The sequence below is a fragment of the Drosophila tropicalis genome, unplaced genomic scaffold (genome assembly GCF_018151085.1).
Source record: "Drosophila tropicalis isolate 14030-0801.00 unplaced genomic scaffold, ASM1815108v1 contig_593, whole genome shotgun sequence".
Taxonomy (NCBI): domain Eukaryota; kingdom Metazoa; phylum Arthropoda; class Insecta; order Diptera; family Drosophilidae; genus Drosophila; species Drosophila tropicalis.
The window spans coordinates 2,477,930-2,616,916 of NW_027173070.1; the positions used below are offsets into that span (position 1 = coordinate 2,477,930).

Here is a 138,987-nt window from a genome sequence, read left to right on the forward strand (position 1 = left end):
TTTTGGTTTGGTTTTTGTGGATGTGCCAAGGCACACGCGATGCCTCTTCGGTTAGAGAATGTTCGATTTCTGGTGATATCTCGACCTAGCCCACCAAAACTCAAGCCCAAACGCCAAAATTTGGGTGGCTGATATTTGCAATTTTCGTAACTGACAGTACCCGAGTGGGAACACTTTGAGTATTTAATTAAGGTGCCCTCCATTTTCCATGGTGTTGATTGACGCAAGTCAGTGGAAAGTATATGACATCAGGTGGAACTAGTCACGAAATTTTGTAATAAATTGGTTAAATCTAAAAAATGATGACACCTCATTAGGACAAATTCAAGTTGATGGCTTAGGGACTTTAGTTTGTTACATACTTTAAGGCATTGAAATGCACTCGAACCATGCATTTAAGCCATGGTTCAAACAGTATAGATCTTTTAGATTTAGGCACTTTATCTTTTAGAATAAAACTAGTCAAACACTCAAACCATAGTTAAACGATTTAAAGAACTTTAAAATATATATTATAAAGGACTTTGGAATTTTAAGTAGTTTCACTATATTTTAGTTTAGCCTATAACTATTAAGATTATGCCAATTTATTTATAAAATCCTATACCAAATACCGAAATAGAAAAAAATGGGAAATTTTAACTAAATAATTATAGAATTAAATTGTCATTATTCAGGTGACTTTCTATAGAAGTTGACTAATTGGGCATGAAGTTTTTGAATAATTTAAAGAAACTGTACGAAACGTTAATATAATATTAAATACTTTCGGTGAAACATTTTCATATAAAAAAGTTAATAAAGTTTTATAAAGTTCTAAAGAACTTTTTAAATAAAAAACCCTTCTAAGGAAAGTACCTTTGAAATGTCGTTTAAAATATAGCAAGAGTTTAGTTTTGGTTTTTATAAAATAAATATATTTGCCAGCCAGTCGAAATCCGACACCCTTTTGGGTGTATATTTTCCATTTGCTATGAATTTGAATAACAGATAAACATTGTTATCTGATCTTAATGAAAGTTCCATAACAAATGGAAAATTTCCAATCCTGTATGCAAAATAAATAGCTTATTTAAGCAGAAGTATCGTCTTAATCAATCAAATTTCAACGACTCATTGGGTAAGAATGGGGGATTAAATATGAAATAAACAAATCAGAAATTGAGACATTTGTATGTCAATCTGTTAGGAAAAGGCATTCGTCATGCTTTTTGGCTGTCTCCCAATATCAAGCTATCTGATGATATGGGCAATGTGGCATAATGGAAATATTTAGCGATAAGATGTGAACGATAGCCAGACCTTTGGGTTTGTTAACAAAATTGGCAATTTTTCCCTACCCTATCTCTCTCTCTCTCTCTCTGGACTGCATGTCAGGTAATTTAATTAGGGGCTCTCCTCTCCGGGTTCCCTACTCATAATGCGGAAACCGGCCATGTACAATGTACATAGGCAGATAGCTAGGTGGTGGGTGGTTAGGTGGTAGGTGATATTGGCCAATGTTGGCTTCCGTCAACAAATATTTGTTTTGGCATTTTGTTTTTCGCTGGTCAAACAAATTGCAGATTGGAGAGGAAAAAACAATTTGCCATAGATATTACAACAAAAACAAAAAGCCTAAAAAGGGGAAATTGCATTTGTTTCTTGGAATAAATTATTAAGCATTCAGAATTCCATTCAATATTTGTATAATCAAGTGGTGTGGGGCGTAAATGTATATGTAAGGTAGGCACTTGATAATATAAAGAGTTGTAAAGATCACATGATTAAATATAAATGATTAGATTTGGCTGATTTAAGAATAATTCTCAAGTGGTCTTTAGTATTGAATACCAGATAAGAGCTCAAATACCATCAAACAATACGATCATCTTTCAGAAATAGTCCCATATATTTGGATTACATTCAAATTGAAGTCTTTATGAGTGTTTAATCTGTGCCAAGTTTTGATATTATTAATTATTTTATAGTTTTTATTTAGACTTTGAGTATTTTACTGGCACAACTTCATTTACAACAGAACTCTTCAATAATTACTATCATTATCTGCTCAGAACACATCTTATCTACAATTTCCGATCATAATAGATTCTATTAACTGTTTGTATAAACATCTTTACTATTACAATATATAAATTAAAAACTGATTAAAAGTCTTAAGAAAATGGAATTAATGTAACTAAAACTTACTTAGTTCATATGATTCTTTAAAGGTTCAAATTCCAGTGTATTAAGATCAACACTTAAGATTTTGGTACTCTTTAAAAAGCTCTTCAGATATTGGTTTTTGATAATGAATTTCTATATTTCAATAGTCTCATAGAATGGACACTTAAGGAATGAATTTTTGTGGATTTGATAGAAGTCACGTCTGAATAAAACTATTTCATTTAGTAGGATAAACAAAGATAAAAATACTTTAGTGTAATTAGGTTAAATTAGAATAAAGTCTCAAAGCATTTTTCGGCATACTCTGCCAAATTCCATGTATAAATTTGGCCAAAAGCGGAATTTCGAGTTGCCGCGTGACACCTAAGGGACCTCAACCATTATTATCTTTACCACTCTTTACAGAGCTTAGGCATAACACACACTCTTTTTGTGTTCCATCAAATCCATCTTTATCAAATTCATATTTATCTTTGGCGCGTGTCTCGGGTTAATTTATCAGAAAATTTCCCAAAGGGGGAGGAGTGGGCGAATGGCAAATTGATTGCAAATCTAGTTTAGCCTGGTTCAAGTGACACACAAAAATAAAAACTCAAGGGGTTGGGCCATTTAAGTAAGAGTCCTGGCGCTTTTTCTACATAAACTCTCGCAAATTTTCCATTCAGGAACTAAAATTTTTTTGTCTTGAGCTATAGACAGAGATGGCTTAAGGTATAAAAATATATACATATGTATTTTTTATATATGTATGTAGCTTCTGGGCAAAATATCATATACCCTCTTTGTAACAGGAAAAATGACGGCAGCTGCGCAGTCAGAGCACTGTGGGATGTAAAGCAGGTTTTAATTAAATATTTAAACTTTATATAAAAATAGGATAATAATAGATATTTATAAGGTTTTATAAAACGAAATTGTTAATAATTAAGGCTTTTATTCGAGCTACAAAATGTGGCGATTTATCATTGTATTTTATCACTTAGTTATCATTAGATTCTTAGAGACAGACACAATAATGTTATGTCTCGAATTTTATCAAATATAAAAAATTATTTTTGTAATTCCTATAGCAATCTGTCGTGCTGTCGTGACATATGCACGGTTCTTTCCCACTGTACGACGGCGAGCCCAACAAATGTAGGCATAAAATAGCGGGAAACATGCTCAAATAGAGGTTCAATAATGGGAAATGAAGAAATCTTGTCGCTGTTTTTTTTTCAAACTTCGCTTCGAACGGACGTGCTCAGCGGACAACGCTCGTGTGTGTGTGATAAAGTGCAAAATAAGCAAAAAGGAAAAAGAAAAGAAAAAAAAAACGCGCGTGTAAGAAAAGCAAAAAAATTCAATTTTAATTGAGAAGTTTTATTTGTGTGTGTGTGGATATCGTGTAGATCTCTGTGTATAGTGTGTGCGTGTGTGTGACATACGTGTATGGAAAATGCCAAATTGAATGAAAACTAATTGGAAATTCATAAAAGAATATCACAAAGTTGATCTTTAGCAAAAGGTAAAAAGCCAAAAGAAGTTTAATTGTTTTTGTAATTTTTGGTGTGGTTTTTTTGTTGGATTTTTTTTTCTTCTCCGTTTCTGTGTATGTGTACTGTAAAAATAGCCAAAGAGCGAGAGAGAGAAAGAGAGAGGGATAGCGCGAGTGAGTTTTACCCACTTCGGGGTAGCTAGAGATGACAACGTGATTTCATCAACTGCGTAACGAAATATATTGTTTTTTTTTTTTGGTTAAAATTTGATTTTCTGTATGGGAATTTCTATTGTTTGTGTTTGTACATTGTTGTTTTTCATTTGTGACGTCATGGCGAGAGATTCTCTCACCGCAATGACAACGTCATTGTTCAGTAATTTATTACATTCTTTCATTATCTTTCTTTTGTGTTAATCTGTTTCTTTATTTTTCTGTTGTGAATACGTTTTATCTACGTTTCTTTTATGTGGCTGTGCTTCTGTATGGCTGACTAAAGTATAGTGTCTCTGTGTGAGTGTGTGGGTGAGATACAGCTGCTTTTTGTTTTGGTACCTGAAATCCATAATCAACCTGATCAAAAAAACATTCATATCTTCAAATTAAAAAAAACAGGTTTCTTTTTGTAGCAAAAAAATTCCCCTTTCAGAAAGTTTTTTGGCGAAAAGTTTTCCATTGTAATTTATTAAAGTATGACTAATTGCCATTACAAATGTTTAACAATATAACCATTAAAATAACTAGTTGAGTTTCCAAGTACTATAAATCACTCTATACTTAAGTTATTTTAACTTAAATCGGTTCAGATTAGCCCTCGACTAAGTGTTTACTTTGTTTATTTTTTATCGCTTTGACATTTTGCTTTCTTTTTTACTCCCATTCGCTGAACTCGATTTGGTTGCCTCTTTTCGAAAAGGGCAACATCATTTCTGTTGGAATATATATACATAGATACTTTGTGCCTATATAGCTGGAGTCGATTTATAAGGGTCAATTGGGATCAGATTCGTTCTATATAATACATCTTTTGTTCTGATATTCTGAAATCATTTTTTTTAATATTGTTTTTTTGTATAGAGTTTTGAAACCTCAAACCTTACGTGAAATATAATATTTGTATTTGGTCGAGTATTGTAACGACTTTTTACAATAACAAATTAATCCTGTCCTACTAAGCATAAATCTTAAAAAAAGAATACATATATTAGAATCAGGATAATTTAAACTTTTTGTATATCCAATAGACAAAAGTGACTAATCTTTAAAGGGAAAGAATAAGAGAGACAGCCTGACATTTTAATATTATCTAAGAAAAGGTTTCGATAATAAAAACTGGTTTAACTGTGATTCACACTAGAGATATATGTATATACATACATACATATGTACATACATATATACATAAGTATGTACTTGAGATTGTTGTCAGACTTCGATTGTTGTAGTTCCCTATATTGCCTTGATGACGAGAATTTTTGTATTTCTTGGCAAAATGAATACTTCCTGTCATTATCGATATTTAATCTTATTTTAAAGGCATCATAACTAGTCCTTAGCTAATATATGTAGTAGCCCCTATAGTAAGATTTCCTTATACCCTCTAAAATTGTCAGTTAAATATTTTTTTTACAACTTTGCTTTTCAACCCACTGGGTGACAAGTCATATTCCCCTTTTTGACATCATATTTGCCTGGTATAATCAGGATGAGCAGAAGTAGATTCCTGAAGAATGTAAAGGTGGGAATCTGTCATTCTTTATCAATACGGATGATTACAGGAAGAAATTGATCCTTAAGAAAACATTTGCATTTCTAGTTTTCTCATTCATTCTTGTTTATTTCACATTTTTGGTTACGAAATCTAAACTTGTCTAGACTTTTGATCTCTATTTACCACTTTTAAGTGGATAATACTTGAGAGATAAGAATATGATTATGGCGTTGGATCATAGCTCAATGAGAAACTTCTTACAAACACTTTTGTTATGCTAAACAACGCCACAACTCAAAAAATTTCCCCATCGCATTTGTTTACATTTATTTTTTATTGTAATTTTTTCTTATAAACAATAATTTGTTGTTTTCTCTGTAGTTGTTGTTCGCCCCTCGTTTCATTGGTTTATTAAACTTTGGAGTAATTGTTTTTGTTGTTGCCAAGCGAATTGCAAAATTTTTTATTTCGTTATTTTGTTTTTTGTTTTTGCTTATCAGCTTTATGGTGACAGAGAAGGAAGAGGAGGGCAGAGTTCATTTTAAAATGTTTTGGAACTCAAGACTCGGAATGTGAATATATATATGTACATATTTACATTTATACATATTTATATATTTATATAGAGAAAGATATATATTCATCTCATTTATTGGGTCTGTGGAACGACGACGAGCCTCTTTTTTGTTCTTTCCTTATTCCTTTGCATATTTTTTTTTATTTAATGGGAGCACTTCCTCCTTCTGTTCCTCCTGCTCTTCCTCCTCATTGAAAATCCAGTCGTGTGCTCTACATTCAGTTTTCTACTTTTATTTATTTCTTTTTGTTGTTGTTTTCATTTGTTACTTACAAATTCAGTTCGCATGCCAAAGGAAAAAAAAAAACAAAAACAATTTGTTTATATTTCTTCTTTTCGATTTTTTTTGGTTTTGTTTTTATTTTTTTTGCCACTTTCGAGACTGAGTATCGTGGCTTTGGCTATTGATTTAGGCAAATATTTATTTAATAATTCACACATATTATCTAAATTTTGTATGTGGTGACCGAGATACATATTATATACTGTGATTCTACTTATATATACATATATGTATATGTATCTCTTTAGATGCCCTTAAGAAATTTATTGCGTATAAAAAAGTTATTAAATAGTTTAAATTAGTGGTTTTCTAAACTAAAGACTTATACACTTCAGCAAGAGAACACAAATTTCCCTTCAATAATTCCATATATACATACATATGTAGATAATGAAGTATGTATATCGATCAATCAATCTGATTTGGAATCAAAAATATCGCATTATTAAAGACCTCTATCATTGCGAAACAATGCTATCGATCAACTCCTATCGTTTACCTATATATATTCAATACAATATCTTCTGAATAAGTTTGTTCCGTTGATTTCCTGATTTACTATTTTAGTGATTAGAAGGATTTCCCTGACGTTTTCCTTGATTTCTAATTAGCAAGGGCAGAAAAATAATATTGGAAGGCTATAATACAATTTTAGATGAGGCAAACCTTCAGTAAGTCACAGCAATACATGAAAGGTTCCAACTAGAAGTTTATATATGTATGTATTTTGGATCTTTGTGTCAAACACATTTCATAAGCTCCTCGAATGCAAGTTTAATGGAGGTGTTAAAGTATAAAAGAGCATTTGAAAGTCGTTTAGTCTCATTAAAAGTTAAACTATCGTGTGAAGCGGTTGGCTATTGTTTGTATATACAGATACGTAAGAGAGTTTATAAGTATGTAAGGCATATCTATAAATATGTATATATTTATATAGGCGATTGTGTGGCTTTGTTGTCATTGCTCGACAGATATTCCAGTTGTGATTATTTTCTTGTTGTTGTTGTTATATACATATTTTACTGACCAGACGTTTGATATTTGCGCTTTGGTGTAGGCGAGAAGATCAGCTGTCAGCTGATTTCTGTGATTGGGCAATAATAATAATAATAATATTAATAGAGTCGTTACACTTTACAACAAAGTTAAACAATTAAGTGTCGACTCTTTCTCTTTCTCTCTCCTTGGGTAAACTGCAGCTGTTTTCACTAGAGTGACCCAGTTTCTCCTTCATTGTGTTGGGTGAGTTCTGCTAGTTCTGTTTGTGTTTGATAGAACCCGACCGCCTTCCTTCCTTCTCCTCCCTCACCACCCACAAGTTGCCAAACATTGAAAAAGTGTTTTGCATACAGATTATTCAAGTAAATTTTGCTCCACTTACAATTTTTCCATCGATCTCTCTGATAAGACTACCATATATTTTGCTGATTCATTTGTGTCTGCAGCGCAATTGACATGAATCAAAGTATATAGTATTTTTTTCTATTGCTCTATGCTCATCGTTCAACGTCTGATTTAATTAATGATTTGATTAGTTTATATATGTACTAAGCAAATACAAATACAAATGTTTCCGTATGACTTTGAGAAATTGTCAAAAAAAAGACTGCAATTATTTTTAATTTTGCTTCTATTTTTCTAGAGTGAATCACTCAAAATGTTGCCAACCAAATGTAAATCCCAGAACACACACGTTCTCCATAATTACTTAAAGTTATCTAAGTTAGATTAGCGAAATAAACTAAAGTGCGACTGCAATTGTGAAATTACTTACTAAGAATCAACCAGACCATCTGCGTCTGTTTGCGGTGTATTGTGTATTGTTTTTTAAGTGAATTTAACAAAACAGAAGGTGATAAAAGTGGGCGGCAATTAGCATTCAATTCAATAGAAAATGAGCTTCCTCCAGGTGCTCGCTTCTACCCTTTCCATTTTGTACTATTTGTTAAATCATTTACACGTGTCGTACGCTTGGCTAAATCCCCTCAAAAAGTAATTAACAACACGCTTCATTAGAGATGGTTATATATTGAGCTTGAAATGGGATCAATTTACTAAATGCGAACAAACTTCTCTTCAGAATAATATTCATTGGGAAAGAATGGGATAGACATAGGAGAAAAGAGAAGCCAATGAACTAAACCATTGTCTATATATCCCAGAGGGTTAATGATCTTTGATCGTCCGTCTGTTGGGTATTCAGTGTTTATCTTTACTTGGACTTGTTGTTGTGTGTATTAAGAGAATACAAAAAAAAAAAAAAAAAAAAAACAAAAGCTGATCTATTAATGGCGGTCTTTAGGCATTTGCGTGTTTTGTAAAAATAAACCCTCTCTCTCTTCTTTTCGCTCTGATGTGACGAGAAAGATCACTTACCTTGCAAAGGGATTGCATTTGTTTAACTAAATGAATGAAAATTATATTTAAATATTTCAATACATTTACAATTGATCAGCTTGAAAAATGAAGCGTCTCATTGTAAGGACATCGACTTGGCTATACTCTACACGATAACTTCTTATTTCCATAATTTAATAGTTGTTAGAATAAAGATAGTAATATTGAAAATTGTTAGCCTTGGAGGAGCTTTCGAGAAACTTATTTTTAGAACATTTAAAAATTGATCGTAGTCGTTTTGATCTAAAATAAGAAGAAGCACATAGAATTATCAAAAGTTATGCCATTTGTTTAGGCTACTATTTGAATGACTCTTCTAATGGTTACTTCTCTTTACATATAGTGAAAACCCCTTATTGCATTCTCGTAATTGATATTCAATTGAGTATAACCGGAACTGCAAATTTATATTTTCATTTGACTGTTATTGTTTTGTTAATGATAACAGTTAAAGGGGGAAATGACAATGAACTTAGTCTCTCTCTCTCTCTCTAATGTTGTTTCCATGTAATGCAAAAACCAGTTTCGCTTCATCAAAAGCTATCATTAAAACTGGCGAGGGGATTTACCCTTATTTAGTTATTCTAACTATCCCAATTTGCTTAAAATGACTAATTGATATATTGTATTATCTATTTACAGATACAACAACAACGGCAATAAGGAGAACGCATCCTTAGAGGAGAAAGGAGGAATTTTTCCTGCACAAAAGTGACTTTTCTTAAATTAAATTACCAAATTTGTTAAACTGTTTCGTGTGGCAGGGAATGGTATATTTCTTGGGGGATTGGGGCATGGGAGATTCTGACTTGTCGTCATATCAGCAACATGTTCCAAATATACAACATCAACAACAACAACAACAACGCATCCATGGACGTGAATTACTCCAACAGCAGCAGCAGCAGCAGCACCAACAACAACAACAACAGCAGCAGCAGCAGCAGCAACAACAACAACAACAACATCAACTTGTTGCCCAAATCTCAACTAGCCTAAGCCAATTGCAATCCCAATTGCAATTTGCCAGCGGCTCAAGTTTTCTACAAACATCAGCCACATCCTCGTCGGCAGCAGCAGCAACAACAGCAACTACACCGCAACAACATGTTGCTGTCGTTGGTCCAAGAGCAACTAGCAGCAGCAGTTTGGTAACCGCCAATCTTCAGCAGCTATCAGTGAGCTCCAATTCAAGCTGCAACTCAAGCTCCAGCTCTAGCTCCGGCTCCAGCATCAACAACAATAGCAGCAGCACTTGCAATAACACACCAACTCGTGCTGCTCAGCATCTAACATCAACGGCGGTTGCTGCGGTTAAACCAACAACATCTCAACCACCATCTTGGCTAAGACAATGCTCGGAAACGGCACAAAGCTCCCAGACTTCTTCGAAGAGTGGCCAACTTGGCAAGGATCTTTTGGATAATGTGGAGGATGAGGTGGCTGTACACCCGCTATCCAATCAGGTTTGTTTTATTAGACAATATTTAAATTTTTTTAAATTGACAATCGGTTTAAGAATGGAGGACTACATTTATTTGAATTGGAAGTGGGAATTGGATTAAAATCGTGACTCATGACTTTGAAGATTTGTTAAATGCTTCATGTAATTCCTTTTGCATGGACTGAAAGAACTCCTCGAGTCCGGCATAAGTATTCCTTTCGATGAATGTCTTAATCACAGCCCACACTGACTTGATGAACTTCACCTGGGCAAAGATCACAACATCAGTATTATTATCCACAGCACACTTCAAGCAGAAATGCATTTCGACATTAAAGGCATCTGCATAGGGTATGCCCGCATTTATAGAATTCACATCGATTGAATACAATTGACCTGGTTCACTGCATTTGCGTATTGTCTGGTACTCCGTGACATTGGAGGTCTTTGGACCGACATTACCCTGCAGGGCCACAGTGACCTTAACAGTGCGTTCACGATCACCGTTCGGGACGGTTATCCATTCGCTCATATTGAGATCTTTGGACTGGCGTTTCTCGTGAAAGCTTCTGAGGAACGTTGACGAGTTGGAGAAGAGCATATTGAAGAGTATATCAATGGGTAGATTGAATTTCTCTCGTAGAATAACGCGTCCTTCGTGGGTCGCATCGCATGCCATTAAACAACCTTCTGCTCCATAGCTAATATGGTCAACAAATGGAATATTTTTAAAGGACACCGCCGAAGATGCTGCTTCCTGGATGTGACTACTCTGACTCTCAGCACTCGATACAATCAGACTTTGACTTTGGCTAATGACACGCGAGTTAACACGCGAGTTGACACGTGAATTCCTGCTAGAACTAGTCGAATAAGTTTGCCTTTTATTGACTACGGTTTTTTTGCGATGTTTCCCTGAAGCATGTTTGCTTTTACGTGGTGTCGCCGCCCCGGACGAACTTCCAGTAGCACTCGATACGGAACTCCCGTGATGCACCACGGAGTATCTAGTTGCACCTGCGGTTGACCCTGTGGATGTTGTTGTCCTCTGTTTCCCAATACCTCGTTTCCAGCGCTTCCAGTTTTTCATGGCACACAAAATATGACAGTAACTTGTTGGTGTTTTCAATTATTCGAGAATCCCAGCCATTGCCCAAAGTATCAAGAAACAAACGACAAGTAAATTCCACAAACCGATTGTCAATTATCAATAAACATATCAACAAACAAAAGGAAAGCAAAAAACAAAAAGTTTTTAAATAACTCAACACCTACTATTTAAAATTGAGGACACACTTCAAAGAGTTCCAAAATAAGTATTCCGTTTATAAATATGACTCACCAGAGAGAGAGATGGAGAGAGTGTTCACTCAATATAGTATAGAGTTATCTCTACCCATAAGCCCAGAGAAGCGATCGGTCAATAGCAACTTTTTAACTTTGATAAATTATAAACTATAGACATATGAGTTTCGCAACCTTTTTTTTTGCAGACATTCTTATCAATCAATTGAATGTTCACACCATATATCAAGAGCACGATAAAGTTATTAACTGATATTTCACTTATAATTTCAAAGCACTTTCGCTGGACTTAAAACGTAAATAGCCCCTAAATGTTTTTTGATGCCGTCAAATGACGTAGGCCAACCTGAATGATAAGATATAGATATCTGTATTATACAAATGTATAGAAGGTGAGGGTTATGGCCACGCGACATAAACTTTATTATTCGAATTCAATGACATTAAGTGGATTAAATTTCAAGCACACAGAACTACAAGAACGAAAAGTGCCTTTGAATAATCATAGCTAATCCTTCAGAGGATAATCGTTAGATTAATAAGCATGAATCGAAAAATTAACAATAACTTGAGATAATAGAGAAAGAAAGTACATATCTTAATTTTTGTCACCCAATATTAATTGCCTTTTCTATCGCCGATTTCCAGGTTGGAGGACACACTCGCCTTTTGCTGCTCAATCAGTCGACGGTGATCAAGCCTCTGAATTTGCGTGAATTGGACTTTTATCAGAACATTCCGCAGGACATACTGAAGTTTGTGCCCAAATACAAAGGTAAGATACCGACTGTTTTCTAAGAAAACGCATTTCAAAAAATAAAACACGAAAACGAATTTAAAAACCGAACCATTTTATCGATTCTATCGAAGCGCTTCATTTGATCTTTCGTTTCATACAATCGAATCAACAAGAACTAAAAAAAATTAAATAAATATATAATATGCTTAGCATTGTGTCCATTTGTCTTGAGTTTAAAAAAAACATTAAAAAACCTATTTATTTTGTACTAACTCGCAAAAAAAAAAAAAAAAATAAGATGAAAAATTATGCGCTCCTCTTGTATCGTCCTTAGCCAAAAACAAAAACCACAACAAAAAAAGCTAAAACCAAAAATCATTTTTTTATTTTTAGACTATATACATCTAATTTTTCTACCATAAATTTTATATATGTGTTATATATAGTTTTTAAGTGCTTTGAAAATGATCAAATAAAAAAAAAAAAAAAAAGAACAAAAAAAAAAATAATAAGAAAAAAAAAACAAAATTTTACAAAAAAAAAAAAAACCAAAAAGACTGAACTGAAACTTAATATATAGCTATAGCTATAGCTTTAACAGATTTGTAATAAAAAAAAAAAACAAAAACACGAACTTTTTGACTAACCAAAAATATCAGAAATATAATAAAAAAAGTAAAACAAAATCATGTTATAGCTGCCGACGTTACAATATCTATCTCTCTCTCTATATATTACTGACTCCTCCTCGAAAGGGGGAGTATACATATATACCTTTTCGATATCGAAATCATCATTTTTTTGTAGTTTAGTAACGAAAAAACATTAAAACTAAGCCGACCGCAATGGGTAAGTCGCACATGAAACTAAAAATTAAAAAAAAAAATCAGAAAAAAATTTGAAAAACATTAAAATCATTTTTTTAGCCAGTTGCAATAAATATATCAAACAAAAAAAAATTTTTAACGAATTGTACAATTTTAAAAAAGTAAAAAAAAAAAAATATTTAAAAAATGCAACAAAATTTTACAATTCTAATTACTTTGATATATCTACCACAAAAAAATAGTTAATGGGGGCACGCCTTCGATATGGTCATACTAAGCAATGATTTATATATAGTTTTGTCTATATCTGGAGGCGTGTCACTCTTTTTGTCCACTACATATGCGCTCTATGTTCGTATTATCCAAAGGTTCGACTGACAGACCCGCTTGCGATCTGCCCGCCCGCTGAACCCCCAAAAACCGAACACAAATCGTAACGAAAAAATCCCCGCCGGAGTGTTGTGTTGTAACCCAAATTCCGTACAAAAAACCAAGACCAAAGAAAAAAGCGTAAAATATCAGTTACTATACTATACTATAAACCACATTTATCTCTCTATATAAGTCGAGTTTTTTTTTTTTATTTTCTCTCTATCTCTATACCTAATATGTATATATTATATACACAAATATTTGTTCAGAAATCGGTGCTCTCGGTTATTGTTGTTGTGTCGTCGTCATCGTCATCGCCAAAAAGTCGATATGAAAACGATTTCTATGCACACACACAAACACACACACAAAAAAGAAAGAAACATCGATCGATCAATCTATCGATCCATCAGATCGATAATCACTCTGCACTGAAACCGAACTACTCTGATCGGGATCTCTCTGCTCTCTCTGGCTCTGCTCTGCTCTGTCTGTCTACCTTAATTATTGCGAGACTCTCACAGTACGAGAAAGCCCGTTTAGAAATGCATTAACCGAAACTGAAACCGAAACCAAAGACCGAAATGGCCGACAAGGGTTTGTATGAATAAATCGCCTTAAATACTACTACTAAACATATACATATATATATATTTATCTAATATATATTACAAAATTTGTTACACAATTAAGTTATTTCGGTTTTTATTAAGTGAGTTTTAAGATTTAGGGCCCCAATTCACTTGATGATGGATCGTTTTTTCTACATTTGCACACAACAAAAAAAAAAAAAATATATATATATAAAACTAGATTTATTTTTATTTTTGTTACTTAAGTCTGTAATTGCACAAATCTTGCATACATAGATCAGATCTAGAGTTTTTTTTTATAAATTTAATTAATTAACAAGCATTTGTTTTCCGTCTGATTCATCTAATCATTGCCAAAATTGTGTTTGGGCATACTAATCGAACTCAATTAATCTTTATATCGAATCGAGATCAATTGAGAGGATCTTTGTCCTTAACCAAGTCATCACATTTCGAGTAATCCTTTGTCTGCTTTTGTGTCATCTCTCTTTCTCTAATTATATCTGCATATATGTATGTACATTTATTCCCGTAAGTCAGTCGTAATAGTCTCGTTCATATTTCTCTAAATCATATTAATTGACTAACCCGAAGAAGAAAAAAAGAAATGAACCTAACCTCAATTTTACATGATATTTTTGACATCAAGTCTTGATGCATTAAGGTAGATTAACCATCCAATCAATATCCACTAATCTTGAATACGGGTTTCACATTATATTTTCAGGCGTTATGCAAGCAACCAGCATGGGTGGAGCCAAATTAGAGAAGCGCTATTCACCCAATTTCCGTGAGGAGGCGGCGCCGGCTCCATCGGTTTCCGGCCGTAAGATGAGTGCCTCCAAGCGTAAACGTGACGATGTACTAAGGTAGGTGAAACTTGAAATTGAAATCTAGTTCGAAATTCTGTTTATCTAAGTTGTGGTCCGGATAATCTGTGACCCATCAAAAAAAAAAAAATATATATATATAGTTATATATATAAAGTGGAATTCCTATTATTCAAAGTGATCAGACAAACTTTTTTCAAAGATCACTTTACGATGACATTTAAAAATACTGATACCTAAAATAAAAACTGGTTAATCAGATGTCCCTATACTTGGTATCCGTAATATACATTTTTTGGCAGTATAACTGATTTCATTATTTTTAACAATTGCAGAATGAAGGTGCACAAAAATGGCCAAGCAGCCGATGTTATTAAAAGTATTTCTCAACTTGATAACTCCAATAAACAATGTAAGTGACTCTTTGTATGATATCCAACTGAATGGTATAACTGATTATATGAATCCTTTGCAGATTTCCTTATGCTCGAGAACATTACGTCGCAGTTCCGTAATCCGTGTATCCTCGATCTAAAGATGGGCACTCGCCAGCATGGCGACGATGCTTCGGCCGAGAAGCGTTCCAAACAGATGGCCAAGTGTGCGGCCAGCACATCAGGATCTCTGGGTGTGCGCCTCTGTGGCATGCAGACCTATCAGGCCGATCTAGAGCAATATGCAAAGCGTGACAAGTACTGGGGCAGGGAACTGAACGAGGGAGGTTTTAAGCAGGCTCTCCATGATTTCTTTTACAATGGTTTTCGCTTGAGAATTCGAGTGATACGTAAGATTCTACAGCGTTTGCTTCAGCTGAGAAGAGTTATTGAGAAGCAATCCAGCTATAGATTCTATTCCTGGTAAGTAGGATGCGCTTTTACTCGATTCATTGCACATTGTCTCAAATCGTTTTTCTTCTTTGTAGCTCTCTGTTGATTGTCTATGAGGGTTTCGAGGAGAATCCCATGGCTCACCCACCGGCTATGGATTCGGATGACTGGCTGGAGGCACCGAAATCGGCAGCCAGCTTGGCTACAGGCTCTGCCTTTGATTATCATCCCGATAATAGCATAGATGAGGATGATATTGAGGACGAGGATGAGGCGGGCCATGAGGCAGGCGATGAATTGGAGCCGCATGATACCGATGATGATTTGCATTTGGTGGCTGCCGACAGTGGCAATGCATCGGCCACTAATAGCAGCACTGGTGGAGATGCCTGCAATTATGATGCGGATGCGTCCAACGATTCCAATTCGCGTCTAAATTTGGCCACTCGTCGCCATCTGCATAAGCGAGGCTTTGCTGAGGCCGCTGCTCGTGGGGTTAAGCAAAGCTCCACAACCACCGACGAAGAGGAGGAGGAAGAAGAAGAAAACCAACAGCATGGACATTCGTCGCATCCTGTTGCTATGCCACCGCCACGTACTTGTGGCGTAATGGCTGCCGCCACCAAATCTTCGCCAAGGTCTGCTGCTGCTCAGCAGGGCAAGGGCCAGAGCCAGGCCAATAGCCAACAGAGCACACCTGCATTCATTCCAATTTCCGAAGAGACAGTATTCCTGGATCCAGAGCCAGCACTACCCAGCGTAACGACCTCATCGCCACATTCCGGTGACTCGTGGATGAACTATAGCAGCAATAGTAGCGATGACTTCTCCGGCTTGTCGGAGCAAATTAAAGCTGTTGCCAGTGGCCGCCAGACATGCAACAATAGCTCCGATGATGCCAGCTCTGACTATGAGGGCAGCATTATGGGACCCACTGAGGCCATGTTCAAGCGCTATAAGTCCCAGCAATCGTTTGATGCATCCAACAATGGAGTCGATCTGCAGCCTGCCAACACCAGCACCAGTGTCAAATCTCTGGTATCACCCGCCTCTTCAAGCGCCTCATCCATTAAATCGGTGAAAGGAGCAGCCAAGCGTTTACGTTGCAAGGACGACGACGAACACTATGCGGCCAAGGATGGCGACTGCGAATCGCGTGAGGCCAAAAAATCCACCATCAATTCAACGCCAGTGTCGGCAGTCTCCTCACCCTCGAAGGCCTCCACCTCCTCCACAACTGGTGGAGGAACCGGATCCAGCGGCGGAGTGCAAAAAACCTATGAGAATCTAACTAATTCTCTATTAGCTGGCATGCTCCTTGACTCTTTAGAGGGCGATAATAATAATAGTAGTGGCGTCACAGCGTCACGAAATGCTGCTCTGCAAGCTGGTTCCAAATCTTTGGACATGTCGGCACCACCCACTGATGATTCGCGGTGCTTTGTGGATGTACGGCTTATTGATTTTGCCCATACTGCTTTTGTTCCACGAAATGGCAGCATGCTACCAACTCCCAGCGGTGCCCCAGTGCATCATGGACCCGATGGCGGATTCATTACTGGTCTGGACAGTCTCAACCGATTACTCAACGAAATTCTAGCCGAGGAGAGACTCTAAATGCAATAGCACGAACACTGCAGAACGGCCGGGGAATCGTTAGATGGCTGGTATGGGATAAAATGGGGACGGGATGATAAGTTTAAAGTACAATTTGATTTCAAAATACCTAAATTGTTGTTGCAACATATTTTAAAACAAAACAAAAAAAAAAAAATAATCTATAGAAATTCGAAATGTGATTGAACAAAACAACAAAAAAAAAGAAAAGAAAAAAAAAAACAGCAAAAAAATATATATTTAAAGAAAACCCTTTTAAAACCAACCAGGAAAAGAAATTTACGAAAAATTCCCCTGATTTTTAGAAGCATTTGCTAAAAAAAAAAAAAAAAAAAACAAAAAAGAATGAAAAATCTTCAAGAAAAAAAGTGAAAAATTGTATTTGAAAAAGTTGCTTCCATGGTAAAAAACAAATGTAGTTAAAAAAAGTTATTGTTCATGCTTTTTTCTGCATTTTTGAAAATCAGAAACTTTAGCCTACAAATGTTTTGATTTAATTCTTCTTGAATATAATGTCTAATATATATGTATATATATATTGGATGGACGTTTTTATACCTAGATCTTACAATTTACAATGCAAAATGACAAGAAACTAAACAACAAATGTGTAAGGAACAGTATTTTGTTATAATCTACATATATATATACTATATGCTTTAAAACCCGTTTCCTTTTCCTAATTGTAGTGACCAGATTAAAAGGAAAACCAGAAAGAAAAAACACAAGAAAACTTAAAAAAAAAAAAACATAAAAAAGAAAACATTAAAAAACAAACACTTTATAATTTAAGAGAAATGCTATTAATATATAAATCCTACAAAATATTACTATTACTTATTATACAATTAGTAAATTACAAGAAAATGCAAAAAAAAAAAAACGAAATAAAAAACAAGAATTTATGTATATTTTCATTTAAGCACGTTTAAACAATTACAAAATGTTCGAAAATTAATAAAAAATATTTCAAGAAATAAACATTTTTGAGTTTTCCGTTATTTTTTTTGCTAACGTAAATCGATAACGATAACAGCTACGATTGCTATCGAATTTAACATAGTTTAGTTGCTCTGGTCACATCATTTGTATTTGTAGGCTGTGGTCACACTGAGCTCGAAGTAAGTTTATTATTTTTATTGGAATTTAGTTAATTTTGCAATTTATGTCCAAGTTATACACTGAGTTAAGGTATTAAAGGGCAAAACATATACAAGTTGTACATAAGTGATTGACAGCTTTTTTCGGTGCTAAACATAGAGGATAACATTAAACATAAACAACCTTATGTAACCTTGCTGACCAAGTAAAATTTATAAAATATTTGTAATATTTTCAGTTGAAGAATGGGCGGACATCACGGAGAACCCTACAAGGTGCCACATCCTTCCATCTACAAGGTGGAAAATGTACCACAACTGCTTGAAGTTAAAGAAGCTTTGGGTCGTCAGGGCCTGAAGGATCCCTGGCTGAGGTAAGTATAAAGATTTACGAGATCTCATTATGGGACATATTTAAATTGATACGGATTTTCAATTTCAATAGAAACGAGGCCTGGCGCTATGAGCCCAAGGCTTTTGGCACTCATGCTTCCCGCCTGAACACTATGCTTTTCCGCGGCTTGGGCGTGGGATTCTGTGCTTTCCTTGTTACCATTGGTGTGGAATATGCCCTGGGTATCGGCAAGGGCCAAGGTGGTCACGGGCATGGCGAACATGGTCACGACGATGACAAGAAGCATCATTAGTTGAAATGTTTAATAAATACAAAAATTTAACTCTGTAATTCACTTTAATCGCAGTTCATGCTCATACTAAGGGTTAGATTAGAACTATCCATAGGTGTTATGGTTGGAAATCAGTTAATTCGCGCCTTCAGTTCCTCAAAGCAGGAGCGAAGGAAGATCTGTGGTTTCTTTGCCGGATTGAAATACTCATGTCCTTTGGACCAGTCATAGCCAACGGCATAGGCGAATATCTGTCCATTGGCATTAAAAGCGCATTTCGTAATTGCTTGATCCATAGCCTCGCTGGACTTCAGTTTGGTGCGGGCATCTTTGTCCCAAAAACTAAATGTGCCATCAGAGCCAACTGTCACCAGAGTTCCATGGATTGGATGGAAGGCTATATCATTGACAGCATAAATATCCTGATAGCCCGATGATCCAGCCGATCGATGGCACTTGAAAGTGAAATTATCCTTGGGATTCACTGGGCTAACATACTGTATAGCCACGCGACCTTCAATGCTGCCCAGGGCATAGCCAGTGGGCTCTTTTTTCTTGTCTTTGAAAATTGATATGGTGCGATGTTGATATTTCAGCGGGCTCTCCTGCCGCTTATATTCTGTGGGACTGTTCTGCAATGAGTAAATTATTAGGCCACGACCCGCCGTGCCCACCACAGCCATGGGATAGTCTACATCGGCGCAGTAGCAGCGTTCGGGCAGATTAATGGCCATCATGGGATTGGGTGAACGTGTATCCCAAAACTAGAAACGTGGAAAGTGAAAATTAAAGAATGCTATGTTAGGGCACCTTCTTCTACTTGCCTTTAGTGTCTTATCCCATGATCCGGTCATCAGACACGTATAATTCGGACCTTTAACCATATGGCATGTCTTTACTGGGCCATCGTGAGCCGCAACTTGCATCACCTGGTCGGATGCCAAATCCCAAAGTTTCACTTGTTTGTCGCAGCTGGCCACAAAGACTTTGCTGCCATCATCGCTCCAGCTAACATCTAACACTGGGCCACCCATTGTTTTCATAGACTTTGGCACTGTAGTTCCATTTTGTTCTACCTCCCAGCAGCGCACGCTGTTGTCCCAGCTGCCGGCAATGAGAAAATTCTTCTGCATTTGCATTGTGCTTGGACTGAACTCCAAGGCGGACACCGAATCGTCCGGCGGCGAGGCCACCTCGAAGTCATTCATCCGATTTGTGGATTGTGGGGCTCCAAACATGATATGGTAATAGAAAACTTCACAATTGCCGCTTAAAAATTATTTGTTGCTGTCGCGGTTATTGTTGTTGTTTGTCTGGACAGTGTTGACAAATACCAGCACGGTCTAGAAAAATATATATATATATATCGGAAATAATCGATTACAAGACGAAGAGCGTTACAATTCAAACCAGTTCGTTTGAAAACTGTACAAATAGTTTACTTTGAATTTCGATTAGTATAGAAAACTACAATACATTTCTGCCTAATTTTTTGACATTTAACGAAAATGTTCACTTTAAGTTGAAAAAACATCCGAATACTTTTATTTTTTTTGGCAAGCAATGCTCAAATTAAGGCAACTTTTTATAAAATTCATAAATGAGCTTAGATTATTTTTCTTCCATATGGTTTCTTATTTTGTGTTTAGGATGCTACCATTGCTTATTTTTAGTACTTAGTGGCTCCTAATTGTGATTAAATCGCTACAAAAACATTGATTTTCCAAAATATTACGTAATTTTTAACCTTGAGCTCATTTCACTGTAATATCCACGTCTTTGACTTTCCAAAACATACGCCACAAACATAAATTACCAATCCAGATTACCCCAACCCGTATCACTTTCTTATCGCTTCCTCGTTTTCAGAACCGGAGAAACGTGAACCATACAAATTATCAATTGTTTAATTAAATTCAACTTAAAAACCCCCCAAAAAAATTGTAAATGCGGCACTCGAACAGGCTTTGCGTATTTTTGGTCATTTCCAAGGGCATCAGTTATTCAAAGTAAAAGCGAAATTTTGCCTTTATTTTTTTGTTGATAAAGTTTCATTGGCGGAGTACTTTTTCTGCGGTTGACATTCGTCATTGTAAAGTAGGTCAGGTCAAACTATACTGATGACTAACTGAGCCAAGGAAACCACCATAAATTAAATTCTAAGAAAAATAACTTCATTGTTACTAAGCCGACCGACTGTCTCTCAAGTGTTTAAAACAATAAGAAACAACACATTTTTGGGTTATTTACACAAGTTGGTATTGGGTAAATTACCAAATGAAAATGTGGAGTACTTTGGAGTAGGGGATTTTTCTTTCTGACACAATGAAGGAGAAGACAATAATGATTGTTTAGTGTAAATTGAATTTAATTTTCTGTTATTTTTCTACATATACATATATAAGCTTAGATCATTCATTCACGGAATGAACAATTTAATCATTTGTTCATGATATGATTGGTGTTTTTTTTTTTTCTGTTGTTTTGTTTTATAATAAATATAATGATTATGGGGCATTATAATACTATAGGTTAGGTCAGTCAGAATTTTGGTTTGACTTAGACTATATATCTGATTGTTAGAGGAACCCATCAGAGAAATTCATATCATCTTTGGTCCTAGACACTTTCCTTCCTTCGGTTTCCTTAGCTTAGATGCTAACATTAATGGCATTTTTGACTAAAATATTTCCATTGAGACCATTGATCACTAGATTATTATCAATTTCCACATTCACACTTGGTGACGAGGGGGGAGACTTTGATTTTGCCTTTGACCTTGGCTTGCCATTCTCTTTTCCTCCTTGAAGATCCAAAGTCTTGACCACTTTAAGTAATCCATTGCAGCCTATATAGTTCACAGTCTGCTGGACGGACTCTTTGCCCAGATAGATTCTACCATCGTTTCCTGTATACTTGATGGAGCCGTTGTTGTTTTCTATTTTCAGTTTTGTGCCATTGCCAATGATATCCAGATTGCCGGAATTCTCCACAATCCGAATGCGATTGCCATTGCCAATGATACGCAGATCTTTGGTATTATGTTCAATGCGATATTCCTTGCAATTGCCCACCAGATCCTTGCTTATATATGTGCTACCCGTTTGGGGTAACTTTTGTGTATTCCTTTTGCTTTTAATTGCCTTCGGTGAGTCCTTTTCCTGTTGCTGTTGTTTTTTGTGACATTTTGAACATTCCTCATCGGATGAGGCTGATGCTGCATCTGCTTCAATCACTCGTACGCCCATCTTCTATGTAAATCACCCGTAATGATTACTAATATTGTATATCCAAATATGTTGTTGCTAAACGCCGCCGCCGCCGCCGTCGTCTGTCAATAAATGATTGAGGAACACTTCCTCCGTTGGGGGAATAACCGGGTCTTTTTTTCTTTGCTTTGTGTTGTGCCGCGTCGCGTTCCGTTCGGCTCTGCTGTGACCGATCGTTTTGCTTGGTTTAATGCTTTTGAACGCTTTCATTCGGCTGCCCGTGGCTTTTATACTGCGCCGCAAGAAACTCTCTAGCAAAATCGGGGGCTTTTTCGCTTGCCTTATGCGGTAGTTGGCAGAGGCGTAATCTCTCGAAAAGCAAACAAAGGAGGGGAGACCTGAATCAATAAACATAACTCAAATGAACTGTATAAAGCCAACAATTAGTTATTATAGATTGTTAGGCAATCAAAGAAAAAGAAAAAACTTGTAATAAATTCAATTTAAAAATTAATTCTTTATCGACCTAAAAGAATATTTCCAATGAAGAGATGTTTCGAGACAAGCTTATGGACTATGAGGTTTAAATGTCGCTGTAGGTTTTAATCATTATCGACTACTTTTTCGGCTAACTTACTATGCAACTAAAATTCCATAAGGACTCTAGCTTTCCATTGATATATTCAGCTCTTTTCTTAGGACAAAACAAGACTCGAAAACCGACAAATTGCTTCCTTACATTTAACTTTTAATGAGTCCATGCTATAATACCAAACAAATACCTGCTTATCTATGTATATAATGCTACTTCAAAAGAGAGAGGGGAGAGCATTTTAACAAAACCCCTTGATTTTTTATTGAAAACTTTACTGTTAGTATAAGATAAATATAATGCTAAGATATTCAACTCTGTACTTTTTCTTTTCTTGATTTTAATAGCTTTAAACTTATTATGTATGTAATTTTAGCAATTATTTCATTTATAGCAATTTTTGAATTATACTTACCTAAAAAAAAAGCCCCGAAAATTTAAAAACTTTATTTAACAATTCTTTTTAGAGTTGAATTTTTAAAGATTTGTCGTCTTTACGAATAGATGATCTCATCAAAATACTTTGTTACTAATTATAGAAACATAACGTCAAATAATCACATACTATGTATAATTGGATCCCCTTACAATGACTTTTAACCATGTCCATTTATAGCTTAAAAAGTAAGCATGATATTAGAAAAAAATTCTTATCTTTGGGGAGAGTCCTTTGATAAGGTTTTTAATTGTAATATTGCATGATTAATCAACACCTGCGCCCAAAAAAGTCACCTAAACAGTAAAAAGGGCAAAACCTTTGCCTCTTGATAGATAGAACTCATATGGTTCCTATACAAAATATATATACTATATACTATGTGTTTTCAAAACAAATATATGATAAAAATCTCATCGACCTCTTTATCAGTCGTTAGGTTTAGTTGTTTAAGAAAAACCCCCAACAATTTTTGGCTATCAGTTACTTTTTGTTGCTATTGTTGTTTCACTTCTTTTTTTTTTTTTGAGGTGTCGGAGAGGTTGTTAAATTTCTTATCAATAAAGCCTACAGATTTTAGTGCGGGGTCATAAATTTACCTAATCAGTTTATCTGTCACATAATTCGACAGTCGTTGAAATACAGAAACAACACGACAATCTCTCTCACAGTCCAATATGAAAATGTTTGCAAAATTTCCATAGCGTGGAGCAAAAATAAAAACAAATATTTATTTAACAAATTTGCAATTAATAACAAATTCAATTAACAAATAAATTTCAACTCTATGGCCTTTGTGTGAAAATGAAAACAAAAACAAACCGCAAAGAGAAATAGACAGAGGGTTAGAGAGAATGAGATGGGGAGAGGGAGAAACATTTAACTTCCTCAAGAGAACTATAAATGGAATCGAATCAAGCTTTTACATTGATTATGAGAATGAAACTGTTTATCAGTTGAATAAGTTAAACAAGTTTTTATTATTTTTTTTTTTAATTTTTCTTGCTACTGCTCTATAAACAATTGCCGAGTAATGTTTGTTTACTTGGGGGTAAAGCACCGAGAAAATCTAACGGTAAAATTGCGTAAATTTATTTCATACATAAGTATGTACATATATGTAGCTTGATTTTTTTTCGTTGTTGTAGCTGTAAATTTTAAGTGCAATTATTAACGATTGATTTATTTGCTTTCGTTTTATTTAATCAATGAAGGGGAACTTTTCACCAAGTGCAATTTATACCGATTAGAGAAGAAAACTTTAACTAAGTGAAATTCGCACCTAAGTTTTTATTCCACGTGCCTAACTATAGAGTATATATTCTATATTAGATCAGATATATAAACTAGTTGTAGTTTTGCTCGAGCTCCTCAATTAAAAGAAATGTTGTGAAGTTAAAACATTCGACTATGAGTGAAAAAAAATCCCCCTATATCTGATGATTGGGTGGTAGTTTGTTTGATATACCCTTTAAAAAAGGGGGACATCAATTTTAGTACAAAGCTAAGCACATGGGAGTATGTTATTGTTCAGTATGTGAGATCTCAAAGGACTTCATATTTCCTTCTGTTTGATTATTTATTCACCCATCTGGATTAAGAATCTTATTGACCACGAAGGTTACTTGAGCTTCTTAACACTATACAAATTATACATATCTGATCGGATGACTTTATCATACAGGTTCACAGTAAAGATCTGTCAAAAATTAAGTTTGAGGTCATTAACTTTTTAATTTTCCAAGCGATTGTTGTGAGTTTACACTTTCACCTAACTTTAGTTGAGAGTTTAAGAGTATTCAAACTTCTCCAAAGACCGAAAGTTAGCATGGCCCTCTGGGTAGTTAGTTCCTCCTATCTAGCATGAGCGTGATATAATGCCCTCTCTGTTTCACCTTGTCTTTCTCTCTCTCTGTCTCGTCATAGCGTCAGCTTTTTGTGTAAAAAAAATCACCAAAATTAACCTGTTTTTGTCAGTTTTGGTCGATCAACAATCTGGCCTTTGTTTTGTGTCAGTTTATTAGTCAAAAAATGTGATGAGAGTTTTAGGTTTGGAGAGTGTCGTCGATATAATTGATAAGATGGGCAGGCACAATGAGTGAGATGTGTTTGCCTAAATAAGTATGATGAATACTTAGTTAATAATCATCATAGATGCTGAAATGTTTTTAACATGACTGAATATGGTCAGTTTGTTGCTCGAAAATATGTACTTATGTATATATACATATATTGCTTTATTTAATTAAATACTTTGATATAATCTTTAACAATTAATGTCTTGATCTTAAGGATCTAATCTTGATTTTCGAGGTCAGTTTCGAGAGTATGTATAAACATATAATTCTTATGTATCACAATCGAATTGATAAATGTTTTCGTTTTTGATGTAAAGAGTATAAACGTTTCGCATTTTGATTGACTAGCTGAGATTCAACCATAAATTGTACTTGATATCATTAGCTAAGAGTGTTTCTTTCACTGGAAGAAATCGAATTAAACCATTAATTAATTAATTAATTTGGGAAGCGGCCATTGAAGGTTCGGTCTACTACTACCAATCCTCTAACTGGGCATTAAACAACTACAAAAAGCAAATACAAAATCAAAATTAAATTTGAACTACAAAAGCAATTAGAGCGATAAGAAGACTAACATTAGTTCTTGTGGTGGTCACTGCGGCACCGTGAGTCATCTCATGGAGCTCTTCATCTGTGTAGGTAAGATTAGCGGTCTCGATTTTATAGCTGAAGGTTGCCGAGACAGGTTTATGATCGGAGAGGGTGTAGTCCATATTGGATTGATAAGACAACTGATTGGCACTCAGAGTAATGCCCGGGTAAATGTTTCGTTGCACGCGATGTAATATGCGGTCACACCAGGCGGGGCGGCGCTTTAAATCGTACTCATTGGTGCCCTCTTGGAACTGGAGGATGGGGGGGAAATAGAATAAGAAAAAAGATTCTCGCATTAATAAAGGTAACAAGAAAAGTGGTTCAAGTGTAATTTGTTTAGTTTTACAACCTTAAATGTTGGTGCAAAGTTGGGCAACTGTTCCTCCATTAGACTGAAGGCATTGCCCGATTCTCGCAACAGACGCAATTGATCATCTTTCAGGAGCTCAGCGAAATTGCCATTTTCCACAGATGTGCGTACATCCCAGGCCGATAGATCGCCCGACAGACGGAAATTCAAATCGCCAATCCAGAAAACAAAGTCGTGATCGTATATCCTACGATAGCCAGACGTCTTGTATTTATGATTGTCCACTATCTGATGATAATCCTCTATGCGCTCCTTCAATTTATCATCATGGGCAGCCAAATGGGAGCAAACGAACACGGCACCCGTTCCATAGAGGCTTAGACGAATGCTTACCGCTCCCTTATTACCCCAGAGACCACCCAGGCCAGTGCGTGTCTCATCGGTCTCGATATCCTTCATGTGCGGCACATGTTTGTGCAGGCTAAACATGGTGATCAGTATTCCCTGGAGTTGTTTACTCTCCACTTTCACGTATTCTCGATCCAATAGGTAACTCGCTATTTTCAGGACCCAGGGATCATCTTGGAATATTTTCAATTTACTAGTGCCGACCTCCTGCATTCCAATGATGTAAATATCGGGCAGCTGGTTGTCCGGGCATTGGGTGGTTCCGTTCAAGGCCAGCAGCGAGGTCAGGGACAAATCTTTGGGCGAATGTGTACCCACATTCCAGGTGAGCAGGAATATGCACAAATCGGCTATCACGTTTGTGGTAGCCATTATTATATGATATGTTGGTTACTAATTATACAGCTTAATTGCGATATGAATCACGTCACGAGTTTTATTAAAGGTGATGCGATGATCTCCAAATCCAGTTTGGAGCCAGGTATTCTAATGTGTTACAACTAGTGGAAGTTAGCCAAAAGTTGTGCAACTTCCGTTTTGGAATTTTTAATTAAATTATAACTTATCATTAACCACCTGCCGCTGCTGTGTGTGTTAAATTTATTTTTTGTTATTTTTAGAAATCAAAATAAATCTTTCTGTTGAATGTTAACAGACTGTTGTTGTCGATCTTTTTTGAGCCTGTTAATTAACAGGAATTGATTCTGTGCCCATCTCTAATTACCACCCGCAATTTTTGGTATTTTTTAGGCAATTTTTTTGTTCTGCGGCAAAATTCTGTATAAACAAATTGAAAATTACTTTTTAATAATAAATAAATAAATAAATATTTGTATTTATGGCTAATAGCTACGACATACCTAGTTGGTAGGTGAAAGACAACTAAACCTAATAGCTGTGAAATACAATTTGTATATGATTTTACAGGGCAGGCAAACCGCCTACTGGGCTACATTTGGATGTCCTGAAAGAAGAAAAATTGGTCCAGAAATTAATGGTCGACGAGAAGCGATGTTATCTATTTGGACGGAATAGTCAGATGAATGATTTCTGCATAGATCACGCCTCCTGCTCTCGGGTACATGCGGCCTTTGTGTATCACAAGCATCTAAACATAGCCTACTTGGTGGATCTGGGATCCAGTCAGTGAAAATCGATAAGGATCAGTAGGCGGATTTTAATATCAATTTTACTCAATTACAGCGCATGGTACATTCATAGGAACCTTGAGGCTGGAAGCTCATAAGCCCACACAGCTGCAAATCAATTCCACCTTTCATTTTGGTGCCTCCACGAGGAATTATATTTTGCGTGAGAGACCCTCAGCAGGTCAACATAGCAATATAATGGAGGATCTACCACTGAGCGAGACAACTGATGGTGCGCTCTTGGGTTTGCCAGAGTGCCAAACGGAATTGGATGTAAGTTTAACTTACATTTAAATGTCTTTTTTAATTAACTACCTCGAACTTGTTTTGTAGAATCTCACCGAATATAATACTGCTCATAATCGACGTATTTCTATGCTGGGTATCGCCGATGACAATAATATACGTAAACCTGGACGCAAGCGTCGTAATGTTACCTTCAATGATGAGGAGATCGTCATAAATCCCGAGGATGTGGATCCAAATGTGGGCAGATTTCGAAATTTAGTGCAGACAACGGTACTGCCAGCCAAACGGGCACGCTTCGAGCCCAATCATATGGGTATCCATGCAGGTGGTGGCCATACCAGCAATGCCCATCAGATGTTTCAGCAGAGTCTGGTCGAGATTAAACACAACCAACAGCAGCAGCAGCATCGAGATAATCAGAAAGACAGCAACTCCAGCACCGGGCAATTGTCGCATTCACCTCATTCGCCTAATAATTTATATCAGGGTATACCAGCTACTACTTACGATAGCCATGAACCCATCTCACCCTTGAGCATTGGCTCCAAGCTGGGCCTGCTTTTGCCTAATCCTGCACCAGATGTAACGCCAGTTTTTGAAGAGCCGGCCGTGGCGACCACTTCAATAGCCCAAAAATTGGCCATAGCAAATGCGAATGGTAAGCGATTTAAAATTTTCTTTCTCATCCCAAGGACTCATATAATTTGCAATCATTTTTCAGTTCGTCGCTTTGTTGAGGATGCCGATTCAAGTGGGGAAGGAGACGCCTTAGGCCCGCAAAAGAAGAAATATGCCAAGGAGGCGTGGCCAGGGCGTAAACCCATGTTGGGACAATTGTAAGAAGATGCAGAGCAGAAGACAGAGACAATCTTAAGTCAAGTCCTGCAGCGCCCACAAAAATAAATAGATACCTACATAGATTAGAGACTTCTTTTTTTACAACAATTTAGATTTACTTTTATAAAGTTTTATGAATTATTATTTGACATTGAATAATTATTAATTATTATACTTCTGTTACATTTATTTAATTGTTAATGTTTGTTTAAAGCCTTTTTTGTTTTATACTTATGTACAAATAGATAATTTATTCACATTCTGCAGCCATGTGGATATCGGGGAAAGGGTATAACATCTCTTATATTCTTTACACCCGTCAGCAATTGCAGATAACGTTCAAATCCCATGCCAAATCCACCGGTCGGAACACCGCCAAACTTTCTCAATTCCACATACCAAGCCAAATCTTTGGGCAATTGCGGATGAGTACTCAATCTGCTGACATCGTCCTCACGCAAACTGCCGCCACACAGTTCACCCACCGAAGGCATCAAGAGATCCAAGGCATGAACTCGCTGAGGATTTGACTCGGAGACTTTCATATAAAAAGGTTTTTGTTGGACAGGCCAATCTATCACAAATATTGGTGCCTTGCAGTGGGCAACTAGAAAGAGCTCTTGCTCTTTGGTGAAACCTTCGTTTTGGCTAATCGGAGTCGTAAAGGAGTCTTTGTGCTTAATTAAAGTGTTTAATGCTTCGTCATAGGTGAGAACAGGCCATGGGACATTTAGCCATGGTAAATCCTGCTTGGCATCCGCACTAACTTGACAGAATTGCAAATCTTGCCCACTGGCTTCAATCAGGCGATTGGTAGTGGTCTTTAACATTTTCTCTATGAATCCTGAGAGATCCTCCAGATCTTTAAGATGTACCAGTTCGGCTTCAAACATGTAGAACTCGGCCAAATGCAAAGGGCTTTTGGAATTCTCAGCACGAAAGGCAGGAGCCATCGTATACGTGTTGCCCAGGCCGTAGGACATGGCCTCCAGGTGAAGTTGTCCAGAAACGGTGAGGAATACTTTGTGATCGAAGTAACTCTGATCCAGAGGAACATTGGGACGCGACATCTGCTTTAGTAAACCCTGAGAATCTGGTTGAACGCGAAAAACCTAAATTCAATGAGAAATATTTATGTAACCATTTAGATGATTCCCATTTAGCATGCTTTTACCTCGCCGGCTCCTTCACAATCGTTGGTGGTCAAGAGTGGTGTATTGATCTGCACGAACTCCAGTTCATCCATGTAATCATGTATGATTTTTTGCGCTTTGTGCCGTAAACGCATCTGGGCAGCAAAAGAATCAATGCGAGAGCGTAGATGCAAGTGCTCTCGCACATATTCTGGAGGATGTTTCTGTTTGGGTGAAAAGGGAAAGCCATCTTGCAGGTGACCATCGGCTATACAAAAGACAAGCTAAGACTTTCAGCATCATTTTAGGAGTAAAGAATCTGCTATTTACCCAAAGATTCCACTGCATCAGCATGCAGCTCATAGTGACCATTGGGAGCCACCTGAATCTTACCCTGGGCACTCACAATGGTGCCTGAGGTAAGTTTCTGGGTATGGGAATCACGTGGAAGCACTATTTGAAATCTACTACTTGTGGATCCATCGTTGATATCCAGGAATATGTTGTTTTTTAGCCGGCGTATATTCTTAATCCAGCCCTATTAATGAATCATTTCAAGATAACATAACATCAATGAAGGAAGGGACTTCCCCATTTAAATTTACCTTTACGCTAAAGGAATCCCCTGGCTGATGAGCTTTACCCACGTGGGCAATCCGTTGAATGCTGCTGTGAAATCGTTTAATTAACAACATATTTTTACAAAATGTTTATTATTTAAATTTTAAAACCGGCAAAACAGCTGTTACGACCAAACCTATCGATTACTCTTCACTGCTAAAGATGGAAGTGGGCCTCTAGTTTGAGGCACGTGACCATCTCTAATACCTGGCTTATTCGTGTTTGCTCTCCAATTCAGCCCTAGCAAATTTTCGCACTTTTTTGATGAATTAAAATTAGTTGTAGCTTCGCTATGACTTCATCGGAGGCAGATACGGTGCTGTACAGCATTTTAGCTTTGGTTATTGTGGAAAATGTTCTGGAGATTTATATCGCATTGAGACAGGTAAATAATACGAATAGCCGGCACATGTGTAAGGGGCGAGCGGGAAAGTGTGAGTGAGAGGGTAGATATGCCAAGTCAGGCGGCGCGTCATCAAGCAATTAAATTGTTTAATCAAACGCAAAGATAAATTTAGAAACGCCAATTGCATTGACATTTCATTTATTTAACTTGCTCTATTTTCAGGTGAAAGTCTATCGCAATGCATTGAAAGTACCCGGGGAGCTTACCTCCCATATGAGTGAGACAACATTCCATAAGGCCCGAAAATATGGTCAGGATCAGGAGAACTTTGGCATTTTTAAAGCCCTGTTAATGGATGTTTTATTGCTTTGTGTGGAATTGTATATAGGATTGATTGCCATACTGTGGCAACATTCATTAGACATTGTGAATTATTTGCAATGGGATGTGAGTAACGAGATTGTGGTTAGCTGCGTCTTTGTGGTCATCTCGAATGTGTTGAGCACATTCAAGGCGCTGCCCTTTAAGATCTACAAGACCTTCGTACTGGAGGAGACGCACGGATTCAATAAGCAGACAGGCGGATTCTTTGCCTGGGATCAGTTAAAAGGCTTCCTTGTTACTCAAGTTTTAATGGTTCCCATCACCGCGGCTATTATTTTCATAGTCCAGCGTGGTGGTGATAATTTCTTCATCTGGCTGTGGTTATTCACGGGCATACTTTCCCTGGTATTGCTCACTGTTTATCCCATCTTTATTGCACCGCTCTTCGATAAGTACACGCCATTGGAATCTGGACCTCTGAGGCAGTCCATTGAAGATTTGGCAGCCTCACTCAAGTTTCCTCTTACAAAACTTTATGTAGTCGAAGGCTCGAAACGTTCTTCGCACAGCAATGCCTACTTCTATGGCCTATGGAACTCAAAGAGAATTGTCTTATTCGATACACTGCTGCTCAACAAGGGCAAATCCGATGACTCTGAGTTGACAGATGATGAGAAGGGCAAGGGGTGCACAGATCAAGAGGTTCTGGCCGTTCTGGGCCATGAACTTGGCCACTGGAAATTGGGTCACGTGACCAAGAACATTATCATTATGCAGGTTCATTTGCTCCTTATGTTCCTGGTATTTGGCTATCTCTTTAAATACGCTGCATTCTATGAGGCAGTTGGTTTTGCGCCAGGCATCCGTCCCATTCTGGTGGGCCTGCTTATTGTGTTCACCTATGTGATGGCTCCTTACAATGCCATCATGAACTTCGCCATGACAATTCTCTCGCGTCGCTATGAATATCAGGCCGATGAGTTCGCCTTTAAACTGGGATTCGCCGATCAACTGGGACAGGCATTGATCAAACTAAATATGGACAATTTGGGTTTTCCCGTCTACGATTGGTTATACTCCACCTGGAATCACTCACACCCCACTTTACTACAACGATTGGCACGTCTCGAAGAATTAAAGGAGCAGAAGAAATTAAAGTAGATACTAAAAGCAGACCAAAGTATAATTATTGTATACTGTTCCCATTTTTTAGTCCAAATAAAGGAACACACACACAAACACACACACACAATTATAATTATAAAACAATTCTCTTCAAAATTCTGAAATATGTTTACATAAAAGCATAAAATGTCAAATTTTCAATTGTGGGGCAGCTAAAATGTCTGCGCACTTCTGGAACGATCCCGATCATTTGCTCCATATAATTATAGCCATTCTAATTGTAGACAACCTGTGGAGTCTCTATCTGCTGCTACGTGAGGTGAAATTTCCCCCCCCTGCCCCTAAAAACAAAACAATCGTAAAGAACCAACAAATTTGACCATCTTTGAAATGTGTGTGTTTTTGCTCCTTAGATACGAATGGTATATCGGGTCGTGGAAGTGCCCGAGGTGATAAGTCCTTATCTGCCGCAGGAACTGTTTGAAAGGATGCGTAAATACAAACTGCATAAAAGTTGGTTCACCGTGGTGAATACTTTGGTTTTTGTGATCACCATTGGCGTAATTGAGTTATACTTTGGTTTCTATGCCTGGCTCTGGAACTTGGCCACAAAATGTGCCGTAGCTCGTTGGATGGAGGACGAGACAGTGACTAGCATTTTGTTTATCCTATTCCTAAGCACATATATGACAATTAAGGCTTTGCCGGGACATCTATATGAGAGATATTGTATACCCAGTGTCCAAACTAAATATTATCCACCGCTGGGGAAACGAATCCTTAAGGAGGTGATTGAAATAATCATATGGCTGATGGTCATGATCGTTTTGGTACTCGCCATTGTGTATGGCTTCATTGCCTTTGGAAACTATGCCCTATTGGGCATGTACCTCCTGTCCATAGTCTTTACAATTATTCTTATACTGATCGTCCCCTTACTGATTGATCCGTGCATTGGACATCGTGTGCCCTTGGAGGAATCAGCATTGCGCTCGGAAATGGAACGGCTGACCGAGGCAGTGGGTTTTCCCATCGAGCAGGTGCACATTATTCAGGTCAATGACCCCAATACGGGTAGCAATGCCTTCTTCTATGGCTGTTGTTGCCTCAAGAGGATAGTGATATTCGATACGCTGCTTCTGAATCGAGGACAAAGGAATACCAGCGATCTATTGCCCCATGAGGTGGGCAAGGGTCTGCGGGATAATCAAGTGATTGCCGTTGTTTCCCATGAGCTGGGTCACTGGATGCATGGACATTTCTATCGAGCCATTATTCTCTTCAAAATTCACATTCTGCTGACGTTTCTGCTATTCGCCCTGTCCTTTGCCCATGGACCCATATATCAGGCAATGGGCTTTGAGCCGGGAGTCCAACCCATTATAGTCGGGTTTGTGATCATGTTTGGTTTCGTTTTGACACCATATACCACCTTGGCCAACTTTGTTTTACTAACCAATACGCGGCATTTTGAGTATCAGGCCGATAGCTTTGCCTATGAGCTGGGCTATGATCGGGATCTGCGGGAGGCTCTACTCAAGTTGTATGCCGACAATTTGACATATCCCATCACGGATCCATGCTACTCCTGTTGGAATCATACACATCCCACCATATTGGATCGCTTGGAGCGTTTGGAGAGTCTAGAGAGAGGAGGACGCTTTAGTTGATAATTCATTTGGAAATTGAAATTTTTGACACTTGCAACTCATAGCCATAGTAAAAAAACTCAGCTCCCTTTGCGAATATCGAATATATCGAATGTTTCTACATATATTTTAAATTGAATTGAGTTTAGTAATTGTTTATTTGTTAATATACATTTTTGTTTCCAGGGAAACATGATATATTTTGATGGCATTCTATGACGATTGGCCAAAGGTGGACCCCGAAGTCCTACTATGGCTCTTAATAGTTATATTGGTTATAGATCACATGTGGGAGATAATCCTAACGATAAGACAGGTGAAAAAAGGCGTCAAATCCCTATTCAAAACTAATGGCTCTCACTCTCTCTCTCTCTTGAACTGTAGAAACTGGTTTGTCTGAATGCTATAATTGTACCTGAAGAACTGCGAATGGTTATACCTCCAGAGATCTATCATCGTGCCCGGGTCTACGAGTTGCATAAAGCGGAACTTTTTGTATGGAAACATGTCATTGACATGATTTTGAGCGCTGTGGAGCTTTACTTCGGTTTCTATCCCTTCCTCTGGCGTCTGGCTGTGAAGACTCTGAAACCTCTGACCAAAAATGAGATCTTCGTTTCGCCGATATTTGTATTCTATTTGACCATCTATATATGCCTCAGATTCCTGCCAACTTTGGCCTATGATAAATGCATTCTGGAGTTGCGTTATGGATCGCAAAGGAGGTTTCCCTGCTATTTGTATTTCTGTATTGCAGTCATAGCGATTCTCTTGAGTCAACTGGTCCTCGCTCCGTTTACAATGGGCGTTGTGTTTTTTGTGACATTCGTTGGCTATTGGTTCTTCCTTTGGTTCTGGTTAATATGGGCTCTGTGCACCCTGATGTTGGTCTTCTGGCTACCCTATTGCTGTATTCCCTGCATTGGCAGACAAGAGAGATTGCCCGAAGGTCCTCTGTATCAGGATATCAAGAAGGTTTGCGACATGACGGGATTCCCCATGGACCGTGTCTTCATCATACGGACCAAGACTATGCAATATAGCAACGCATATTTCTATGGCAGCTGTTGCCTGAAGAGAATTGTGATCTTTGACACGTTGCTGTACAATAAGGGTCTGGAACCGTCCCAACTGCAGCCATACGAGTTGGGCAGAGGTTTGCCCAATCAGCAAGTGGCTGGAGTGGTTGCCCATGAGTTGGGACATTGGAAGTACGGACATTTCTACAAGGCCACAGTTATCATGAAAGTTCATTTCTTTCTCACAATGCTGCTATTTGGTCTACTCTTCCATTGTCCCCAACTCTATGAGGCCGTACGCTTTCATCCTGGTGTGTGTCCCATAATTGTTGGCTTCATTATAGTTCTGCGCTTCGCCCTGACGCCTTATCTAACGTTGGCCAATTTCCTAATGCTGTGGAATCTACGCCGTTTCGAATACACAGCCGATCGCTTTGCCCATCATTTGGGTTATTCCTTTCAGCTGAGGCAGGCTCTAATCAAAATCTATGCGGATCATCTCAGTTTCCCCGTCTATGATGATTGCTATGCTCGTTGGCATCACACCCACCCCACAATCTTGCAGAGATTGGCCTATCAGCAGAAACTCGATACGGAGCGTTAATAGCAAATGGAATCTAAATTGTATTTAAAGTAATCTTTGACTTTTGTTTCATTTGTGTAGTTGAAAATAAATTTCGTCTAGTTCCTATCTATGTGTGTGAGTGTGAGTGTGTGTCTTGTGAATGTTTAAAATTGTTTTGTTCAAAATATAAATCAACATGTCCTCCTTTGGACACATAACTAAATTGATTGTCAACATAGATAAATGGTAAGTTGGGGACTTTAACTTAAAGTATCTAATTTAACTTGTTCTAATCCTTTAGCCAAACCCGCATCACTTATGCAGATGGCTCTACACGTATGCTCAGTGCAAATCCTTCGGGTTTTTCATTTCATGCCGTGTTACCTACTCCCAGCATTGAGGTTGATCCTAATCCAGCCACTGCCTTCCTAGTGAAACATTTCGACAGTGAAAATAATTTTCTTTTGCCTCGAAACAATGATCATCGTTATGAATATGATCTGAGATATTGCTATACAGAGAATCTGGAATGGCCTGAACTGCAAATGGCTCAAATCAAAGAATGGCCATGGCCAAAAGAAGAATCTTTGCAGATTTTCAATAGATTTTGGCATTTGGATAACTGTTTCTGCAAAGATTTTGTGATCACCAATCAATTTCAGCAGCCCAACTGGTAAGGAAACTCTTATCAGTATATAGTCTATATAGAAATACTAATCTTATGAGTTTTGGCCTTTTAGTTACTGCTTGCAAATCAAAGAGACTATGGATCATGTTAATGAACTGGTGAGTCTAGAAGATGATGCTAAAACAGAAACGGGTGAAACCTTACTATCCACCGACTTGAATACCAAAATGATGAGTGTCAATGGTTACCTGAAAGAACTGAATGATCTCTTGGAATTGTAGGACACACTCAATAAACGTTTGGCCAGAAAGAAAAGAAAACGTTCAAGCCAAGAGATATATTCAAAAACTGTATTGTGTTTAGACGTATAGTATTTGTAGTTTAGTTTATTAAAACATTTTTCATTCCATAGTGTGTGTTGCTGTTGTTTTTTTGACATATACGATCGATTTATCTATTTATATTTATATATATATAGTTATATGCATGGTTTTTTTAGAGAATATTTTTCTATTTTTTTCTTTTTGTATATATAGAAAGTCAAGCTGATTTCTTGTTTTGTGTAGTTACAATAATATCTTAAATATAGCATAAGTAGAATAGATTAGTTATATTTATATATATATATATTCCATATTTTTTACTTGGCATTTTCTGTTGTTTGTTTGTTGTTCTTGTTCGAGCTTAAGTAAGATTTTGGGATAATTCCTTTTCTTTCGAATATGGAAATCCAAAGTAAGATTATCTTGTGTTTAAAGCTTAGTCATAAAATGTTGAAATCAACTTGGGAGAATCGATTGAAAATATATTTGAAAATTCTGTGATAATTATCTATAATAGAGATAGCACCTTGAGGAGTTAAAAAGAAAGTTCACGGCTTGTCATTTCCAATTAAGGTAAGTAAGTTTCAAAAAGTAAAAATTGGAGCATTTCTGTTCTGTTTTGTGACTGTTTCAACCTTTGGCCTGTCGCCTACAAGTAGGCTACAAAAAAACCTAACCGTTTGCCTAGACGGAAATGTGTGTTGGCGGGCAGAGAACCTCAGGTGGAAATAGATATAGATTTCGAACAGAACATGGCTGCTGAGAGTGGCACTTAAACGACAAGAAGGACTACTCTAAATCACGACTACATGCATTTGGCATAAGTGTAATAGCATTTCCTTTCCCTCCATCGTCTCAACCAAGTGATTTTCTGGCCATGTTCATGTCTTTTGTGAGGGCATGCTAACGGTTTTTCTTTTACCCAGTCATCTGGCATCGTGTTCGAGTGGCAAAAATCGTTTTGCTTGATTACAAGGGATTCCCTTGTGTTTTTTTTTTTCTTTTTCTTGGCCATTGTTTGATAAAAGTAAAACTTATATACTACAATTTACTTTTGTTTCTTTCATTACACATACATTACACCAAAAATATTTTGAAGTAAATTTTCAATAGAAACGAAAACTAAGCAAAAATATATAAGTTGATTTTGTATTTTTTGTTTGTTTTGTTTATGTATGTATAATTATTTGTTTTACGCACAATTATTAACAACAATTATCTAAAAATTCTTGCTACATATAATGCATATGTATTAATTTATATATAATTATATGTAATTTTAAATAAACTTTCTTTTTTCTTTGCATTTGCATTTGCCATTTTGGTTTTGGGTGTTTTCGATCTTACATTTAGCTAAAATTTAATTAAAAAACAAATCGAGTATTAAATAAAATCGATGTACTGAACTCTTTTGTTATTATTTTGCTTCAATAAATGGCTGGTTTCAAGTTATCTTTTATATAATATATATGTATGTATATATAATTCAGATCATAAGATCTTATCTTTTATTTTTCAAAGTACACACACAATAATATTTTAATTCGAAATTTCATTTTGCTTGATTATGTTTCTTTTTGTGTTGTTTGTGTGTCGTTTAGGAAATAGACTTTCAAAAGCTTAACATGCATAAACATTTGTGTTTTTTTTTTAAACATTTATTTTTAAGTATTTGGTTTTTTCTTTCATTTTGAATTCATTTAGATGGGGACATCTTGTGCTTCCTCATTCTTTTGTTGTTGTTGTTTCATTTTTAAAGTAATCATTTTTCATATACTCCAAGACTTTTTTTTTGCATTTCATTTACCACAAATTGGTAATCAGAAAAATATCTCTTAACGCCAAGTAACAAGATTAAGAAGGCATTTACTGCTCCTCGTCAGGTGATATTTTGGCCAAAGTCAATAGGATCATGGTTAGTTCCTTGCGCGAGATTTTGCCATGTTTATCATGGCCAACACCCCGCATAATTGTCTCTTCGAATGCAGCCAAGTCCTGGGCATCGTAGTCATCCTTCTTCACCAGTTCCAGAAGATCCTTGAGGAAGCCCTTGAGTTCCTCATTCTCAATGGTGCCGCTGTTATCCTATTCGGATCGTCAATAAGTTATCAATAAAGAGAAAAATCTTTGATCTATATATTTATCATAACTTACTCGATCGTACAGTGAGAACACCTTTTCTATATCCTCTTTGGTCAACTTGGTGGCTCCCTATATAAAGTAAGAGCAAATAAAGAGTGAGAGAGACAAATATTATTGAATTGATTAATTTCAAAAATATTAAAATAACTCCAACAATATATAAATAGGTATATCAATATATATATAACATGTTTTCAAGAGCACTTTTTAAGATTCATATAATTCTTGCATATCTAAGAAAGTAATAATCAATTGTATTTTGAGTTCTACAAATCTTTCCAATTACTGCAAAAGAAGTTTCTAATTGGTATGTAAAGTGAAACGATAATGACTATCTATGAGTACTCTTGACTTGTTGGAAACTATGAATCTGGGAAAAACAGATTCCAAAATGAGGTAACTTTGTTTGCCCAAGGGAAGGTCTCTTTCTGAAATATTCACAAAAGGTTTTCAATTCCCTTTTTTGGTAAAGTAAAGTTTAAAGTAAAAATCAAATAGATTAAAAGTTTTTGATTAGAATCTACAAAAGGGACAAAAGGAACTTCCATTTTCAGAAGAACAATATTATTTTGCTGGCCCTCAAAAAATGCTCTCAAAGGATTAAACAATGCTCTCAAAGGATTAAACAATTAGTATAGCGATTTGTTTAAATTTCAAATTTCTTATGCATTTTTGTGTAAAAGAAAGTTGAAATTTGAACATTTCATATTCATTTTGATCACTTTACATAATAATAAGGTAAAAGTATATTTTGTTATCTGCAATTACTTATACGTGTGTATGTATATGTCAATGTATTTTCTAGACTACGTGTTTATGTGTGTGTATGTGTATGTGTGTGTGTGTGCACTCACTAATGTCATGTTATTTACAGAGTTTGTCAAACACATGCCATCATCATGCAAAGAGAGTGGGGGAAATGATAATCATAGTAGAAGGAGATTTTTGGTATCCCCATAATCAGTTTAAGGATTTTTCATATACATATATATATTTGTTTCGTTTGTGTTTGGTTTACTTTTTTCTTTGGTTTTAAGTCTTTTTATTATGCGAAGCAAGTTTTTATCCCTGTGGCATTATGTTTGTGCCTACAGCAAAACCAATTTCCATTTTCATATATGTCATACGCCATATTGACTCAATAAACATTACAACCAATTTGTGTGTACAATCATCAAGGAGAAGGGAAAAAAAAAAAAAACCACACAGAATCAAAAAGCAAAAAACAAACAGCAAAATTCCCCCTGGGATGGCCAAAAACATTTGTTATGTTAATGTGGGCAGAGACAGAGAGAGAGAGAGAGAGACGGAGCGAGACATAAATTGAAAACGAAAATGCGTTCAATTTGGCTTAAAAGCTTGATATTTGAGTAATTAATATGCATTAAATTGAAACATGGTAAGAACACGCCGAAGGAAGTCGAAGGTGAATAGAAGAAGGTCTGCCCTATGCTTAGTTAATATATATATTTTGTAGCATACTTTTGAGCGTAGCGTGGGAAGATTTATTGATTGCATTTCTAGCTACGTAACAGACTTTTCTCTTGCCTTGCTTGGCAATCCTGCGGTAATGCACACAAGGACATGCAGCATATTCTTTTCGGTAAGGGGCGGTTATGGGTTGTCTTACGGGTTAACAAATGTTATTGCGTAAGCGTCGCATTTCGTTTTGCGGTGGTCTTAAAGGATTTTCTTGTGGCCGGATTAGAAATCCATTAAAACTTCCCCTTTTCTTTTCAGGCTTTAATCAAATTTACAGCAAAGTTTCACACAAATGGAATTTAACGCCCACATACGCACTCACACCAACAACTACACACATTCGCCCCCCAAAGTATGCTATATACATTTTGACAAATTGCACACACTTAAGCCACCATTTTTTTCAGTTTCCGTTTGGGTTGACGTTGGGCACGTTTCTGGCCACCCCATGATAAAATGAAGTAATTATTTTATACTTCAACACTTTTTGAAAGCCATTTCAAACAAAAAACAGGCGGCCATTATTCCGGCATACCATCGAGCCAGCCCCCAAACCACAAGCAACCAGCAGCACCCACCATCACCCACTACCATCACCTCAATGACTAAATTATGCAAAAGGTTTTTGTTATGGGCGGCAGCGGGGCGAACCCTAAGGGCATCCTGAGGAACACATCGACATATAATTTCTGGACCTCATCACTTAGTCTAAAGCTGCTCACGTACATGCACTTATCGTACATGAAATGGGCCAAAGTGGAGCCTACAAACGCCCACAAATGTCTAATTATGAAGACACACACACACACACACACACACACATACATAGTTGTCATTTATGATGGAACTTTGCCTTGAATTCAGTTGGCTAGACAGACCAAAAGCCGGGCAGACGGCCATCGAAGTGTTGATTAAGCAAATGTCTATTTCAGGATGGCCAAAGTGAAATGCTTTAGGTATGTAGGTATGAAATTCTATGAAAGTGGATTATGGATTAGAAACTTGTAGTTTACAAATTGCATTCCATCTTAATGGAGCTGGGGAATAAACCATTTGCAAAATGCCAATAATTTCCCATGACATTGTCCAAGAAGAGATTGTCCTAAGCCTTTGAGTTGGTTTGATTAATGAAAGGCAACAATTAGTAAGTACTTTTGTATTGTTAATCAAATTCTAGTGGTTAAGCTAATAATTTCATAACGAATTCAACGAATTTTCGATTTGCAAAGAAATGTTTAACTAAGAATTGTCATGAACAAAATCCAACCTATAATAAGTTGGTCTAAAATGGAAATGCCAAATTATTTATATTAGAGATTTGGCTAACCGAAAGTAAACTTTCAGTAGAGTAAACATTTTCAGTACCTGCCTGAAATGGAATTTATCATCAATTTCCGTACTCAATTTGCAAGTTTTGTTAAACAATTTCAATTTAGCTTAAACAAGCATCAAGCAATAAGCAACATAAAATTGTTTCTTTTACCGAAACTAAAATAATTCTATATATAAATCAGCTCAGCTCTTAGCTTTTCCTCCATTGAATCTTTGTGTAAACTGTTTTTTATGGTAAAAATAAATATAGACGGATCAAAATTGTTAAGCCAAGCATCATCAAACATTCATTCCATAATAAAGAAAAATAGAAAACCAAAAAAAAAAAAAAAAAAAAACATGCAATTGGAAAAGCTATCCAAACACAAGTTGTTATTCAAATGGCATTCAAAGCATTTTCATTGGGAAAAGAAAACCTCAAGCCAAATGAAAATCAATGGGTTTTTGTGTATTTTTTGTTAAGTATTTTCTATTACGACGATATTTGGCCAGAAAATATAAAAGGGAAAACCGGTAACACAAATTTTCTTCGTCGCATTTAAATGAACAAATAGAGAAAACAAAATAGGAACAAAAAATTCGAAAAACAATTGAAACAAAGTCAAGCAATTTAATTGAATGCTGGTCAGGGAGTTGTTTGTGGAAAATGCGGAAAAGTGTTTTTCCCTGTTATATTTTCATTCAGTCTTTTTCAATTCTTTTGTTGTTTCTGTTGTTCTTGTTGTTGGTTTTACTGATTTTTTGTTGGGACATTTTGGTTGTTTGTTTGAAAAATAAATACTTACATCAATGCCCTCCTTTTTTTTTATTTTTTGATTGTGTTTTATTTGGGAAATGTTTTATTTTTTTTATTGTTGTTGTTGTGTATTTTGCATTGTTATAACAAAGAGTTGTTGTAGTCGTTTTTTTTTTGTTGTAGCCAGTGCAATTGATTTGCAGGTCGATTTTATTTACAGCAATGATCAAAATATTTTCATTTTATTGGTCAATTTGTTTGTTGAATTGTTTTAAAGTTGGTTTTTTAGATTTAATAGCATTTTTGTTTTTTTGTTTATTTTTTTTATGTATAAGAAAAGTTTTGTGGCAGCCAAAAAATTTACATCACGTGCATAGTAGATTTTAGTTAAATATATATTTTAGTTGTTGTTGTTGTTGTTGTAGGTTGTAGATGGTTGTTATTATTATATTGATTTGTTCATATTGTTGTAGTTGTTGTTGTTGTTGTTGATATGAAACAAAAATGTAGGTACAAGTGTTTGGTTTTTTTATGTTGTTAGAGATTATATAGAAAATATATGTAAGTATAAGATGTTAATTTAGTTAGTTTTTTTTATTTGTTATGGACAAGTTAAAGTTGTTAAGGCATAAAGTTGCAATAGTGGGAGAGAGAGAGAGAGAGAGATATAGAGCAAGGTTTAGCAGGTGGGAGGAGAGGAGATAAAGTAAATCAGAAAGTTAGAAAAGTTTTAAATTAAACATGAAATTGATTTTTATATAATTAAAAATTTCTTCTTTTTTTTCAATTTCAAACAAACTGGCAAACTGGAAATTAAATTTATTATCAAAATTTTGTTATGGAAATAATATAAAAATAGTCTTAAGCCGATTTAATTGATCAAACTCTCGATTAAGTTAGAGAAGATCCTAAGAAAAATCGTATAAATCGAAATTAGACATGTAAATATTAAAAAAGGTTTTATATTAATCAATAGTAAATAGTTAAGACAAAAATATTATAAAATTTTAAAGGTGCCTAGCAAAACATAAACAAAAGCATAACTCATTAAACTTTATTTTCAATTTTATAAATTTTAATTTTAATTTTAATAAAGATCAAAAAGTGTAGAAGGATTTTAAAAACAAAGTTTTCAGTTTAATTGAGCAACAAAATAAAAAATTCTAGTCCAAATCTCCTGAGAGTAAAATCAACATATAAATAAATAAATAAAACAAGTTGTTATTAAACATTTTGCCAGTTTGTTTTATTTAAAAATGTAATAAGAAATATTAGTTTAGTTGTTAGTTAAATGTTTAGTCTAGGTTTTAGTTGTTTTGGCTTTTGATTGATTAGTAAGCTAAGAGTTCCAGCTAAAATGCAGCAAACTTAAAAATTTGTTCAATGTCTAGTAAACATAAGCTAACCATTATGCATGACCAATACTGGTTTGTGTGTGTTAGTGACAGAGTGTATGTGTGTGTGAAAACAGAAGATTTATCGCTGCAATTAAGTTTTAGTTGCGCACGCTAAATGAAATCTAGCTAAATTGAAATTGAATTGTATTTTCTATCACCTAGCGTGGTGCAAATAGTTGAAAAGTGAAAAGAAGAGAAAAAGTTATAAAATATATTTGTATGTATGTATGTATGTATAAAAATACAACTAAAAAGCGCAAAATTGTCTGTGCCAGAAACTCGAACACGTTTTCACTTAACTTGCTTGCAGTGAAACGGAGAAGCATCACCTAAATGCAACACCTTTTTGCTGTCTGTGGGGTTGAAAGTTAAGTGAAATATCCGTTGATATCCACAAAAAGGGAAAAGAGGGCCCACCTAACCACCCCAACCGACACAAATTGCGACCTCTCTCTCTTTCTCTTTTGACAGTTGTTGCGCAACAAAATTAAAGAGACAGAAAAAAAATGAAAGCCGTAGAATGTTTAGTCAGCCGTGGGCCATTATCATATGCTAGTAGTAACGATGTCTCCTCTCGCTCTCTCTCTTTCTCTTTGTCTGTCCGTTGTCCTGCGACATTTACTGCTGCTGCACATTATGTCACTGGCCATTGCGGTGCATGCGGCGTATACGTGATGTGCATTAGCATAAAGGTTTTTGCCATTCTGGCCAAAAGCCAAAAGGCCCCCCACCGCAAAAAAGCAAAAAAAAAAACCCAAACCAAAGGGTTTGGGAAGCAGCAGCTGCAAATGAAAGTCTTGTTCAGACACTAGACCAAGAACAAATTTAATTCGGCAAACTGGGTCTAGACTTTCAAGAGGGAAATGCTTTTGCATGTAGTCCAGTGTTTGGGTAAACTTTTGAGGCCAAGTTTTTGGCCAAATGAGCAATTGCTCATAACTTATACCTGCAGCAGAAGGGGAGTCCTTTCACATACATAACTCACTCTCAGCCTGTCACCATTTTGTGGTTATAATAATGTAGGTACATAAAAAAGGGAAAACTGAAACAGCAGCAAAAGAATAAAAGTTGATGCATTTTATTGCTTACAAAATGTTAGAGGTACATAATATGCACCTCCAAGCTAAATGTGCTGGAAATGCCAATTTTATGGCCACTTAAGCTTGCGCCTTTTCTCTCAGCGTTTTTTCTCGCTCTTTCTGTTTTTATGGCATACTTGCGGCTACTAATAAGTAAGCACGAATACTGGCAACAAAGTTCCGGTCAGGTGTGGATGAGATGAGATGATATCCCTTTAGTCCTGCACACTTTATTACCATTCAGAGAGAACCTATATATATTTAATAATGATGCGATATCATAATTGTATTTCACTGAATTGGAATAAGTAGTATAATGGGCAACCTTGTTGTGCGTCGGTTACATGGGAATATGAGATTAAATCCTGACATTGTAAATGCCAACTTACATTACATCCACAACTATAACTACTACTATGTGGGCTTGACGGGGCGTAGCGACTTCACATGTGTCAATAAAAGCCAAATAAAATGTCACAAAGGCAAAGCTACGTGCCGTTTCCAGTGACTTGAATGCATTTCTGCACATTGCTCATACGCCACATTGCACAGACACACACACAGACGCACACTCGTCTCGAGTCTCTGACAATTGCCATTGCAAAGCCATTGTTTGACTTCAGACCACAAAATCGAGACGGAGACAGAGAGAGAAGCATGAGAGAAATGCAAATCGCAACATCTACCCAGTGAGATAAAAAATCTAGTTGATACAATGATGTGGAAACCAAAGATGGCAACGCAATTGTTATACAGCTCTGATGACAGCCATTAATACCAGACAGAAAGAAAAGGGGGGTTATTTTTACCACAAAAGGCAGGAACAAAAGAAGTGTGTGTGTGTGTGTTAGACATGGTATCACATCAATTGTGGCTTGCCTTTTAATATCCATCAATCTAAATAATTTTTAGCTTATATGTTGGAAAATCATTTTAAAGCAAACTATTTCAATGGGATGTTTCATTGAAAGTCCAGCAATAAATAAATAGCTCCCATTTAGGGCTTGCCTGGTTTTGCTTGAACAGCGAGGTCAAGATATGCAAGCATATGCATTCTCTAACTATTTTCTCTGCGAGCCCAGTTTATCAACCACAAAGCAAGCAGGCGAAGATTCAGCCGGGTCTTCAGATGTGAATAATAAACATATTTCGTTTTTTTAATAGGCCTACGACTCAATGGAGCAGTTTAGTGTTATAAATATACTCAAAGAAGGTATGGCAGGATTCTTGAACTGCATTAAGTTTGTAACTTTTAGCACAAAAAAATGATATGTATTAACTAGCTATTTAATAACTGTTGGTATGCAGTAGTATGCTCTAGTATTTTATTTATAAAATGGCATAAAAATTTTTCAATTTCATTACGGTTTAATAAGGTAAATTGTTAAAAAATTGTTGGCTAGTTCGACTAAGTAAGATCTTAGGTTAATATTTTTATTGTTGCCTACTTTACGGGTAATTCGCTTTGATCAGTTGCTTATTTACTAGCAGTTACTTAGAGTGAAAGATTATTTATAAAATGAAACATTTGGGCAATTCTTTGATTGCAATTTTATTTTATTGTTCATTTTCAACAAAAATTGGTAAACAATAAAGTAAATAAATAAATACAATATTGAACTCTAAAAAGATATTTCTTTTGGTTTGCTGTAATGCCAAATGGCTGATTTTTGAAGTGAAAGATACAAATCAATAGACCATCAATGTTCAAATAAAGGGACAACTTCTACACAAAGAGTCCAAATCACATGAAGTATTCCCCAAGTGATAGTGTTTTGTCTGATGTGGGCAACGTAGTTGGTCTGAATAATGGGTTTCCCAGAATAAAAGAATTATTCTAACCAATCATTTAAGGGGTGGTCCTTAGAGAGTGGGCTCCACTTCTGGCTAATGTGACAGTTTATGACAAAAACAGAAAAACTATGAAATGATGAAGGTAATAAAAAAAATCGTTGACCCCTTAAACATAAGCGGTCATGGGAATTGTATGCCAGCCAGTCAGACATGCTAATCCCTTCAATGTTGAGATGTTAACTATTTTTAATAATTGACAAGGGAATAACATTTGTGTTTCGATTAAATCTAAGCCCTCTGACTAATTTATTTTTCAAATGTATGCAAGAGATGTGGCATAAACAGCTATTTAGATGCTAACATCATATGGCAAGAGCGTCAATTGAAATTATTCATACGCAATGTTGCACAAGTCAGTTTCAATGGCAAATGGAAAACGGGAGAGAAAGTGCAAGAAAGTAGATAGAACATTTTGTGACAGAAGTATTGGAAAATTTAAGTTGTAAGACTTTACCTAACATGCCATGCCCACCACAAACATCACCCACCCTTCCCCCACCCTTTCTAGAACCCAACCCAAACCCCATCGCACTATGTGCCCCATGTGAATGCTGTCAATAAGCAGCGTCAATGCGACTGTGGCACGTACATTTACAGCAAATAACAATAAGCACTTGCAACTGGCATTTCGGAACGGTTTCTCTTGCCTGCCTTTCCTTTCCCATGTTGAATTTTGTGTTCTAATGTGGAAGCCACTTGATTACCAAGAACAACAAACTCAGTGTATGTACATACAAGTCTAGCAACAACAAGGAGAACGAAAACGTGAACGACAAGAACCAAATTGAGGTTGGTCTTTCGTTAGACAAAGACCAAAAAGAAAAGAGTTTGCTTTTCTTCGTTTTTTTTTTTTTTGTTTTTTGGCAAACGAAATATATTTCGTTACCAGGGGCACTCATTCGTACATAATACTATTTAAATGAAATGCTGCCGAAACGGAACGAAGTATCATAGAAAATTTAATTAAATTAAAGACAAATTCTGTTTAATTCAAGAATTTAAGAATTAGAATTCGTCTTATAACTTATTAGTGGGTTTTCTTAAAGTTATTTCAGCTCAAAAAAACGAACAACGATTCGCAAAAAGATCCTTGTTGCTAATGCGCCTAGATCAATTGTAGCCAATTTCCGTAACTTCATGGATTCTAAAGTGTTTTTACAATGGAATTCTTTATTGAATCTAAATAACTTTCGAATAGAAAATGTCAATTGAAAACTTTCGTAAACAAAATCTTCGATTTCCTTTCTATCTTTTCAAAAGTTTTTTCCAATTCAAATAAACTAACAAAATAAAAGCAAATTTTATATTAAATTTTTCTCCGTTTCATCTGACATAGATTTGAGGGAATGAGTCTTCAATAGAAAATCCAACTCGATGGTTTTGCTCATTGCTCATGCCAATTGCTAGCCAAAAATCCTGCTGAGCATGCTAAAAGCTTCAGAAATAAACGAAAAGGAAGAACGAGAGAAAGAAAGAGGCCCTTGCGGCAATATGACTAGGACAGAAACTTTTGGCCCAAAACTTGGTTCAAGTTGAATATTGTTCTTTTTGGCTTGTCTTTTTTTTTTTTTTTTTTTTGTGGGGCAGGCCAAATTACGTGCCCGTGTGTTTTGTGTTGAATGGAATGCCAGCCAACCAGCCATTCTGAGTAATTCATACTGTGGGTCCCTCATACAAGCTCCGAGCTCCATTTAACCCCAATTGGCACATTAATTTTTGTCAGCTTGGGATTTGTCTGTCTGTGTGTGTTTTTTCGTATTTTGTTTAATATTAAATATCAAAATAAATTCGCCCTGTGTATTTTCAGAATCTCCAAAAGGCAATTACTCACTGAAGCCCTGCCTCTTTCCCTCCTCCTTTCTCTGGAGACAAAATGGTTGGATAAAGTTTTTCTTTCGCTGATTTGACTGGAAGGCAACACCTGTTTGCTAATTATACCACAAAATGTCGCCTAATTGGCAAAAAGAGGCCATTCTCAAATACTTATGTAGAAATTTTCGTCAGTATGTGCATAGGTGAAAATTTCCACTCAAATGTTTTGCCATTTCGTTTTCGTTTAGGCATTTCGTTTGCTTTTTTTTTTTGGTTTGTTATTTTTTTTTTATTATCCAATTCGAGTGGCATTAAATCGTCTGACGTATGGAAAAAGGTAAAAACGGAAGCGTCTACGTCGTCAATTTGAAGGAGAGATGAGTAAGAGTAGTGAGGTGGAAAAGGGAGAGGGGGGCTGGCGGTGTTTAGTAAATGTAGGAGAGGTAGGGAGGAATATTGTGTTCAAGTGAAATTGATTTGGTCGGCCCACGCTTTTTATGGCTTTCTATGGAGCATTCCAGTGCTATACAGGTGTTTGGCGTCACGCATACGCCGTGTTGCCATCATTTCTGTTGAGCTTGGCAATTCAGCTGCCCTCCCACTCCCACTTCCGACCTATTGGTTGGTTCCGCGCTTGGCTGGTTTTTATTTTACGATTGTAGACAATATTTCGTCGTGGAATTTCTCTTTCTTATTTTTCGTATGCAAGACAAAAGCTATTCTTGGCATGGCTTCATTTGTATTTGTTGTGACGCAGCTTGAATTTCAAGGTAAGAAGATTCCGTTGCGGGTTTTATGGCTTTGCAATTGGAAACTGTTTCTGATTATATCATATTCCAAAAACAAAGCAACAAATTTATGTCGATCAAGAAGGTCACGAAGAAGATCCTTCTTTAGACTCCCAAGCACAGACAAAAAAAAAAAAAGAAAAACAAAATCAAAGCAATTGTAAATCAAAAAAGTAAATGTATTGTTTCTTGTATTTGTGTTAAAAAATTATTTGCTTGCTTTAAAGAGAAATGCAAAAACTAGTTTTATGTTTAGTTAATCTGTACCAAGTTGAGAACTAAAAAAAAAAAACAACTAAGACCTAAGTGCTAGTTATTTTGTGTGTGTCTAAGTGTTTCCTTTTTGTTTTGTGTTTCGGTTTGAAGCCTTTATGTCTTTGGAGTGTATGACCGCCAATGTGTACGATAGTTACGATAGTTCCATCTTAGCTTACACACACTATCATGAACCGAGCCGTAAACGAGTTATGGTTGATCGAATCAAATCGTATCGAATGGGTAACGATTCTTTTGTTTTTCTCTTGTTTTACCCACTTACCTTGAATACCTGACGGCAAAGGAAATTCTCTTTAACCGGAAGTAATCTGTAATGAATAATTTAGGCATTTAAAGACGACATTGATTGAAGGGGCCAGACTGGAGTCCATACATATACACATGTATAAAATTGATTACTTACTTGGCCATTTCTGAGAGCTGCAAGCGGCCATCTTTGTTGGCATCGAATACTTGTAGCTGAAACAGAAAACATGTCGATGAAATATTTATACATCAATTACTGCCTAATTAATGAGCAAAAACAGAAAAAAAGGAATTACCACACGTATGTTTTATGTACATGCAAAGTTATACAAATATATCTAATGAAAATGTATTACATCTTTGTTTGGCGCGTGCTAAATTTAAGAATTTGCCGCTTTAATATCAAGATTTTAGTGTTATCAAACAATAAACAAAGAAACTTTTAGCTGCAGGCACTTTAGAAAGTTTATTTCTTGTCTCCGACCCGCATTTGACTTGCAAATGAGTCGCCAGACAAAGCAAAATAAGTTTCTCTTCTCAATGGGTGTGTGTTTGCTTTTTATTTTATCATAATTTATTGTAATGCTCAGAACCCCAAAAGTATGCACTGATTATTATTAAAAACCACTAATGAGTCGCTTGAGAGCTATGGGCGAAATACATGGGTGGCTTGAGCTTGGGGTTGGGTTTTTGAGGGCAGGATGACATAATGAACTCTGTTGCGTAATGAACCCAGCCGAGCTCACACATGAGCACTTCCGCTTGCCATCAAGTTTTTTAATTAACAACATTTTTGGCCTGCATATAAATTTCTAGTTGTTCATTCTCTCTCTTGCTCTTCTGGCTTTTTGGCATGAACACAAAAGCAAAAATAAATTAATTGCAGAACTGTGTGTCGGATCACTGTTAAGCACATAATGTGAGTGTTGACGATGAAAGAGAGAGACAGAGAGCGAGAACGAGCTAGCTGACATTAATGGTGATTAAGTAGTGTAAGCTGCAACTCAACTGCAACTGATTACAATGACATTCAGGAACATGTCAAAAAAGCCATAGATTACAGGTAGATTCAAAGTTGCATTTTATATTTCGTGTAAGGAATTCAATACTATATAATATTATTAGTCATCATCATTAAGAAAATCTTATTTTTTTAATTAAAAAGAGACTTTCCAAAGCCCTGGCTCTGAGCATTTTGTCCTACTGACTTGGAAAGTTTTGGCTTCTGTTTTAAGCTATCAAGTTTGTGTATAAAATTGTGCCTATAAAGTGATTAAGTAAGCTGAAATATTATATTGAAAAAGTGCTTATGTACTTAATATCGTTTGACTTTTTAGACCAAGTTAAAAGATAGGGAAAGCAAATTACTGTTTATATTTTGTTTAGTCAATAAAAACTTAATTTAAATAGAATGGATGTAAGCTCACTGTATATTTTTATGTTTTGTTAATTTTAAGCAATCAGTTGATCCATTTAGAAAATTAAATGGAATTGGTTTGAGAAACTTACCATTGTATCGGTGTATTCAATGAGCTTATCCTCAGACACATCATTGATCTTTTTGGCCTCTTTGAGCAAGTCGCGCAAGAAATTCTTTAGCTCATCCGCTTCAATGTAACCAGAGTTATCAGTATCGTATTCACGCCAAATCTAATGGAAACAAAATGAAAAGAGGCGTCAGGAGGCAAAGTCACAGGTCGAGTCAAGTCAAGTGCGAGGGGAAGAATGTTTAGAAAATTAATTAAGGGGACACATGCTGGACCTTTTTTCTGATTGTATTTTTGGTCGTTTTTCTTCTCTTTACCTTCATGAATTCAACGCTTGATTCCAAGGGGTTATCGAAGCGGAAAAGCAAAAGGAAATTCTCCTCCATGGGCAAAAGTTGAGCGAGCTGTAAAATGAAAGTAAAGTGTAAGCAAAAATAAATAAGAAGAGGCGAAAGAAATATATTTATTTTTCTGTTGCATTGTAGAATCGTGTTTTGGGTTATGCTCAGTTTAAATTGGATTAAGTTAAAGTTTATGACAGTGAGAAGCAGGCAAGGAAGGAAGAAAGTTTTTAACTAGAGGGGAAGAGAGAGCGAGAAGCAACTGCCTCTTGCAATTTAAGATGCAAAAAAGAGTTTTTTGTTGCACCACAGAAAACTTTGAATTCTGAGTTTCCTCTAGCCCCTCTTACTTCCCTTTTGCAATTTATGAATTTTAACTTTTAATCAACTATTGGCTGCTCTCTGGGTTTTTTTAATCTCATTAAAAACTTTCCACTGACATTATTTTACACATAAGTCGTGTTCAAGCATTTTTGGTTAATTAGGTTTTGAGTGGAACTTTTTGAGGCACTCTTCGATAGCTAATCCATCAGATGACAATGTGTCATAGTTGTCAGAGGTTGTGTTTTTCCTCGACAATTGAGTGATGAATGTGATAAGGACTTGAACTTTTCTCACTTCTCTACTCGGTTACATATTTGCTTCGTTTTTTTCTTCTTATTCCTTGCTCATTTATCATAACTGTTTTGTATAAACTTTGCTTTTAAGTATACTTTATTATTTTCTTGGCCTCTATGTACTTTCCACTCAATCGCGGACACACACACACACACACACACAAAAGGTTTGGCAACGTCTTCAATTAAAAACTCATTTAAAGAAAAAAAGAGAGAGAAAAAACTTTTTGCCACTTGCTATAAACTTTTTTTTGTGTTTTTTCATTATATTGCTTTTTCATTTTTCTTCTCGAGGGGTGGAAAACGCCAAATAAATTATTGGAGATTGGTCTCGGGGTCGTGAGACATTTAAAAAGCAATTTGAAATGGATGGGTAACTGAAAGACATTGCGTTTTCCCCAAGCAAACTAAAGAGAAATGAAAAGGCATTGCGCATACGACACGTGGCCACAATTGGAAGGAAGGCATGGGCGTAACTACAATTCAAACGGTTGGGGGACATAATCAATAACATTAATCATACGACATGTGTGACAAGATAACTATGACTAATTAAGCAATAACTAACTACACCCACTAATCCGATGACTTATAGTTCACGGCATTCGATTGTGAGTGTGACTTATAAAAAACTCGATGCGTTTATGAGTCATGAGAAATCGTTTGGCTAAGCTTACCTCTCTAATGTCAATTTTGCCATCTTGATTATCATCGTAGGCCTCCATGAAGCAAGATTTCAGCTCCTCCAGCATGGTGTCGGTCACAGCCTTTTGTCAGTCGAATGGATAGAGAAGTTCCAAATGCATATCAAATGGACATCAATCAAATGTGACTTACCTCTGGACTGATGTCCGTGGCATTGGCACTGGCCACAAATTCCCTCAGAAAGCCATCCAATTCGGTGCCCTCAATGTAGCCATTGCCTAAGAAAACACGAAATAAATGGAAAATTGAAGCCAACCCTTTTTCTCGCTTCCTCTCCCTCTCTCTCTCCTTCTGTGGCTCTCTTACCATCTTTGTCGTAATGTGCCCAAACATCCATGAACTGATTGGCTGATAGCTTCTTGAGCTCACGTGATTCTGGATCACGATATTGACGCATAAAATTATGAGCCTTTTCGATTTGTACACGTTTGGCAGCTGCTGCGGCGGCGGAATCCATTTCTCTAACTTCTGTTTTGGCTTTTTATAACAAGAATAAAGATCTGCAAATGAGGTACAAAAAGCGAACGAACAATGGTTTTATATATTTTAAATTCAGTGTGACTGCTGGTTAAGTGGTTTGGCGGCAGCTTGTTTGCCACGCCCCCTTTTCTAAAAGGGCGCAAATATCTTTTTAGTGTTTTTGTGTATTGCGTGCGACTAGTTAATGCTTCCATAGATTTGTGAACAGATGGCAGACATGCAATCGGTTCCTTTTATTTTGTACTTTCAAATCAATAAATATAAATTATATAGTTTCGAAAATTCGAGTTCCATTGGACAACAACTACTGCTATATATCCTTGAAACTTTACATTTTCTAAACTTTAGATAATGTAAAATAATTATATCGAATGTTGGTAAGGGAAGGAAAAAGCCTTCATTGCATTTAGCTAGAAGAAGAATATGTCAGGCGACACAATAGTTAATATCTGCTAAAGGTAACATTTCATGTTTTTTGATTAACAAATATTGATATTAACGTTTAAAAGTTAAAAAGTGTCAACCTCGTAAAGTTTCAAACTTTTGGGCTAATTTATTCCAAAACTTAATAGAAATTTTATCCTATTTCTTTTGAGATTTTTAACTATCAGTGAAAAATTTGAATTAAGTTTCTTGTTGTTGTGTCATGGTCTGGCCGAGAGCCATTTCGACAGTGGGAACAAAAATAAAATTAGTTCGGGCCAACCAACATATTATTGGCTTAGTGCTGATGTGGGAAATTGTGTAGTAAAGGGAGCAAAGGCAACAATGAAATTAATAGCATAAAATACGCACACACAATATAATAAAGGCAGAGTGGTGCAGAGGGGGAGTGGGAGGTCATCGCCATGGGAGTCCCTTTAACAAAGGAAGCGAAAAAGCGCAACTAACAGGATTAGAGACCTGCATATAGAGAGATTGTAAAACAATGTATGGGCCAAGAACGGTGGCAAAGTGCTTTTAGGAGGGGGGGCAGAGGGGAGGATATGTGTTACTGGTGGGTGGTTTTAAGTGGTGGCCTTTTTAGCTTGACCCGTAGCACATTTACAGGCGTCAAGTTGAGACAAAGAGCCATTCTAACACACACACAAATTCCTCGATAGATAAGAAGCAAAAGACCTTGTAACACTTGACGTACATAAATTTTTCCAAGCATAGTTATAGGTTCGCTTCCCCTTCCCCTCACGCATTTCCGTGTCAGTTAAAAAGCTACTACTACGAGGGGCAGTGCAGGGCGGAGAGGTAACAACAACAAAAAAAAATGAGATATAAATTGCTTTACAAAGTAAAATAACAAGCATAAATTGTTGCTCTGCCTTCGCTTTGCTGCGGGGTATCTGGAAAAAACAAAGCGCTAAATGCAGAGATACCAAAAGGAGAAGGAGGACAAGAAACGGAAGCAAGACCTGGACCCCTACTCAGTGGATGAGCTACAAACTGTTGGCCAGCATGTTGGTGGCATCTTTTTTCCCTTGCTGTTGTTGTTGTTGGTTTGCTTGTGTCCGGATTCTCTCCGCATACTGTTTGGACCCCGGAGGAGGATGAGCTGTAGGTAGAGGAGCAGCAACCATTTGCTGTGATGACAGTTTGCTGCGGTTTGCTGTTGGGCCCAAAAACCCCCCCAAGCCAACCAACCAACCAACTTTGGGGTGATGGGGCAGAGACAGAGACATGGGCGAAAATTTCAAGCAGCTGCCTGTGGTTAAATGAGTTTCACAACAAAATCTCAATGGACAGTGGGCAGGAATCAGGCAAATTACACAAAAGATTGTTTTTGAAAAATTTAAGCTGAATTTCAATTTTGTTCTTAAAGCATTTGTAATTGCCTCTTATAAGAGATAATCCGAAACTGCTGCTGAATAATGGAATTTTATTTTAAGATCTGCTAAGATCAACGATTATAAGCTACTCACCACCTCAAGCTTAGGGATATAGAATCCGGTTTATAGTTGTTTATTAAACGGGATAAACTAGCTTAGATAGTTCTCAATTATAGAGCACTTTTTGGCCGTCGTTTTGAATCAAGAGTTGAGAACTTAGCTCGTTTTATTATCTCCAAGTTTAACTCTTTAATCCCACTGTATCATAAGTTGAGGAGATGCGGGCCAACTTGTTGCCTATTCCGGCTATGGGGCGATTGTTTCACTTGCCTGTCGCCATGTTCACTTTTCATTTAATTTGTATCGCAGTGTCGAACGGAAACTTTTCACATTGTTCGAAACTACTTTTGTGTGAACTTTTCTCTTGTTTTTCTCTCCTTTTTTTTTGTTCCCCTGTTTTCTTTCAGGTTTTTCCTTTTTACAAGGAAACAAAGTGTTAACTTTAACCAGAGGCAAAACGTAAGCTATTAACTGGGTAAGCTTAAAGACTTTATGCGGGAAATGCCATTACTGCCTTCTGGATGGTGGTAAATTCTAGGTCAGGCTCATTAGAAGTTCGTCTCTGTCGTCATTCTGGCTTTGTTCGGGCTTTCCTTTCCAATTGTTATTGCATACAAATAGTTTTTGCACTTGTTGTGTAATGGCATGTGTGTGCACTTATATGGCGGAATGTGTGTGTGTGCTGGTGTGGGTTTCGGTGTGTGGGTGTCGGGCGAATGCTTTTTCATTGCTAGATCCTTCTGCCGAAGGGCCTTGAAAACACACATAAAAATAGAGAAAAATAGAAGAGAGTCCACGAGAGGAGGGAGCCGAACTGCAGCTAATGTTGCCTTACCCACACACTCACACACAGACACATGTGTGAGTGTGTCTAAATGAGGCTGCCGCATAGAGTGGGGCATGATGCAAGTTTCCTTAATATAAATTATGAGAGTCAACTTGTGCTCTCTCTCTATCTCTGTGTGGTCTTCGTTTTGTGCGGTATGTGGCCTTAGGGCAACAAAACTACCACATAAACATCATGGAATGTAAACTTTAGAAATGCCAACAAAACATATTTTGTTTTTCATTATGAAAATACTTTGCAAAAAATCCTCTTTCAACCTGTCTTCGCGGAAAATCAATAGCAAATGTTCAGTGTTTCGCAGTTTATATACCCTACTGCATTGACTAGACTATCATTTTCTATGCGATGATAAAGAATATCTTACCTTGACCTAACTAACTCTATCAAACTTCTCCATCAAGTTGGGGCAACTCAATACTTTGCTCAGTCGAAGAAGTTCTCATTGCTCTTTTTTCAACTCTTGTTAATATTCTGTTAAACTATAACTATTCCTCTCATGCTCTCTTGTTTTGGGCCCTATTTACTATTCTCTCTATTTTTTATATAATTTTATGTGAAGGTAAATCCATCTCCGTAGTTACTATTATATAATACTTTGCGTAGAAGCAGACAGAGACAGACAAATTTTACTATACCCTCCGTAAGGATATAAAAAGCAATTCAATAATATTTTATTAGATAATATAATGTTTTTACTTTATTTCCCTTTGCTTAATTAGCAAAACAACCTGCTAAATACATAAAAAGCAAAAGACAAAAAAAAAAAAAAAAAAACAAGTTGTTTAGTTTCTTTTCCACACGCAGTCATCTAATTATGAAAGCAAATACATAACACGCACACACACACATACACCTACACACACATATGGCAAACACATTTCCCATTATCGAAAACAATTAGGTAATTTCCATTCAGAGTTCCATTCACATTGGCATTGGCATTGGCAATTCGTATTCGCTAGTCCTGTCAGCACAAACAGAATTCTAGCAATCAAGCGGAAACGGAAATAAAAGGAAAACAACATGAAGAAAAATAGGTTGCTTTCTCAATAGCGTAGCATACTTTTCGGCGCCCGGTGTGTTGTTCGGCATGGCAAGGTGAGGCAAAACTACGAAACGGACTAATGGCTCCATTGCATGAGTTGAAAAGAGGATGCAAAAGGCTTACAATTGTCAAGACTTGTCACCCTCCACTCCGAGTAGCCCCCGAGTGCCCCTCTTTGAGTCGCTCAGTTTTTCCCTGGCGCGTGTTAAAGTGCCACGCACTTATTCTGACATTGACAATGGACACGCCCCCTATTTCTTTGTTTTTCCCGTTTTTTTTTTCTTTTACTTTAAGTGCATTAAGCTCAGTTCGCAATTTAATTTAAGTGTTTGTGTTTCCCTCCTTATCCCTCATTTTGCTAGCTGCTTGTTGCTTGTTGGCCCGCAAAATTAAGGTAAAATGTGTACGTGTCTTGGTTAAAGTCTTTATTGCTCCGCCCCTCCTCCTCCCTCTCTGCCTTATCCGTTCTCAATATTGCTATTTCTATTTTTAAACGTCTTCCTCGATGGCCTGCCAAGTCTGAATTATACATTAGTGTTTGGCTTTTGTTTCTGTTTTCTATTTTGATTTTTGCCTTCGTTTGGTTTTAGCCAATTTTCTTTCCTTTTCCCTTGCTCCCCTCCTCATAGCCATTGCCTACTTTCTGGTTTTGGTTATTTTTAGCTTTAATTATGGTGAAATGTTCAGATTTATGTCTGTATGTACACTCAATTGTAAGTGTGTGTGTGTGTATGAAAGAGTTGTTGCGTTTAGTGTTTGTTGACAGTTTTGCCTTATTTATTGATTGTACAACCTTGAGCTACTTAACTTTTAATCACTTGAACAAGTTTTTCTATTGATTTTTCGTTTTCGGTTTATTTCACAATGTAATAGTTCCATAAATGTTAACAATTAAACTTGTTTGCATTAAAAACTAACGTTACCTTTACCTTGGGGAAAGAATCTGTTGAACATTCACACTTATGCATGCTTTTGATTTGGGATTTCAGTTGATTACAATATAAAAGTTGAGGAAATTTTTGCGGAATGCCATCAGTCTTTGCTTGTTCTCCTGGCATTTCCTTTTATTATGTTTCCCTGGCAGATGTTAAAAGTTTTTGGGGATGAAAAATTCTTACTCAAGACATCTGCTCCCAAAAGTAAGGTCGACTATAAACGAAAACTTGACTGCATTGTGTCAGCTGAAGTCATATTCATAAATAATAATATGAAAAGACTTTCTCTACCCCCAAGACACACTCACACTCGCTGGCACACACACACACACGATTTGGACACATGACGCACTTGAGTATAATTTATGCAGTATGTAAACACCAAGACAGACAGACGGACAGACAAGAAATGCATAAAGAACTGAGCGAGTGAATGAGTAACTGACTGACTGACTAACTGAGTAACTGAGTGACTGTCCAACTGACAAGGAGGCCTCATCCTCTTTTTCATTGTGCTTAGCTTTTGAATTATAGAGCAGACATTGTCTGTATTTCATTTTTTGTTTGCTGTTGTTGCTGTTGCTGCTTCTGCTTGTCTTTATTCTGTTTTCATATTCATTAACATGCCGCAGTGCAAAAATATGCCAAAATGTTAAGGTGAAGGTTGACAAGAGACGTAAGTAAGGTACAAGCACTTTACCCATTTTTGTGTTTCAAGTGAATGCAAGCAGGCATAAGAAAGTTAACCTTGGGGTCTTGGGCCACTTAAAAACCAACAAGAACAACCAAATAACAACCAAACAACAACTTGACATTGACGGTTTTTTGTTTTTATTTTCTACTTCTCCTTGTCTACTTATTCCTTTTCTTCATCTGATGCTTAACCCACAAAAAAGGGTGAGAACCCTTAAGCCATCATAAATATTTGTTGTAAATTACTGTACAGATGAGTTTTCAGTTGACCCGACATTGATTTGCATGTCCTAAATGGATGAGTCCCTCATTTTATTTCCATGATGCGATCAATCTGGCCCACGCACACACATACACCCACACATACAAAAAAGGTTGCTTTTCGCTGACAAATGAGGGATAATTTATGGCCCAAAAATAAACCAAAAATAGGTCTCCTTCATTCAGTTAACTTTGACGAATTTTGTGTACCCTTTATGCAACCAGAGGCGTAGATAGATTATGGGCATTGAGTTTAAAATTTACAGTTTCTTACAACTTTTTAACTTTTACATTTTTTCCGACAATTTTCTCACAGAACTCTCGTGACATCCTAGGCCTAGAGAAATTCACCTCGTTGTCCTTTTTGCTTTCTTTGGACAAAGATTGAATCTAATTTTATGGTATTAAATATAGAAGTTTATTTTCTTTTTAGTTCGATTGTTTCATAATCTTATTTTCTTTTAGCCTTTTTTTCTTTGCTAAGTAAGCCAAGTTAGTTAAAATCGAAAATATACAACTTGATTAATTTAGATCCTTTGAGAGTTATTAGAGTGCTTAATAGTAAACTAAATAAATGACAGAAAACTTTGATAGGCAAAACTTTGCCTAGATATTTCTTAATCAACTAATATCCTTTTTAGCCAAATAGATCTTCTTGGCTAAAAATTTTCAAGATGTGTTTGTGTAGTTTTCGATACGATTGATCTTATCCGATTGTCTTGAAGAAGATCACAAGTGAAAAGAGTTTAAAATAAGTTTTGTTTATCTTTAACTTCTTTGTCTTTTCAATGTCTCTTATATGACTTTTAACCCTTTTTGCTTAAAGGGTATTTAAACCAAGGCAAATGGCAATTTATAACAAAACACTTTTTCCTTTTCTCTTTTTTTTTTTTGACATTTGCGCCATTTTATTTATGGGATTTTGGGTTTACTTTCTCTCTCACTCCCATTTTTATATTGCGCATCCGATAAAAATGCAGTTAAAATTTGTTGTTTAAAGCCAATTTGTTAAAGCATCTTATTTTGTACTTATTTTTTTTATACATAAGTATATACTCAAACAAATTAGCAAAGTAATTTACGATTGCGTATCCTCCTACAGCAAGAGGATGACTACAGGTGTTTTATGAATAAACATTTTGGCGATTCATCCGGTTGGCCATGCCATTCTATAAATTTTAATTAAGCGCAAATTCTATATAAATTGAAATATCTCTTATATACACAATATATAGTTTATCTATATATATATCAATGCAGGAAGATATCTGTCTCAAGCTCTCTCTCTTTGGTCTTAATCTAATTGAATGGTTTATTGCATTTGGACTTTAATAAATCTTTTTATTTATTTTCCTTTCTATTTGGTTGGGGCATCTGTTGATTTATATTCATAAGCCTTACACCTCGCACCTCGTTGTAAATGAAATTGTAAACAATTATAGAAATATTTTTTGCACAAAATTCGCTACCTTCTACTTGCTAAATCCACTCAATTAGCCACAGTCTTTTTTCTAGTGAGTAGCACCAAAATCAAGTTCAATAAGATGTGTGTGTGTGTTAGTTTTGTATTTTTTTTTCTCTGTTTTCAAGTCTATTTCAGTGTAATTTATGTTGCATGAAATCGTTAATTGGCCGTCTGCTTGTAAAACAATCGCATTTTGATTTGCTTCAGAAATTGTGTTGGATAATCCTCATACATGATGATGATCATCATCTTTATGATGACCCCATAATAGTCTATATATAGCGGGCCATTCAAGGCTAGGGGCAGCTGCTTTTTGTGCACTTGTTAATGAAGTCTCACAATGTTCAGTGTTGGCCCTCTGTTTTTTCTTGGTCTTAAAATTTTTTTTTTTTTTCTATAGTTTTTACATTTATATTTGAGAGTCAAGTGAGAAAAAAAACATACAGAAGTGAGGTGGTGAAAAGGAAACAAAAGAATTATTCAAGAATTTTTATCATATCGTATTTGTTTGTAGTTGATCCCAATAATCAAAGCAAAATTAACATTATGCTTGTATTGGAATTGTTTTATTAAGTAAATAATCAAACATAGGTCATAAAAAACATTCCAACTTTGTATTTCGAAGGTATTTGACGTGATATCTCTTTCTAAAGTGTTTGCCAAAGCGTTTTTGCTTTTATTTTAACACATTATTGACCGTTGTTCGACTTTTTAAATATTATATTTAGTCATTCTTAGAAATACGTTAAATTCATAAATAATTTTCATTCAAACCTTGCGTTTAATTGGGCTTGGGGTTAATCATCAAATTTTTCATTCTTTCGAAAAGATATCCTACTTGCTTTTAGTAGGTTCGTTAGTTTTTTTAGTTTAGATGAAAATCTTTTTAGTTGAAATCATAAAGCTTACCAAGTTGGCAAACGGTTTCCAATGCATGAATCTTTCAACTGTTAAGGTCAAGAGTCAAAAACAATTGAAAACCTTACAACATTCCTCCACCTAATTTATATGTTTATGAGAATACTTTTCAGCAGTTTTCCTTCGATACATTTCCCATGCAAAAACTGCCTCATCACTTTGTGTTAAAGCTGTCAATTTCAATATGTTAATTATGATACTGACTAATATCTTATCTTTTACTGATGTATTCACTGTCACGCCTTTATAACTGAACAAATTTAAAATGTTACTTAATACACAAACTGAAACCCTACTCAGGATAAACAATAAAATTTGTCCAGCCCGCATCCTGTTGCCAATGACTTTTAACTTTGTGTTACTTTGAGTAGGGTAAAATGTGTCGGTTCTCGCCTTGTCATGGCATTTCATATCATTTGTTTTAAGGCTTGTTGTTTTCCATCCATTTTTATGCTTAATTGAACTCTTGTCATATGATTGCTAAGATGTTTACGATCTGCCAAAGACATGGCCATTGTTTGGGCATGTTTTTTGCCATGGAAACTTTTACATACATATGTGCCTTTTACTTTTTTCCGCTCGTTCTCGGCAATGTGTGAAAAAAGAGGTCGAATTTTTTCTAGAGTCTAACCACCCACTGATTTGTGGTGTGTTTGGAATTTAATTAAATCAAAGGCAGACAAAATTTTTCTACCCTTGTGTTAGCCACTCGCAGATCTCTAATTAGATACATGGTAACTGCAACTGCAGGACTTGTCTCTAAAATGTCCATGGAAATTTTTATTGAAATAGTTACTTTCCATTTCCATTCGCAGCCTGCTGGGCTCTAACTATGGAGATTTAATTAAATTTTTATGGCTTCTCTGGCTGGAGAATGAGAATTTTTGATTCAATGTCTCTCCGCATGTGGCCTTTTGTCATAGTAGTACTTAGTTAGCAATTAGTCCATGTTGACTTTTATTAAATATGCACACACACACACACACACACACGAAATGAACTTGATTGACATTGAGCCATGGAGTAACTAAATATTTATATGCATTCAATTATATGGCATTCCAGCAATGAAATATTCACATTTGAAACTTGAGTATTAAGAGTGAATTTCGATACATAAATCTCTGGTTTTATACCTTTATCACATGGACACATGGAAAATTCATGCGAATTGTCCGTGATAGAGAGCAAAACGGAGGGAACTGGCATTGGGTATATGAGTTATGGCTAGAGGTTTGCTCCTTTACCACTTGGTTAGCACATCAAATGTTCGTTCTAGTGGGAAAAGTTAGTTAGTCTTTGCCTTTAGTTGTTTGTTGGTTTGCTTGTTGATTTTAACGCTCTCTGCTTTGTTAAAGGTTTTTGTCAATTTGCAAATGGAAATGCCAGTCATTCATTTTGAAATTGTCATGAATGCCTGGACAAGCCGGTCTACCTTTCCACTTGATTGATAGATATACATCTATATAGTGTATGGTTTAACCATAAGCTATAAATAACCAAACTGACATGTGGAAATGCATGTTCATTCAATGGATTGAAGAGCAGCAAAGTTTTGTGGGATGAAGTAATTACTCAATTAATAGGAATTTCAGTTTCCCAGTAATCACGAGCCAAATTTCGTATGAAACTGGCCAACTGGAAAAACTGTTTGCTGCGTCATTTTTCCAGCTCGCTTTTCTCTCCTCTCTCTCTCTCTCTCTCTGTTGTTTTTAATGTTCTTCTTCTCCCACTGGGAGGAAGAAAGACCAAACGAAAAAACACATAAAAAGTCAAAGCCTCAAAGATTTTGCCTTGCCTTTTTTTGTATAAATAAATATTTGCTACTTTGCTGTTCGTTTTATTGCATTTTAATATTTAGATTTAATTTTTTTTCATTACTCATGTTTTTTTTTTTTGACATCAACAAGAACAACAAATTGTGTTTTTAATTAACTGCAAAACATTTTTCTCACCCAATTTAATGTGTTTTAAAGCTGCTCGTTTTATGATCTAGTCAACAATTTTTATACCCTTGCAAAAAGGGTATATTAATTTTGGTCAGAAGTGTGCAACGCATAGAACGAAGCATCTCCGACCATACAAAGTATATATATTCTTGATCAGCACGACGAGACGAGTTCAACTAGCCATGTCCGTCCGTCCGTCCGTCCGTCCGTCCGTCCGTCCGTCCGTCCGTCTGGATCAACGCAAACTCCTCCTAGACCGTAAGAGCTACAGAGCTGAAATTTTGCACGTAGGCTTGTATATACTGCAGGCGTTGTATATCTCGGATTCAGCCGGATCGGACCACTATATCATATAGCTCCCATACAAACCCCAAAGTCACGAACAGTGACTTTTCTCAATAACTTCGTTATTTTCTATGTTATTATCGTGAAACTTTATATTAGAGAGATTATTACGCCTATAAACTACTGTGCCAAATTTGATCAAGATCGGGTGACTATATCATATAGCTCCCATAGGAACGATCGGTCGAAAACAGTGACTTTTGTAAATAACTTCGTTACTTTTAACGCGATTGCTTTCAAATTAAACACTTGTTAGTTTAATATATCTGTTAATGACTGTGCCAAGTTTGATCAAGATCGGGTGACTATATCATATAGCTCCCATAGGAACGATCGGGCGAAAACAGTGACTTTTGTAAATAACTTCGTTACTTTTAACGTGATTGTTTTTAAATTAAACGTTTCTTAATTTAATATATCTGTTAATGACTGTGTCGAATTTGATAAAGATCGGGTGACTATATCATATAGCTCCCATAGGAACGATCGGTGGAAAACAGTGACTTTGATCAATATCTTCGTTATTTCCTATGATTGTAGGCCATTCTTTCGCAAACATAAGCCTTTTTAGATAAAACGTTCTTCCACATTGATGGTTAATAGGTAAGGGAAGAGTTACCAAAAAAGTTGCAAGGGTATACAAACTTTGACGCGGTCGAAGTTAGCCCCGGCCCTCTGGTTTTTCTCTCCTTTCGGTTTATGATAAATTGACCAAAGAGAATTTCATAAATTAACAACAAGACACGCGCAAATGTTGTAAATATTTACATAGCTAATAGAAGTGCCTTCATTTTTTGTATAAATAATAATCAACCAACAGCAGCAACAACAACAAAAACAACCATAAAAAAATAATAATAATAAATAATAATGGGGGCCTAGTTAGGTTTGAGGCAATTAAAACAGCTGGAACTCTAAAGGGACATGGAATTTTTAGCATAAGTGCTGAAAGATTTCTAACTTGTGCATAGAAAATACACTAGCAAACAAAATATTGGGGCTCACAAGTCAATGGAAGGACTTCGAAATTTGATTAGTTTCTCGGTTCCCATCATATCACTTTCCCTTGAGAAAGGACTTCGACTTCAAAAGAAGGCAAGAAGCTTTTGAAGCGAGTTTAGGTTGGAAATCTTTTAAAATATTGAATTTAGAACCAAATTTTGTTAAACAATGTTACTTATGCTGATGACTCAAGACACTTGTGTTGCTGTTGTTCTGTTTGACAGTGTTCACTGTGTTTATTTTGGGTAAATATTTGACAGTCAACACTTTTGTACTGTTTCCTTTCAAAATATCTTGAGAGCCAAGGGAAAACGGGCAGCTTGAGGCGGCTGCTCTCTATCCCTGTACATTCCATGTAATTATCATAATTATAATAATTATTATTATTGCTTGGCGTGAAAGTTTTTTAATTGGCACTTTCAGTTATTTGTGCTTTGAGCCCAATTTTTGACATTGTGTAAAGATAATTATGTGGGTGGCTAAAAATGTTTGGAAACTACGCCCAAGGCCTGGGGCATAGGCATAGGCATAGAATTTCTAGTTGATAAGAGTTAGGAAAATTTTGTCATAAATTTTACATTTGAGTTGTGTGTGTGTGTGTGTATGTGGTTAACAAATATTAATGATCATATTTATCTTGTGGCACTGTGAAAAGGCTTTTGTTTGCTGTGATTGAATCAATTTTTGTGGTAATTTGTCATCTTTTTGTTGTGTTATTTTGCTTGTTTGTCTAATCACTTCCTTCCAATTGCCATTTGAAAATTCTTGACTTTCAGTCATATATAACCAGGAAAATTTATTTGTATAATTCTATTTATCATATTTATTTATTTGTATTGCCCCAAAAAGTCGGCGGAGAAGTGGCAGATGGAGATGGAACGCGTGTGCACAATGAAAACTCGCTGCAGGCGTTCATGTCCGCTTTTCTGAATTAAGCAGAGGAAAGCAAAAGAAGAAAAAAAGAAAACAACACCAAAGTATAAAGAATACAAAAGACCACATACAGCAAGGGAAACAAGATTGCTTTTGGGGGCGGAGAGGACGGTAGGTGATGGGTGGGTTGTGTTGTTGCTGTTGGCAGAGCATTTGTGTTATTTTAATTATTTCATTTGTGGCGGCTGCGGCAACAAATGGCAAAGACACGCAACCTTTTCTTGTTGCCTCGTTGACTTTACTTTTGACTTGTAAGAGAGAAAGCACAATAAAGGAGGCAAAGAATTTAATGAAAATAATGGGTAAATGTTTAACCATTCAACCAAATTCGTTGCGGTTTCTTGATCAAGAGATGTAAGAAATGTGCGGAAAGAATCCGTTGACAGAATAATTTAAATTTAATTAACAGATCATTTGACGAATTAAATCGACCATGAGATAGACAATTACATGGCTAATTTTTGCATGAACCAAATGAAATTGTTTTGAAAAGGTAAATATGCATTTACATTCAAGAACCAGATTGGTTTCTATACAATTTTGATTACAATCTAAGAAGCTATTACAAGCATTTTGAATAGATTGTCGTTAGAGAAAGTGAATCTTCTGCTTATCTTTGTATGGATTTTTGCCATTACTTGACTCGGGAATAGTCACTGCTTACAACTTTATTATCATGAATTTCTGTTGAATAGCAGTCTACACACAAAACAAGTCAAAACTAAGGATTTTTTTAGTTTTACTTTCACATATTTTTTACTGTCATTAATTAAATTTCGCTTAAAAGTGGTAAAAATCGTAACTTGTCAATGGACTAACAGGATGCCATGGGACAATTTCGTGATTTTAACGATTGCATAATAAAATTGACTTATTGTCGAATTGTAAACTTAGAAATGATTAACATATGAGCATTAAATTTGCTATCATAAAGCTTAAGCAAAGTGCCTCAAAGGCTGTTCTTCTCGCCTAAAGGAATGTCAATTGGCAATAATTTAAGTAGATTATATTCAAAGCTCACACGTCAATTAAATGGCTTTTAAATAAGGTTTGCTACATATAATAATACATTTGATTTTATGAAATTAATATAAATTAAGTAATCAATGTATATTTTAATAGTTTGGGGCCTGGCATGATATTTTCTAGATTTTAGATAAATTTAAATATCTTGTCAGTTTAAACAGATTCTGTTTATGGTCTTATCTGGACTTTTGATGAAGTTTCTTGTGTCTTTTGTTGATGGAATTTCAATTTAAATTTTCATTACTTGTTTATGTTTAATATGAAGCATATTTAATGTATTTTTTCAGCTTAAAGATTAAATTAATTTTTGTTGTTATTTCTTTGCCTTTCCGATTTTCTTCCTCTTATGTTCTCTTTCTCTCTTTTTCTCTGTTTACTCGTCGATCTCCTGTTACTTTCCGTTAATCAAACAAGTGAAATTTTGTTTTATTATTTGTTGCATACACTCGGGCGCCAAATGCAAATTTTTATATTATGCCAGTCAGCGAGCACAACAATTTATGAATGAGCATAAATTAATGTGACTGGAGGGAGGTCTGTATCATAAATGCGTGTTTGTGTGTGTGTGTGTGTAGCAGCAGGCAGCGACCCCCTACCGACTGACAGACGGCAGTCATTCATTCCTTCTGATGGCAAGTGAGAACGAAAACGAGAGGAGAGTGAATTTCGCCCGCCCCAAACCCTCGTTTGAGCCCTTGTGTTAAATTTGGCGAATGAGCAAACAAAGAGACAAGGACTTCGCGACATACCACAGCGACTATGGCTACGGTGATGCCCATGCCGACGACGATGGCGACGGCATTTTAGTGTCAACTTTTGCCTGGCTGCCATTAACAACCTCAACCAGAAGCAATAGCAACAGCGGTAGGACCGGCCCTGCGTATACGTAATATGAATATAAATTGAGCCAAGCCAGGACAAATCATCCTGACCCTTTTTAATTGAAATTCAAGCATTTCAAAAATGCCTTTTTTTTCTTTTTTGCTGCTTTTCTTTTCAAAAATTTACATAAAAAGGTTCAATGGGCTGGGATTGCCAGCATATTGACCATGTTTCTGTCAGCGAATATGGCATGTAAATGGCATTATTATTTTTGATGGCCTGAACAGTTTCAGTTTCAGACAGTTTCTGCATTGTTTCAATCATTTTGTGAATGCATTTGTAAAGAGAAATTCTAAATCAAACTATGATGATTAATGGCAAAGCGAAAACATGGGGTACAAACAAATTTACGCCTTGCTATTTTTTAAATACATATTGAAAAACTAAAATCAATTAATTCTCATAAATAAAATGAATAAACTGATTGAATATTAATTTGTGTTAATATCTTATTGAATGTTGCTGTGAAACTACATAAACATTTGTTAAGTTACAAGAAAAATTTAGAAAGACAAATTTTTAATGATCTGTTTTCGTTCCCAATTATCAAAATTGCTTTTTTGGACTATTACATCTAATAAATTTGAATTATTTATGTTTACATTGAAGCTACGAAAAGTATTTTGATTAACAATTCGTTGTGAATCAAGAGACCAGTTTCAAGTTTTATTTTATATTTCGGTTTCAAAACCATTTTAGTTGTTTTGTCCATTTTAATAATTGATTTGAAACAAGCTAAAAAAGGTGAAAGTCATTTATTTCTATTATCTTTTTCTTCAAAGGGAATTGACACAAAATACAAAATTTTATAAGTTCTTTAAAATTTTCCAAATGTCACTCAATTAACTAACATATAAGATCGAAACTGGCTTCAGTATGAATATATTACATTTCTATAGTTTAAGATACACATTCCAGAATAATCTCAAAGTTTTTCTAAATTTGTTTGAAATTTAACTTTCAACTTAACAAATATTTTAGAAATTTTGTATCAAACTAATAATGGTAAAATTTATCAGAGGTTTAGCTAAACATTTCCAACTAAGAAAGTGAATATTATAAATATTATGAAATAGTTGTTTATCCCCTTCTAAATTTTTAATGTCACTTTTCGCAAAGACTTAACAAATCTTAGAAATTTAGTTTTCCAGTTTTTTATATACTCGATCACTCTAAATTTTTGAAATATATATTTACTTTTTGGTTTTGAGTTGTTTAAGCTTATTTCCGCTTGAAGTCGCTGTGTTCTTTAACACTTTTGTTTTTAATTACTCCACGAATTTTATTTAAAACGCACGTAACGCAAGTTTTGTTAGATTTTTTTTGATTAAACTTTTGTTTTCGCTCTGTTTTCAGTTAGGAGAACCGTTAACGTCTAGAATCCTTGATAGACTGTTTCAAATGTGGCCTGGCTGATGGTTTATCAAAGCAAAGAAACTCAACACACGCACAGACTCTAAGAGAGCGAGAGACAGATATGAAGAGGGAAATAGAGAGCGAGAACCAACTAAGGGAGAGCACATTTTGCTTTACTTACCCGGGGGCCCAAAGCGTAGAGCGTAGGCGCCATGTTGCTATTGGACTGGCAACATGTTGCCAGCAACAAACTGTTGCTTTGATGACGAGTGTTGCATGGCAAGGTTTGATTTTTGTTTATATTTCATTGAAATTCGTGGGGGTTTTTTTGTTTTACTTACTTACTTTTGTGTTTTTTCTTTTATTTATGGAATTGGAAGGGAAAATAAGCTGGTTAGAATAATTCATCGGAAGAAACCAAACATTGTGTTTTAAGTGTAGGAAGAGTCCGTTTATTTTGATGTATCAACATATTTGTTCTTCCGTGTAAATGAAATTGACTTTGAAGAATGATTATGACGAAGACTTCTTAGAAAGATTTGCTAATTTCTTCTCCCAGAACAAACCACACAATCTACATACGAAAGGCAATCGGATTGTCTTTTAAGAATCTTCAATTTCATCAACGAGCCACTCAATCTATTTGTATTGACACAAATATATGTAAGTCTGGCTTCTACATCTGTAGGATTTATATTACTTGTGGCCAAGGGGATTTGGAAATGATTTCCGGCAATCATTTCTTTCTCTTTTCCGCACAATTGCAATGCATGTGTATATGTCTGTGTGGGCCATGTATGTATGTATCTGCGTGTGTAGGTTTAATTGTAATCCCCTTGGGGTACCTTTTTTGAGCTTTCAATGTTTTATCAGCATGCAATATTATAATTCGCCCGAAAACGAACCGACTTTTCGTTGAGATTTTTTCCTTCACTTTGAATATGTACCTACATACGTGCTGGTGTATGTGTCTGCGTGTCTCGTGTGAGTGTGTGTGCGTGTGTGTGTGGGCCTCATCAGGCAATGTCAAGTGCTCTTCACCTAGTTGCTCTCCCCTTCCTTTATGCCAGCCTTTCGTGTGGCTCATACATTTTTCATTTTTTCCATTTTTTTGCTTCTTCCTTTTCCATGTTTTTTTGGTAATTTTTTTCTTTTGCCTGTTTTCATGTTGCCTGTGTCTTGTTTTTTTTCCGTGCTCTACCATTATGTTCTTGTTAGGCTTTCAGGCCTACCTTTTGTGCTACGGATTTATGTCTAAGCCTTTAAAGTTAATTGTTTTGAGTTGCTCACCAGGACAAAAACAAAGTCATAATGGTCAGCCCAGAGGGCGGAAAAAAAGAAGAAAACGGGGCAGGAAGTAAGTAAAAGTGTTTATTTTTCACCTGTTTTCCATGTGCGTGTGTATGTGTATGTGTTTGTCCATCTAATCTTTTGGGTTACATCAAAGGCAAGGACACGAGTCCATTATGTAATTGCAATTTATAAAAGATGCTGACCATTGGAATAAAGTTGCAGCCAAATACTTAAGACAAAGTCAGTTTTAACTTTTAAGAAAAGGGACAGTTAAACATTTAACTAAGTTGATCAGCAAATCTCAGCCCTAAATCATCATTTCAAGATAGTCTCTTTCATAATCCACTAATTGTAAATTCATAATATGTTCTTAGCTCTCTTTGAAACTAAAATTCCACTTAATGTTCTTAGGAACTGTAACTTGTCGACCCTCTCATTTGGCTAATTAATAACGATTTGAAGATACAGCTTTGCCAGAATACTGCAAAAAATACAGAGAAAAGGACAAAAGTTCCTATTAGTTTGATACAATCTTTATAAACAAATTTTCCAAATATTTGAAAGTTGTAAAAATGCTTAAAAATTCGAGTCGAAGTAACTTTTCATCACATTTTAATGCAATTTCTTTGATTAAATGAATAGAACTGTCCTACTTATAAAGAAGTCTACGCAAAGGAAGAGAATCTGATGGAGACTTAATAAAAGTTCCTTTAAAATTTCAATGTCTGCTAAATTATAAAAATTAAGAATCAAAAGTTATCCTGACATTGCTTAGAGCCCTTTAGCAACTGAAACCCAAATATCTCTCCACATCCTCATGGTCTTAGGTTTGTTGCCAGGGCTTACTATTCCCGTTAGTGGTTGCACCCTTAAATAAATAACAAAGTTCCTTAACTCACGTCTTATTTACACTTTGAAATTTATATATCAAATTAAAGAATTTCAAACCCAAATGCCAGTGGTATTAGCCAGTTGTCAGATGTTTAACTTCTTCTATCCATGAGTTGGACCCTCCCAAAAGCGGAAATTGCAAAATGGTGTAAATTCTTAAAGACAACTACAACAGCAACAACAGGAAGAGTCGACATCTGGAAATGCGCTGAAATCCGCGCATTAGCAAGCTCAGACGATACAGGGCACAGGATACGGGTTTCAGGACTTGCCTCATTCAACTCAACTATGAAAAGCTGGTAATAAATTTCCGTTGCTAATGCCGATGCTTATCACTCAACTGGATGCTGTGTGTGTGTGTGTGAGTGTGGTGGGGGAAGAGGGGAGGGGCTGGTAAAAGGCCGAGAGGGGCCACTAAAATCTTGTAAGTGTAAACACTGAGTTTCAAAGAGGAAATCACTTGTTTATAATTTTCTCTTTAAATTAAAATAATTAAATACCAAATAAATGTGCTCATGCAAGACCCACAAAACAAAAAATAAAACTCAAGAAAAACAACAACAACAACAATAAAAAGCAGCAACAAAATGAAAATGGAAAATGCAAAATAAGTAAATACAAAAAACATGTGCTTTGTTTTTTCTTGTTATTTTTATTTTTAATTTTTTTTGTTGGTTATTTCGTGTTATTTTTCCAACAAATTGTTTACATTTACTTGTTAGATATTTGTTTTAAGTTTCATTATTAAATGGTCGAACCATTAAACGCAATTTCTATATTTAGTTCTTAATTTTTTAGTATTTTCCCTTTCCGATTTGTTTCCTTCTGTATTTGTTTTGTGTTTTGTTGTTGCCTTCCAGCGAAAATATTGAAAATATGTGTAAAAATGTTAATGGCATTGGGTGGGTCGCATGAATAAAACATTAACTAAATCAAATAAATAAAGGGAATTATTTTAAATGCAATGAGCGTCAGGAGAGTGAAGCTGAGTTGGGGAACAACCGACCACAAATAAATCGTGGCTATTGATTGAATCTGTTTAGGCCATTTTAACATTGGCAGCAATCTTCGCATTTATATAGAGATCGATTTTTTATTTTTCTGTGGTTTTAGAACTCTGCTGAGAACACATTATAGACGCTATAAGAGTATACCAAACGAAAATGGTGTCAAATGATTGGGAGTTACTAACAAAGACTTATTTCATTATATACTGTAGAGAAAGTGTAGAAAAGAAAATGTGCTGAAGACATGATGGAACTAGGCAGACAAAGTAAAGATATTAAAGTGAAACTGGAATGAAACAAAAAAGGACATTGACTAGATGAAGTTCACTTAGTGAAGAGGATTTCAGCACCGCACAAAAACTAAAAGCCCATCTTCATCACTTGAATTCAAATTATGAACTGATTTTATTAACAAACGTCTTGTGTACATCAAAGAATTCTTAGACTCTAAGAGGCGACAATTGTTCTTAAAAATGCTTACTCTAATGTTTATATTAATGCTTGTTTATATCATGCACAGCGTTGGCGACTTGATATTGCGCCGTTGTTAAATCTTAAGTGCTTTTCCACAGAGTGTGGATGCATGTTTGGCTTGGTTTTTGAGCCATGAATCTGTATCAGCTATTTTTGCTAATTTCTTTGTTCAATCTGATTTGGTGAAGCCATTTCAGATGAACGCGATGTTTATTCTTAAACACTTAGGTTAAAATAGGTATAAATTTATATCATATAATCATCCTATCTTTATAAACATAGAGAAACAAAAGAGCCTCTTTCGCCTCTGTCGATAGTCTCTGTCTCCCTCTCTAACTGATAAAGCATACTTCGATTCACCACTAGTCTAAGGCTTATCTCATTCCAACATCTCAGAGGATTTCAATCAGCACAAGGATTTCATTCAACAACTCAAAAACATTAAATTTTGCAATATTCAGACCCAATAGGCATTCTTTAAGGAGGAGAAAAAGATCTATGGGTTGGAGGTAGTATGGGCTTTCGGGCGCCTGTGTGTGTCTGTAAGCTTTATTTATTGTTGTTTACATTGGCATTTAACATAAAACAGAAAAGAAATATATGAAATTTGTTTTGGGCCCAGAATTTTTGGCCAATCAAACCTAGCTTAATTAATTAATAAACAAACAATGCGGGATAAACAAATTGCCAGACCACTTAAGTCAAAGGCAAACACAAAACCCAGCCTCTTCCCTGGGTCAGCAAACAACAAAAAATAGAATAGAGAACAGAATATCGAAAATCGAGTAATTTACTAGAATTACCTTTTAGTTCTCCATTGTCCATTGTTTGCTTTAGATTGGATTAGAGAGTTACCCATCCATCGACTGAGGTTGCCTGAAGTGGCGCGTGGAACGTGTCCAGACTCAAACATTGCTTAAGATAATTGCTTTGCATTAATTAGTTCGACTGGGATAACAGAGACGTGATGGGAAGGGGAAACTGTGTCCGTTAAGCGGCAATTATAAATTAATGAGATTGACAGCCCAATAACAGGAAAATGAGTGAAAACTTGATAGTCCATTGATTCGATATAAAGTTTTGTACTTGCCTTCTTTTTTTGGCTAGTTGGAAATTTGATTCCCTAACGACTTGTAAATCACGCTAAACTGATGACGTATATATAGAGTGGGAAAATTTTGTGTACAGGCTTGGAACCATTCATCAAAGTTACGAGTACGGCAAATGTTTTCCTATTGACACGCACAAATTGCAAATGTGGCAGCTGTTAGGCAAAACAGCCGACAAAATGGAACTGATGGAGCTTAAGAGGCGTGTCCCAAGAGGGGGGAAATATGGAAATATTGAAAATACATACATCTAAACATATATGTATATATGTACATATGTATGTACATAGGTGCAAATGTATGCAAATTCGAAAAAACACAATCATCAACAACAACAACAACTACTACATACATACATAAGTGGGCATAAAACAGAAAGGACGAATTTTGTTTTTGGGACATATTTTTGGTGTTTGAAATGGTTTTTGTGTACACACATTTTCCTTTTTTCCTTTTTTTTTTTTTTTATTTCGATAGCAAAGAATTTACCTTTGATTTGAATTGTAAATTCATTTATTGTTTGTTAGTTTTTGATTGAGAGTTATTGTGTTTTATATGTTAATAGTAAAAGATAGCTCAAAGGCAGAACAAGGACTTTAAAAAGTTTTACTAAAAGTCCTGAGGTAAATAGAGAAACAATTTAAACCGATAATTTAAGTGAAATTTTGTTACTTTGGTGTAACTTATATGCTAATATGTGATTTCAATGATATATTCTGTATTTTATGCTGCCTTTAACATTAGATCGAATACTCATTTGTTAGTAGTGTTGGTAAACATTCGATAGTTCTTTTTGGTTAGTATTGGTCAACATCCTGAAGAATTTATAACATCATGTAATGTTATTAGGCTCCCATATGCCTAGTGTTAGTTTAATTTACTTTCCTGTTGGTAATTTCCTATACGATTAGTGAACAATTCTTTGCTATTCCAGTGTAGGTAAACACATTAGTCATTTGTTTGCTTTATGTTTCCAAGTAATGGTAAGCATAAAGTTGATGATAAGCATTTCATTATGCCAAACTGTTAGTCTAATCCATGGTTTGAAGTATAATAATGAAGTATAGTGTTGGTAATGTCATTAACAAATGTAGTGTTGGAAAACGTTATATATTGCTTAACTGTTCTAGTATTTTGTTGGTAGTTGTAAAAAACATAAATACTCAACTACTCAATTACTTTTAAATATAAAACTACTAAATGACTAACAGCTCTGTAAGTTGAATGTCGAAAAACATCTTCAATCGTTATATTTAAAGCTTCCTCTCACATACATACATAAATAATAAAGACAAATTGCAATAGATTTTCTGTCATACCCCATTGAAACTACGCTCTTGCTTAGCTGACATAGAAATTTACGTTCATAGATATATATATGGCCTCTGGGTTTGGTGCATTCGCGATTTTTCAATTTGAATTTTGTGTTCTCTGTGCCATGTTTGGTGTGTGTGTGTGTGTGAGTGGGATGTGTGCGAGTGGGTGGTGTGCGTGTATATGAACATTTTCATGCCATTTTATGTTGACAACTGAAACTGTGGCACGCAAGTTCTGCCCAAAATCAGAATCAAACACAGACACACATACACAGAGGCACACACATATATCTCCAGTTTTATTGAGGGGCCCATCAATTACAACCGCAACAATAAAACTTTAGTCTCCCTCTTCTCTTCGCTCTCTTCTTGTATTTGGTTTAGATTTTGAGTGTTGATTGAGTGGTATATTTGCATTTCCGATTCTATTTATTTTAGATAGTTGTAAATTTGCATACTAATCGAATGTGTAGTGACTAATTGGATAGAATTAGCTGTACACATATCAATTTCACTGCTGAAGAATGTAAATTTCAATCGCTTGCGGTTACAAGTTTGACTTTGCTGCATCCCAATGCCAAGCCAAAAGAGAGAAGCCATCTATTTTGTGGTTTTTAGCATGCAAATGCCATTCTCAAAAGGAGGATGGTGGATAAAGAAATGGCATCCCCTTTTTTCTGGGACAAGGATATTCCTGTGTCAAGGCATAAGCATCTGCATACTTGAGGGCATGTATCCTCTGTGTGTGTCTGTGCTGTGTCAGTGCTGCAGGTAAACAAATATCTCTAGCACTTTTTCGAATTGGATTTTGCTTCAACCTTCTACTTGCATCCTTGTTGACAATGTCAACTTCAAATGCAACTAGTTGTCGTTTGATTATGGCACATTGTCTGCGATTAACTCTCACGTACATAAGCAAAAACAAGTTAAAGAAACATTCTTATCGTTTAACCATTAACTGTAGTCAATTTCAATTTCCATAAAAGTAAAAAGTAAGTGCAAACAAAATTTAATATATAAGTATATACAAAGTCTTCCGCACAACAGGAAATGGCGTGCTCATGTGGCTGGGTGGCATTAAAATTGCAAAACGATAACCGCCATTTGGCCATTAAAGAGTTTTTCTTTTTGTTGTGTCTTTAAGCCCAGGCCATGAAGCTCAATTAGCCTTCTTTTGAAGGTTTTCAGGTTGGTTTTTGGTTTTTTTCCTTTTCTTGACATTATTCCTTACACGCCTTTTGCATTTCTAATTAATGCAGTCCTTCTCATGGTCGCTTTGGCCTTGGTAGCTCTTTTTGTTGGTTCTCTGCATGCTTTTCCATCATCAGATTTTCTTTGAAATGTAATTTCCATCTTAACCTAAAGTCGTCCGGTAATGATTCTTTAAAATTACTTCAATATCTGTGTGTGTAAATTGAACAAGTGAGTATTTCATTCCGTTCTATTGATTTTCAAGTAAATTCAATTTGCTTATTCTTGAATTCAATCACCAATCAATTTAAATTGCATTTTAGCTAAAATGGTATAGTTTTTGCTCTTGCTCTTCTCTTCTCTCTTGCCTCTCTGTTACGTTTTGTACGAAAATAAAAGTCAAGAATTACCATTGATAGAATTGTTGTAGTAGTAGTAGTATCGATTGCGAATGGGGAAAAAAAGGGTTGGCAGCAAATAATGGCAAAACTCTTGACACTTGATACAATTTCATGGCAAAGTAGTTTAGGATAAAGATCAAATAATACATATAATCCTTAAAGTGACAGCATTTGCAGCTTAGAGGGCCAATAAAGTACGAGTTTTATCTAGGCATGATAATTAAATTTGATTTTTAATATCATAGAGATAGTTTGAGTTAGCTTGATGTTATCTTTTGTTTAACTTCAAGTTTGAAAGCAAATCTTAAAAGCTCACTTTAATGTTTGATATTGCAAAGAAGCCATGCACTTATCCATTCTCTATGGCACGTCTAACAAATATGGTCTTTTCAGGCGGTGGAATGAATCGCTGCTGTCTATTAGGTTAGAAGCCAAAGGCTACTTTCCTTTTTGGTATGTTTCGATTGTTTCAAACATTTTTGGTAAAGTACTTTGTCAAGTTTTTTAAAGTATACGCACCGTATGCTCGTCCGAATAATTATAAAATTCAGAATAATTTTTAGCTTTAATATTGTTACGATTTTAAGTTTAAGAATGTTAAAGCTTAAATTTAAAGTTGTGAAAATATGAAACAAAGCGCAAGAATTAAGAATTTCAATTATGCATTTATTTTAATTCCCAATCCCCATAAAATGCTATTCTAAACAAAACCGAAAAAGGTGACCAAGACTAAGTCAACGAACAGAAATCTTTTTGCTGGAATAATATTCATCATTTATCATACGATTTGCCACAAAACTTGCTCAGATTGCAGCAACCTCAAAATCGAAGTCTTAAAAGTCTGAGGAAACTATAAGAGAAAGAATCGGGGCAATGGGGATATCAAACTCACATTTTTTAATAGTTTTTGGCTTTGGTTCAGCCTGGCCCTCTGCAGTTTGATAAATGTTTGTTTTTTCGTCCATTTGATTTACAATTTATGACTTTCTTATGAAACATTTGAAGGAAGCTAGTTGACTATTATACAAATCATGCTTCGCCTAAAGATTACCTAGAAGACTTGCAAGGTAAAAGTGTGAGGTTTCAAAGTGTGTTTGCTTCTTTTCAAATTGGAAAAACTGTTTGGTAAACGAATGATAATCTTCTTGATAAAGTGTTGCAGCTTTCACCTTTCACCTAAGTACCTGACAAAACTGTTTTATTCAGTTATCCTTGCGTGATACCTTTTTCGCTCTATCTCAATGGTTTCGAAAGTGTTTTGTGGCTGTTGTTGTGTCGGTTTTTGGTTTGGATATTTGGGTTAAGCTTCTAAAATGTCCACGACTAGCTACCACTGCAGCTGTCATTTCTGCTCTTGTCAGAGTCTCCAACTCCCGCTCGAGGTCTTCAGAGTTGCCTTGTTTCATTTCCTGCTGCCATTGAAACGACAACAAATTCTCCTTCCACTTTCCTCCCACTCATTCAATGGATTGCAGTGAGGTTTTTGTTTACCATTTTGTCTGCAGTTGGCAGAAAAGTGGCTAAAATTCGATAGAATTTCTCGTATTTGCTTCTTATCTTTCTTTTTGTTGCTCCTACATGCGAATTATTGTTTTGCGGTGACAGAGAGAGAGCCAGCGAGAGAGAGGAAGAGAGAAATGTAGAAACTTTTTTGAGCTGCATTTCCGCTAAAAGAATGAAAAATATTTCCACAAAAAAAACTTCCACTTTTTGTTGAAGTTTTCCCCATTGAACCACATTGGCAAAGGCAACGAACTGTAATGCTTGTGATATGTTCTTTCCCTTCGTTTTCGTTTTCGTTTCGTAAGTGAAGTGTGACAAATGTGTAAGAAGCATTTCCGTTCTATCTTACTTTCTTTTTGTTGATAATTGCTATGGTTTGATATTAGAAATTCATAAGGGAACCATTTCATCTATGACACCTTTAATGTTCAACCCACATGAACACGCACACACACACACTCATCAAATATGAAAGAAACCTTGAGCACAATTAATTTTTCAGAGGTGGAAGAAAAAAAAAACCTTTTTGAAGTGCACAAGCCATTAAAATAATTATTGACAATGACTGCGAGTTCTGTCATTGCCATCATTTATTTAAATCATTTCCAGCTTAATGCCGCATTAAGCACACATCGCTTTCTCCTTATACATATACACATGTATTCAACTTTCACTTTAAGTAACTGTCACAGCGAAATTTGAGAAGCAAAAACAAGAAAATTTTCATGTGACAAGCCAACTTCCGTTACCGGATACAAAGCGAAAAGGCAAAGTGAAACAATCTCTAGAAAGATAGCAACGAACTTTTAATTAAACAAAAACTCACATATAACCCACTTTATCGTTCTCTCTAATGGCCAACATATTGGCTGCCATTTTCAAATTGGCCAAGACGTATAAAAAGTGTTTGTTGTCTGAAAGCCACATCCTGACCCAAAACTAAAATAGTCTTCTTCGTTTCTTTTTCCAAATGTCAAACAAAGAACAAACAACACAAAACACACACACACACACACACACAAAAAACATCGATCAGATTCAGCCAAGCATACTATGTATATGTATATAAAGAGAATAACAATGGACAATGGCAGTAGTAGAGAGCATTTAACGAGGCTTTTAATGTTCTACCACATCCAGCATGTAGCTTATGTGGCGGCTTATGGAAGGCCAAAGCTAACCACTATATAAATTAACAATACTATTTGGCAAGAAGGACTCATTCTCTCCCTCGCCCTTGCGCATAGTGTGAAAAGGCTTAACTTTTGACATTTAAGTTGCCTTAGAAAAGAGATTTTAAGGCTTTTAGCCTTTAACTAGTGAAATCATCTGCTAAGGACATAAAACCTTCATTCTTTAACACCCAAATAATGGCAATAACACTTTATTGTCTCACTAAGGCCACGCCTCTTGGATGAACTCAAAAAAAAAAAAAAACAGCAGGAGGAAACCCATAAAGGAAACAGCTTGGGTAGAAACAACTAAACAAACTGCAGCTCATTAGCGCTTCGTAAACAAGTTGACGCCCCTCAGATTTCTGCTCATGTCATGTGGCATGCAACATTTTTGGTAAATTGTACAACATTAAATATGACATGTTTGAATAAATAATAAAAGAGCAACAATTGAACATTAAGGTATACTGTATACAAGTGTGTGTTAAGCCAAATTAAATCTGCATTTAAAATTAATGACAGACACTGTGAATGTCTCTTTTTTCACTCTCTTTTAAAAACGATTTCAACAGGGGGAAACTTTGCTTTTTAGAAACTTCTTGAGTTGACAGAATTTTATTGCCCATTTGCATAGGTTTTTGCTAAACTTTGGCCTTCTCACACATATTTATACAGTAGAATTCTGTAAGAGTAACACCAATATGCTGACAACCTGGCGTATGCGTAATATCAACATAAATTGTAATATTACCATCTCCCCGTCTTCAACTCTGAGTCTCTCTCTCTCATTCTCTCTGTCGCTGCCACTTGAATAATCTCACATGCTGTGGCAGGATGCATTAAGAACGATTTTCACACACACACAGCTTGAAAATATTTATGCAAAAGAGGACAACGATGTGGATAAAGAAGCCATCGGTTGGGAAAAGCCAACAAAAATTTACGCTTAACAAATATTGTGGCTTAAAGTGGTACTCTTATATCCTGCCACGCCCACAAAGCCCCTGTCGCTCTCTCTCTTATCGTCTCTTGCCCTATTTGCATGCCGCTTAACTTGGCATTTTAAGTTCAGTCTTCAATGTGCATAATTATTGGAAATTTTTCTTTATTTGAAAACTTTTATAATTTACAAGCAGGCAATCGATTGTAAGAGCGAAAGAAAGCGAAGTCGTTTCGAGGAGTGGGAGCAGGAGCCGGAGTACGAGAGGGAGGCACATAAAATAAGTTTTTTTGGCTTGGGGTATAGGCTGAGACAATCAAAAAAGTTTCTCCTTATTCTTCTTGCTCATCGACAGCTGTGTATTTTCCTTTATTTCTGTTTGGTCTGAATAATGAATCCATTGGAATCATTTGCCATAAGCTGAAAGCATAAATTTAAATGAAAATTGAGTGTAAAAGTGCAGTACACAACAACAACAACAACAACAAACAAGCTCAACACAGTGTAAAAAGGTAAAAAGAAAAACTGTTTATGCTCAACATGGCGTATGATTAATGCAATGACGAAGTGAACTTGCCAGCGCCAGCGTCAGTGTGCGGGCGAAGGAGCAGTCCCTGGGTAAATGAGTGAGTGTCGCCAGCATGGCGTGTAAATATAATATATGAAGAGGACACAGTGCCAACAAGACGGAGAACCAGTTACATGACGCTCACTTTACGAAGCTGCAGCATGTTTTTCAGGCAACCCTTCGGGTTAAAGACTTCAAGTGTTTTGCACTAAAACTTTGATGGCCAAACTAATAGAGCTTAATAAGATGGTTTTCATTTAAAAAGGAAAATAACATTACGTGGCTTATCTGGCACTTTAGCCAATCGATATAAGCAAAAACCGTTCCCTTCGTTGGTTAAACCTGGCTGCTGTTGCACCTGTCGATTGTCGCACTAATTAGCTAGCTCAGGGTAGCTATAGCTAGTCCTGCTACTGACATTAGTTTACCCACAACACACCCACACACACTCTGAGAGTGGCAGAGAGCGAGAGTTTCCTTTCTGACTCTGGGTTTACCTCATTAAAAGCAGCTGATGATTGCCAACTAGAGGTAACTTGGCTCAATTTTGCTAGCAATTTGTTGGCTAATTGTTTACGTTTTTGCTTTTACTCTCCCTTGCTCGCGGACGCTCTCTCCCCCTGCTGCTTGTACCTTTGCAGGCACTTAAAACTAATTACGGTAGCAAAAAAAAAGCTTTCTTATTCCCTTTTTGTATACAAAATATATGTATTATGACATATAATAAGAGTTTAGTGCCATGTAGTTAATGTTGACAAAGGCCATGGTAAGCCATTATCATGTTTGGCTTCCTGGTGCCTTAAATTTTTATGAAGTCATCATTGGCCATTTCGGTCATACACGGCGTATGAGTAATCGCCCCCCATAGGCAACAGGAGGGCCGTGCATAAACATAAAACTGATGGATTTTCCGTGCTGCCAGGCCCAAAAAAATAATATTGATAAATATTGCACAAATAAAAAACGAAGCAAGAACACACACACACACAGGCACACATAATTTTAAGGGGTATAAAAGGGCATACATAATTCATAAAGAAAATCTATTTGTTGCTAAATATTTTACAGGGTATATGAAAATTTCATACTCTCTGATTTTAATAACCATAATTTTCTGTGTATAAATATATGTGTGAATATATTTTTTGTTTGTATTTTAAATGACTGAAATAACAAACAAACACAAAAAGTAATGACCCAATCGCAAAAGTTATGTGTTTGTTATTCATAAATCAAATGAATTAAGCTCCTAAAATTGTAATTGGTTAAATAATTCAATCAACTACGCAATTTTCTACGTTCTTCATTGAAGCTGAGTAATCAAATGTGGCTAGAAGATTGCTTCACTTTCTATTTTATATACATAGAGTAAATCACTTGGAAAATTAATTTCAAACCAATTCGCAGCATTGATTCATTTATTCACTCAGTCACTCGTTCATTCATTCATTCATTTACTCGGTTCATTCACAAAGTTTCATTTTACTTTATTTTGCATTTTCTTTTGGCGGTTTTTAGACTAACGCTCTTTTGGTTTCAATGGCCAATTAAAAGCTTAGAGCCATGCTCCTGGCCTTCCCACCAAACCGACCACGCCCCCCTCCTTCACTTGAAGGCCTAATGCAGAATAGGAGAAATGGGGAAAACAAAAAACGTTTCATAAAATATGCACAGACAGGCGGCAGTCCATGATGATGGCTCATTGTTTGCTCTGGCACTATGAGGCTTTTGGATTATGTAGAATTTTCCTGGTATTTTGTTGCTTTTAGTTTGGTATTTGTTGTTGTTGCTGCTGTGGCAGTGCCATAACGGAGATTTGATTCAAAATCTGTGGAAAAGTTTTTCTCTTCTTTTAGGGATTTCATTGGGGAAACCTTTGCAACGCATTTTCTGGTTCTCGCTCTGGTTTTTCCTTCATTATTATTTTCTTTCTTTTTTTTTTTTTTTTTTTTTTTTTGTGTGTGGGAATGTAATTTGTTTGCCAACAATTTATAATTGAATCTTGAAGTACTTAAGATATTTATTTATATTTTAATTAGATTGTTGTGTAAAAGTTTTTCAATAGATTTTTTCCATGACTTGTATAGCATTTTTTATAAATATAAATATGCACTTAAAATGCCACACACACACACACACAGAAATTTCTAATCAAAACTTTCAGGGCCGCAAATCTATGGTTGAATAAATTTTGTGGAATAATTTTTAGTTTGCTGGTAATTAAAATGCAATTCAACAAAATTATACCCACACAGAGACACATACACTTACACTCACACACACACACTTAAACGAGACACAAATGGCAGTATATGCAGTTACAATTTTAGTTATTTTTCAATATGGTTTTACAGTGTTGCCGTTCTCGCTTTTTTTCTCGTCAAATTTAGCCTTTTTTCAAAACCAAAAAACTGGCGGAAAAAGTCACGAGAAACGAAAAATTTATTTAGCTTTGTTTAACCCTTTCTCTGGTTTTTAAGACTAAACGTTTTCCAAGTTTGTGGCAGTTGGATAAATTGTGACAAGTTTGTCTTCAGAATTATAAATATTTAATTACATTAATCACAGGTTCAAATCAAAAAGCAAGCAAAGGGCTCAAACCAGCGGGTCATATGAATGATAACTTTCTGCAATGCATTACGTATATGACACTTTATTCTTTGCATTTCGTTAACAAAAACAAAAGTACTTAACTTACTTTAAATTATACTAACCTGATAAACATTTTCTAACAAACATAAGTAACTATTATTGTTTTATTTTATTTGATATAACATTACAATGTTTCAACACTGTCAGTGTAGATAATCTAGATTCTAGAATACAAATGTTTGCTTCTTCGACCTAGAAACCTATCCTATACATTCTTATATGTGTGTATATAGGCATTTTTTTGTATCAGCAACTTTGTTATTTCAATGAATTTAGGCCTTAAATCGGAATCCTTTTTAAACCAACACTAAAAATTGTTTTAAAGTATCAAAATTGGTTTTGTCTTTTAAGCCACATATTCAGCTTTTATTTGCTTTCAATTTGGTCTTGATCTAGCTTGTGGGCAAAAAAAGGCAACACTTGTGCGGGTGTTAGTGTTTGCGTGTGCATGTGTGTGTGTGTGTGTGTGTATGTATGTGGCTGCAAATTGTTCTGAGAATAGCTAAACATTCAATTTCTAAACAATTATATGTAAATTTTTGCTAGACTATGATAATAAAATAGTTCAACTATGGTTTTTACCCTAAAATTGTCAATTAATGAAGCGTCAATTAACTAAATTCAATGCGAATCAAACTTTTACGGAGAAATTTTATTCAATTTAAGTTTAGTCATGATTCTGTCGAAAGCAAACCAACCTCTCGCTTTGTAGTCGCCTTTCACATATGAAGCAGAAAATTGCCATTAGCCAACCGAAAAGTAAAACTAACCAAGCCAAACGCATAGAGTCCATGTCGAGAGCTTTAACGGGCAAATCGTTATTAATGAGGTGGACATAGCCCGCCTTCAAGGCATCATTAAAGTCCGAGATAAGCCAATGTTGGATCAAACCCATTGCCTGAATCCTCATGATGAAATACTTTAGTGGTGACTCGAAATGTGAATCCATACGCATGGGATAACCGATAACTGGAGAGCCCAGACAAGCTCCGGAAAAGCGGAAAAGGGGCTTCACGGCGTATTGTTGCTGCATTTTCAGAAACTCCCAGCGTTCCAGGGTGAAAGGATACGCATAGCTGCGATTGAAGCTAAGCAATGCAGTGACCTGTTCACTGGCATTAACACCGACTACCAGACGAGCCACATGGTCGATTAGCGGCGGTTTCACATGACGTAGCAAGGTGCTAACCTCGTATTTCTTAACTAAAATCTTTTGCTGCTTTTCCACAACTTGCTCCATATTATCGACTTGCTCATCCACCAGCAATGTGGTAAGAAAACTGCCCAGTTCATTGCCATACCAATTGGTGATAATGAAGCCCAAAAGAGCCAATTGCATAATCACGAAGAAGTAACGCCAAGAAGGTCGATAGACTCGCGTTGAATTGCCTATGAAAAGCAAATGGCATAGACTCTGCAGAAAGCTCTGACTGATGCTTCTCCGACCACTAAAACCAAAGAGTATGCCACTTATGTAAATGAGGGCAACCAGAAGCAATAGCCAACTGTGCCAATGAAAAGGCCTGTATAGGTACATATAGCGTGGAATCTCGTTCCTCACCGGCACAATCAAACAATTGGCGGTTATAAGAAGGGGATAACTACTATCGCCCATTTCCCAATCGAAGTAGGCGTGCACAGAGATTTCCACCTCCTTCTTTTCAATCAACTGCAGGATCCAAGACATATTCACACTGCTGGTCGGAGAATGATCCCGTTCGGAATTCGTGACATGCAAAGTGGCATTATGTTGCCGTAGAAACTCCACGAATAGGCGATAGGCAAATCCTCGAATATAACGTTCATTCGTCTGACGATCCCGCACAAAAAACACACGCGGCAAATCATTTTCTACAGGCGTGGATACTGTGTACCCTTGATAATTTGATGATGTACCCGGAAATAGCCGCTTGTTACCCTCAAATTTAATCTCAAAGTAGTTAACCTTTGGATATGGTGTATATCCGTAGATTTTCTCCTTATGCACAACCAGGACATTGAGAAATTGAAAGTGCCATATCTTTTGAAATATGGTCAAGAGTGCCTTATATGATCCACTTCGTTCTGCTGGCAGGGATACAATGAGGCGACTGCGGCGCAAGTGCCACATACGTTTGTCCAGATGATACCAAATCAACTCCTCGCTGCTGCGACAGAAGAGCAAAGTCAAAACAGATGTGTTTGATACCTGATAGGCCAGCAAATCCGTCTCTTTGGGTGGCTGGGACGTAGTGAACAGATATGTGGCCACTTCCAAGTCCAATTGAAGCCAGCGAATCAAGTCTTCCAGTTCATCCTGATTGACATGACGCCCCCTAAATATGGGAGTATTAGTCCAAGCTTCCTGACCCTCAGCAAGCACCTTTAGTATTGAGCGCATGTAACTCATATTGTGTGTGGAGGCCGATATTTCCGACCTCGACCAGGGGTGGATGCAAATCCCATACAGCAAGAGACGAGCAAACATTGTTGGACTGGTCATGGCTCTACATCGATGACTATTCACTCGGCGGTTGGGTGTGAAATGCTTTTTATATAGCTTGGAAATTTAATTGATTTAATTCAATCCAATTGAAAATGATTGCTCTTATCTAAGAACCAATATCGGGCTAATGTGTGGAAGAAACTAAAGCAATTATTGGCAAAGCGTCACTTGATGCCACAAACATGGTGGAAATGGAAGACTATTACTTAGAGTGTGCAGTTAATGATTTGTCTTAATTAGATTAACTAAGGTCATTGTACTTATGGTAACTTAATCGAAGTTCACTGCAAAGCTATTTATTTTTATGTTTAGAAGCCCTTTTTAGGATTCATAAAAACGACATCCAAAAATTTCAAAAACCTCTCTAGACGATAAACAATTTACATATTTTTCCTTTATATTATTAACTGAGTAACGAATTGTCTTTGTTTTTATTTAAAATACTTTTTTATTGTGATCTTCTCTCGTTTTAGGAATGCTTTCTCTAGTTTCAGAATCTCTGTCTGCTTTTTACTCATCTTATTTATAATAGATTTATACATAAAATTGTTGTTGGATTATGGCTTGATCTATGCAGAAACAAATTAAGGCAAATGTGTTGAAAATAACGGTACATAGAAGAGAAATAAATTCTCTAAATCGACCCATTAACTTGAAATAAAACATTTATATAAATAATTTAAATATTGATGTCAGGTATTCGAGCTCCTAGTTTTGATTACCCCTTATAAACTGACAATTTGACTTTTTGTGGGCACTTTCCACTGTAGGGCAATTAATTAATAACATTAAATGTAATTTGCATTGACATAATAAATTGAAATTGGCTAAATCACTTGTCGGCTTTAACAATATCTGGTCATCGCCTATGCATTCAATTAAGTTGTCGAATTTGGTTTAATGAACGAAATGAATTAATTAAGGATTAGGCTTTCGGTTGAATACAACTGAAAGAGAATGTGCATATTGATGTTGTTCGTGTCGTGTCATCTATTAAGCCTTCACATTGAGTAAACTGTTATTGTTCTATTGTCGTATTGACCCTGGGAGAATGCGTATGCGAATGGGCTTACATGGGGAGTAGTAGCAAGGAGCAAGGACAATTGGCATTATCTGCGTATTTGCAGTTAATTTGCTTCGGGTGAGAGTGTCTTTGTTTGTTTTGCTTTGCCTGCAGTTATTTAAATTATTTAATTGTTGTTGTTGTTGCTTCTTGTTGTCTACCCGCAGCATATTTACAGACATTTGTGTGTTTATTTTTGGCTCAAAACAAAAACAGAGACAAGGACAAAGCGAAAGTCAAGAGTTGGCAGAAAAAAAAAGCATTTTGCCTTTTCCCTTTTTTTTATGTACCACAATTTGTTGTTCATATCTCGTCAGGTTTATGGCTTTTTCACCCTATACAACCTCCCCCCTCTCTCTCTCTCTCTCTCTGTTTGTATCCTTGTAAAATGCATATGAAGGACATAAAGATATGGAGAATGGTTTAAAAAGGGAATAAAAGACAGATCAGAAAATTGCATTTCATACAAATTTCTCGTGCCCTTCTCCCACTCTACACACTCACATTTATGTAGGTTTATTTACTCGTGTGTCTGTGTGTGTGTGTGTGTGTGTAGAGTTTGTTAACTTGGCCCAATTGCCAGCCTATTATGTCTGGACAAGTTGATAAACTCCTTGACAAACTTGTTTGGCTCACAACTTTTTTTGTTGCTGTTGTTGTTTGTTCTAGGTTGGTTTGGCTCTATATGAGGCTCGATTGTGGGTTGCTGCGGCTGATGTCTATATTCTGTAGTTATTTATCACCTCTTACACTTTGGTCACGCAAACGCCCATGCTCCATGACCTGACCTCAGGGCTCAAACTTCTTCTTCTGCTTACCACCCATTCACCCCGATACCACATGTCCCATACTCTTGGCCCTTTTATTCCACTTGATTTCACTTCACTTCGCTTCGCTGTGCATGCAAAATGTTTGCCATTTGGCGGCAAAGTCAACGACAAAACGCCAAGTGCACGTGCTTATGAACAATTATTTATGCAGAAAGACACAGCAGAAGGAGAAGCAGCAGCGAAAAGGAATGAAAAATATACCAAAAAGTGTCGCATATATATGTACATGTCTATGCTAAGAACCCAATGCTAAGTGGGTCTTCCTCTTCTCTCGTTTACTTCTTTTCGAGTTATCTGTTATATACATCAATAAATAATATACTTGCTTAAATTGTTGTTTGGTTATTGTTGTTGTTTCTATCAACTTCTTCTTATAAAATTCAATATTCTACTTTCTAATTTCGTCATTTATATTTCTCACTTTTGTGTACAACTTTCTTTACAAAACTTTGTCCAGTTTCGTGACCTTTTATACCCTTAAACATTTAGGGGTTAGATTGGTCAAAGGTTTCCATTGATATCAAATGTCCTTCCGTTTAAGTTTCTATATACATCTAAGCTAATAATCAGACTAGAAGTGATTGATAAAGGCGACGACATTTGCTGTCAATGGTTTGTTAAATCCTTGTAAGGAATCATTTTTACATAATAGCGTCACTCTGCATTCACTTTTATAGAGTATATTTGTAAATGAATATGCACAAAGGGTATACAAACTTCGTGACAATAAAAGTAACTAAAGTTATCTCTTTTTTTTCATTCCAATTGCAATTTAACACACAATACAACACAAAAATTACATTAAGGGGTGTCTGCGGCCTGACACCTACCATACCTACACCTACAAATACACATACATACAAACATGTATATGTATGTACGTACAGTCAGCAGCCAACATCCTTGATGTCCTGTTTCTGACACAAAAGCACATTCAACTTGACAGGACCGAGGCTTAGGCAGATGCAAAAGGCAGAAACAGAAACCTCATCACCATAAAACTTCAAACTTTTTGACAAAAAAAAAAAAAAACAAACTTTTTTCCTTGTCTGAATTCCGCATTTATTTTGTATATTTCTCGCATTTTTTTCTGACTTTTTTTTCTTTTTTTTTTTTTTTTTGCTGTATATAATATTTAAATAATAAATGAATATTTGTCAGTTGGAGGAAGGTCAACCATTTGGAAAGTAGCTGACAAGTGAGAAGAGAGTCAGCAGGCATGGAGTGCATGGGAGGGGGACAGGGGGCAATGGTAGATTGAAGAATAAATCACTTTAATGTCTCAGTTGCAGCTCATTATTGCTGTTGTTGGTGTAGTTGTTGTTGTTGTTGTTGATCTACTTTGTCTGGCAGCATTTTTCATGGGATGTTGCGGCTTCCGTTTCCTTTGTTTTTTTTGTTTTTGTTGTGTTTTCTTTTTTTGCAACTATCCTCGGGACATATTGTTGACATTATTGTTCTTGTTGCTCTCTCTTGTTGCTAATGTTGTCGTCGTTGTTGTTGTTGTTGCTGTTGTGTGTTTTTTCCTCTTGTCAGTGAGTCCGTCGCGTGCAAATGTAATTGGTTTAGCTTGCAGTTTAACTTTTGCTACTGCACTTGAAAGTAATGAAATTTCATGGCATTCGACTCTTATGACATTACGTATACGTAACGTAATTCCTGCTACTCTACAGCTGCGGCTGTTGTTTGTCGCTTGTCGTTGTCGTCGTCGTCGTCGTCGTTGTGGCCCTTCATGTCGTATACGTAATGTGTTTTATTTATGGGTAACCAAGCTGACGCTTATAATGGTCCTGCTCCTCTATTGGTCTAGATGTAGAGATGCCACACCATCAATCCATATCCTCGGTATATATCAATGTAATTGCGTTCACTTGGTCTTTGACTACAGAACGAAAGAACTTAATTAATTGTTATTCCATTGAATTTCAATTAAAGGCCATTTTTCACTCGGCCACTTCGTAAATTAGCCAAAAGCCACAAAATACTTGCCGAGAGGAAAGCGTTACACATGCATCTGTGAATCGTATTGTGAAATTGTTATTGTCATACCTTTGTTTGCTGCTATTTTATCATTAATTATCACAGCATGAATCATTTAAAATGCATTTTAAGCCTCTCAATAGTTAATTAATCACACACAGAAACGTGTGGCTAAAGAAAATCCTCTTTCCCGACGACAGTTTATTGAACGGCAAACAGTGAGAGATTTTATATTGAAATGTCCGTGTGGCAGACTTTCTTTCTTAAAATTAAGCTCGATGCACATCAATTTGTTAAATATATTTTTCAATTATTGTTGAATCCTTTCCGATCAAAAAGCATTAACATTTTTTTATGGATTTCAAATTGTTTATCTTATGAAATTGCTTTTAAGCCAACTGAGCTTTTATGGGCAATCAATTAATAGACTTTCTAACTCGCCGTACTTTCTTCCCTCTGATAAATAAAGGGAAAGAGAGAACTTTTAGGAAATCTGATGATATTACGGTTGTGATTAAGCTAAAGTGAATGGAAGAGTCAACTAAAAAACTCAGAGTACGAGCAAAGTAATAGCCGATTTTCCGAATCACTAAAAGTTGAAAAGAACCTTTTCAAATTCCTATTAAATGTTTGTCTAACCGTTAAACTTGTTATTGTTTAATATTAGACCACTTGTTTTATTCTTCCACCCACGACTAAACAACATAAATTAGCTGATGTAATGTGTTTTTGTTTTTTTTTCCTGTCTTTTGTGTTTTTGGCTGCCTGGAAAACGCTAAATGCCTCTCCTGGGCCACTTCAAGCGGTATTAATGTGCTACTTGTTGATCTGCGGCCAAGGATATAAAAGTAAATAAGCAGCCGAGCATAAATATAGTGACACTTAAAGAGGAGCCAATAAACATTAAAGTAAATGGCCTCAAAATGAAACAGAAAAAACAAGCGAAAAAAGAAGCCGAGAGGAGAGAGAATAAAACGTTGCCAAGACATGTCATTGAAATTGTGCGGAAGCGCAAATTGTTTTTAGCAAACTGCGAAGGACACCCAAATTGTATCCTGTCTCCATAATTTCAGCAGCTGTCAATTGTAAGCCAATATATATGACTTTGCCAGCTATATAATCGCCATCAGCCGATAAATTTGCCATAAGCCAGTGAACGAAGGAAGAGAATGTTTTGTTGTTGTGCGTCTTAAAAATGCGTCAGCTGCAAGGAAAGCTCCTCCCAAAAAAATCAAAACGAAATAAAAGATGCACCAAAAAGACAGACAGAAACTCGACTACAAATTGAATTGTCAAACACAAGTGCAGCTCTCCAGCTGAACCCCCATAGTTTGGCAACAAAGAGAAAGAGTGAGAGATTCGAACAAAGGCTGGAACAAAACTGACAGCTAATTGTGCGCTCAAGTGCCTAAAGAAGGACATGGAATGCCTTCTGCCTGCCAGCAATTGAAATTAAATCACCAGAAAGGGAGACTTCCATAAACTTATGTACCTCCCCCAGTCGTACCCAAAGAAACAAAAATCAATTCGATGCAGGCCGCCATTGCATTGCCATTGCAGATATAAATCTGCATTTAGTTCGCCTCCTGCAACCGAGTAACCTGTACACACTCCAAATCTTTGCCAACAAATCAATGCCAAAAATGGGAATTGTGTCAAAAGTTTGCTTTGAATTTCATTTGAATTTGCATCTTCTTGCGGAAATTTGTCTCTATTTGCCTTGGAACTTTTACTGCACAGACTTATGAAATGTTATTTCAATAGACTAAATTGCCAAAAAAAAAAAGGAATGTACATATATATGAAAGGTAGAATAAACTTTTGGCCAAACTAACCACCTAGCCAATTAGTGGAAAAGTTAAGCTTGGCCATGCCAAACAGTCTAGTATCTGCAAGCTCTAATCAAACTCGTAAATAATTACATTTACATAAGATTTAATTTCTTAACTTTTAAGTAGTTTAAAAGTTTAAAAAAAAAAAAAAAGGGAAATTGAACATTGATATGAAATCGACTTAAGGTGGGGCGGCCTAGAACTACCCAAGTTGGGTAACATTAGGATAAATTTCCATAACTTGATAGGTCATTTTATTGTGTTTTTTAGGGAGTACTGATTCAGAATAAGAATATTAGTATATTTTAAAGTCCGATAAACACGATGCAGGCTAATTAATTGCTGTTTTGTTATCCTTATTGGTTATCTTCGTTTCCTGTCATTTTGATGCTTTACTTAAATTTATTAAAGACTGTAAAGCAAAAAAAATAGAAAAAATAATAAAAATCTCAGCTGCAGCCGAAGGAATTTCATTTATTTGTACAATATAACTAATTATGGGGAATAAGTTTCCTTTTACCCTTTAAAAGGCTTAAACCCATTTGATTTAGTACCTAGTCCAGAGTAATTTCTACATGTTGAAGTTTAGTGTTCCTTGGTGTTATAACTTTATTCTACAATTTTTGCACAATTTTTAAAGTTAAGCTTTCAGCAGCTCATAAACACTTTTTTTCATCTAAGCAACTTTCTCTGACACTGTCTGTGTGTTGGTGTGTTGCTGTGTGTGTGAGTGGTATGCTAGACAAGGAGCGGAAGACTCTAGCTTTTGATCATAAGTTTCCACTTTAAATGCTATTTTTAATGCAAAAGTTTATGGTTGCAGTTATTGTTGTTGTTGCTGTTGCCATTTCAATTTTAAAGTTTTACGCATAAATTTTACGAAAAGCTAACGACAAAATAACAAGAACAACAAAGTTTCATTGGATTTTACGTTTACGTTTACGTTTCCGTTTCCTTTTTCGTTTCTATTAAATTTATACAATTTAGTTTCCTTTATTTTTGCATTTTGCGATTTGAACTCAAACATCCTGAGAAGGGTCTCAGGGGACACAGGAATCGAGTTTAAAATCATATTTATTTTACGTCCAAACTCAATAAAAAGCCTCAACATTTTATTGGCGTAAAATGAATATGATTTTAGTTTCCTTATGATTTTGCTGCAAGGTTTCTTCAATTTTTGCCTTTAACTAAGGACAAGACCAACCTTACGCTCCTGCGCGATTTTTATACCCTCCCAAAATAGTTATAAAACAATCTTGGGAATTTGGTTACCTTTTTGTCGCAAAACAACTCAATGCCTGATATTTTGGTTCGTTTTGTTAAGTCCTTATTAGAAAAGATATTTGTTAACTAGTCAGACTTCGTTTGTAAGACTGCAGTATGTCCTTGTTTTAAAAGTTTTATTATTATTATTATTATAAGTATATATAGTTGTAAACTATCAACCTATTTAAATTTTACAAGCACTGGCTTAGACGAACACTACATTCGTGCACTAGCCTGGGAAAGGAACCTGGTTCCTTGTTGTTATTTTAAAAGTTATAAAGGGAAAGGTTATATCAAAAAAAGGCATAGAGAAAAGAGGAAAATCGGTTCACGTAGACTGAATCAGACGGAAAAACAATATCTTTATATATAGCAACTTCTATAGTTTTGGACTAACAGTTTTTCTTTTTACTTCAATAAAGCTGAAAAACAGAGTGATTTAAGAGTTACATAAAGTAATATCCTATAATATCCTAAATTACCCAAAAAACAATTTTGATTCAACATATAATAACGTAAATCGTCATTGCTTCTCATGTCGCACTATTTAACTCCTTTAGCCCTAACCTTAACCCCTGTAAACATCTCGATTTTCTAAAAGGTTATACAAGAATCTCACTGCCGACCATCACCATCTCTTTGGGGGATGGTGCATACAGTTTTGCCATCCATTTCACCATCCTGTTCCTATCTCAGGCGGTTCAAAAAAAAAATTAGAAATAACCTTCCTCGCTGCAGACTGTTGGGCAGTCTGCCTGTAGCAGCTGTGAAATCAGCTGTTGAGAGATGGTGGATGATGCCATGGGATATCATTGTTTCATATCCACCGTTAATCCCAACTGTTCCCCGCGATGTATCGTGTGGGAATCGAGCCTTATGCAACATCCTCCAAACAGATGGTGTATGGTCGTCAGTGGGAATCGGTTATAAGGTAAACCAATTTTTATTAGTGTGACCTTGTGATTAGTTTTCATCGTGTTCTTGGCTACAAAACATAAAAAAAAAAATAACGAAAGAGCAGTAAATACTTTTATTTTGAATGTAAAACTAATGTTTATTTCATTATCTGTGTGCCACAATCAATATCATCGAGAAGATGAAGATTATCATAATATTAGTGACAATAATAACAATCCAAGCGGAGATGAAAACTCCGGCTTCATCAATTGCCATCGAGGATTCGTTGTTAACGAGTGTTTTTCAGTATATTGAAATGTGCGAAAAAACATTTTTTGTGGAAGAAAATAAAAATTTAACTCTATTTCTGGGTATAACTGGAGCCGGTAAATCGACATCAATTAAACTTTTAGTTGATAAAAATTTAAAGACAAAACGTACTGGACCCGGCAAATATATTTTTTCCGATAATAATCAGAAAATTGGTGAACTAACTGGCAAATCGAAAACTTCATTGCCCGAAATAATTGAAGATCGCGTTAATGGGCTGACATACGTTGATAATCCCGGCTTCGAAGATACAAGAGGTGTGTTGTCCGATATCGGAACTACATACTTCATAGACAAGCTGCTGAAAAAGTCACATTCGATTAATTTTGTATTCGTCGTGAATGCATGGTCTGTGGAAACTAATGCAGGACAACGAAACGAATTCCATAATTTTTTAATGCAAATAACCAGATTAATGAAAAATCCCGAAAAGTATCGGAATGCAATCACGTTACTCGTATCAAAAGTTGACAACATCCGAGAAGAAGGAGAATTGATTCCGGATTCCCAAATTGTTCAGGAAGTTGCGAAATTTTTAAATCAAACTCTAATCGAACTGCACGAGAAAAATGATGAGCGCGACCGAGGAATAATTATGATCGTTGAAAATTTATTGGCAAATGCAACTGATACAATCGCAATATTTCGAAAACCAGAAAGGATTGGGGAAGTGAAAAATATGCCAATGTTCGTAGCTGAAGCCCAACGATTGACTGCAATGATTAAAAACATGCCTTTAATCGAAACAAATGAAACAGATTTTTTCTACACACTATCGGATAAATCGGAAAATCTTGTTCGCAATAACATTGGCATTATAGACATTGATATAATTGAGAAAATGTTACATTTTATTAAAAAAATTAAACTGTTTTATGAAACTAACGAGAAAGGAATCTTGAAAATGCAACAATTTTATAATAACATTAATCTGGCATTGTCCACATTTAATACAACAGCAATAACCAAATCTGATGATATTGTCTCAGCCGTAGATGTTTTTATTTCAAGCGCTTTAAAATTGAACTTTAATGTTGTTAATTTAAACAAAATTGTAAGTTATTTAAAACTTAATACTTTTCTGAAAAAGTTAATCAACGATAATTACACCGTCTCATCGATGCAAACGAGAATAAAAAATGAAATGGATGATTTTCTAAAATATTTGTTTGAAACGGAAATATGGTATAAATTTTTATTAGATTTATACGAATTGTTCACGAAAAAAGATGCTGATAACTGGCAAATATTAGCCAATAAAAATGTTGCGATTGATATGTCAAAAACCGAGTTTTTTAAATTTTTAGGAATTCTTCAAAATGAAACAATTTCCAAAAGATTGCAGAATATTGAACAAATACATTTTCGTAAATTACAAAGATTCATTTTGTTAAAAAAACATTTCTTAGATTATGAAATTTACAGCCAAAATATTTGTGATAATGGCAAATTCACAATAAAAGGAAACAACATTAAGATTAGTCAAGTTATTAAGTATTCTTGTTGGCACTTTTCAAATCAAATTGAAATATTTGCATTAAATGGAATATATTTTGACGTGAATATTTCGAAAGAAGGACAAGATGTCAAGATTTCTATAATTGCTCCAATCTGGAGGGTGGAAAGAAATGTTTCAATAGTTCTGAGAGGGTTAAAAGGAAAAGGACATATCCCCGGTACAGCTGTACAAGGCCGCAATGAATTTGAAAATGGAACCCCGGGACTACCAGGATTACCCGGTGAATCGGGTGGTGCATTTTTTGGTGTAGGACTTTTTATGAATACTAAACAATTAAATATTCTGTCAGTCGGAGGTAATGGCGGTCCCGGTCAAAATGGTGCTGACGGTAATTGCAATTTTGTTCTTCTTTTGTTTAAAAAAAAATATATAAACGTCATATTTATTATTTAACAGGATCGTATGGATCAAAATCAAATAAACTGACTGAAGATGAATGCCAAAAAAAACTTTTCTGGAGATGTATAAGAACAGTTAAAGTGGAAGGAATAAACGGTACGATTGGGGGAGATGGAGGGATTGGAGGAAAGCCTGGTACTTTTGGAGAAATAGATGTTGTTGGATTACTGAAAACACCAGTAATTAACATTCGTAGACAACAAGGTTTTTAACTTGGCTTTGTTTGCGTTATATACAAATAATAATTTGTTCTATTTTAAGGTTTTGTTGGAGCAAACGGTATGGGTGGAAAAGGTGGAAATGTTGCAGATAGTACAGAATATGAGTACAGATTTGATGCATTTCCCGTGGCAATTTTCCCTTTAATGGCGTGTTGTCGGTCTCTTGAGCATAGTTCACCATTTGGTAAAACAAAATTTCCAAATGGAATGGACGGTTACAACAAAAGAAACATAAAGCAACCAAAAACATTGAATTTTTCCAATAAATGCGAAGTAATTAATCGTTTTATTTCTTTTGCGACAGAATCAATATCAATATCTCCCTTAATGAGGGAACATTTAATAAATATTTCAAATAGTTTCATGGAAAGTGACAAAATTAAAACGTTATATAATGCGGAATGCTTTGTAATGGAATTTGAAAATATAGAAGAAAATTATTCTATTTTGAGAAAGGACAAAACATTATATATTTCTATGTTGGATTCCCTAAAATATAGAATTGATGGATATATCAAAACTATTGACACACTAGGGGAAAAACAAATACTGAGCTATTTGTATATAACAGTATCCAGTAAAATTTTCGCTTTTAAAAATAATGCTAACCAAAATACAGTTTTTGATTTATTGCAATTTATTCGAGTAACTAAAATGGATATAAATAATTTGAAAGAGATCAAACAAACGGAAACAATTCAAAAGTATCAATCAGAATACAATTCTTCACTATATAGGAAAATTGAATCCGCACAAAACATAATCGAAAAACACATTATTCCCGAAATAAAACTAAATGCCAAAAAAATTGAAGATAATATCTATCAACTTTTAACGGAAATTCATACCAAAAAAGATATAACGCTAGAAAATAAGCAAAAAATTCTTGACGCTCAAGCAGTTGGTCTAATATTTGCCGGTTTAAAAATTGTAGCAGGAATAGCAACAATTTTCACACCGTTTGCTGCGGCAGCATCGATCGCTTTACCATTATCAGAATCCCTTTTAGTGCCAAATTCAAATAACTTGTTACCAACCACGACTTCAGCACTAAGAGCGTCATTAGGACAAGTTTCTGAAACACAAAAAGCTGGAAAACTTTCTATTCTAACAGATTTGAATGATATAGATCGAGACGTTGGAACATATATAAAACATAATGCAAATGATCAAAATATGAAGGACATAAAAATAGGAATCGAAAATTCGAAAAGTGAAATAGAAAAATTTATCAAAAATGAGGATATAAATAATCCAGAAAGATTCAGTAAAATAAAGGCGGAACGAGATAATCTTGAAAAATTATTAGATGACAAAAAATCTATAATACAAAAAAATAAACCCCACGATGAGGCGAAAATTGATAAAAGAGTGCAATTAGTTAACAAGGCAATTAGAATTGTAAATGCAATGGATATTACTGTCAGTGCAATTAATGATTTGAGGAAAATTGCTACAGATGAAAGAATCAAGGAATGTGAAAATGATTTAGAGGTCCTGAAACAAATGGAAGTTAACGTGCACAATGTTATGTTTCCGGTACTTGAGAAAATGGAAAATTTTAGTAATTCATTGAGTGAAAACTTAGCAGGACAACATCACTTTGAACTTGATTTTAGAAAAATGAAAACTCAACAAATATTTAGAGACACAAAAGTTTTATTTCAAAAAATGACAATTGGTTTTAACATACAAAATGATCTACAACGATCAATATCTCGAATGGAAGAAGGTATGGAAATTTTAATTGATATTTACGATCGCATCGATTCGTATGCCGACAGTTTAACTCTGACTAAATACATGTCATCTCTTGCCTATAAAAACATATTCGAGTTTATTGGAAAATATGCCAATACCTTTCGAAAATTAAGAGGTTTAATTAAATCCAATTTAATTGGAGAAAGATACGAAACGGCGGTAAAATCTTATAAACAAAAATACTTTCCACATTCGTATGAAGAATTTCATAAATTGGATGTTCCCCACGAATTGCAAATAAACAATACGAATGTAAAAATAAATGAAATTGTTGAACAAATTGAAAGTCTAGAGAGTCGACTTAATCTAATGAATTCAAATCATAGAGATCAAGATAATTTTATGATAAATGACGAAAACGTGGTGTTCTATAAATGGCAGGATAATGATTTGATTCGTAAGTTGTTTAATGGTAATGAAATTTTAGTCCAAGCCGATATCGTTAAAGGTATTCAAAACTATGCTGTAAAATTTAAAAATATTGGAATACGTTTTAATTTAGACAACGAAACTATTGAAACTGAGTTTAACCAAATAATCAATAAATTTTCAGTAAATCTTAAAATGTTGGGCAACAATTACTATCGATGTGAACAAAAAATTTATTACTTTTCTATGGATAGAACTATTTCAATCAAATATTCATTTGCAAAGAACAAGATAACTAACAATCCCATTATGTATAATGATTCCTGGGAAAAAATCCATAAAAACATTCCCTTTTTAAGCCCATATACATTGTGGGCCATGCAATTGGAAGTTAGAGAAACATCCTTTGATGAAATTAAGCCATTTGCAGAAAAAGTAACTTCTTTTGAATTGTTTGGTGATTGTAAGTACTTAAATAATGACAACTATACTAAAAGGATCTGTAATGATGATCTAGACAGTTTTTATCATTCATATATCTTATAATTTCACATCAATTATCTTTAATTATGATAAAACACAAATTAAATTTTTCTGGAAAATCTCAGATAGTAATGAGCGATATTCTCTTATGCAGTCTACAGAGCTAATTATACATATATACTTTAACACAAAATCTCATTAAGTTAATTGAACAAAATACAAATTTGTAGAAACAATTGTAAATCTGTTGCCATAAAAAATATATGTATTCATTTAATGAAATGTATATGAATGTGGTTACATCTTAATACATATATATAATGAAATTAATTGAACAATTTTTCGAAACAATTGTAAGTCTCTTTGCAGTTAAGATAAATAATTCAAATAAATCAATTTTCCTTTTTATTTGAGTTTGAGAACAATTTATTTTTTTCTGATTTCGGGGCGTGGACATATTTTTAAACAGACTTTGAACAGACTTGACATACGACACAAATATATTTGGTGGCTTTAGCCCTTATGGTCTCCGATATGTAAGTGTTTTTCGGATAGTGAGACATTGTAAGATCGACTTTAGTATAGAAGCTGATCAAAAATGTATATATATAGGTACTTTTTGTTATTGGAAAAGCTTTCTCCCAGAATGTTAGCTTGAATTACTAGTTTACTATTGAAAGTGAAAAGGTGTGGTGTTGTTAAATGCCAAAACCATTCCGAAAAGAATGTCGATGAAATTATTGTTAATTTTTGAAGCTTATTAGATTTATATTGAATTGGATAAAAAATATCCCTTAACTAATAAAATTTGAAATTTTGTGCATTTATAACAAACTTGTTTTATGAACTTTAAAATTTTTAGGTCCTCGCAGACTTTTATGTGGAAATGCGCATATATTGCATTTACTGCATTATCCTTAGTCTGTAGCTTTGCTGCAACAATTTCGTAATCAGACACGGGCCCCAATTTTTGCCTTCAACACAGGACAGGACGACAATTCACCACAACGCGAACCTGGAGAGACAAACAGAGAGAGAGAGAGAGAGCGAAAGTGATTTTTGCTTGTGAAATTTTCTCTTACATTTTATTTAGCGTGGGCGTTGAAGAATGTTGCCTGAAGGTGGCCAGCAACATGTTGCCAGCCATGAAAAGTTCTCAACTAAAGTTAAGTTGTCAAAGCCTCATAAATGTTAGGCGAAGGTAAGACTTCAATTCAAATTATTTCCAGCAAAGTCATACACACACCAAAGTATGTATTTTGACTGTCCCTCCTAGGAATTGAAATTTGTACTTTTGCCTTCGTCATCTGATATGCATGAAGGCAGAGTAGGTAACATAAGTATATACATATATAGAGGAGACTAAGGTGTAGGATAAAAAGGTGAGTAATGGTCGACGAACCATAGGCAACTGATGGGCCTGAAAAGAAAGAGAAAGAGAGAGAGAGAGAACGGGACAAAAAGGTGGGTAATGGTAATGGTTTTTGGGTATTTGAATTTTATTCAGAGCTTGGCAGGTGGCCACATTCGATTGATTTATACGCACCGACACATGTCCATACTTATATACAAATATATATGTATTTATTTGGACGCTTCTGTGAGTGTGTTTGTATGGGTAGTGGGCGTCTATTCCCATCGATAGTCCAACAAAACAGAGCACACACAAAGAACACACACACAGACTCACACATGGAGAGAAAAAGAGAACCCGCAACCCAACTAGCTTCTAAAGGAGGAAAATAGCTTTGAGCTCAGTTTGCGATTCTGCCACAATGACCTGCATAGATTGGTCCGCAGGAAACTGCAAAGTTCAACAGAAAATTTATCTAGCAGCTGAGCACAATTTTGCACAAAAACACAGCCTAGATGGAATCAACAACACCCTCGAACCCAAAACTAGTTAAAAAAGTTTCACTCCTCTTATACTTTAATTTAAGTTAGTTCACTTCAAAAAATATAAGTTCAATGAGTTTTGTATTGTATTTAAACCTTATTTTAACTAGTAACTATCAAATATGGCATATACCCAGTTTTTTTGCTTTGCTTTGTTGAAAATTTAAATGTAATTACCCAATGGAACAGCGGCTGCTGTCTGTTGGTGTTCCTTAAAATATATTGGCCTTTTTTTAACATTTTTCTCTTCACCATATTGCCTGCAATTTTGCTACAACAAAACGAAGGAATAAGGAATCTGGCATAGTTGGCAGTTTCTTTTTCTGGGTGTTGTCTTGGTTTATTTTAAGGAATTTTCTTTCCTTTTGGTTGCTTTACGCAGCCTTTTGGCAAGTTAATTATGCGGCGTCTGTGAGTAACCAAATTCGTAGCATACTTTTTAGGGCCCTTTGGGGCAGGACAAATATTCAGACTTGCTTGTTAAAAATAATTCTTGTTATTTAATCTTGGCAGCGAATTTATTGACTAATGGTTTATATCGTTCTCAATATATTAGAGAATAAGTGAAAAATATTTATAAAGGGTTAAACCAAACGTGTAATGAATAAAATTTCTATAAAGTTTCCATACCACTGATTAAAGCAATTTTTCTGGATTTTCATAACGATAACATCCTGTTTCTATTAATTTGACATTTCAAATTTAGTACGTGTATCTAGTAACCGTTGACTTTCAGTTGATTTGACTTGTTTGATCAGCCCAGCATATAAGTTCAGTATTGTTTCATTATTACTAGCTATCAGATGTATAAAATTTAGCTTACAAAAACAAATATTTAATTTTTTTTTTTTTGTTTTTTGCATTTTTATCGATTCTTTTTGAACTATTCCAAATTTCTTGCAAACATGTGTGGAATTGCTATCAATGGATTTGGACGCATTGGCCGCGTATTTTTGCGCCATGCACTGCTGCGCAAGGATTCGAAGATAACAGTGGTGGCAATTAATGATCCTTCAATGGACCCCAAGTATGTGGCTTATTTGCTGCGTCATGATTCAACCCACGGCATTTACAATCAAAAGATTGCTCTGGAGGGTAGCACTTTGGTTGTTAATGGCAGGAAGATCAAGTTGTTCAAAGAGGCCGATCCCAAGAAGCTGAAGTGGGGTGATCTGGGTGTTAAGACTGTGGTGGACTGTACTGGTCGATTTACTACCATGAAGACGGCTCAGGTTCATTTGGATAGTGGGGCCAAGAAGGTGATTATGTCGGCGCCCTCCGCGGATGCCCCGATGTTTGTGTGCGGCGTTAATTTGGATAAATATACCTCCGATATGAAAATCATTTCGAATGCTTCTTGCACTACCAATTGTCTGGCTCCCTTGGCCAAAGTGGTGCATGAGAAATTCCAGATTCTTGAGGGCCTGATGACCACAGTTCACGCGGCCACTGCCTCCCAGAAGATTATCGATGGGCCGAGCAACAAGTCCTGGCGTGATGGACGCAGCGGTATGTCTAATATTATTCCCGCAGCCACAGGAGCTGCCAAGGCGGTGGGTAAAGTCATTCCTGATCTGAATGGCAAACTCACGGGAATGGCGTTTCGAGTGCCGGTGCCAAATGTTTCGGTAGTTGATCTAACGTGTCGTTTGGGTAAAGCAGCCAAATTGGACGACATCAAGAAGGCAATTAAACAAGCCTCACAGGGCGAAATGAAGGGAATTCTTGGCTATACCGAGGAGGAGGCAGTCTCCACTGACTTTAATGGTTCGCGTTTCTCTTCCGTTTTCGATGCCAAGGCCTGCATTGCCCTCAATGACAACTTTGTTAAGCTAGTCTGTTGGTATGACAATGAGACTGGCTATTCCTGCCGGCTCTATGATCTCCTCACTTATACCGAAATAGCAGACGAGTGCACTGAGCAGTTGCTGAAGCAGGAGTGCGAGGAGAAGGAGCAGCAAAAGAAATGCGAGGAGGAGGCAGCTCTCAAAAAGAAGTGCGAAGAAGAGGAACAGGCCAAGAAATGCGCAGAATTGGCTTTGAAAAAGAAGTGCGAGGAACAAGAGGCACAAAAGAAAAAATGCGATGAGGCCGCTCTAAAGAAGAAATGTGATGAAGCCGCTCTAAAGAAAAAATGCGATGAAGCTGCAAAGAAGAAAGAAGAGGAAGCTCAAAAGAAGAAATGTGACAAAAAGAATCCACCAAAGAAGAATTAGAATAAAATTTTCGATCTAGATTACTACTGAGATATTACAATGCGTATTATTAAATTTTAAAGAATTAAATTGCAAGCTATAACTAAATCTGTGACTTTGGCTTAGACATTACTGGAGTTTCTCTGAAATTGCACTGAAGAGATACTCATAATCTCATTCTCTACTGTCTGATCGATACCACTGATGCCTCCCCCCTCTCCGGCATTGTGATGATGATCGGCATCAACAACAATGTCATCAAGTGTTGGAGTCTTTATGCGGTTGCGTATAATGAGGTCCCTTTCAGCAGTTGGCTGCAAGTGCAACGGATTGGTGGCAAGTTCATCCTCACCCACAGTTGTGCCACCGGTGACGCCACCTACACTACCACCCTGTAGACCCAGGGTCATATTGACTTTAGCATGTTGACCAGCAGTTAGTTCACTACTCGGCGTCACATTCTCACTCGTGGGTGGTGGAGGTCTTAGACGTGCAGGATCCAACAGTGAATGCATCTTGGTCTGCTTGCGTGGAGTACGAGCAGGAGAAGCCTTTCTTGAATTATAGTTTTTCAGCTGTTTGGCTCTGTGAAACATTGGAAAGTGTGGGGTCAAAACAATAGGTTAACTAGTAGAAGTTTCATCTGAACTTACGCCTCCAACAGCTTGAGCAACAAATGATGGTAGGCCTCATATTCATCCTTGCCAAACTCGTTGGGATCATGACGAGCGTGCTCGTACATATCGCAGTACTGATGAATCATTCGTTGTCCGGCCCCATTGAGAGTCACCGACAAGGTGGTCAACAGAAAAGCTCTTAAACTCTCATGGGCATGCCTTGTGCTGCCATCAGCCCGAGCGATTTCCGATTCCAACAATTTCACATCATCCACGGCCTTCATGCGGTGGTAATAAGGTGGCCGTTGCGATTCCTCTTGCTCGGGCTGCACAATGTACTTGTCGCCATCGTTCCACAGTAGTTTCGGTTCCTGTGCTATCTTTTGTATGCAATCCAACCTGCGTTCGATCTCGCGACGTAGAGCCTTCTTGGCATCGTTACCCACTTGGACGTGCGGACCACGACGTCCTCGCAGCTGGAATCGAACGATTTGTCGCTTGGCGAATATGAACAGCATCGAGAAGGTAAGAACTCCGCCACTAATGATGATGATGATCATCACACCCGAAAGCTGCTCCATATTGGTGGCAATCCCAATGGATAACGCCCTTTGTTTAAAAACAAAAACAAATTCGCACAACTAAACTCTCTGTTTGGGTTAAACAGCTGATTAGTGATGAGAGCGGGAGTCGAGACTGAGTGTGATAATCTATCGAACGTTTTATCGCTAATATGGCCACACCCAGATAAAACCTTGGCGCCAAATTCAAAATTAAATAATTCATTTTTAATTCGCTTTCAAATTCATACTAAAACAAATTCAATTTGTTGTTTTGGTGGTGTCAAAGTGTTATAAAAATATTTACATGCTACAAAATTAAAGCCTTCCTTGCGGATGTCCAGTCTCTATGGCAGCTTTCATCCCGCTTTCACACTATTCTATTATGTCCATGGATAATTATTGCTAAACAGAACGGTTCCGATTAGACCATAGCCCATACACCAGATGAGTAATGCTCCCGCCTTGGAACGCATGGAAAGCTGCGCTAATGTCTTGGGCATGTGATCGGCTGCGAACCAATAGAAAATGGGAGTGGCTGATGCCAAAATACGGGTGGAAACTTGAATGTGGATGTACAGAGTGCAGATGACAGTCAAAAATATCGCATGAAGGACGAATGGCAACGTTAAATGATCCTTGATGAAATCCCGATAAGTATTTGGATTCAGTTTTGGCAAAATGCGAGCCACGATGTCCCGCAGGTAATGAAAGCAATGCCAATGCATGAATATTAGCATTGGCAGAGCTAGTAGGAAATTGGGCAACTGCTTCCATTGGTAATAGCGAAGAAAGCCCACATCCCAATAATGAGATTGCACATACGTGTATGGAAAAGGTAAGGTGTAAGCGCACCACGGTGACCCTGCCGATCCTTGGCCAGATGTTAAATAATTCCGTTCGCGTGCGTAGTCCAGAATGTGTTGAGGATGTTCCACCGTGACGGAGGGTAGGCAATACAGGCGGTAAATGTAGAAATAATACGTATGTAGAATAGCAAGGGCCAACACCACAGTCAGAGTCATCCTTATCACCTGCCAGTAGTGACTAGAGCCGAGCGACAGTATCAAATGGCGTGCGAAGAAATATATCGGGAATCCCAGGGTCAACAAGCCATTCGAACGGCATAGTAAGCAAGCTGTTAGGGCCAGACCCAGTCTAGGCAAACGAAATCCCTTTCCACTTCGGGATCTGACACACTCAAGCATTAAATAGAAGCTGGCATAGGCGAACAGAGGCTCCGAGTACGTAGCACTGAAGAAAATTGTGGCCGGATTGAAGCAATATATAAGTGCGGCATACCAACTCTTGTTGGCATCACCAAATATCTTTTGGGTCAGCTGATACAGCAGGTTCGCCGATTCACAGAACAACCAGAGGTTCAGGATCACAGCAATAAGCAATGTAAGACTCTCTTGTGACAGGGGAACGCCTAAATGAAGGCATGCTTGTGCCACGTGACGCACTAGCACCGGGTAAAGTGGATAAAACGCCAGCGTATTCTCATATGAATACAAATTATTCGCAATGTGTAGAAAATATTCACCATCCCAGTGCCTTAATCCGCCCAGGCAATGCTCTATAAATTTGTCCAGCCAGGGAAAAGCCGGTGTGGCAGATGCATTGCTCCAACCGTCTCCATTTCCCCGAGGCATACGAAAGACATCTGGCTTATGATCTGGTACCATCCAATTGGCCAGCAGCTGGACTGTAAGTACGATGAGGCGACTGGCCAAAGCCAGCTTGGTAACTTTTAATGTCATTGTGACCGCGTCTGCAAGTAGTGGTGATGAAAGGGTGAAGTCATTTGGCCATGTGATTCATTTTTCTCACCCTTGGCATTCCAAGCCGGGTACTTACCTGTAACAATTAATTTCTGCACTCCCGTTTAGATGGAGCAATTGGCTTGGAAATCGGTGTTTTTGCCTGAGTCATATGTAACCGATCCCGTCGATTAGGTGAATTCCAAGTGACATTTAAAGCAATGAAATGCTATTCTTTCGAACTCTGTGTGATAAACTATTACAATTAGATATGGTCCCGTGTTAAATTTTAAAAACACAAAACGAGAAAAATTTGCTTACACGCTTCCATCCCTAACAACAATCACAATGTTATCGATTACCGGAACAATCGATTTTTTGGGACTATCGATAACTATAAAACTGCATTGTGGCGGCATTTTATGTACACACTGGTTTTAGTTTACCAACTTTTGTTTATGACAATTCGTACAAGTTTATAAAAAATTTTCAATGCTCTCTGATCATGCCAAACAGCAGCAAGAAATCAGAGAGCTCTGGGAGTACCAGCTCTACCCCACGACGGGGTCGCAAGCGTGGACGACAGAGCGTGGACTCGGAACTGTCCGAGAATAATTCACTTGAAGACGGCAAAGAAATAGACCGCCGGCTAAAGAAGGCGGCCAAGGAGACCTCCACAAGCTCGATGCGGAGTGTTGTGCGCAATGAACATGTTCTGGCTCTGGTCACCCTTAAGGCGGAGGATGACGTGGCGAAGCAGAAAGTGGAACAGGAGCGACGCAGCGCCATCATAATAACAGATACGCCATCGGTTCCCAAGTTGACCCGAGCTAAGGCCAGGGAACTGAACTGTACGCCTAACATTACACTGCCGCCCCTTAATGAGACACCTACAGATGGACTCGAGGCCCTTATCAGTCAGGATTTGCAATCGGATGAGGAGGACGAGGAATATACCTTCAAGGAGGATGATTTCCATGTGGGTAGCACAATCATTCATAAAAAATATACTCTTGAAATATTCTTCCTTTGATTTTCAGTCCGATGATGAGGGCAATACAACTGCCTCGGACTTTGATTCGAACCCCAATACGCCTCAGACGCCTCTTGCCGCCATGGAAGAATCGCCTGTAAAATTTACAGCTGACGGTTGCTTTAAGGTTCCGCTTGATCCGCCAGGGAATTTAGCTGTTGGGGAAGATCATCGCATAGCCACACGGACACGTTCCAAACTGTGCTTGCAACAGACAACAATTGAGGACTTACAATCGGAATTTGTGCCCCCGGATGTGGAGCAGAGCGATATATTTGAGTACGATATGACTGTCAACGATACCGAGTGGATGCAGTTCCTCAACGATTTCAATAAGCCGCTGAGTAAGTAAATGTTATTACCAAACAATAAATTCGCCTAAAGTTTGTTTTTTCTTTTATAGGCAATAGTTTTGTTGGCGACGATGATGATCCAATTAATGATCCAGAATATGTGGCTAATGATAATGTGGATGCGGAATATACCGATGCCGAGGAACTACGTGATGCAAATATTTCAAAAAAAGAATTAACGGATTTAGTTTCCGAATTGTTTGCTGGACTTCTTCAAGAAGGAGTCTCCTTGGATTCCATAGAACTCGAGACACCTCAAAAATTTTTAGAAGAAGCGGAGTCAAAGACAATGCCTTGCGCCATGATACAAGAGAATATTCCTCTAGAAATCCAGCCACTTGTCCAGGTGAATCCCAATCCTATTGATCAGGTTACACGACAAATTGATTTCGATAATCCAGCGGGCACAATGATGACGTCCACCTGTTCCGAGCTGGAATCTTTTCAACCCAATGTCATGTCCACACCAAGTTCTGGCAATAGGGTCTTGTTGCCTGTTCCTGTTGCAGATACAAGCATTACCAATGCCATAAATCCCGGACAGATCATAAACATTTCCACCAACGATTTAGTTCAGCCTCCTGAATTGATAGCTGTACCACTGCCCGGTCAGCCCAATTGTTTCCAACTGGCCAAGGTTATAGCAACTGGAGGACCATGTCATAGTGAGGAATACATTGCACAGGAGGCGCACGATTACCAACAGCCAGTGGTCCAGTCGCTTGACCAGACTATTGGTAAGTCTAGTCCAGGTCGTTATACTAAGCCGTATGACACCAACTTCACCTGGGAGTACATATCCGTGAGGAAACACATTTACTCCGAATACGAAGAGGAATTTGAAAATTTAAAATACATGCCGCCTCCACCTGTGGAACCACCGTCTAATTTAATGGGTTTCACTCAAGACCAGCACGATATACTCCAGCAGCAGTTGCGCATTCACACCCAATTGCTGGCCCAGAATTTCCTACAAACATACTCGCATCCGACACTCTATCACCTGGCGAAAAAGCCAAAGGAAATGCTCGAAGAGTTGCATAGAAAATCATCAAAAGATGCCTCATTCCAAGCCTGGAACCTTCCGGGTGCTATAGAACTGATTCACAAGTGGGAGCAGGATCTGAATGACGATGCTTACCAGGAGGAGAATACCAAAATGATGGAGTTCATCAACAAAGAGGCAGATTTGACGTGAGTTTGAGGCAAAGAATGGATTTTATGTGATTAAAATGATTTCTGTTTTCCCATTCTAGTGACGGAAATGCTCGTCAGGTGCCTCGACTTGCTCCACGCATTATGAACCTCATGCTGGACAGCACAGTTTTCATGTATCCACAATATCTGCCCCGCATGGCATTCCAACCACGGATAGTTGCATTTACGGCCTATGCTCCAACAGAGTATCAACTAATTGCCATGGGTCTAGAGAAGCATTTGGGAGCCATACGTGCAGCAAAAAAGCCGCTACGAAAAAAAGCCGATCCCGTACGTGTTTCCTGCATGCGTATAGCCAAGGATATGATCCATGGCAAGGAGGGACGACGTGTATTCTTTAAGGTTAACGAACTGCGTGCTATGGAGCAGTATAATCCAGTGAAATATTACTTCGATTTTGGCCGAGCCCCACCAGTTAAGCATGTGCTGCTTGGCTTTTACAATGGACAAGTCCAGACGCCCAGAGAACGTTACCATGAATTACCCAGTGGTTGGAAATTTTACTTGCAGGTGAGTTGCATTTTCGTTATTTATTGTAGAGAAATCTCAATTAGATGGACAGAAGGGGAGCAGTAAACAAAAATTTAGTGACCAACGCGATCCCTGGGAATGAGTCGCAGTTCTGAGCCATGTTTGAGGAACACATTGCCAGCCGTCTGCTGTGGACTAATCCCAATGCCGTCGTCTGTTATAATGGCGCTCGTCTCCGCTGGCACCTTAAATTCCTCCGAGGCGAATTTTAATACGGCCGTAAAAGGCGTGCCCTCTGGTACACTTAACACTTTGAACGGCAACTTGGGATCCGATGTCAGTGTAATCTTAAATGTTACTTTGCTCATGTTAATAGTGTTTTTAAAGTTTGTTTATGGAATGCAAAACAACGGTTTTGATTTCTCTTTCTCCGTGACGTGGTCAGGTTGTCCTGCTTTAGAAATGCGAAAAGAGCTAGAAAAAATTCGATAGGTGTATCGATAAAACTCCTACAACTAGATCCGGTGCTGCAGGTTTAGCGGATTTTTTTTGGTGCTAAAATCGTAGAAAGCAACGATAATATTATTTCAATTTAGGCACATTACTTAAATCTTTAAATTATCTATTTGTTGTTATTTAAATTATTTTAATTGTGTCTTAAAAACCTTAAGCTATTCATTTGTGGTTAATTTTCTAGCTGTTAATTTTCCGTTAATTTCTACTAATCGATAGAAACCACTTGGCTTGGCTATCGATAGATGCTGTTTGTTGCTTCCGTGGGGTTGTTTACAAAATAATTGCAAACAATTCTTCAAATTTACAATCTTGGCTATTTGCAGAAAAAGTGGACAACTGCACGTGCCAAGCGCACTACAAAACCACCACAGGTGTCATCTTTGGCAAGTGAATCCTATTTGGAATTTGTGCGCGAAGCAGTTGGCGAGGATTTGCTATTACCCGAGAGTTTGGGAGAGGCGACAATCCCCGCACCAGCAGATGGCAGCGCTACAGAGTCACGAGAGAAGCAGGCCACGGAGGCAACGCTAGCAACAGCAAAATCCTCAAGCACTCGCAAAAAGTCCAAACGGCGCTCGAATCCTTCATCCCTGACTATTAATGTTAATTACGTCTTTGGGAGTGGAACAACTGTGCTCGGTGCTGGCGCCGGCATTGGTGGAGTTGGATTAGGGGCTGGCGTGTCTGTGCCTTTTCAATCCAGTGGCAGCTTAGCCGACAATGTGTTGACGATCAATCGTTGTTTGGACAATGCAAGCAATTGCAGTTTATTGGCTTTACCACCACCGCCGCCACCATTAGATGCAGATGCTCCGCCTGCTATTAACTTTAGATTCGATCCGGACTCACAAGCGTTACGTATTACCGAATTGGAAGAGCCCAACAACGTCGAATTTGAGGAGGCGCCCACCCTTTTACCTGCATCAATATCCTCCACCACAAACGACAGCCATAAATCGGCCAAGGATTGTAGGTTTTGCATATTTAAGCCCAAAATACAAGGACGTCGTCGTAAACGAGCAGGCGACAAAGTCTCACAGAGACGCCGACGTTCGCGATTGTACAATTTGCGTCAACGTCGACGTCAGAAATTCCAGAAACGTTGCCAGGCCCTAATTCACTCGTATTTGGCCTACCTGCAAAATAAACTATCCATCCACGCCCGTTCCCAGTCTGTGCAAGTCTATTACAGACACTTCGTGGCCCTCGAACTGTACACACATCTGCTTGTGGATCTGAAAATGTTTTGCCGCAACAAAGTCCAGTCTACGCAACAGAAAAGGCCACGAATCGATGAAGAAACAGCCAGGAATCGAAAAGCCAATCGGCAGGAGGAGATGCTACGGCATATGCTTCAACCGGATAGCCGTAATGAAGCCAATCGCAAAGACGCCAGTGAGTTGCAGCCACTTAAAATTAATCAATAGACACACTGTACTGTAACTTGTAATTTTCTTGCAGTTTTTGCTCACAACTTTTATGATAAGGTGGAAGAGGCTCTCCTGAATGCCGATCGTGTGGATGATTGCCAGAAATTTAATAAATTATTGCAAAACTTTGATCCCAAAAAGGATAAAGTGGCGGATCTTTATTTGGTAAGTAATACTTGAAATACAACATTTAAAAATTAATTCATTTACTTTCATTTCTCTTGCAGAAAGTGGAAAAGCTTTTGTTACCCGATCTGCCAGAACTGGCTGAGGTTTTTCTCAATTTTCTTTTGCCCGCTGAAGCGGCAGAATTGGGAAAATTCTTTGAGCATTTTATGATTACAAATGCTCATAATTTTATAAATAAATTGAATATATATTTTTGTAAGCAACCGGCACAGATCCGTAAGATCTATGCATGCCTCAGTGAACTGGCCGAGTTGCCGAGTGTCAGCATGAAAAAGGTGGAGAATAGGATAATGCCATTGCTGAAGGGTAATCAATTTCTGATCGATTGGTTTGTCCAGCAATTTCCCCAGGCCAAGCCGCCAAAGAGAATATTGCCACCGGTGGAGACAGTTAATATGCATGAGGTGCAGAATAATACAACGGGCGAGTTCACAGAGATGGTTATTGATCTGCTGGATGCACCATTGGCTCCCACCAAAGATAAAACGCCGGCTTGCCAATTGCGCTACATAAATGGACGAATATTCTATGGTTCAAAGATTTTGTTACCCGCTAAATTATCCTTTATGGCAGCTAGTATTTACAATGAGCAAAATCACGATGATATGCCTTCAATGGTTTCGGGACCGACAGCTTGTATACACGGCATAAGGACGCAGGGAGAGAAGCTCATTGGCATGGCCCTGTCGGCGGATAGCGATGACAATGAAGATGAAGCTAGTCGTTCGCTGGTAATAGACACCACGGGCGATGAGGACAACAGTTGCTCCTCCATTGAGATGTGCGATGAACTGGGACTGCGAGCTCATGCCTTCCGTTTAAATGCCAGTCTCTATGGCAGTCAGAATATGGGCAATGCCACCACCAGCACACCTAATGTGGGTCAGTATAGTCAACATCATCCGAATGCTAAGAAAACGGCCATCCATTTTGGTGAAACATCGCCACGCAGGCAAACGGGATGCGGACTCAGCCCTTTGCCACCATTGGGAGGCCACAATACATCACAAAATGAGAAACGTAAATCACCGAATAAGAAAGTAAAATCTCCTCTGACACGCCCTCGCTATAATCTCACTCCGATGGTAGTCATACATGAGTCCCAGCAGCAGCAACAACAACAACAGCAGCAGACGCAACCACCTGTAATTTCGCCAGCCATTGAATGCGCCAAGCGTTTACGTTCGCTTATTGATCAGGAAAACGTGCGCGAAGATGTCGATTCAAAGGCCAGCATAAGTATTATAGCGCAGGCTAAGCAAACAGCCCGGACGCCAACTCCCACAACATGTAAGATCGAGATGGACACACAAGATGAAGATCAAGAATTTCTGCCAGAGTCTCCAAGAGGCAATGCCTCAATTTCCATATCCCTGCCGTTGTCGCAGCAATCTTTTCCAGCCATTGTAATGGATGAAACGGATTTGGAAGCGCCTCTCGAAGTGAGCAGTGGTGGCAATACGCCGCAGCATGTGATTACTACTCAGTTCGACAGTGATGAGGATAACAAGCTTGATGTGGTGGCCACATTGGCCAACTTTACTCAGGAAGAAGCGCCATTGGTTGCCCAGCAGCCATCAACTCCCAAGAGGGAATCCTCTCCAGCCGGGACCAGTGCCGCAGCAGGTTCCACAACTAATAATCTAAGTAGCAATAATAATAATAGTAGCACAGGTCCAACTGTCGCCTGGACACGGGAGGAGGATAAGATTATATTGATTGAAATGAAGATCGGGGCACGCGATCGTGACCATTTGATCAAACGCATGAGCTCGAAGCTTAAGCATCGAAATGAGACCGAATTGCGAGCACGTCATCAATTTCTAATTGATTTCCTGTCCAAATTGCAGGGCAAATGATTAAATTAAACTCTAATTCGCTTTTAAGTCAAATGCTAAGAACAAAAACCCTACCACTTAAGACAGTTAACATTCATTGATAAAATGTTCTATCCATTAAAACTCTAATCCTAAACCGATTAACCTTAATATACTCCAAAATCCAAGTTCCCATTTATTTATTCATTTGGTAAACAAATAGATCGCCACAATTAGTCCATAGAGTCCCAAGACTTCGGCGAATATCAAGATCAAGATGAGGCCGACGAACAAACGCGGCTGCTGGGCAGCGGCTCGGACCCCAGCATCACCCACAATGCCAATGGCAAAACCAGCAGCCATTCCGGAGAGACCCACAGCCAAACCGGCGCCCATATTCAGGAATCCCTTGTAACTATTATATACACTTGTTAGCGAACCAATCAACAGGACAGAGACCACCAAGCCATAGATGGCTATAATGCCAGCCATTACAACGGGTATAATCGACTTCATTATCAACTCCGGATGCATCACAGACATGGCCGAGATGCCAATGGCCGATTTGGCTGTTCCATAGGCAGCTCCCAATGCCGAAAGGACCATGGCCGAAACGGCACCCAGCACACAGAAAAAGCACGCAGTTTGCGGCTCATCCATAGTGGCTTCCGCCTCAATTGTGCTCATACTTCTTGCTTTACTTTTCCAACAGAAATAACTAATGAGAATTGTGATGTCGCAACGACTGCCTACTAATCGAACGAAAAACTAGATCTACCTGAAGCTAAAACCATAAATAGTACAAAATCGCCTGACCAATTCGACCACTCAGTGATTAACCTTTAAGGGGTAAGGCATAGATCTGGCAGGATCAATTTATCCTCTTTAGGTAAACACTTTTTGGAAACACGTGCACCTTTATGATTCGTTGCTACTGAGGAGCATGTCTAACCGAAGTGATTTTGTATAGTTTTAGGCCAATTGGTAGATGTTATCCTGTTCTAATCTATTAAAAGGGATAATATACCTTTGTTCACTTATATATAACCCAAGACTCATTTTCTTCATTATTTATGCGGACAACCTAATAATCAAGAGTTTTGTGATCTTAATTAATTTATTTAAGCAAACTCATCTCCTTAAATCAACGAATTTGTAACTTCTTGAGAATAAATCTCGCATTTCTTTTTTTTTAGTTTTTTGAAAATTCATTTAGCTTGAGTATTCCTAACTCCTCTTTTATGTATTTTGTTTTTAGTGTTGGATTAAAGAGGTAAATGGATTAAAAAAAATTAACATAGTTAAAGGCCAAAATGAAGTCATTTGGTTCAAAAATAAATCTAGAAGGGTATCTCCAAGTCGGCCTTACTGACCTCGTAAGAATTCTTTCCATAGACGTTGTATTTTTTAGAAATTCTATACAAAAGTTAAGAAACTAGTTTTTCTCTGTCCAAATAGCAGACACATTTTCCCATTCCTCTTTCGATAATGTCAACCTTTTGGAAATTGTTTGCACAGTTGTTTGTCTCGGTCAGAATTGGACAGAGAGGAGAGAGGCGAGAGTTCCATCAAGAGTTCATTCAGTCTTGAGTGAAACATTGCTATGAGTAAAATGTGTCGCTGCTGGTTTACTTACCTGGTCTTCGGGATTCTATGGCTCCACTTGCATGCTGAAGAGTCAAATTTGATAGAGGATCCTGTAATACCAGTCAATCAAGAGACCAATGGAAATCAGACCATTGATTTGGCACTTAATTTGAAACTAAATGAAACAATTAAAAGGAATCAAAAAGAGCTACAAAAGGATGTTCTCTATCTACGAATTCACAAGGTTATGCCGGGAGATCCTTATTACGGCATTTTCAATGGCAATGAAACGGAAGCCAGACGCTATTCCAATATGATTTGGCGTCGTCTATTTGCACGATACAAAAATTACACGTATTGATTATGTGTTTGTTTGTTTTTAGTTTGTTATACATTAAATAAATAAATACGTAAAAGTTAATTAATCATGATGAAACTGGAGTGAAAAAGGGAATCCTCATCCGGAGCTGTTTCGTCAATATGTGGCTCCTTTAGCTGGACACAACCACTGGCTTTGGTGGTGAATATCTCGGGATCCCGATGGGGCTGCTGCGGCTCCTGTTCCTCGTTGTCGACAAATGCAAATGTGCCAACAACGGCACGACAATGTTTGCCATTCTGGCATTCAGAATCACTGCTCCAACTCTCACAGCCACACTGGTGTGGCTCATCGGCGGGCAGTGGTTGTGGAGTTATGCTGCTAACCACACGCTCCTCGGCTCGGGGCTCTTGCCGCTTGCGCGACCAACAGCGATGCCAACTACGACGAATTGCCGGGATGCAACAGAGACTAAAGCATACATCGGATGCTCCACGAAGGCATACGAAAAATTCAGGCATAAATGAGGGATTGATGACGGCATAGACCACAATATTCATGGACAGTTGCAGAGCATTAAGTGTAATGCAAATAACTTCCAATTTCTCCATTAGCTGGGTATTCACTTTGTCCGCATCGCCGCCAAATAGCAAATTGAGCGAACTTTTCCTCGATGTCATGTGGGCAGGCAGTTCTCCAATCATATAAAGAGTTATCACAATCACAATGCTAATCGTTAATTTCATTTGGTGCTGCAAAGCAATAAGAAAAGGGATGGGGGAAAATTCCATAAATGTTTACAACTATTTAAAATAAGTTGCACTTGCGACCAAACACAAAAATATGCCCATAATTCTTATCTGTCATATATCTATTTATCTATAATGGCAAGGCATTTATTTATTTATCTCCATTGGAATTGATAACCAAGTAGATTTTTAATATTGAACAAAATGCTGATTATCGTGATATGGCTACAGTTTTTCTTTTACCTGATACCGTTTGTTAGTGGTTTGGGCATTGGCATTGGAGCAGGCCTGACGGCAGGCTTTGCCCTGTTTGGTCCAGCGGCGAAAGGCCAATATGATGGCCGTATTGCCAATCAGTAAGAATATTGCCGGACAAATGGCCAAGAGTGTAAAGGTGAACCAATTGTGTATCTGATAGAATCTAAAGAAACGAGAAATTATAAACTTTCTGCCAAATCTTCAACTCCTTCTTACGTGGAGTAATAGAACTCGGTGACATGGCACACTCCCGTAATGGGATCCACATAGAAAACAAAAAAATATGGCATATTGACGGCAATCGAAATGATAATGACCACGAAAATCATATAACGTGCCACCTTGCGACGACAGAATTTCGGGGCTCCATTGTTGGCCTTGAAGCGATGCAAATAGAGAAATCGATCCAGACTAACACAGGCCAATATCAAATTAGCCGCTCCTGTGCTTATGCTAAAGAGCGGCACTTGCCATTGATAATCGTAGCCTATCCAGGAGGGTATATCATAGAAAAAACTACGGGACAAGGCAGTCAAGGTGATCAGCGTGCAGGAGACACAATCTAGCCAGGAGAGAGCAGCCAGATAGCTGAAAGCCGATGGCGTCATCTTGGGACGCATAAAAACCACCGCATTAATGAAATTCGTACAGAGTCCGAAGGCGGCCAAAACGGGTACAGCCAATCCATAGAGTATGAAGATGGCCATCGATGGCGGATGTCTCTGGAATATACACTCATCACTGTGCACGGCAGGTCCATGTCGAAATTGTTGGAAATTGAACACAAGAAACATGACTGTCGCGACAGTCAGACAGGCTACTCGACTACCACCGACCACTACTGATGACGGTTGACTGATGGACTGATGACTGGATAACTGCGAAATGCTCTGTGTGTGATACATGTCTATCTAATTGTTTGCAAATTCATGTGATAAGATTAACCAACAAAACTCTAACGGTCGCATAATGTTAATTTGTACGCCATCAAACAAATGATAACGAATCGCACGGCCGGATCATTTGCTCTCTGTCTCACTCTCTCTCTCTTTCTCTCCCTCTCTCTCAATTAACAATTACACTCTTAGAACAGTTTACAGCATGTACTAGCATGGGAAATCCTAATAGCCTGTGCTAAGATTTTGTCCACTTATTTGATATGAATATTGATAAAAAGTATAGCCTACTTATAAGGGTCATAGCAGCAGGGTCGACCATGAGTCGAAGCAACAAAAACTATATTAAATTAAATCATTTAATCCTTTTAGTTTCTTTCTGTTAGTTATTCTTTTGGCAATAAGACTTTGTCCTCTCAAGAATATATAATATATATATATATATATAGAAATAAAAATAAACCAATTTATATTTTGTAGTATAGTGTATTTTATTTTCGGATACATGCACATGTCTTGCCATTTGATTTGTTTTCTTCTTACTCTTGATTTGGCTTAATAAATTTACGAATACATGTGATCAGTTATATATATATAAGTATATATATATATATATATATTGATGCAAAGTTCATTCATATGAGTTTCAGTTTCAGTTGAGTTGGAAAACCAAATTGAAATTCGTGAAACTTGAAACATAAAAATAGTTTTTCTCTCTTAACATTTAAATATTAGTTTTGGTTTTGGTTTTCACAAAAGGTTTTGTTTTTTTGTTTTTCCAGGAAAATTGCCTTAGTTGAGAATACTTTTTTGTTTGTTTAATAATTATATTAATATATTTTCGGGTTTTCAAAACATCAAGATTTGATATATGCATTGTATATATATATATATATATATATATATGTAAATCATATATATTTGTACTAAATGAATGTAATAAAAACACACAAGAGTTTTTGTTTAAAAAATAGTTTTAAAAATGTTTGTTATGTTGGTTGTTACTATAAATAAAATTATATTCAGTTAAATCTACTCATAGATGTATATATATATATATAATATGTATATAGTATTTAAGAGTAAAATTAATTTATCTATATTTTTAAATATATTTTCAATATTTGAACAGACTTGGAAATGTGTTTAATAATTTTTTGTTTCTTTTTGTTTTGTCATAAAATTCATTAAAGTAATCAATCATTTTGAGTTTCGTACACGCATACACACATATAAGTATATATATATATATATATATCTGTTAATTTATGATAATTTAATTAGTTCTTCTTGTTAAATTTATATTTATTTTTCATTTCTTTTTAATAATACGAGCAAATTGTTGTGTTTTGTTGGTATTCTAGAGTTCTTTCGACTTGAACTTTATGTGGTACTCATTAAATGATAAATTGTCAGAGTGATGACTCGTACATATACATATATGTATATGTATATAGTATATTGATCTTGCGGGTCGAAATCAATTAGTATTAAATGCTTCAAGTTCGGAGTTATACATTTATATTCGCAAACAAATTTCGAATTTAGTTTATTTCGTTTTCTTTGGTTTCCTTCTTTTTGTTTTTGTGCCCTAAGCTCTAGCTTTATAGCTTGGCTACAAATCGGTTTGATAACATTTATATTTAATTTAGATACTATAACTAAATACCAGTTAGTTTGTTGGCTTTCCTCTTTATCCGAATTTAGATCCTAGTTAAGAAACAGAACAACTACAAGAGAGGCACAAAAGCTTAGCTTAAGTTGGCGCTAAATTATAGAAATCGGAAAATATGTATTTCTATATCCGTATTCAAAATGATAAACATTTTCTTCTGTTCATGTTTGACTCTTTTTAGCTTATAGTAGATTGTCTTTAGTCATAGTTTATATATTTAGTTACATGTTTAGGTACTAAAGTTCGCCAAAAACAAACGAAAGAGACAATAATTTTAGTTTCTTAGTTACTTAGTAATCCCTTGGAAAGCTATTTAAATAGTTAATATTACTAAACTTATGTTTCGGTTTTTTTCTTTAGCCTTAACTTATTGCTAGGCAATTTTGCAGTTTGCTAAATTTATGGTACATTGAGACTCTATGCCATATTTATGTATAGACATTGCACTATAAGTATTTATCTTTTCTTTTTTGCTATAATTAATTAAATAATATTCAAAAATTTGTTTAGTAAAGTAAAATATGCATTCGATTTACACATTACACATATACATACATATCTAATAAGTATTCATTTGTTTACTACAAAATATTGCTAAAAACTTTTTTTGTTTTTTTGTCAATGAATGAATCAAATTTTCAAGAATTTTCTAAAGAAATGTAAGTTCATTTTGAGTATTTTTGTTGTTGTTGTTGTGTGTGTGTGTGTGTGTGTTTTATAAACTCATATTTCGATTGTGTTTTTTCATAATGCTGGGGCTAACATTTCACAATCGTTCAATATGGTTTGAACTCTGATCCAAGAATTTTCTATATACTGCTCTAAAAATTATTATTTCTATTAAGCATAACACTCAGATGGTTTTTTTTCTTTCGTAATGATAATAAATACAAATTGTTTGCAGAATTTTTAAATATTTCTTTGTTTATGTTTTTTTTTCTTTTTGAGAATATTGTTAAAAGTTTAAGAAGTATATTGTTTTTCTAGTTAGCAGCAGAGTGAAAAAACATTTCCATAGAATTTGTTTATATTTATTTCTCGTTTTGTTTTTTGGCTTCGAGTTGCGTTTCAACAGTTTGATTGATTGCTTACGTTTAAATTAAAATAAATTACATTTAAAAAAAAACTTAACAATGAGGAAAATAATTAAAAAATTATTGCTTGAAGTTTTTGAAAGCATTAGTAACAAGTGTCTTTTTTCGAGGATAAACGACAAGTTCAGTTGCACAACTCGCTGAATGAAAACTTTCTCCGTTACGATTCGATTTATGGACTAATAATATACTCGGGATTCATATAGGAGAAGCCAACAAATTCCGATTGATCGAGATTCATCATGAATACCTTATCCGTGGGCGTCAAGTCTGTTTTCTCTGATGTGAATTGCTTATCGAAATTCGAGACATCTTTGCGGTGTTTCTAAAGCAGGAGGAAGAATTAGGATTATAGAAAATCGTTTGGCTTTGTTAGCGACTCTTCGGGTTTATCAGGTCGGCTTACAACTTACAATTTTCGGCTTGAATGGTGGCTGAACTTCGCGATTTTCAATTTTCTCCCAATCGATGCGACGGAAAAATGGATGTAGACGCACATCCTCCTCCCCAGTTGGACCACAGCCCAAACGTTTGTTCGGCTGCTTGGTAAGGAACTGCAAGGACATGGGGAAACTAGTGAAATCTTCTTAATAGACATTTGTCTCTGTAGTGCTTACCCCTTTGCAAGCCTCTTTGGCCTCTTTGCTAAGACTCTTGGGATAGGAAACATTATGATCGGTTATGGCTGCAAAGAGTTCCTCCTCATCTTCACCATCGAAGGGGGGTTGACCCACCAGCATCTCGTAGAGTAGAACGCCATATGCCCACCAATCCACACTTTTGCCATAGGGCTGATATAGAATAATCTAAACCAAAGAGAAAGGGTTAATTCATTTCTGGGAAAAGGGGGTTCAAAAAAGTTTCCTCACCTCGGGGGCTATATAATCGGGAGTGCCACAGAATGTTTTAGTTGTCTTATCGCCGACAATATTCTCCTTGCACATGCCGAAATCGGCAATTTTCACATGACCATCGGCATCGAGCAAAACATTATCCAATTTTAAATCTCGATATAGTATACCCTTGGTATGCAAATAGAAAAGACCAGCAGCTATTTCGGCGGCATAAAATCTGAGAAAAACAAATGTTTCCAATGAATTGAATGGAAGGGGAGTAAGAGGAGTGAAATTTGCTACTTACACGGCCACGGGTTCTTTAAATTTACCAAATTGTTGTATTTGAAACATTAAATCGCCGCCATTCACATATTCCATGACAAAGAAAAGACGGTCCTGCGACAAATAAAAGAGGGCAAAAAAAAAGTTACTCAACTTCTTCCTCTGACTCTGCCAATGCCACCTCGTTTTTTGCCAATTTACCATTGTCTGAAAACAGGAATGCAGTTGAACAAGGAATGGCGGCTTCTCCCCGAGAGCCAGAACACGTTTCTCAATCATAGTGCACTCGACATCATCATCCTGGATAATCACATCCTTCTTGAGTATCTTGATGGCATACAACTCTTCACTGCCTTTACGCTCGGCCAGCAGGACCTGAGCATGCGAATGAAAGAGAGAGGGAGAGAGCGTGAAATGAGAGATGAAATTGGCATTGGCATTGTTCTCACCTTGCCAAAGGAACCCTTGCCCAACACCTTGATGAAATTAAAATCCGTGGCTCGGATCATATCCTTTTTGGACTGTGAATGGGTATTCGTATCACTTCGCATTACCAATTGTTTCTTTTGTGATGGCTTCTGCTTGAGCTTCAGCAAATCCTGTTGGTCATCGGCACATGGCACATTATAGTATTCACCCTCCTCCTGGGTAAGTAGCTTAAACCAGCCATTGGTTGGATTCTTAATGATCTCCGAAATGCCAAAGGATAGAGCACCCATAAAATCATTGCGTGAAGTGCGATCCCAATCCCATACTTCGATTAAAATGCGACGATCTTTGTCTTCTGGCTTGAGATCACTAAAAACAAAAATGCGATTCTCCATTCACACCGCCTCCCATCAGAGATAATCTAATCCAACTTACTAGCTAATGCTTTCGTTCCACACTGGGTTCAGGCATGCCTTAATAGTGCGCGTCTTCTTCTTGGATTGATCTTTGTCATCGGGTATGAGCTTGACCTTAACATAGGGATCACTTAGACCATTCGGATCCATGGGTATGAGATTGCGGCCCTCCTTAACTAGAATACAGAGCAGAAGAGGATAACGATTTATAGATGGCAATGCGTCTCATGTCTTGCCAGAAAGTTTCTATTTGGAGTTTTCTTTTGTTTTCCCCAACAATTAAATTGGCTTCAAGTGTTTGCCTTTCACCTTTTTCCCATTTTGTTTCTTTTTTTGCATCTTTTTCATTGTGGCAACGTGGAAATTAAGTAAAAATATTCCGCCTGGCCAACTCAAAGTCATTGTTATATGTCGTCCATTGTCCTTCTGTCCCTCCCACAGCTCTCCCGCTGCTACTCCTTTCTACTTTTCTTTTTTCCCCCTTTAGTTTTTTTTTTGTTTGTTCCTACAGCCTCAGCATATTTTCGTCACGCTTGGTCTTTTGTTTTGCAACTGCATTTTTTCTTTTAGTATTCATTATTGTGGCTGTTGTGTGTAACTAACGAACGAGAACAAGGGAAAAAGGGGGGATGGGGGGGTAGGGGGAGGGGCATTTCTTTATGCGCGCATAATGAATTAATGCAAATCATAAGCAATTTGCCAAGGCAGACTAAAAAAGAATGAAAAAGCCCCCAGAGGAACTTGAATTTTAAATAGGTTAGCATATAAATCTTATAACTTTTATTCCTTACATAACATAAAAGAAGAACGGCAAAAAACAAAACACAACAAAAAAATGTGTGTAACATTTTTTAAGCTGCATAAAGAAACTTTTTCTGATTCTTCCTTTTTTTTTTTCTTGCGGCCATAATTTTTATTTTTGTGTAAACTTCTTTGCCTCAAGGCTTAGCGAGAAACTTTCCCTCGTAATTGGTTAAAACTTAAGCGGTTTACATTTTGGCCACAGACACAATTCACACCGTCCTCTGATACCCTACAATAGGGAACAAAATAAGTGTAGGCATATTTCTGTTTTTCTGCGTACCAAAGTCCTTATCAAATTTGCAATGAATGACAATTTTATAGACTATTTACCATATCCTGAACGATTAGATTATCAAAATGCTTAACTTATAGAAATATTGTTCATTAAATTTAAACTTTGCGAATTCTTTGCCTATTCATTGCATATTTGAGCGGGCACTTCTCAACTTGTTCCTAAATCCGCCACTGGGCTTATAAGGATTTATATTCTTGTAACTATGCCTTACATCAACCCCATTGGATTCTTTGCTCTGATTACAAGCTTCTCTATCCTGTAATAAGCTCAAAGTCTTCTCCTTATTCACTGTAATCCTCTTGCCCTACATATATAGCTCATAATTAGCTGCAGTTAATATATTTTTAATCTGTTTGTCTATTCTCCACGTGATTCGAGCAGGACAATTGGAGACGCCCTTTGGTCGTGAGAGGTAGCCAGCTCTTTGCTTGGCCAACCTTTGCATAATAATTTAAAAATAAAATTGACTTGAAAATTACGTACTCTGATTTTAGGGATAGTTGTTGTTTGTGTTGACTTTTAACACAGAAGATCCTTCAATTTTGTTACTTGTAGGAACTATTTACATGGGAACACTTGAGAGTATACAAATTTCTGTCCATGTTAGTTTTTATTTTAGGTTTTGTCTGGACTACTCAAGCTATTCGGTTATATTTTCTTTAAGATTGTTCTTTTCTTTTTGCTCATGAATAAACGAGTTGTCGTGGTGCCTATACTATAAATCCTTTTTCTTGTTTGACATTTCGTTCAGTGAGATAAAAAGTTAGAGTTAGTTTGTTTTGAGAATAAACTAGAAAGAAAACTTTCTCTTCCCACTTCGTCTTATTCTCTTTTTCTTTCATTTAACAAAGTCTCATTCCTAAATCGTTGTCGAATCAGCTTCATAGTAGGTGGAACAAAAAGTTAAGGGCTTACCTTATAAGCTTGTAAACCATTTTTTCAATGAATAAGACCATAAACTTATATTAAGCTAGGTTAGTCACTTACTTTGGACAGTTAATAGATTCTCTTTGACATTGATCTCTAGATTGATGCGTCCACGACGTTCGGTATGATCGCAGCCACAAAGACTTGGTACATTCTCCTTGCAGCGGGCATGGACATTCATGTCACAAGCTGAAGTAATTACAGAAATCAAAAATTAAATTAATACTTCGTTAAGAATGACAAGAGACAAAACAGGTGGAGGAGCGTGTGAGAGAGAGAGAGAGAGAGAGAGAGGGGGGAGGAAGATAGATAGATAGTTATATATATATGTATGTATATGGAATGATTAAAAAGCAGTTAATGGATGGAGGAAAAGCTGTTGTGAAATAAAATTAATGGGAAGGACATCAGACACACACACACACACACACACACAGATACTCGGACTCACACCCACAATGAACATGAACATGGACATGGACACATGTAGACAAAAGTGCCAGAGTACTTACCAAACGATATGGAGAGATATGAGAAATGTTGATTACATTTTTGCTTAATACATTTTCAATTTCAATTTGCCAACACGAAACGAAACGAAAAAAACAAAACAAAACTCTCAAACACAAAACAGGAACGGAAATGAATATCGAATTGTAATTCATTTTTGATTGGCCGGTCAAGCGGATAGCCGGAGCTCTGGCAGCCCGTTGCCCTCACATTTGCCTTAAAGCTTTAAACGCTGCGTATACGTAATATTGTATATTGTATACTCAACATTTCACACGAAAAGTAATCAGTGAGCCAAAGGCAAGAAAAAAAGTGGGCTCTAAAGGGGAACGATGGGAGGGATGGCCTGTTGGGTTGAGGAGTTTGGTCAGTCATTGTGTGTTTGTGTTTAATGAAAATATGAAAGAGTTTTTTCTCTTCTTCTCCTTTTTACGGCCCCCAAACACAACACACAGCAGAACACAGAAAGAACAGAGAGTGAGACAGAGACAGATTGAGAGTGTGAGACAGAGAAAGAGAGAGAGCGCGCACAGAATGAGAAAGGCGAGGATAGAGGGAAGTGTATGATTGGGGGAAAGAAAAGGATTTTCCTTTGCGTGCCACATTTTGTGGAGCAACAACTAACTAACATTTACATGTGAAAGTGTCTGCATGTGTGTGTGTGTATGTTTGTTCATAATATGGCCCAGTTTTGTATGCCCTTTTTTCTGGTTTCCTTTTTTTTTTTTGTTGTTTTGCGTAAAATTATTTATTTATACATATGCACATATTTGTTTTTTGTGCTCTCCTCTCTCTCTCTCTCTCTCTTTTCTGTCTCTGGTTTCAGCAGAACATTTTTTGTGGCCCTTGCGGTTAGTTGGTCAGCTTAAAAGTGTTTTCCTTTTTATTATTTTATTTTTTTTTTTTTTTTTTTTTGGCTCTTGATATGAGGCACAAATATTTGCCTGTAAAAGATGAAATAGTTTGCACATTTAATTAAATATTCGGTTTGCCATAAAACTGTTTTATCCATTGCCAATAATGGATTAATTTCAATTGCAAATTCTTGACCCAGATAAACTTTAGTTTCAAAGTCAGATGAGTTACATGGTGATTCCTTTAAGGCCCATTTAAGAGTAGTTATTGATAAACTGTTTAGGCCACACCGCAGTCAATTGAGTGATGGACCAAAAGTTTATTAGTTCTTTCTGTAATGAAGAGTTTTGCTAAACTTGAAACTCTCAAGGTAGTTAATTAAAAGTTTAAAAGAGAGACGAGATTTGACATTTTTTCGTTTCCACTTATTGTTAGTCAAAGTTTGTGGCCTTAAAACATTTAACCTCAGTTAAAATAACTTGCAGAACTACACAATTCTTTAAATTTTACTGTTAAAGCTATGAATGAAATTATTTTCAGAATTTCAATGAAATCACCTACAACTATCCGTCTGAATATGTGTGATATAAATTTTGATAAATATCTGTGAGTCCGAATAGTGATCTAAGACTCAATCGAGATATAATTTTCATCATCTTCATACATAAGTAAGGATCAGTTCAAAATTTATACAAATTCTTTCATGGGAGAGGCAAAAGTATGAAAAGTTCGTGATCGAAAAACTGAACCAACTTCTTATTAACAATGTTATCAATGACTTGAACTAAGGGAGAAGATGAGAATATAGAAACTCTTATGTCTTTTGCATGGACTAAAGCTATTAACAATTTCTAGTTTTAGGTCTGCAGCGATCGAGTCATGGTCAAGTAAGAATTCTCTTGGTGTCAGCTTGGTTAAACATCCTGGGGACAACTGGAAACCATTTCGGTTAACTTGCAATGAGAGGTCATGTTGGCCACATTGACCATAATTAGCTTACACGTGCACACACACACACACAGATACAGACACAGACATACTGAACAAATATTAACTGTGACTACAAAATGTAAAACGAAAAAGAAAAATAGGGGCAAACCAACAGATAAACAGTTTTTAGAACAAATGTTTGTCGTAAAACAGAAAACCAAACCAAACACAATTACAAACAGGCGACAATGTACACCAATACACAATACACACATGACAACACTAACACACATGTGAACCTACAAAATGGCTACTCAATAATGGCGACCGCAAGGCATCCGTTCGGAAAGGGACGACAGCAGATGGAAATGGAAGAGGTAGGGAGGAAATGAGTGTCTAACTTTTGCTGCTTTCTGTTTGCCTCTGCCATATTTGTTTGGGTATCTTTTTGTCTATTTGTCTGTGTGTCTATGTGTGTGTGTGGATGGGTGAGGGTGACTGGAAGGGGACTGGTTCAGGGCAATGAGGCGTAAGTAAATTATTTGTTTGTCTTTTTTTCTCGTTTTGTCTTGCTTTCTAGTTTTCAAGGGTACCAAACGACTTGGAAAATTACAATAGACAAAAAATATATATTTATATATCAAGTATTAAAAACAATACAAGAATATTTATAAATATAAAAATAATAATACATTTTGTTGACATATAAAACTCTCTAAGCTGATTGTTTACATTCTTTTTTTTTTCTCCAAGTCATTTTATATGAATGTCTTTGAAATTAATTGATATCGGTTTATCATGCTTTATCAATTAATATTTATTTATAAGTTCATTTCAATGTTCAATTTGAATGTAGTGTTAGGATTTTTAGAGCTGTAGCTCTCTCAAATTTTTGAACATTATAGGGCATAGTCCATATATTGGGCAGTAGATTGACTCAATAAGACAGACACTTTCGTATTTGCATATATTAAAATTATCAATATTTGTATGTGACATGCATTTGCAAATTGAATAAACTAAGTCTATATAAAATTAACAAGTTTTCGTTGCCATTTTCATTGTTTTTTTTTTTTCGAAAACTCTTAACAAACTGCAAATTCAAGTGCAAGCAAACATAAAGTGAACTTGTCAACGGCAACGACAACGGCAACAATAAGCAACTCAACTCGAGTGTGCCACACACACTTACCCACATACACTCACACACACCCCCATTAACACCCACACCCACATACACACCCACTTGTACACACTTGAGTTGAAAACAAAGCGCGTCTAATTGTAAATTGCAACAATCTAAACAAACAACAAACGAAACGAAACGAAAAGGAAAACGGTGGAAAAAACTGAAACTGAAACAACAATCAACAGCAACAATTTTTCTTTGCGGCGACTTGAAAAATGCTAAAATGAAAATTTGCCCGCCCACTCTATCCGCATGTTTGATTTACCTCGACATTTCAGACCCTTGTGCGTGATGCCGTGCAACAGAGAGCCGCAGTGATCGCAAAACATCGGCGATAGAAAGGTTACATTTTGCCATTTGTGTGGCATTTGATGGGCCTAAGGTTTTGGCCAGATGTATGTAGAAGGAGAAGAGCAGGAGCAAGTAGTTGAGGAGGAAGAAGAAGAGGAAGAGAAAACTAATGGAAAATTAACATAGGTCTCGCATAGGCACGATTACACGATTTAAGTCCAAAGTACGAAGCCAAGAAACAAGAAGAAAACACATTTAACATTGCATAAAAGAAGCAAACGAAAAAACAGAACAAGAACAGCGACTAACAACTAATAGAAAGAGAAACGAATAAGAACATGATTGACAACAAGAACATGAACAAAGCAAAAGGAAAGAATGTATATACACTGAGAGAAATGTATAAAGTGTGACATGATAACATAAAAGAGCAACTGGGCATAGTTGCTCGCTATTCCTAAAGCTTAAGCTTTTATCTATTTAAGTTAGTTGAAACGCTTTAAAAACATTTCTTATTTCTCAGTCACGAATAACTAACTTTGGTATGGTAAGCTTTGCCAATCCATTTCTGCTTCATTAAGTTGTAATTCCCAACTAGTTTTAGCTTTGATGAATGTCATTTGCAATTCTTGAATGCTTGGCAAAGTTTAGAAGATTGACCACGATCTGGCACCTGTTTATTTTAAAAAACTATCTAAATTTAGATAGTTGAAGAATTTCTTTAGAAAGCTTTTCACTAACTATTGTATTTAGTATATTTAAATCAAGAATTGAATATTTTTGATATTTATCTAAGGCGGAACTAGGTCATCTTTTTGGGCATTTGGAGAACAATTAAGCACTTGGGTTATAGTAGAAAAGATTTTTCAATCTTAAAATATAATATTTGTATAATAAAATGTTCAAAAGACAACATTTTTAATTATTTACTTAAGCTTTAAAAACTTTAACTACAAACTAAACTATAAATAGATTTAGTTTGGTTCCTTTCGTTATTCAATAGTTAATAACCTTTATATGAAATAAAATGTCTTCTAAAATTTCTCTCTAAACCAAACCAAAAATTAAATGTAATTTTTCTCTCAGTGTATCTGCATAGGTATAATCGATTTGTAAATGAAACGTTTTTTATTTGTATTTGAATAAAATGAAAGAGCTTAGAAGCTATTTTCTCGAATTACACAACCTTCAAAAGTCCAATCAAAATTAAGCATAATATTAACGCACATTCTTAATTTTTTTTGCACTATCCAAATTAACCCTTCATCGAAGGGCAGAAGGATAAAAATGCTCGTATTCAACTTTCATTTGATTGGTAATGAAATAAGAGCAACGTTAATTGAGTTGCTAGTTGCAACTTGTCTGACTGTCAGTCATATGCCACCAGCAGCAGCTGCAGCAGCAGCGGCAGTCACTGGCAAAATGTGAAATGTGAATGTAAGTGAATAAAACTGTGACAGCGAGTTACAAAATAAATGCTAATGTGAGTGGGAGTGTTCTGTGAGAGAGAGAGAGAGAGAGAGTGAGTGGTTAAGTAAGTGAGACAGAAACAAGGACACATAATAGAGAAGAAAGATTCTTGCCCTTGTATTTGTTTTGGATAATCAGACTTAAGGATTCTGTGGCAAATTCTTCAGAAATTACAATGGTCACTATTTAGGGACACATTTTATGCCCCTCCCCCCCAAAGAGTCTTACTCTTTTATAAAGCTTAGTTTATAAATAATATTAGCCATTATTAGATGTTCGATTTCAAATTTTAAAATGGTCCAAAATGTTCACTTTACGTGTTTGAATCTAACCTGGTTAAAGTCCTGTCTATTAAGATACAAATCTAAAGTAAACATAATCTTTTTATATATTTCAAGAGGCTTTGTTTGAGGTAGAGTAAGATTTTGACAAAAATTAATTTAACCTATTTGCAACAGAAACGAATGGGTGGAGAGAAGGAAAGAGACAACTCTCTTAGGGCTGCTCAAGGATAACATGGAAAAAATCCTTTTTTGCGCCATTTTACTGAAGGTTGCCTAATCCGCAAACAAATATACACACACACAAACACACACACATAGACTTTTACACTCAAATGTCGGTTCGTCTTCCGATTTATTGTGAAGGTTCTGTTGTTCACTACTTATGGCAGGCAGTTTTTGAACTTGCAATGTCAAAGCCTTGAACTCATCAGCGCCATCTACAGATGCGACAGTGTTTTTTACCCCATTGCCTGCTACCCCGTTACCCGCTGACCCTCTCCACCATCACTCCCCATCCTGTTCTGTCACTTGTCTCTACACTTTTTGTCCACCTCAAACCTCATCATACTCTGTTGTGCTTCTATTTGTTGTATTAGTTTTGCCACATGTCAGAGAAAAAGATAGAACAGAGACAGCAATGGAGGAAGGAATGTGAATGAAAAGAAGGATAGAAAGTCTGGCAAGGACATTTGATAGCATTATGCGCATGCATGAGCATTAGCATCAGCAACATTTTTTTTTTTTTTGTTTTCTGTTTTCTTCTTTTTTTCGGGGGGCCATGTGAAGGCTCATTTGTTGTCTTGCCCCACTACAGCCAAGGTTCAACAGCTGCTCAGCTGCCATTAATATCCTTTTCACCCAAGAAAAGGCAACAACAACAACAAGCAGAGGCAGAACAACAACAAAGACAGCAAAGAAATGGAGCAAAAGCCTGACCTTGCCTAGGAGTGCAAATAAAACAAAATAAAAGAATAGGAAAAAAAGTGTTGCATGCCTTTGTCTAAGAAATGGATGTGTGTTTCAGTGTGTGTATGTGTGTGGGTGGCAGCAAAAGGGTTGCCTTTTGAACACCTCCTCAAGGTTGTAACTGAAGAGTGAGAGAGAGTGAGAGACAGGGGGGATGAGGCTAGGGGCTGAGGTTTCTTTCCTCTATTTCTGCTTTTGTTGTCTTCGATTGCAAGGCAAAATTCTTTGAAGGTAAAATTGAGTTGTGAATGGAAATTGAATGGCTTTGCATTTGCTTAAGGGCTAAGTTTGCACTTTGACCCCAAAAGCATACACACAAACACTCACAGAGGGGGGGGCCAAATGTTATTTGCCTTTCAACTTGATCGTTTCTTTGGTGCTTGAACAGTTACACCCAATTAGTAAGACATCACAGACAGCTACCATCCATTTTGTATCACATTCAATTAGAAGTAATTGTTGGAGCATCAAATCGGAATAGGAAGATATTAATGGCAAGAACTGTTGAAACCTTTAAAAAGAAGTATTAGCAGGGTTTTTAAGTCTTTTAAACGACTTTTTGCTTGTCTTGGAAAGTATAAGCAAGAAAAATAATAGTTTGTCCAAGATGTGAGATAGTTTTTGATATGAATTTGTTACTCATACGTCAAGTTGTCCACAAATTTATTTAAAATGACTTTAAAGTTTAAAGGCTTAAATTCTTCATCCTTTTTTATTCAAAATAAACAGTTGACCTTCATCTCCATGCATTGTTTACTTAACTTTTTGAAAATTTTAACCACTTGGCTAAAATTATAAATAACTTTGATTACCTTTTGTTTTTAGCTAGAACTTTGATTATATAAATCAAATCTAAATGACATTAGAAATACATCTTTGATTATTTTTTCTGTCGACTTGAGCTCTAAAGTTAGCACATAGATTAATATTAGTTTATATACAAAATTTATTGGTTTTGCTGATGTCTCTTCCTGCTTTGTCTTATACTCTTCAATTTTTTGTGTTTATCTAGAGTAAGTGCTCTAGACAATAAATATATTTACTTTGTGAAAGTTTATAAGAATATTTAAGTAAACTCTAGTTTATAAACCTTAATTAATTAATGTCTACAGAATTTGACAACTGCCTCAACTTGAAGAGAAAATATCTATTCAATTGAGTTCACAGAAGACCTTCTTAAGGCTTCTTAAGACTTTGTCTCCACCTAATCGTAGATTTTGAAGGCTCCACTAAATATGGGCAACTGGATTGAAGCATAATTTTATGTTTTGGCATACATTTCAATTGTAGATGCATTTGAAGTTTATGGCTGACAGGAAAATGCTTTAATAAGCCAATCAGAAATCAATTGAAATTTATAGCAATAATGGGCTAAGCCTGTAACATGCAAAACATACACACATACATAGGTATATAGAAGTACATAACTCATGTTCCCTCATCATTGCCAGCTTATTAAACACACACACACACACACATACCATGACACACAATCACATTATCCTATAAATTACCCTCAACAAAAATTTGATACCCACGCATTCAGCCACGTGCCACAAACGAGAGGAAAAAAGAAAGCAATAAACAGAAAGAGATAGAGAGAGAGAGAGAGAGAGAGAGAGGGAAAAAAGGCACATTACCAAAGAAATTCAAAAATATTTGCAACAATTTATCACAAAGTTCTTTTCCGTCTCGAGTTTTTCCTCTTTCGGGTTTTTTTTTTATTTGGGCTGAAATTTTCTGTTGTCACTTAACAAATTTGCTGTCCGTTTATTGCCTGTCCGCCTGTTCCTGTTCCCATTTTCTATCACTTCTCTCTCAATTTCTCTCATTCTCTCTCTCTCTCCTTCTCCCTTTCTCTCCCTCTCTCTCTCTTTCACTGCTCTATCGTAGATCTTACGCCCAGCTAGCAATTTCCTTCAATAATTTTTGAGGGGATGGGAAACAGAGTAATTTTTGGGTATATAAAAACGTACGCTGTATATATAATCGTATAATATAACAGCAGCATATTAACAACTGATGCTCCGATAACATGCAGGCGGGATGGTGAACGGGGGAGGTGGAAAACAGCATGTATAAATTGCCATGTCATTTATTTTGACAACACACAGATAAGAGTCTTCTCTCCTCTGCTCTCTGGGACTGCGAGTGGAAAATGGAAGTTGAATTGATTGCTTCTACATATGAGATGCCTATGGAAGAGAGAGGAAATCGAAGGGACGGGTGGGCATGTGGTCAGATCAGATAGATCTCTACCAGTTGCTCTGTGGCAAAAACTGGGTTATCTTTATGGGGCCAAAACACAAAAGCAACCAGAGCAGACAGTAAACTAATTGCAATTTCAATTTCCGATGTTGTACAAACAGGTAGATATCTCTTTGCCTCCCTCTCACTGATTACCTCTCTCCCTGGTGACAATCAACAAACAAAAAGTAGGCAATAAAATGCATAAATTGACTTTGCCAAGTCAATTGCAAAAAAAAAAAAACGAAGCCATAAGAACTGCTGAAAGTCGACTAATAAGCACTTTAAAAACAAATTCACGGAGTTTTTTTAAATGGGAATTGATACTCTTGAAGTGGCTGCCTCTTTCTTATTTCTGATACCCTAGGAAATATTATACTAACTTTATAATGCTTCATGCTATATATTTCTTAAGTATGGCCGATGTATAAGTTCATTTAGCTCTTTTTAAGAGTTGAGAGCCCTTTTAAATGTGGAACATACTAGTTCACTAGCCTAATATACCCCCGCAGCGCTTTGAGCTCTCAAAGGGTATATAAAAATTGGTATTTAACATGGTCTCTTGATTCACATTTCTTTTGCCCGCTCCACTGCCAAAGCATGAAAACCAATTTGATTAAATTGGAAATGATTGCAGGAAAAAGAGACAGACAGACAGACAGATAGATAGTTAGACAGAGAGAGAGAGACTACAAGAAAAATGAATTGCCAACAGGTGTGAAAGGTGAACCAAAAAAGTAAAACCTGAAAGCCAACAAAAAAAATTGATTTGTTGCCAAAGCTGAAGTCCTGTCTAAATTTGATCCGATTTATAACAACACAACAACAAATACAAATACAAATCCCAAATAAAATATGAAAAGATGGCAGGATAAGTAAAAAGGAGAAGGATATATATTATATGTACAAATAGAGAAGTGGAAGACCAAATTGTCACACAATCGCAAAACGATTCACATTGACAATAGGGGCCACATTTAAGCACCTCGAAGAGATTGTATTTCAGAGGAGAGCAGTAAAACGAAAGTTGAATCCAATTTACGGGGGTTGGTTAGGCTGTTTCCCCAATGTTTGAGCATGTGTCTGTGTGAGTTATTGATAAGAATAGCTAAGGGAAGAAGCCACACACACACATCCACCTCACACACATTGTGCTTATCAAGCACGTGCTGAAAACGTAGTTAAAATTATGATGAAATAGCATAAAATTTGAATTGTACCAGAAAAAGTTGAAGTCTTACATATTCCTTAGATACACACATATATGCTTGTCTGGCTACACATACATATGTATGTATGTCTGTGAGCTGGTGTGTGTGTAAGCTTTTTCTGCGCGTGGCATTAAATGGTTTTTACTTCACGCCAATTTCTTGGAATTTGCCAATTTAAATCACAACAACACAATTTTCTTTTTTCACTGTATTTTTTTTTTTTTTGGTTTGGATTTTTGTATTTTTGTTGCGTTTGTTTTTCATTTTGTTGGTGTTTACATTTCGCAATTCCAATTAAAAGGACACTTTAGGGCAGTTGCCATGGCCATAAAGTGTCCTCATGGAAATTATCACAAATATCAACATAAATATAATGAAAATAGAGAACAGTTTGTTAATAAGATTACAATTTTGTATACTCATAGAGTAAACTGGTTTATTCGAGTCGCGAAAATAGTAAATTTAAAAAATGGACTTTCGATACCATAAAGTCTTTCAAAAACTACTTTGCCTATCTATAATGAAATAGTTAAAATTTGGACTTTAATCTAAATTTTAAGTTTACTTACTTCGACTAGGATAGTGGCCTAGATTTAAAGCAGTAATAAGAAAAACTCTGTCAGTCGAAAAACAAGTACAATTGAGAATTGAGTTCAGTTTTTTTTGGTGTTATTCAATACCTAACTCCTTATAAAGTATGTACTTGCATTATAGGTCGAAAATATTGGAATCCCAGTTGGTAAATAGAAAACTTACTTGTTGGATTAATAGACAGGTTAAGATCTGGGGTTTAGCTTTATTTGGCTGGCCTTTATTTACACAAAACAGAATGTTTAGATTCAAAACTAAGAATTTAAGACCCTTTGATCGATTGTTCCTTATGCTTCTGTATTCGGTTCGGTTACAAAACCTAAAGAACATAAATGGCAAATGGCAATGAAAAACTCAAACATCAAAAGTCATTGCAATAGCTGAATAAGGAAGATTTACTCATGTAGACGCTTTTAAAGGAATATTTAAACCTTAAGGGATTAGAAGTAGGTCATAATTATAATTATATAACCCTCTGCAAGTGTGACTCTCTTCTTTTGTGTTATAAGAACATACAGTTTTCATGTTTACATTTGATATTTGAAAACTCCATTGAAGATTACGGTCATTTCGATTTATAAGACTTTTATAATTCAAAGTTTTAGCACTTAAATTCTCTAAAGGACTGTGAACTGAAGACCATTGAAACAACATTGAAGTATACTTGGCTCACTCTTAGGTAGAAAAATCACTTCCTCTTTTCCTTTTATAATTTTATTCTTTGTCTACAATTCTCTCATTTGTTACATTTTTGTTTTTGATCCTTGCACTCCTTGATATAGTCCAGATACCACATAAAATGCGTTTCTAGTTGAGGCTGTCAGACAACAAAATTGCACTTAAGTGTTTCACAAAATCGTATACTTAAGTGTATGTCGTCCTCTTCTGCTTTCACTTGAGTGAAAAGTGAAAAATTCAAACAAAACTAAGACTGAACATGAAGTCATCATCATTGTCTAGAGAACTCCTCTCAACCTTAGTTGGAAAACCATTTATGGCCAAAAAGAAAAGTGCTGTAAACTTGCATACACACACAACCATGAAGTGGTGAGTGTGTGAAAACAAAAGGTTTTCTCATTTGTTATATAATTATAATAAAAGTTTGTTTTTTTTTTTAATAAACGACATACGAAAACCCCAGAAAAACACATACAGACCAAGAAAGAGACTGACTAAATGCGTGTGTGCATAATTATGCAAATGAATTGGTTGCCCAGGTAAAAGTGGGCCAAAAAATTATATACCAAGCAAACAATTCTATTTCGTATATAAGCCACACATCGTACAGGTGTATATATGTATGTATGTATGTATAGGAAAAACCAAAGAAGTAAACTCAGCAACACCGACATTTGAAACACCCTTTAACCCTTTAGATATTTTTCCTTCTCTTTCTTAATCTTATCTAATTTTGATAGTAGAAAATTGGTTAATACATTCTTCAGACTATTACTTGAAACATTTAGTATGGAATAAATAGAAAAATTGTACTCAGAAGTGCATACTTTTCAAGTATTTGGGAATAGAATATTCCTTCTATTACAAATCGACCTTTCAGTAACATTTAGTTTATACTAAGAATGGGACAACGATCTATCCAAGTTATATTTAAGGGTAAGGCGTCTCAAAAGCCTTATTATATTTTAAATACCCAATAAAAGAGTAAGAGAATTAGACTGTCATACGAATAGCAACACATTGTGCATACTTAGGGCGAGGCCTTTTGTTTTTAGGTGTATGCAACAATTTTATTAATTAAGTTTAGAGCCTGGGGGCATTATTGGGCTGTTTTTCTCCATCATTTATGGGTCAAATTGTATTTAAAATTTAATTTTTATTATATACACGTCACGCACACACACACACACACACATACAATTCTTGGCACACTCATTTGTAAAAGGACAAAGTTTGGGGAATTTTGTTGTGGGAAAGCCTTGAAGGCCTAAGCAAAAGTCGATAGGTAGAAGAGGAAAAAGGGGTTTACCAAGAGAGTTAGCGACAGCAGAGAAGCAAAAAGGAAGTTAGAGTTTGGAATTGTTTTGGATGAAGTTTAAGAAAGCTAACATTTAGTTTAAGAAATGGGATTAGGGTGGACAGGATGATTTATGGGGTAGTTTGATTACCTGAACATTTGAGACCCTGATGGTATATTCCATATAATAACGAACCACAATGATCACAGAACGTGGGTCCTGCATATGTGAATGGTTCGAAGTGATGTTGAGTTTTTGGTGAGTCCTTTTTTGGTTTTTTGTTTTTTATCAGAATTTTAATGCATGTTGTTTTTGTTGTTGTTTGGTGGTGCAATTTTTGAAATTTGTTTAGTTTATTATTTGGTTTTTGTTGTGTGATGCGCACATGAAAAATACAAAGTACAGAAATTTGGTCGTTTATGATAATTTTGGTTTTGTTGTTTTTGGTCTCATGATAAATCAAACAAATCACAAATGACAAAAATACAATTTTGTTGAATAAATTTGCTTCTATGTAAAAACGAAGCTTTATTTTTATGCATAAATAAAATAATATTTAAGACTAATCTACTTGACATATTTTTTATAACATTTTCATTGCATTTGATTTTTCATTGTGTTCTTAATATAATTTCAAAGGTGAAAGCATTTTCAGAGGCAGATTCTTTTTTTTTTGTCGAGGTCCATGAGGCATGAAATTGAAAATGAAAAAGGACTTTCTATTGGTACTTGATGGGAGCCTATAATTGAAGTGGGTAGACAGCGTAAAATGGAGGACTTAAATAATAATCTAAGAATATATTTTATTGGAGGCTTAAAAAAGGGAAAAACCAAAATCAGAAGTAAAGAAACAAAGACACTTGGAATTGGAAAGTATGCAAACTAGATAGTAAAGGAATATATAATAATAAGGAAATAAAAGAGTTCTTAGTTTCGCATATGAAAATAGTTAACCTTCAATGGAAAGGATTAAATGCCATAGTCAAATATTGTAGCATACTTTGTGGCGACGCAAAGACTCGTCGATTGCATATGTTCAAAAATTAGTAGTAACACATTGAGAAACGTTTGAGACAAGTTCATCAGAATGTTGAATGTTGTCAGCAGCATGTTGAAATCATACTGAAAAGTTCACATTTATATTTATGGGAATTTTATTTTGTACATATTATTTTGTGGACATTTGTAAAGCTGTGACAGGACAGCATTAGGAAGTAACATTAAATACATGAAACTTTTTTACGGTGCGCGGTGTGAGGGAGCAACTCGGGACCAAGTTGGATGGGACACCCACAAAAAGTGACATTTTTCTAAACCAACAGCAACAACAACAACAAGTCATCGAGTCGCATTTTTAGCGAAGGACAAGCGAAAAAGCAAAGCTGACAGGCCACAGACAGGACAGAGCAGAACAGAACAGAAAAGAAAAGAAAAGAACATGGACATGGACATGGACATGGGACAGGAGACAAGAGGAAAAGGCATAGAGTCGGTCGGCCAGTTTGTTGGGTTGGTAGGCAAGCAGGTTTTCGGTTTACATAAAGAAAAACCCAAATGACAGTTTAATTTGACAGAGCAACAAAATATAACAGCAGCAACAACAACAACAACAAAATAAAGAAAATAAATAAATGCAGAAAATGGAAAATTTGTTACTTTCTTTCTGATAAATTTCCCAATTTTTTGTTTTTTTTTTTTTTTTTGGTGGGTGCCTCTTAATTTTGCTTGCCTCTGAAAATGCCAGCACATTCAACTTAAAGGCTACAACTACAAACATTTCCTTTTTTTTCGATAACTGTTTTGGTTTTTTAATGGACTTACCGAGTCAATGCCTTTATCCTTGCCAGGACATATGAAAGTGACATATTCATGGCAACGCTTATGCACCACATAAGAACAAACTGCGAAAAACAAAAAGGGAAAGTTAATTCGGTTAATCCTTTTTTTGGTCTGTCAAACTGTTTTTATTTTCAACCTACCTTGACATTGAAATCCTTGTTTGCCAAAGCCCCTAAAAAGCATTTCGTGGGGGGGTAAGAAAAGAGGAAGAAGAAAAAAGATAGAGAACGTATTGTTAATTTTTAATTTGCTCTAATTAAAATATATACTTATATCCTTCTATTTCAATGGTTGTTGCCACATTTGCGCCCCCTATCCCCCTCTCTCTCTCTCTCTTCCGTTTCTGTGTGCGCCACAATTAGCATAAATATTTAATTTGCACAAACGGAAACAGCAGAAGCAGCAGCGGCAACAAAAACAACAACAACAGCAATAATTATATACCTATTTTTTTTCATTTTTGTTGCTTTTTAATCAATATGCTAATTTTATGCCTCATCCTTACTACATAAAGTCCTGTTGATGGCAAGTCACCTTCCGCCATTTAATTTAATCAATATAATTAATATGAGTCTCTCTCTCTCTTTTTCTCTGTCCCTCCCTCGCTATGTGTGTGTATATGTATGTTTGTTTGTCATTGGGTCAGTGGTTGAACAAGGTAAAAATTGAAGCAGGTGACACACGAAGGTGCTTGACTAGGTGCAAGTGCAAGGGCAAGGACACTTGTTTCCATCACCTTTTGATATTGAGTTTAAATGTCCCTTTATGGTTTAATACAAAACTCTAATTAATCAGATCAAGTCCCTCTGTAATGTCAAGAATCTGAATCAATATAATAGAGTTTAGGGCAAATGAACTGTCATGACCCCAACGACTCCTAACTCGAAACTAGCTTATAATTTTGTTGGGGAATATTCGATATTTGAAGGAAAATCTCTTCTTGTGAGTAAATGAATTGCATAACCAAATCTCGCACAATTCTTTATCCTACCGAAAACCCTTGTGACATATCGTCCACCATCTCTCTAAATGTTCTGTAACTTTCAAGGAAGATTTTTTTAGCTGAAAGTCGCAAATAGTTTTAATTTCATGGAGTTTCGGATCCCGAGAATTGAAAAGAACTTTGTAAGGTGTAAAAGTTAATGATTATAATTAATCTTACTACAATTAATGAACTTTCAATCAGAAACTATTAAATTATAGTCATTAAATCAAATTGATATTGAAAATAATAAAGATTATCTTT

The 138,987-nt window shown here is 36.3% G+C and overlaps 21 protein-coding genes across 36 annotated transcripts in view; 8 read left to right on the forward strand and 13 right to left on the reverse strand.

The window, feature by feature from the left end:
- Positions 1 to 3,384: 3,384 nt before the first annotated feature.
- On the forward strand, positions 3,385 to 17,876 carry Ip6k (Inositol hexakisphosphate kinase). Of its 2 annotated transcripts, XM_068288477.1 has the most exons (7): positions 3,385 to 3,676; positions 9,257 to 10,080; positions 12,012 to 12,138; positions 14,622 to 14,763; positions 15,060 to 15,136; positions 15,200 to 15,581; positions 15,647 to 17,876. In XM_068288477.1, the coding sequence occupies exons 2-7, from the start codon at positions 9,382 to 9,384 to the stop codon at positions 17,166 to 17,168; spliced, it is 2,949 nt and encodes a 982-aa protein (XP_068144578.1). In that variant the 5' UTR covers positions 3,385 to 3,676; positions 9,257 to 9,381; the 3' UTR covers positions 17,169 to 17,876. The 2 variants fall into 2 exon arrangements, with proteins under 2 accessions (XP_068144578.1, XP_068144579.1); XM_068288478.1 differs by lacking the exons at positions 3,385 to 3,676; positions 9,257 to 10,080; positions 12,012 to 12,138 and adding an exon at positions 12,697 to 13,898.
- LOC137575787 (protein Aster-B) lies at positions 10,041 to 11,262 on the reverse strand. The gene has a single exon (XM_068288479.1). It carries the CDS (start codon positions 11,146 to 11,148, stop codon positions 10,189 to 10,191), a length of 960 nt encoding a protein of 319 aa, XP_068144580.1. The 5' UTR covers positions 11,149 to 11,262; the 3' UTR covers positions 10,041 to 10,188.
- Positions 17,877 to 18,240: 364 nt separating the features above from the next.
- Positions 18,241 to 18,953, forward strand: ND-B12 (NADH dehydrogenase [ubiquinone] 1 beta subcomplex subunit 3). Of its 2 annotated transcripts, none has more exons than XM_068288978.1 (3): positions 18,241 to 18,289; positions 18,508 to 18,642; positions 18,714 to 18,953. In XM_068288978.1, exons 2-3 carry the CDS (start codon positions 18,515 to 18,517, stop codon positions 18,913 to 18,915), a joined length of 330 nt encoding a protein of 109 aa, XP_068145079.1. In that variant the 5' UTR covers positions 18,241 to 18,289; positions 18,508 to 18,514; the 3' UTR covers positions 18,916 to 18,953. The 2 variants fall into 2 exon arrangements, with proteins under 2 accessions (XP_068145079.1, XP_068145080.1); XM_068288979.1 differs by lacking the exon at positions 18,241 to 18,289 and adding an exon at positions 18,336 to 18,359.
- Positions 18,941 to 20,354, reverse strand: Rae1 (ribonucleic acid export 1). Its single transcript, XM_068288977.1, has 2 exons — positions 19,719 to 20,354; positions 18,941 to 19,658 (listed from the first exon to the last, which is right to left on the reverse strand). The coding sequence occupies exons 1-2, from the start codon at positions 20,130 to 20,132 to the stop codon at positions 19,026 to 19,028; spliced, it is 1,047 nt and encodes a 348-aa protein (XP_068145078.1). The 5' UTR covers positions 20,133 to 20,354; the 3' UTR covers positions 18,941 to 19,025.
- Positions 20,355 to 21,241: 887 nt separating this feature from the next.
- Positions 21,242 to 22,378, reverse strand: pirk (poor Imd response upon knock-in). The gene has a single exon (XM_068289186.1). It carries the CDS (start codon positions 22,140 to 22,142, stop codon positions 21,546 to 21,548), a length of 597 nt encoding a protein of 198 aa, XP_068145287.1. The 5' UTR covers positions 22,143 to 22,378; the 3' UTR covers positions 21,242 to 21,545.
- Positions 22,379 to 23,832: 1,454 nt separating this feature from the next.
- On the reverse strand, positions 23,833 to 27,258 carry LOC137576216 (phosphatidylinositol 4,5-bisphosphate 5-phosphatase A). 3 transcript variants are annotated; one of them, XM_068289185.1, is made up of 3 exons: positions 26,156 to 27,258; positions 25,788 to 26,057; positions 23,833 to 25,612 (listed from the first exon to the last, which is right to left on the reverse strand). In XM_068289185.1, the coding sequence occupies exons 1-3, from the start codon at positions 26,894 to 26,896 to the stop codon at positions 25,610 to 25,612; spliced, it is 1,014 nt and encodes a 337-aa protein (XP_068145286.1). In that variant the 5' UTR covers positions 26,897 to 27,258; the 3' UTR covers positions 23,833 to 25,609. The 3 variants fall into 3 exon arrangements, with proteins under 3 accessions (XP_068145286.1, XP_068145285.1, XP_068145284.1); XM_068289184.1 differs by having other exon boundaries at positions 23,833 to 25,715; XM_068289183.1 differs by having other exon boundaries at positions 23,833 to 26,057.
- Positions 27,253 to 29,024, forward strand: NiPp1 (nuclear inhibitor of protein phosphatase 1). Its single transcript, XM_068289181.1, has 5 exons — positions 27,253 to 27,391; positions 27,452 to 27,666; positions 27,728 to 27,945; positions 28,006 to 28,579; positions 28,643 to 29,024. Exons 1-5 carry the CDS (start codon positions 27,363 to 27,365, stop codon positions 28,759 to 28,761), a joined length of 1,155 nt encoding a protein of 384 aa, XP_068145282.1. The 5' UTR covers positions 27,253 to 27,362; the 3' UTR covers positions 28,762 to 29,024.
- On the reverse strand, positions 28,856 to 30,655 carry AsnRS-m (asparagine--tRNA ligase, mitochondrial). The gene is made up of 4 exons (XM_068289180.1): positions 30,497 to 30,655; positions 30,222 to 30,429; positions 29,933 to 30,159; positions 28,856 to 29,870 (listed from the first exon to the last, which is right to left on the reverse strand). Exons 1-4 carry the CDS (start codon positions 30,584 to 30,586, stop codon positions 29,013 to 29,015), a joined length of 1,383 nt encoding a protein of 460 aa, XP_068145281.1. The 5' UTR covers positions 30,587 to 30,655; the 3' UTR covers positions 28,856 to 29,012.
- Positions 30,656 to 30,710: 55 nt separating this feature from the next.
- On the forward strand, positions 30,711 to 32,421 carry ste24a (prenyl protease type I). The gene is made up of 2 exons (XM_068288971.1): positions 30,711 to 30,897; positions 31,081 to 32,421. The coding sequence occupies exons 1-2, from the start codon at positions 30,805 to 30,807 to the stop codon at positions 32,341 to 32,343; spliced, it is 1,356 nt and encodes a 451-aa protein (XP_068145072.1). The 5' UTR covers positions 30,711 to 30,804; the 3' UTR covers positions 32,344 to 32,421.
- ste24b (ste24b prenyl protease type I) lies at positions 32,405 to 34,060 on the forward strand. Its single transcript, XM_068288970.1, has 2 exons — positions 32,405 to 32,626; positions 32,721 to 34,060. The coding sequence occupies exons 1-2, from the start codon at positions 32,525 to 32,527 to the stop codon at positions 33,975 to 33,977; spliced, it is 1,359 nt and encodes a 452-aa protein (XP_068145071.1). The 5' UTR covers positions 32,405 to 32,524; the 3' UTR covers positions 33,978 to 34,060.
- Positions 34,061 to 34,073: 13 nt separating this feature from the next.
- Positions 34,074 to 36,579, forward strand: ste24c (ste24c prenyl protease type I). Its single transcript, XM_068288972.1, has 4 exons — positions 34,074 to 34,272; positions 34,341 to 35,786; positions 35,842 to 36,213; positions 36,281 to 36,579. The coding sequence occupies exons 1-2, from the start codon at positions 34,162 to 34,164 to the stop codon at positions 35,577 to 35,579; spliced, it is 1,350 nt and encodes a 449-aa protein (XP_068145073.1). The 5' UTR covers positions 34,074 to 34,161; the 3' UTR covers positions 35,580 to 35,786; positions 35,842 to 36,213; positions 36,281 to 36,579.
- Positions 36,522 to 68,827, reverse strand: Cbp53E (Calbindin 53E). Of its 2 annotated transcripts, XM_068288973.1 has the most exons (11): positions 68,644 to 68,827; positions 53,092 to 53,285; positions 52,918 to 53,003; positions 52,758 to 52,847; positions 51,440 to 51,526; positions 51,145 to 51,285; positions 49,793 to 49,848; positions 49,652 to 49,697; positions 42,233 to 42,244; positions 38,646 to 38,702; positions 36,522 to 38,576 (listed from the first exon to the last, which is right to left on the reverse strand). In XM_068288973.1, the coding sequence occupies exons 2-11, from the start codon at positions 53,240 to 53,242 to the stop codon at positions 38,358 to 38,360; spliced, it is 945 nt and encodes a 314-aa protein (XP_068145074.1). In that variant the 5' UTR covers positions 53,243 to 53,285; positions 68,644 to 68,827; the 3' UTR covers positions 36,522 to 38,357. The 2 variants fall into 2 exon arrangements, with proteins under 2 accessions (XP_068145074.1, XP_068145075.1); XM_068288974.1 differs by lacking the exon at positions 42,233 to 42,244.
- A 15,162-nt stretch (positions 68,828 to 83,989) lies between these two features.
- Positions 83,990 to 85,804, reverse strand: Ir51b (Ionotropic receptor 51b). Its single transcript, XM_068291458.1, has one exon. The coding sequence runs from the start codon at positions 85,802 to 85,804 to the stop codon at positions 83,990 to 83,992; it is 1,815 nt and encodes a 604-aa protein (XP_068147559.1).
- A 15,628-nt stretch (positions 85,805 to 101,432) lies between these two features.
- LOC137575784 (glyceraldehyde-3-phosphate dehydrogenase 1) lies at positions 101,433 to 102,956 on the forward strand. Its single transcript, XM_068288475.1, has one exon. It carries the CDS (start codon positions 101,559 to 101,561, stop codon positions 102,867 to 102,869), a length of 1,311 nt encoding a protein of 436 aa, XP_068144576.1. The 5' UTR covers positions 101,433 to 101,558; the 3' UTR covers positions 102,870 to 102,956.
- Positions 102,890 to 104,143, reverse strand: LOC137575785 (protein C1orf43 homolog). The gene is made up of 2 exons (XM_068288476.1): positions 103,502 to 104,143; positions 102,890 to 103,433 (listed from the first exon to the last, which is right to left on the reverse strand). The coding sequence occupies exons 1-2, from the start codon at positions 104,044 to 104,046 to the stop codon at positions 102,971 to 102,973; spliced, it is 1,008 nt and encodes a 335-aa protein (XP_068144577.1). The 5' UTR covers positions 104,047 to 104,143; the 3' UTR covers positions 102,890 to 102,970.
- An 88-nt stretch (positions 104,144 to 104,231) lies between these two features.
- On the reverse strand, positions 104,232 to 106,078 carry PIG-V (phosphatidylinositol glycan anchor biosynthesis class V). The gene is made up of 2 exons (XM_068288304.1): positions 105,886 to 106,078; positions 104,232 to 105,799 (listed from the first exon to the last, which is right to left on the reverse strand). Exon 2 carries the CDS (start codon positions 105,786 to 105,788, stop codon positions 104,409 to 104,411), a length of 1,380 nt encoding a protein of 459 aa, XP_068144405.1. The 5' UTR covers positions 105,789 to 105,799; positions 105,886 to 106,078; the 3' UTR covers positions 104,232 to 104,408.
- A 135-nt stretch (positions 106,079 to 106,213) lies between these two features.
- Positions 106,214 to 112,998, forward strand: mute (muscle wasted). Of its 2 annotated transcripts, XM_068288302.1 has the most exons (7): positions 106,214 to 106,767; positions 106,829 to 107,165; positions 107,225 to 108,368; positions 108,431 to 108,902; positions 109,703 to 110,774; positions 110,841 to 110,974; positions 111,037 to 112,998. In XM_068288302.1, exons 1-7 carry the CDS (start codon positions 106,294 to 106,296, stop codon positions 112,855 to 112,857), a joined length of 5,454 nt encoding a protein of 1,817 aa, XP_068144403.1. In that variant the 5' UTR covers positions 106,214 to 106,293; the 3' UTR covers positions 112,858 to 112,998. The 2 variants fall into 2 exon arrangements, with proteins under 2 accessions (XP_068144403.1, XP_068144404.1); XM_068288303.1 differs by lacking the exons at positions 106,214 to 106,767; positions 106,829 to 107,165; positions 107,225 to 108,368; positions 108,431 to 108,902 and adding an exon at positions 109,629 to 109,644.
- Positions 108,904 to 109,341, reverse strand: Ufm1 (Ubiquitin-fold modifier 1). The gene has a single exon (XM_068288307.1). The coding sequence runs from the start codon at positions 109,229 to 109,231 to the stop codon at positions 108,977 to 108,979; it is 255 nt and encodes an 84-aa protein (XP_068144408.1). The 5' UTR covers positions 109,232 to 109,341; the 3' UTR covers positions 108,904 to 108,976.
- Vha16-4 (Vacuolar H[+] ATPase 16kD subunit 4) lies at positions 112,999 to 113,518 on the reverse strand. Its single transcript, XM_068288306.1, has one exon. It carries the CDS (start codon positions 113,500 to 113,502, stop codon positions 113,020 to 113,022), a length of 483 nt encoding a protein of 160 aa, XP_068144407.1. The 5' UTR covers positions 113,503 to 113,518; the 3' UTR covers positions 112,999 to 113,019.
- A 1,301-nt stretch (positions 113,519 to 114,819) lies between these two features.
- LOC137577894 (uncharacterized) lies at positions 114,820 to 116,633 on the reverse strand. The gene is made up of 3 exons (XM_068291459.1): positions 115,945 to 116,633; positions 115,714 to 115,891; positions 114,820 to 115,473 (listed from the first exon to the last, which is right to left on the reverse strand). Exons 1-3 carry the CDS (start codon positions 116,631 to 116,633, stop codon positions 114,820 to 114,822), a joined length of 1,521 nt encoding a protein of 506 aa, XP_068147560.1.
- A 2,334-nt stretch (positions 116,634 to 118,967) lies between these two features.
- The window catches only part of Pkc53E (Protein C kinase 53E), a 29,042-nt gene continuing 9,022 nt past the window's right edge, over positions 118,968 to 138,987 (reverse strand). For 5 of the 10 annotated variants that reach the window (XM_068289252.1, XM_068289251.1, XM_068289255.1 and 2 more), the window contains exons 3-13: positions 137,882 to 137,913; positions 137,724 to 137,803; positions 136,053 to 136,167; positions 123,443 to 123,571; positions 121,376 to 121,532; positions 120,961 to 121,309; positions 120,534 to 120,886; positions 120,263 to 120,464; positions 120,011 to 120,199; positions 119,807 to 119,947; positions 118,968 to 119,718 (exon numbers count right to left, since the gene is read on the reverse strand). In XM_068289252.1, the coding sequence (XP_068145353.1) occupies positions 119,566 to 119,718; positions 119,807 to 119,947; positions 120,011 to 120,199; positions 120,263 to 120,464; positions 120,534 to 120,886; positions 120,961 to 121,309; positions 121,376 to 121,532; positions 123,443 to 123,571; positions 136,053 to 136,167; positions 137,724 to 137,803; positions 137,882 to 137,913 (1,900 nt within the window). In that variant the 3' untranslated portion in view covers positions 118,968 to 119,565. Of the gene's footprint in view, positions 119,719 to 119,806; positions 119,948 to 120,010; positions 120,200 to 120,262; positions 120,465 to 120,533; positions 120,887 to 120,960; positions 121,310 to 121,375; positions 121,533 to 123,442; positions 123,572 to 123,894; positions 123,903 to 127,131; positions 127,244 to 136,052; positions 136,168 to 137,723; positions 137,804 to 137,881; positions 137,914 to 138,987 lie in introns of those variants that run through there. The other 5 variants (XM_068289260.1, XM_068289258.1, XM_068289259.1 and 2 more) reach the window with 3 other exon arrangements.

Excerpts from the sequence above, each read along its gene's own strand:
- Ip6k (XM_068288477.1), top strand. The coding sequence starts at position 9,382 with ATGGTATATTTCTTGGGGGATTGGGGCATGGGAGATTCTGACTTGTCG. Across the intron at positions 10,081-12,011 it reads TACACCCGCTATCCAATCAG|GTTGGAGGACACACTCGCCT; the intron begins GTTTGTTTTATT and ends GCCGATTTCCAG. Across the intron at positions 15,582-15,646 it reads AGCTATAGATTCTATTCCTG|CTCTCTGTTGATTGTCTATG; the intron begins GTAAGTAGGATG and ends TCTTCTTTGTAG.
- LOC137575787 (XM_068288479.1), bottom strand. The coding sequence starts at position 11,148 with ATGAAAAACTGGAAGCGCTGGAAACGAGGTATTGGGAAACAGAGGACA.
- ND-B12 (XM_068288978.1), top strand. The coding sequence starts at position 18,515 with ATGGGCGGACATCACGGAGAACCCTACAAGGTGCCACATCCTTCCATC. Across the intron at positions 18,643-18,713 it reads CTGAAGGATCCCTGGCTGAG|AAACGAGGCCTGGCGCTATG; the intron begins GTAAGTATAAAG and ends CAATTTCAATAG.
- Rae1 (XM_068288977.1), bottom strand. The coding sequence starts at position 20,132 with ATGTTTGGAGCCCCACAATCCACAAATCGGATGAATGACTTCGAGGTG. Across the intron at positions 19,659-19,718 it reads CATGGGATAAGACACTAAAG|TTTTGGGATACACGTTCACC; the intron begins GCAAGTAGAAGA and ends CCACGTTTCTAG.
- pirk (XM_068289186.1), bottom strand. The coding sequence starts at position 22,142 with ATGGGCGTACGAGTGATTGAAGCAGATGCAGCATCAGCCTCATCCGAT.
- LOC137576216 (XM_068289183.1), bottom strand. The coding sequence starts at position 26,896 with ATGGCTACCACAAACGTGATAGCCGATTTGTGCATATTCCTGCTCACC. Across the intron at positions 26,058-26,155 it reads ACTTTGCACCAACATTTAAG|TTCCAAGAGGGCACCAATGA; the intron begins GTTGTAAAACTA and ends CCCATCCTCCAG.
- NiPp1 (XM_068289181.1), top strand. The coding sequence starts at position 27,363 with ATGGCTAATAGCTACGACATACCTAGTTG. Across the intron at positions 27,667-27,727 it reads CTTGGTGGATCTGGGATCCA|CGCATGGTACATTCATAGGA; the intron begins GTCAGTGAAAAT and ends ACTCAATTACAG. Across the intron at positions 28,580-28,642 it reads GGCCATAGCAAATGCGAATG|TTCGTCGCTTTGTTGAGGAT; the intron begins GTAAGCGATTTA and ends ATCATTTTTCAG.
- AsnRS-m (XM_068289180.1), bottom strand. The coding sequence starts at position 30,586 with ATGTTGTTAATTAAACGATTTCACAGCAGCATTCAACGGATTGCCCAC. Across the intron at positions 30,160-30,221 it reads TGATGCAGTGGAATCTTTGG|CCGATGGTCACCTGCAAGAT; the intron begins GTAAATAGCAGA and ends TCTTTTGTATAG. Across the intron at positions 29,871-29,932 it reads ATTGTGAAGGAGCCGGCGAG|GTTTTTCGCGTTCAACCAGA; the intron begins GTAAAAGCATGC and ends CATTGAATTTAG.
- ste24a (XM_068288971.1), top strand. The coding sequence starts at position 30,805 with ATGACTTCATCGGAGGCAGATACGGTGCTGTACAGCATTTTAGCTTTG. Across the intron at positions 30,898-31,080 it reads TTTATATCGCATTGAGACAG|GTGAAAGTCTATCGCAATGC; the intron begins GTAAATAATACG and ends CTCTATTTTCAG.
- ste24b (XM_068288970.1), top strand. The coding sequence starts at position 32,525 with ATGTCTGCGCACTTCTGGAACGATCCCGATCATTTGCTCCATATAATT. Across the intron at positions 32,627-32,720 it reads TCTATCTGCTGCTACGTGAG|ATACGAATGGTATATCGGGT; the intron begins GTGAAATTTCCC and ends TTTGCTCCTTAG.
- ste24c (XM_068288972.1), top strand. The coding sequence starts at position 34,162 with ATGGCATTCTATGACGATTGGCCAAAGGTGGACCCCGAAGTCCTACTA. Across the intron at positions 34,273-34,340 it reads TAATCCTAACGATAAGACAG|AAACTGGTTTGTCTGAATGC; the intron begins GTGAAAAAAGGC and ends CTTGAACTGTAG.
- Cbp53E (XM_068288973.1), bottom strand. The coding sequence starts at position 53,242 with ATGGATTCCGCCGCCGCAGCAGCTGCCAAACGTGTACAAATCGAAAAG. Across the intron at positions 53,004-53,091 it reads GGCACATTACGACAAAGATG|GCAATGGCTACATTGAGGGC; the intron begins GTAAGAGAGCCA and ends GTGTTTTCTTAG. Across the intron at positions 52,848-52,917 it reads CCACGGACATCAGTCCAGAG|GCTGTGACCGACACCATGCT; the intron begins GTAAGTCACATT and ends GACTGACAAAAG.
- Ir51b (XM_068291458.1), bottom strand. The coding sequence starts at position 85,804 with ATGACCAGTCCAACAATGTTTGCTCGTCTCTTGCTGTATGGGATTTGC.
- LOC137575784 (XM_068288475.1), top strand. The coding sequence starts at position 101,559 with ATGTGTGGAATTGCTATCAATGGATTTGGACGCATTGGCCGCGTATTT.
- LOC137575785 (XM_068288476.1), bottom strand. The coding sequence starts at position 104,046 with ATGGAGCAGCTTTCGGGTGTGATGATCATCATCATCATTAGTGGCGGA. Across the intron at positions 103,434-103,501 it reads TTGCTCAAGCTGTTGGAGGC|AGCCAAACAGCTGAAAAACT; the intron begins GTAAGTTCAGAT and ends AATGTTTCACAG.
- PIG-V (XM_068288304.1), bottom strand. The coding sequence starts at position 105,788 with ATGACATTAAAAGTTACCAAGCTGGCTTTGGCCAGTCGCCTCATCGTA.
- mute (XM_068288302.1), top strand. The coding sequence starts at position 106,294 with ATGCCAAACAGCAGCAAGAAATCAGAGAGCTCTGGGAGTACCAGCTCT. Across the intron at positions 110,775-110,840 it reads AGCCAATCGCAAAGACGCCA|TTTTTGCTCACAACTTTTAT; the intron begins GTGAGTTGCAGC and ends ATTTTCTTGCAG. Across the intron at positions 110,975-111,036 it reads AAGTGGCGGATCTTTATTTG|AAAGTGGAAAAGCTTTTGTT; the intron begins GTAAGTAATACT and ends TTTCTCTTGCAG.
- Ufm1 (XM_068288307.1), bottom strand. The coding sequence starts at position 109,231 with ATGAGCAAAGTAACATTTAAGATTACACTGACATCGGATCCCAAGTTG.
- Vha16-4 (XM_068288306.1), bottom strand. The coding sequence starts at position 113,502 with ATGAGCACAATTGAGGCGGAAGCCACTATGGATGAGCCGCAAACTGCG.
- LOC137577894 (XM_068291459.1), bottom strand. The coding sequence starts at position 116,633 with ATGTATCACACACAGAGCATTTCGCAGTTATCCAGTCATCAGTCCATC. Across the intron at positions 115,892-115,944 it reads ACCGAGTTCTATTACTCCAC|ATTCTATCAGATACACAATT; the intron begins GTAAGAAGGAGT and ends TCGTTTCTTTAG. Across the intron at positions 115,474-115,713 it reads CCACTAACAAACGGTATCAG|CACCAAATGAAATTAACGAT; the intron begins GTAAAAGAAAAA and ends ATTGCTTTGCAG.